This window comes from Podarcis muralis, chromosome 7 (assembly GCF_964188315.1).
Source record: "Podarcis muralis chromosome 7, rPodMur119.hap1.1, whole genome shotgun sequence".
Taxonomy (NCBI): domain Eukaryota; kingdom Metazoa; phylum Chordata; class Lepidosauria; order Squamata; family Lacertidae; genus Podarcis; species Podarcis muralis.
The window spans coordinates 66,670,269-66,801,686 of record NC_135661.1 but is presented as its reverse complement, the minus strand read 5'-3'; the positions used below and the strand labels follow the sequence as shown (position 1 = coordinate 66,801,686).

At 46.1% G+C, this 131,418-nt stretch overlaps 4 protein-coding genes and 1 long non-coding RNA gene across 11 annotated transcripts; all 5 read left to right on the top strand.

Annotated features, from left to right (window-relative positions):
• The first annotated feature begins 9,136 nt into the window (after positions 1-9,136).
• Positions 9,137-25,179, top strand: LOC114601500 (digestive cysteine proteinase 2-like). The gene is made up of 11 exons (XM_028738697.2): positions 9,137-9,294; positions 11,029-11,100; positions 12,662-12,754; positions 14,705-14,877; positions 16,408-16,648; positions 17,457-17,658; positions 17,781-17,974; positions 18,918-19,009; positions 20,343-20,504; positions 22,265-22,454; positions 24,226-25,179. Exons 1-11 carry the CDS (start codon positions 9,252-9,254, stop codon positions 24,411-24,413), a joined length of 1,650 nt encoding a protein of 549 aa, XP_028594530.2. The 5' UTR covers positions 9,137-9,251; the 3' UTR covers positions 24,414-25,179.
• A 577-nt stretch (positions 25,180-25,756) lies between these two features.
• Positions 25,757-36,585, top strand: LOC114601501 (ryncolin-1-like). Of its 2 annotated transcripts, none has more exons than XM_077931999.1 (8): positions 25,757-25,922; positions 27,782-27,922; positions 29,078-29,131; positions 30,990-31,034; positions 32,484-32,620; positions 34,056-34,185; positions 34,488-34,622; positions 35,255-36,585. In XM_077931999.1, the coding sequence occupies exons 1-8, from the start codon at positions 25,823-25,825 to the stop codon at positions 35,500-35,502; spliced, it is 990 nt and encodes a 329-aa protein (XP_077788125.1). In that variant the 5' UTR covers positions 25,757-25,822; the 3' UTR covers positions 35,503-36,585. The 2 variants fall into 2 exon arrangements, with proteins under 2 accessions (XP_077788125.1, XP_028594531.2); XM_028738698.2 differs by having other exon boundaries at positions 25,758-25,922; positions 32,487-32,620.
• A 1,550-nt stretch (positions 36,586-38,135) lies between these two features.
• FAM76A (family with sequence similarity 76 member A) lies at positions 38,136-56,069 on the top strand. 2 transcript variants are annotated; one of them, XM_028738700.2, is made up of 10 exons: positions 38,136-38,295; positions 40,370-40,434; positions 41,285-41,339; positions 42,042-42,194; positions 43,013-43,170; positions 44,610-44,696; positions 45,270-45,401; positions 50,792-50,927; positions 52,577-52,678; positions 54,012-56,069. In XM_028738700.2, exons 1-10 carry the CDS (start codon positions 38,215-38,217, stop codon positions 54,096-54,098), a joined length of 1,056 nt encoding a protein of 351 aa, XP_028594533.1. In that variant the 5' UTR covers positions 38,136-38,214; the 3' UTR covers positions 54,099-56,069. The 2 variants fall into 2 exon arrangements, with proteins under 2 accessions (XP_028594533.1, XP_028594534.1); XM_028738701.2 differs by lacking the exon at positions 45,270-45,401.
• A 3,894-nt stretch (positions 56,070-59,963) lies between these two features.
• Positions 59,964-124,293, top strand: SESN2 (sestrin 2). 5 transcript variants are annotated; one of them, XM_028738702.2, is made up of 10 exons: positions 59,964-60,594; positions 110,276-110,341; positions 114,725-114,922; positions 116,818-117,000; positions 117,520-117,732; positions 118,396-118,555; positions 119,218-119,333; positions 119,958-120,148; positions 121,543-121,687; positions 122,691-124,293. In XM_028738702.2, the coding sequence occupies exons 1-10, from the start codon at positions 60,199-60,201 to the stop codon at positions 122,775-122,777; spliced, it is 1,755 nt and encodes a 584-aa protein (XP_028594535.2). In that variant the 5' UTR covers positions 59,964-60,198; the 3' UTR covers positions 122,778-124,293. The 5 variants fall into 5 exon arrangements, with proteins under 5 accessions (XP_028594535.2, XP_028594536.2, XP_028594537.1 ...); XM_028738703.2 differs by having other exon boundaries at positions 59,972-60,594; positions 118,396-118,546; XM_028738704.2 differs by lacking the exon at positions 59,964-60,594 and adding an exon at positions 84,902-85,355.
• LOC144328452 (uncharacterized) lies at positions 91,422-96,748 on the top strand. The gene is made up of 2 exons (XR_013393719.1): positions 91,422-91,606; positions 95,980-96,748. It is a non-coding gene; the product is annotated as an uncharacterized LOC144328452 (long non-coding RNA).
• Positions 124,294-131,418: the final 7,125 nt, after the last annotated feature.

The following is a 131,418-nucleotide window of genomic DNA, read 5'->3' as shown; positions in this document are numbered from 1 at the left end:
TGAAGACTAGAATGGTATGCTGTTGCCACCTAGTGGTCAAATCTGTGTATAGCACCTCTGTAGCCCAGCAGAAGGAATGGGAAATGTGTGTAGTTTGTCGCATTGAACTTCTCCGCTGGCAAAAAAACATGTAGGACAGTGGGGGAATTGGTATCGCCAGGTGCATTTGCTGTGCATGGGATTTGAACGAGAACTATACTAGCTCCAGAGCAGAAAGCTGGAATGTACAGCACGAAGTTAGAAAAGCACCCTTTCCCCATCTGGATGACTAGGTCTCTCCCAGGTCCATTCTGTTTTGTTTTCAAAGGAAGGGCTCGCCTACACTTCCTCTTGTCCTGTGCCTTGAAAGCATGGGTCCAAGCGGTTTTGCCTTTGCCCCACTGCTTTCCCCAGGAAAACCGGCTCTTTAGAGCTAAATCGGAGCAAATGGCAATCCACGGGAAACCCCATTGCTGTTTGTTCCAATTCAGTGCTAAAGAGTGGGAAGAAGTGGAAGGGGAAACAGAGGTGTGGATAAGTCCTAAGTTTCTTTTTGCAAAGCATATTTGTATGTCATTTTTCACTCTTACATGCGTTTTTATGCACCCTTTACCCTAGCATATGCATTTCTCTGACAACTGCATTACATACTTTGGAGCAGTGTAAATTCCAAAGGGGCGGGTGGGTTTCAACTCTTGTAGTCTTTCAAAAAAAGACTACAATTCACTATGCACGGCTTGAAATGCAAACTGAATTGAATTTGCCCCCCTTCTGTGACGGAACTCCAAATACCGAGTGGGCAGCCCACCTGTCAAATTTGGCCTGCAAGGCGTAGGGAAGACTGGCCCTATGAGTTTCCCCACCCCTGCACTACAGAACGGTCCCCCTATCGCTGCTCCTTTAAGGTCTGTGGTATTTGTTAGTCCTTCAGCCACAAGACAAGGGCAGCCCAGTTTGAGTGCACCGTCCCTCGAGAGCTATGTTCATAATAGCTCCCCTTCCCTTGTAAGGCTGTAGAAAACCTACTCTCAGAAAAAAAGCCCAAAGCAGAGTACAGCAGAGCAAGTGGCTTGATAGAATGAAGGATGACCTGAATCTCCATCTCCTTTGTGTCAGCCGGGGTCATTGCATAGCTCTGTTCCCTCACCAGCTGTGGTCAAATACAGAGGAAGGAGCATAGCCAGGATTTCATGCTTCTGGGTAGCAGCAGAACAGGAGCAGGCAACGTTTTCCAGCCAGAGGCCCACACTCCCTTCCATGTACCACCCAGCACATCCACACAGTTTCACTCACACACTTCTACAAACACGTTCATAAGAACCATGGGCAACAAGTGGAAACAGTTGGTAACCGACTTCAATTTTAACCTGAAGATTGCCACCTGTCCAGTTTTAATTTTAATTTTAATTTGTGTTTTTTTAAAATAAATATTTATTAAAGTTTAAACATTACAAAAAAGAAAAGAAAAACACAAGAGAAATATACAGAACATCAACAATACCTAAAAACAAGAAGAAGAAAAAAGACAAAAACATTAAAAAGAAACCGCAAAAAAGAACAGACATACATACAAAAGAACCCCATATTTTCATATCCTTATCTTTCATTAGCTTATTTCCTCGACTTCCTCACACCTCCTTTTTTGTATTCTAATTCAATTAAATGTTCTAGCAAGTCCTTTCCCTCTTTCACAAATTTAGTTCCATAATTTAATTTGTCTAAATTTTAAACTTAAATTTACATCTTTACCCAATGTTAGCTATTCATACATAATTCTTTATAATATTTCTACTAAACTCATATAACTTCTTTCCAGCATTTTTCTAACATTCATTAATTTTAGAATATTTCTGTAAATAAAGCTTTAAATTTCTTCCAATCTTCTTCCACCGACTCTTCTCCCTGGTCTCGGATTCTGCCAGTCATTTCCGCCAATTCCATGTAGTCCATCAGCTTCATCTGCCATTCTTCCCTGGTAGGTAGGTCTTGTGTCTTCCAGTGCTTTGTGATGAGTATTCTTGCTGCTGTTGTAGCATACATGAAAAAACCTCTATCCTTCTTTGGCACCAATTGGCCCACCATGCCCAGGAGAAAGGCCTCTGGTTTCTTTAAAAAGGTATATTTAAATACCTTTTTCATTTCATTATAGATCATCTCCCAGAATGCCTTAATCTTTGGGCATGTCCACCAAAGGTGAAAGAAAGTACCTTCAGTTTCATCTCATTTCCAACATTTATTATCGAGCAAATGATAGATTTTTGCAAGCTTGACTGGTGTTATGTACCACCTATAAATCATTTTCATTAAATTCTCTTTTAAGGCATTACATGCCGTAAACTTCATGCCAGTGGTCCATAACTGTTTCCAGTCTGCAAACATGATGTTATGTCCAACATCTTGTGCCTTAATTTTAATTTGTTTGAATTAATTGTGGGACGTATCTTAATTTATTGATCGCTTGTTTTTATGCATTGTCATACTTGTATGATGTTAGCCATTCTGAGCCCGGCTTTGGCCAAGGAGGGCGGGATATAAATATTATTATTATTATTGCCAAAGGGGAGGAGGGTGGCAGCGTTTCTCCCCCCCACAAGTAAAACAATAGAAATACTTAACTAACTGACCAATCATGCCGGTTCTGCCCCCTAACAAAAGTCATGCCCCCTCTTACAAAAATCCTGGCAACACCCATGTTAAGAACATAGGAAGAGTCTGCTGGATCAGTCCCATGGCCTCTCCAGACCAGCATCTTGTTCTCACAGTGGTCAACCAGATGTCTGTGGGGAAACACGCAAGCAGGATCGGAGCACAGGAGCACTCTCCCTTGCTGTGGTTCCTGGAACTGGAACTGGAATAGCCATCATGGCTGGTAGCCCCTGATAGCCCTCTCCTCCAGAATGCTGATTTCAAGGTCACTTCAGGTCCCTGAATGACCTCTCCCTGCAGTTTCAAATAAAAGTTTAAAAGCATGAGAGACAGGATTGAAACCTGTGGGATCCCGACACAAGATTTACCCACTCTGGAAGAATGGCAGATGAAGGTGATGGACTATATGGAACTGGCGGAAATGACCGGCAGAATCCGAGACCAGGGAGAAGAGTCGGTGGAAGAAGATTGGAAGAAATTTAAAGACTATTAACAGAAACACTGCAAAATTAATGAATGTTAGAATGATGTTGGATTGAAGTTAAGTGGTTTTTAGTAGCAATGTTATAAAGGAATATGTAAAATTGGTTTGTTAACAGGTGATAATCTAAAGCTATAATATATTAAGATAAAAGATTAAGATAAAATTAAAGAGGGAAAGGATTTGCTGAATTAACTAATTGAACTGGAATACAAAAAAGGGAGGTGTGAGGAGGTCAGGGAAACAAGCAAATGAAAGATAAAATTTGGAAAAACTGATCTGTTTTTAACTGTTTTTACTTTGTATTTTCTTTCCCCCCCCCCTTTTTTTTTTGTAAAACGTTGAAACTTTAATAAATATCTTTAAAAAAAAAAAAGAAACCTGTGGGATCCCGTAGGGGAGAGGGTTGGACATGGAATATAATTACAGTACAGTGGTACCTTGGTTTGCGAACTTAATCCATTCCGGAAGTCCGTTCTTAAACCAAAGCATTCTCAAACCAAGGCATGCTTTCCCATAGCAGCGGGGGACTCAATTTACAAATGGAACACACTCAACAGGGCAAAGTTCACAAACCAAAAGACCTACTTCCGAGTTTGCAGAGTTCTTAATCCAAGTTGTTCATAAACTAAGCTGTTTATACCAAGGTACCACTGTACAGTGGTGCCTCGCAAGACGAATGCCTCGCAAGACGAAAAACTCGCAAGACGAAAGGGTTTTTGGTTTTTTGAGTTGCTTCGCAAGACGAATTTCCCTATGGGCTTGCTTTGCAAGATGAAAACGTCTTGCAAGTTTGTTTCCTTTTTCTTAACACCGTTAATACACTTGCGACTTGACTTCGAGGAGCAACTCATAGCACGCGGTGTGGTAGCCTTTTTTGAGGTTTTTGAAGACTTTGGTGATTTTTGAAGCTTTTCCAAAACTTCTTTTGAAACCATGCTTCGTAAGACGAAAAATTCGCAAGACGAAAAAACTCGCAGAACGAATTAATTTCGTCTTGCGAGGCACCACTGTAAATACATGAAGCTTATTCACTGGGTAGCTCTGAGTAAGAGGAATAACTTAGTTTACAAGCACTATTCAATCAAACCAGTGTTGTGCTGCTCTGCTTTTTACGCTGTGTCTGGGGGTGGGGGGGCGTTTATGGATAGCAATTTTACCACCTTTTTCAAGCACTTGAGAGGCACAAAGAGAGAGTTTTACTGTTCAAACCTGCTTTGTCTCCTCCCCAGGGTCAGCCTGACCAAGACATTTTGCCGCTGGAGACAGAAAATGGCACCCACAGGAATCATAGTTTATTAAGGGGGTGTGGGGGTGTATATATGTGGGTGGGTGTGTTGTGTGTGTGTGTATCTGTAAAACACAGGGGAAAGTCACACCCTCCTTTGCCTTCTGCCTCCTCTGCAGCCCCACCAGCAACAAGCGGTGTCAGGAGCTGTGGTAGCAGCAGGCAAACCCTTTGTCCAGCTCTGGGTAGGGACAATGCTAAGGGCTAGCCCAGGCAAGCCAGTGGCTGAGGATGGCAGGAGGGGTGGTGGCTGGGGCCTGTGCACCCCATCTCTGCCTCCTCCACCCTGTGGTAGCCTCTGTGGGGAAGCCATGGCTGCAGCAACTGGGGGTGCCATCAGACTTAAGGCCAGCCCATACGGGTGGCAGCAAGATCCTTGCTGTGCTACCCCCGAAGTTCCTTCAGAAATGGGTGACAATGTGCTGCAAAGCAAATTCAGCAAGGGAAACCGGAATTCAAGAAAATATTTATCCCTCCGCTCCATATGGGGCATATCTCAGAATGAGAGGAAAACATTGCTGAACTGAAAAATGTTTACATAGCTTGCAGATAATATCTGTTCTCCAGCCCACATACAGCTCATCCCCCAGACAATGCAATGCTGGAACGATGTTATTATGGCTATGAGATAAGGCCTTGTCGGTGCCTACAGTTTTAGGGTGACGTAAGCTTCGCTTTTGGCCCAGTGTGACTTCATTCCATTATTTGACCTTCACGGACACTTCTGAACGTTCTCTTCTTTTCCGATGACAGCTGCGCTTGATGCATCTGAGGAAAATAAAGGTAAAATGCAAAGTTTGCAGCAGTATTTGTCCCTTCCAGAGACTGACTAACTATCACTTGTGGCATGGTGCCAGGAAAGAAAGCTTAGAGCTCTAGTAATTTGTTTTATTTGTTCTAATTCACTATTACATTTGTGAGTTGCTTTACATACACAAAAAGTGTCAAAACCATTTAACAAGATAAACAAGAGAACTTAAAGACCGCCTTCATCTCTACACACCCTCTTGGATGTGGAGACCAACAGAGGGGGCCCTCTTCTTAGTTCCTATGCCCTCAGAGGCTTGTAGGGTTGGTGACTTGGGAGAGGGTCTTCCTGGTAGAGGACCATAAAGAAGGCTGATCGCCAAAGAATTGATGCTTTTGAATTATGGTGCTGGAGGAGACTCTTGAGAGTCCCATGAACTGCAAGAAGATCAAACCTATCCATTCTGAAGGAAATCAGCCCTGTGTGCTCACTGGAAGGACGGATCCTGAAGCTGAGGCTCCAATACTCTGGCCACCTCATGAGAAGAGAAGACTCCCTGGAAAAGACCCTGATGTTGGGAAAGATGGAGGGCACAAGGAGAAGGGGATGACAGAGGATGAGATGATTGGATAGTGTTCTCGAAGCTACCAGCATGAGTTTGACCAAACTGTGGGAGGCAGTGGAAGACAGGAGTGCCTGGCATGCTCTGGTCCATGGGGTCACAAAGAGTCAGACACGACTAAACGACTAAACAACAAGGCACATCGGGCTCCTTCATCATACAGCTGCTGGTGAATGCTGAAAACGCATCTCTTTACTCTGGCTTGAGACGCTTGAGGTGTTTATTCTTCCCAAACTTTTCATCCCAAATCCACCATTGTGTTTTAATATGTTACGGTTCTAAAATTTTTGATTTTTTGATAATAATGCTAATCATGATACAGGATTTGCTTATTTTACATATATATATATTTATGAGCTGGGTAAAATTTAATCTGTTTTAATTTTGAAATTATGATATATATTTTTTAAGTATTCAAAATTGCTTGGTTTTTTTTTTAAAAAAGAAAACATCAAGTAACTCTTGACCAAACAAGGCAAACTGTCCTGAGTGCATAACAAAACATTACGCGCTAATACAGAATCTGGTTCAAAGGACTGGCTTTGCTGTTTTTGTTATGACTTCCAAAAGAACATGCCGACACAAGGAAGGAGGAGGACAGATTGCTTTCTGACCTTGGGTAAGAAACCAGCTGGATTTTGAGCAAGATGAATGAGACATGTCAACATAGGAATGAAATCTCAATATATTATAGTTTCTTGTGTTGCTACTTAAGAATGCAGAAGATCCCTGCTGGGTCAGGTGAAGGTTCTATCTGGGGTTGGGAAGCTATGGCCCTCCAGATACTGTTGGCCAAGGGCTGGGCCTGATAGGAACTGGAGTCCAACAATATCTGAAAAGTTACAGAGTTCCCCCAACCCTGACTTTATGATAGTGGGGGTGTAGGATACGCCATTTTTGGCTTACAACAGGGAGACAGAGGCTCCTGCTAAGCCCATGAGCAGGTATTCATTTGTCCAATTCCTGTTTAAGGCCATCTAAGAAAAAGACCATTACTACATCTTGTGGCAATGAGTTCCACAAGTTAGCAATGTGCTGTGTGAAGTTCTTACTTCTATCTGCCCTGAATCTACTGCCCATTGGCTGTTCCATAGTTCTGCTATGAGAGCAGAATAATTTCTCTCTCCTCATATCATTTTACAAACCTCTATTTTGGATTGCCATATTTCAAAAAGTGAAAATCTGGACACAATCCTGCTATACATACACAGGTCATCTTTTTTTTGGAAGTTAAAAAGCCCTCGACTCTTGAGCATTCCAGTTGCTTTTCTTCCCAGCACTTTCCTAACTGTCTATTGTCCTTTTTGAGATAGGGTGACCAGATCTTCACATTGCACCCCAAATGTGGCCCAACCAATGACTGGATGACCCACAGTCATCAGGAACCATGGAATCACCTTTTTAATTTCTGTCCATTTCCTGATGACCCCTAGGAAAGAAGTTGGCCTTTTCATGCAGCTGCACACTAGATTTTTTTATAATGAACATAGTCCACCATGTTCTGCAGCTATCAAATGTTGAGCATCAGTTGAGAAGAGTGGAAGGTGAGAATGGAACACCCTGATTCAGCCTCTTATGGTCTATGTCACAGGCCAGGGGTGAGGAACCTCAAGCCTGGGAGCCAAATGCAGCCCTCCAGTTCTCTCTATCTGGTCCTTGAGAGGCCACACCCCCTTTCCCTAGGCCACACCCATCACCAGCCCTACTTCACACCCCCCATGAATGATTTTGCCTGGCTGAAATTGATTGATTGCATTTATATCCCACCTTTTCTCCAATGAGTTCAAGGCGGTATCCATATTTGCCCTCCTCATTTATTCCCCACAACCACCCCGTAATGTGGGCTAGGCTGAGAGGCAGTGACTGGCCCAAGGTCATCCAGGGAGCTTCATGGCTGAGTGGGGAGCTGAATCCTGGTCTCCCAGGTCCTAGTCCAATGCTCTAACCATGATGTATCCATGGTGTATCATGCCTCTCAGTTGCCCGGATGGAGGACAGAGGTGGAATCTACACACATATAAAATGCTTTTTAAAAAACATGTTCTGAAAAATATATTGAATTTCCCATAGCTCACCATCGCCATCCAGTGTCACATTTGTATAATGCACTTTACATCACACTTAAAATGTTTTATTTGCAGCTGTGTAGCCGAGTCCAGAGAGAAGCATGTGAGTGTAGAAATTAGCCTATTGTACAAAGCTTAGATATGTGGCTGTTGCTTTACCTCTTTTTCCTTCTGGCCCTGCCAACCAGATATGTGGCCCTCAGAACCCAGAGAGGAGTGCAGACCTTGCTCTGAAAAAGCCCCCCCCCACCTTAGGGGGTCACAATCCACCATTGAAATGAATGGGGCTCCTGCATGACGCAGCTCAGATTTATTTCCAGGCGGCCTGACTGGTGATGCTCTTTGTGTGACAGACCTGTGAGTGCACATCGCAGCCCTCAAGCTACTCTGGGAAGCAGCTGTCTTACCCAGGAGAGTCAACGAAGGAGCCGGACTGCGGCATACAATAATAAAAAATAGGCACATGTATCTTGGGGTCCAGTTTTGAGTAGCTCCTGTACCAAAAAAGTTTCTTTACTCTTGATGCCAAGTTAACATGGAGGCTCCATACCAAAGCTTTCACATTTGGGCCCGTTTTAATGTTGCAATCTTATGAATCAGAGTATTTCCGATTACGGCCTGTGACCAAAACTTAAGATAGGTAAAGGTAAAGGGACCCCTGACCATTTGGTCCAGTCGTGACCGACTCTGGGGTTGCGGCGCTCATCTCGCTTTATTGGCCAAGGGAGCTGGCGTACAGCTTCCGGGTCATGTGGCCAGCATGACTAAGCCACTTCTGGCAAACCAGAGCAGTGCACGGAAACGCTGTTTACCTTCCCGCCGGAGCGGTACCTATTTATCTACTTGCACTTTGACGTGCTTTTGAACTGCTAGGTTGGAAGGAGCAGGGACTGAGCAATGGGAGCTCACCCCGTCGTGGGGATTTGAACCGCCAACCTTCTGATCGGCAAGTCCTAGGCTCTGTGGGTTAACCCACAGCACCACATGGCCCAAATGGAGTGATGCTTTCCATACTGAATTCATTTGCCTGGTATAGGTTGCTGATGCCCGCCTACCAGACTGAGCTATGGGGACCACCTCGCCTCCTCCATGCTGTTGAAAGAAGTTCAAGGGCTTTGGACTCATATACTACCGCATGTCATCCTAGCTCCGGCCTCCAGATAAATTGCTTTGGCCACCATCCACCATCACATCAAACAAGCCACAGCCTAGCAGCCTGATTTGCCATTTCCTTATTGGGAGCTGCATAAATAGCCAATAGGAACTGGTGCTTTCTCCAGTGCCATTCAGAAATTCTGCAGGGTTTCTCACCTCACCCTTTGGGAGGGCCAGGCTTCAGCTATTGGCTAATTGGCCGCTGCTTAATAAGGCAGCTCCTTGTTAAAGTGGCTCTGAGCAGGAGCATGTGTGGCTGAGCAGCAATGGGGATGCTGCTGATCTTCCTCGTATGGGCTGCTTTTCTTGGTAAGTTTGACTGTCTTGTTTTTTAGGCAGCTACGTTATTTTATTTTACCCTTCTGGGATATTAGGGCTAGAGGGCTCTACATAAGAACCTAGCAGATATAAGATTAATAATAACACTGATGAATCTAGCTGGAGGAGATGGAAAGATGTGCCAATTTCAGTGCTCTCTCTTTCTCTCATTTTTTAAATCTTATATTCAATATTCCACATTTCTGCCATGTTTGTTGGGTGTTCGTTTATTGAAATCCTCATGAAAATTTATCAGTGTTCTAGTGCTAATTTTTCCTAATACATTTTATTAGGCAGCAGCTGCACTTTGGAACTCCCTGCCTATTGAGATCAAGCAGGCACCTTCTCCGTACTCTTTTTCAGCATCTGCTAAAAATATTCTTGTTTAGACAGTCTGCCCAGATGCTTAGGAAGTTAAGGTTTTTTTTTTTATCGGTTTTAGTATTTTAACTGTTTTAAAATACTGTTGCAGACAAAGGATCTCTCCTGTGTTAAATATACCCAGGTGGTTCCTTTAAAGTTAAGTGTTCTTTTACATTGAATTCATTGCATAATGATGATTATTAGCAAAAATCTTGGAGAGGGTATGGAGCAACTTCCCAAAGAGGAAAGGGTTTAATGTTTGGGGTGGAGAGAGGAGAGTTGGGGATGGACGTATAAAATTATGCATGGTGTGGCAAAAGCAAACAGCAAGAGTTAGCGAAATGTAGTGGTTAGAAATTTGGACTAGGGCCTCTCAGAGCAAGATTCGGATCCCTGCTCAACTTACCTCACTGTGTTGCTGGGAGGATAAAATGGGAAGGGGCTGAACCACATATTCCACTTTGAATTTGTTGGAGGAAAGGTGGGATATAGCCGTTAGAGATACCTCTCAATTTATTTGTTTATTATGTCTCTCATTATACTAAATTCCAGAATCATCCAAGGAAGTTGAATGGTGGGATATTCTTTTTTTTTTTTTTTTTGTCTTCTAAGTTTTTTATTTATACTTTTCAAATTTCTACATTTCATTAGTTTTACAATCAATGTAACATTTTGAAATTTAACTTCCTTCCCTTCTTTCTGCGGTTCCTTAAATTTATTTTTCAATAACTTCGGCATATCCAAATTCATTTAATAGGGGGAGATTCAGGACAGCCAAAAAGGAACACAGATCATAATTAAACTATGGAATTAGCTATCTTAAGGTGTGGCGATGGCCAACAAATGGGATGGCTTTAAAAGGTGATTATACCAATTCATGGAGCCTAAGGCTATTAGCAGCTGCTAGTCATGACGGTTGTGGACTACCTCCAATGTCTGAGGTGAAATGTCTCTGAATACCAGTTTCTGGGGAACATGAGTCTGATACTGATCCTGCACTCATTTACTGCTTGTGGGCTTCCCATAAGCTTTTGTTGGCTTAGGGGCCAAAGCAACATTATTTTTTTGAGGAGGCGGGGTCCCCTCACTGTCCAGAGGGCAGCCCTCTGGCCCCTCGCAAGTCACATGCACAATGTCAGGATGTCAAGTTGGGGCCCCTCAGTCCTCCTGAGAAACTGGTGCCTCTGCTGGTTGGCCACACTGAAAACAGGATACTGCTCCTGGTTGGGGCTTTGGTCTGATCCAGCCAGCCTCTTCTTATATTCTTATGATGCACTGAACACAATTTCCTTTGTGGGCAAGTGGCATTCTCTACATTAACCAAATCTGACCTAATCCATTTGTCTTTGTTTTGCATTTCAGTGGTTGACTGCACACCTCCACACAAACGTCTGCAGGTGCTTCCCAGGTTTGGGGGTGCCTATCATATAACAGGTAATGAACTTCTTCACTGCCCTTGGATGCTTCAGGGGGGAATCATTTGTAGAGACTAGGCAGAGATGAGAGACCTGTGTTGGGGGGCACAGTATGCAACACTTCAGGTGATAATGGAAAGGGATAATTTATTGGTCTTCTCTACACCTCTCCCTTCCCAATTTCTAAAGCAGAGATGGGAAGCCAACGGCATTCCAGATATTGTTGGACTCTTAACTCACATCACCCTTGACCCCTGGCCATGCTGGCTGGAGCTGAAGGAAGCTGGAGTCCACCAACATCTGGAGGGCCACAGGTTCCCCATCCCTGTTTTAAAGAACTGCATCTTCCCATTTGAGAGGTGTGCTCACTAGAAGCAGGGCAGAAGATGATCTTCTCCTTAATTTCTGCATTAAAAATGGTTTGTGGCGACAGGAAGCACAGAGCTGGTTTCTGATTAAAGCTTATGCTGACGGATCGCATTAATTAATTGAAGCTTGCAGCCCCAAATGTGGAGAGCGGTGTCCTCAGAATAGGACCATCTGGCAGCATAGAGGCACACCTGGAGAATTTGCAGGCTTAGTGCAAACACAGAAACAAATAAATCTCAAAGCAAGTTGGAACAAAAAAGGCTCTCTTGGGCATCAGTGAAATTACCTTTCGAAAAAATAAGCAGCCATCTATCAGTCACTGCCTTTGTGCGTTAATTCATTACTTTAACTTTTTATCAGCCTTCTGTTCTTTCTAGGTATGATTTGCCAACTGACAGATGTCCACTGGAATAATGTTTATCTCTTTGTATTGCACTCATTTTTCTCAATCTTATGTAAATGCAGCTCGCTTGGAGCTAGATTATTTGTGATAAGTACAGTGCCCATATCTCAGAGATGCCTCATTATGGAGGTGGCTCTGTGTGCAGAAGGCATTTCCTTTCATTTTTATTGCAAGGCTGGGGAACCTCTGGCCCTCCAGATGTTACTACACGACAACTCCCATCACCCCTGACTATTGCTCATGTAATATCCAACCATCTCTGGAGAGTCGCTGGTTCCCTACCCTTGGTGTCAGGAGCCAGAGTCAAGGGCAGGTTAGCAATGAAACACCCAGTGTCTGTGAAGTTAACTCTTTCTTCAAAGGGCAGGCCTAGTGATCACAGCAACTCTTCCCAGTAGGTCTTGCCCCCAATGAGGCAGTTGCAAGGACTGAAGGTCCCCGCCTTCCCACTGCTCCTTAAGGCTCTTCCCCAGGATCCTTCCCCAGCAACTTGAGGCTCCTTCATCTTGTTTCTCTTTGCTCTGCCCTCTTCATTCCTTCCCATGTTCTGGGAGACCAGGGAGGAGGGGAGCAAGAGGGGGAGATTCCCTGGCTTGCTCAGCAGCCTGCCCCCACTCCTCTCCAACAGCCGATTCTGGACTGCTCTCTGCCACAGACTCTTCCTGCTCACTAAACACTGTTACTTCATCAGCTTCCTCCTTCCAGTCTGCTCCCTCTCCACCCTCTGACCACACATCATCATCATCATCATCATCATCATTCCTTCTTTACTCTGGCTAAGCAGCTGTTGCCATTTGGCTTCCTTCAGGGATCCTGAAACTGCCTTATGCTGAAATAGAAGAGCCCTTTGAAGCCTGGTTCAATGAGACAGAGGGGAAAAGCCGTATCCAGTATTATCACGGTAAGAGACGTCTGGTATTGCCAAGAAGGTGGTTGGAAGCCCAGTGAAAACATCTGTTTCATTTCTCCCATGAACATAACCATCTGGATTGGGAACAGTTTTAGATGCCTTACACCAGGTCACATTATTTCTCTGTTAAGCCTCATAGTGTTTACTCCAGGGATGGTGGATGAGCCCTCCAGATGTCGCTGGACCACAACTCTGATCATCCTTCCCATCCAAGCTGGGGCTGATGGGGGTTGGAGTCCAATAACATCTGGAGGACCACAGGACTGTCAGCAGCTCTCCAGCGTCTCAGGCAGAAGTGTTTCCCATTGCCTGCTTTAATACGATGAAAATGATGGCTTGTATCCAAAGAAGCACTTAAGTCTATGTACACATTATACCTTTAAAAATAGTCAAAGTACATTCCTTCTCTCAAAGATACCAATAGAGTCCCAACGACAACTGGAGGGCTGCTGGTTCTCCACCCCTGAGTTATATAAACACAAGATAGGAATAATAATAGCAGAAACCTGGAATGTGCTCCTTAAGCCACTCCAGAGACTGTCCCAAGAGGAAGATACTGCTGTGAAGAGGCTATCCCTTCCATTGAAGCCAAAGAGGTGGTCAATGAGACCTGTTGTATGTCGCTGGAGGTCAGGGTTGGATCCAGTTTTCAGGTGGGCCAAGAGCAACATGCTATTTCATACATTTGTAGGAGAGGTTACTTGGGTTGGTGGCAGGTGGCAAACAGCACCACAGCCAGCGCAGAGCAGCTGTTTAAATTTCTCACAATGCCCTGGAGCATTCTGGGAAGTTTAAAATGGTGGCTACAAATTATCCAGCATATGGGGCACAGGGTAAGCAGCAGGGCAGTATCACCTCAGACTTAGATGTTTGTTTCTTTGTCATATTTATTTATATATAGCAATTATACCCTGCTCTTCCTCCCATAGGAGCCCAGGGCTGGTACATTTGCCCCACAAAAAAAGAAAATCAAATCCCTGCAAGTAAAATAAAAACAAAGGCTTGGGACATTTGGGAGGAAAAGAAATGTAGGCCCAGACCACACCCTGTGTGCAAATTTTCAACTTGTATGGGGTTTTATTTTGTGGAATGGATATGGGAAGATTCCCCCCCCACACACACACACACACACACACATGCAGCCTGGAATGACATAATCCATTTTGCTACCTCGCTCTGCTGCATCTGTAGACCAGGATAGAGTTTTAAAGACTGTGGTTTTGTGTTCACGTCAAAATGTTTATAAGAGTTGCCATTGGTTCCTTCTCTGGAATAAGAGTGGCCCACTACATCCTTTTTATTTCTGGATCATGAATAAAGCTGCAGGCTTTCCCCCAAGACCTGATTCCTGTCATCTCTGAAATAAATAATCCATTCAGCTGAGGTTGAAGAGCAGACCTCAGATTTATGCAGCATTTGTTGTAAAGGAATATCGTTTCCCAACATGGTGGGCTGGAAATTCTAATGGGGTTGGGGAGCCTGTGGGCTTCAAATTGCTGTTGGACTTGAGCTCCCATTAGCCCCACCCAGAGTGGTCAATGGACAGGGATGGTGGAAGTTGTAGTCCAACAATATCTGGAGGACCACAGTTCTTTGATCTAATGCATGGGTAGGCAACCTAAGGCCCGGGGCCAGATCCAGCCCTTCTAAATCCGGCCCACGGACAGTATGGGAATCGGCGTGTTTTTACATGAGTAGAATGTGTCCTTTTATTTAAAATGCATCTCTGGGTTATTTGTGGGGCATAGGAATTCATATTTTTTCGTATTCGAATATTTTTTTTCAAAATAAAGTCCGCCCCCCCCCCACAAGGTCTGAGGGACAGTGGACTGGCCCCCTGCTGAAAAAGTTTGCTGACCCCTGATCTAATGAAATAAGAATTAGATGTAGTTTCTGAGGTAGGTATTGGTGTAATGAATGCTTCTTTCCTTGCTCCTCCAGGCCAGGTGATCACTTACCAGTTTAGCTTTGTAAAACCTTTTGGGGCCAGCTTCAAGGTAACTCCAGAAACCACGGAAACCGAGGCCAACATTAAGGAGTGCTTCCAGATCAATGGAACATTGGAGAATCCCATTAGGCCTCAAAGTGTCTTTCCTAACCTATCTGAATTCCAGGTGAGTCCCTCAAGCTCCTGCTTCCAATCATCTCAGTTCAGACATCACACCAAACTGTGCATTATGTTAACCATAGTTATAAGCTCATGCCATGGTTTGAGCTTCCAGACATACGGCAAGTGAACTATGCTTTAGAGTTCCTGATCTGCTTTTCTGTCCCATGCACTCAGTTTTGTCTGTTCACCCCTGTCTCCACGGTGCAACAACTCTTGAAGCAGAGCAAAATGGTTTGCCAGTGGACTGTGAATTCAGACATAATAGTAAACAATGGTCAGCCCAAAAGGTGGCTTGGCTTGCAAACCTGAGGTTTGATATCTTGGTTCGGAAACCCCTCATAAACTACACTTTGAGAACTGGTATGGTTTTAGACATAACACTATACCATGGTTTGATGTTGTGCCTGAATGCAGCCAATATGTCGTAAAGTACATGTTGAGGATTTCGAAAGCTGGATTTCAGTGTTGGAGTTGGAAGCTTTATGTTCTGTAACTAACCAAGTAACCTAATTTCTTTGAGATGAAGAGCTCAACCAGCAGTAGCCTTGCTCCTGAACAGAGTCTGGTTCTGGTATGCTTTACTTTGTCTTAGTTTAAGCTGGAGTATTTTATGCCAGCTTCCCATATATAGACTTGCTCCTTACACCCTTAGAGTAGGAGTGGGCATTTGTTTTTCCTGTTAAGCCTTCATTTCTTCAGGGGCAATCTATTGGGAGCTGCATGCTGGTGGAGAGTGGGGCCATAGCAAAAGTGGGCAGCTTTCACCTCTGCTTTCTCACTTTCTGGCTCCCTCTGCACCATACATTTAAACAGTATCATATAACTTTGAACAGTCCCCCCCCCCCCAAAATCCTGGGAACGTTGGTTTAGGGTGCTGAGAGTTGTTGGGAGATTCCTATTCCCCTCACAGTTCTACAATTCCCCAAGTGGTTTAACATCTTATCCTTTTTCCCAGGAAGCTCTAGTTAAGAGTGCTGAGGGGGGAGGCAGAGAGACAGTTGTAGCGAAAAACTAGGGAATGTGTGGGTGACCTTTGGCCCTCCAAATGCTACTGAACTACAACTTCCATGGTCCTCGGTGACTGACCATGCTTGCTGGGGCCGGTGGGCAGGACCAGTCCACCAATGAGGTGAGGTGAGGTAGTCAGCCTAGGTGGCAGATCTGGCCTCATCTGCTTCCATTTGCTTTCTCCTCCTCCTCCTCCTCCTCCTATGTGCCCTGCCACCTCCTTTGCCACTGCCATGGCCTCTGTGCCTGGCAGTTGTGGAGGAGGAGGAGGAGGAGGCTGGACACAGAGGAAGTGTTGCTGGTGACAAGGGGGCACAATTTCTGTTTTGCCTGAAGTGCCAAAACATCCTGGGCTGACATTGCTGATGGAAGTTACAGTTCAGCCACATCTGGAGGGCCAAGGGTTCTCCATGCCTGTTTCAAAAGCTCTTGTTTGCGGCACATCAGTGGTATTTTCTAACCTGCCCTTCCCAGCCTCTCACTGAGAATCTTACTCTTTCCTGCTCTCTCGCACTCCAAACTCCAGACTGTTCTGCAGGAAGACTACAACGGACAGCCCTGCACAGTCCTGGAGAGTACGTCATATTGGGGCAAGAAGAAGAACATCTACAGGTTCTGGGTTGCAGATGCTTCCCCTGAGCCTGTCCCAGTGCACTATGAGATGAGGGGCTTCAACACTCTCCTGGGCTCCCACTACGACAAGTATGAGATAGACTACACCAGCTTTTCCCGCAGATTCCCCTCTGACATCTTTGATCTCCCTAGTGGTATGTTCAGTGCAGAGCTGTCCTCTTGCATAGAGAGCCTCCTGTTTCTCCTTCTCCTCACCTACAAGGGTGCATGTTGCAGCTGTGGTACTGTCTAGCACAGGGATAACCAATGTTGTGCCTTTCAGATACTGGGGACTCCAACTCCTATCATCCCTGACCACTGGCCGTGCTGGCTGGGCCTGATGGGAGTTGGAGTCCAATGACGTCCTGAGAGCACCATTTTGTCTAATGCCACCATATATATATATATATATATATGTCTGTGTGTGTGTGTGTGTGTGTGTGTGTGTGTGTGTGTGTGTGTGTATAGTTATATTTACTTCCTGCCCTTCACCAGCAGGTTCCAGGGTGGCATACAGCAATTTAAAATTCCAATTAAATATGTCAAAACGAATTACAATCACAGGTGGGTCCTTTAAATGCACATCTCAGGTGTCATCTCAACTTGCCAGCTAACCATGGAAAAGCTATGCCTGTTGAATCTCTGCCTGCTCTGGATTCTATTAAAGGCACTGAGATTCTGTCAGGAAAAACAGCAATATTAGTTTCAGCCCCAAGTATGGTTGCCAACTTCCATACAGCAGTGATGTGGTAGCATTAAAGAAACATCACAGGGCAAACTAAATTGGAATAAATCTGCTGCTATTGTGCTGTTGTTGTGTAAAGAAAATCTTGCAGACTACAGCCACAATAAAATACCAGTCTGGACTGCAGCCCAAAGCAAGCAAATAAGAACTGAAGGGGAATAACTGTATCTTATTTTGACTTTTGATCATGGCAGTCACTTCTGCTTTCTGCTTCATAGGTATAAAATGCACACATTGGCCAGGTGTAGGACCGGAGCATAGGATCTTGGCCAATCCCATGCAAGAATTTGTTGGGGGAGCCGGGGAAGTAGGCCGAGACCACGAGCATCTATTCCATCACTACAAGGGGAAATTCAGAAAGACCTACAGGAGTGAGGAGGAGATGGAGCACAGGAAGCACAACTTCATCCACAACATGAGGTACACAAAATGTGGATGAAAAAATTGTACAGTTGGAAACTGATAATTTGCAGCTGGAAAATGGGAAAGAGGGAAATCAGATATGCCAGGCGTATGTGCTTTTCATTATTATTGTTTTCCAGATACGTCCACTCCAAGAACAGGGCCAACCTCTCCTACAAACTGGCTGTGAACCACTTGGCCGATCATACACCAGAGGAGATGGCGGTGATGAGGGGGAGGCTAAAGACCGGTGAATCCAACCAGGACTGGCCCTTCCCTGCCCAAGGCTATGACAACCTCACCCTGCCAGAGGGTCTGGATTGGCGGCTTTATGGTGATCATAAAGCCCTCGTCTTGGAATTGAAATTTGGAAAGAATGCTTACAGTAACAGTTCAAGGGGGGGGGGGGGGAGTCCAAACTTAAATAGAACATCTGCAAAATTTAATTGCAAAGAATTATCCAATGCAACACTAGGTAAGTAACATTCCCTGTGAAAACCCACTCTTTAAAGCTGAATCAGAGCAAACGTCAATTTGGGTTTTCCATGGATTGACGTTTGCTCCGATTGAGCTTTAAAGGGTGAGTTTTCACAGGGAAAGCTATGGAGGAAAATAAAGGGCGCTCAGACATGGAGCTTTAAATGGCGGGTGTGCCTGGAAATAGCAGGGGAAGGGTCATTATGGATAAGCCCTGAGTGCGATTTTATCCTTTCTATTTCTCCCGTTTATTCCCACACTGCCCCCCTAAATCTGTCCTTTGGGGGTTCCCCCCAATCCTTCAGAGCAGATCGGGGGGGGGGACGAAGCACTTATGAGTGCTGCACTGAATACAAGCCAAAATGTATACAAGATTAAATAGAACGCAAGTGTATATTTCAAAAGGATTTCACTAAAGTGAAAAAGAAAAGGGAGGGGAAGACAGGACTCTACAATATATCGAAAGCTTTTGAAAGTAAATTAAATAATAATTTAACTAACCTAAACAAACCTGACTTCAAAATAGCATAAAATTGAAATATATTTTAATTAACCCTACTTTTTTCCTCTCCCCCTCCCTCCTATAGTCAATAATAGGAAGTAGTGAGTGAGGGGCAAGGTGGTAGGAAGTTTGGCATGGTGGAAATATGCCAGTGGAGCCACTCCTGTGCGTGGATTTGCACCATGCCAACTTCATGCAGCAGCCACTTGGGCTTTAAAAAAATAATAATAATGACAGTGTGGTTGAGATCTGTTTCTCTGTAATTTTTGTCCCCATTTCTCTCTGCCTACCAATGAAGGTGCTGTGACCCCAGTCAAAGACCAGGCCGTGTGTGGTTCCTGCTGGAGTTTTGCTACAACAGGAACACTGGAAGGCGCCCTCTTTCTCAAGGTGAGAACCTGGGCGCTTGACTGTGTCTTGAGGCTTCCTTGATTCCTCAGAGCTCTGCACAGCATCTACTTAAAGAACATGGTCTCTCTTCCCCCAAAGAATCCTAGAACTGTAGTTGGCTAAGGGTTATAGGAATTGTAGCCCTGTGCGGGATAAACTAGAGTTAAACACATTATGATTGATTGATTGATTGATTGATTGATTGATTGAATTTACCGGTATATATTGCCCTATATCCAGGGGTCTTAGGGCGGTTCACAGGAGAAAATAAAGATATAAAACCACAAAATACATAATAAAAATAAAAACAACAACCCAGCAGCCACACACACACCTCAGCACATTTTAAAAGGGCATAGGATGTAAATCAGATCAACCAAAGGCCTGGTTAAAAAGGAACGTTTTTGCCTGGCACCTAAAGGTGAAGGTACCAGGTGAACTTCCCTGGAGAGAGCATTCCACAGATGGGGAGCCACTGCAGAGAAGGCCCATTCTCATGTTGCCACCCTCTGAATCTCCACTTGGTATAGATGTCACTGAAATTGTGAACCTGTTCTGGGACCATACCTCTTCATCCTGGGAAGTATAGTGAAAGGGTGCTGAGGGTTGTTAGGACATTCCTATTCCTCTCACAGAGCGGCAATTCCCAGAGCTCTCTTGGAAGAGTGGTTGATTTTTAAACTACTCTGAGAACTGTAGCTCCGTGAGGGCAATAGGTGCCTCCTAACAACTCCCAGCTCCCTTAACAAGCCACAGTTCCAACGATTCTTTGGGGGAAGCCATGACTGCTTAAAGTTGTATGATACCCCTTTGCATGTATAGTGCAGAATGAGACCTTAGACGTTTTGGTCCCTGGCTTTTCATGCCATCAGGCTGCAGAACACAGTGGGAGACCAGAAGAAGGGCTATTCCTCAGCCGAGAGACCCGCTGCCTTGGGCATTCCACAGCTGGCCACTGTAACTTTAAAAGCTGGCACCTATGCATGTTTGGTTTTCCCCCCTTCCACACCATTCCCTTTTTCTTTGACTTGTAAGCTGCTCTGGAAACCCTTTTGGCGAAAAAGTAGAGTAAAAGAAAAATGCCTTAATGGAGGGCTCCCCCAAACTTCCACTGGTCCCATGCCTAGGGTCCAAGCAGTTTTCTGTTTGCCCCATCAGTTTTCCAGGGAATATCTGCTCTTTAGGGGCAAATATCAATCTGTGGGGAAACCCGGTGGATGCTTTCTCCGTTTCAGTGAGTGGTAAAGATCTGGTTTCCCCGGAGGAAAGCGGTGGGACAAGGGGAATTCTGGATGAGTCCTAACTAAATAAATATTCCATCTTTTCCGTACAGACTGGAATGCTCACTCCACTGTCACAGCAAGTCTTAATTGATTGTTCCTGGGGCTTTGGAAACCATGCCTGTGATGGGGGCGAGGAACGGCATGCCTACGAGTGGATTATGAAGCATGGCGGGATTGCCAGCACAGAGTCCTATGGGCCGTACCAGGGTCAGGTGAGTGCAGAATGTCCACCTGGAGCAACCAGAGGGTGGCATTCCTCTTGGGCAAACTTCCAGGAGCCACATGCATTACCTTTACATAGCCATGCAAAGGTCAGAGGTTTCTATGCATCCTCCATCTAGGCAAGCAGAAGGCGGCATCAGTTTGATGACACATTCCAGCAGGGCAAAAGCACCTGAGCTTGGAGCAAGTCCAGGGAGAGTCCCAGGGGCCAGGCAGAAGGGAACGGGAGCCACATTTGCCCCCCCCCCCACCCTGAGATTCCCTACCTTTACAATAGTGATGCCCACTGCTTCCTTCTTAAATGCTATTGCATTTGAGATAATTTGAAGAGGGGACAGTGGGCTGCTGTCATCAACATCTCTGATCCCTTTAGAAAAAGGAATGTCTCAATAAGACAAATGTGAATCATCCAGGTATACTCATCAGAGAGGCAGGGCTGGTTGTGGTTCTCGGCTGGGTGGGCTTGCCAGTGCGTAGGGTGAAAAATTGAGCTCAGGAGTATGGGAATGTTCAGGGAGGCAGGAGAGGATATATTGTTTAATTATATCCTTCCCAACTTGTGTTAACAAGTTCTATAATTTAGCAGAGTAACATTCCCCTTTTTAAACTTGTACAGCAGATACGTCTCTTCCAGGCTTGTATAAGCCTCTAAAATACGTTTCTTGGCAAATTCCCCTTTATTCCCTCATAAAAAGATAAGACACAACAGTTCTGTGTAAAAATATAAAAGAGTTTACTCACGCACATTCTGTTCACAGATGGATCCCAGAAGGCAGACTTAGGTTACAAAATATATACACCTGGAATCTATCCCATAAGGAGATAGTTCCTTTGTCCTCTCTTGGCTAGAAGCTAGAAGCCTAGAGAGCATCTCAGGCTGATAAGATGTTGCTTCTTCGACGAATGGAGTCAGAGAGAGATGTGGCTGCCTGCCCTGTGCTGTTTTGTTACCTGCCACGCCCACCTCTGTTCACATGTAGAGGAAGTCTGTCCCAGCCCAGGAGGAAACAGGAAGTTCCGACTGGCTGGTCCAGACATCCCCTTTTATGTTCACTCTAGGAATGTTGTATTTGACTCTGTGTTTCACATCTCACAAGGAGTTACTAGGAATCAGCATTCTTTAAGTTGCCCAAAACAGCTCACCAAGGCTTTATTGAAGGATACAAAGCAACAATGCAGCTTCAGAGGGCAGGGCAATTTTTCACCAGGGACCACAGCAGGAGAGGAAAGGGTTAAATTCCCTGCTCTGCATTTGTTGCAATCCAGGCCAGTCGCCTCCCCTACCCATCAGCTGCTACTTGCATGTTAAGAATACAAGAGGAGCCCTGTGGAATCAGACCAAAAGCAAATCTAGTCCAGCATCCTCTTTCCTAGAGTTTCCAACCAGGCTCCTGTGGGAAGACCACAAAACAGGGCAGGAGAACAATAGCTCCCTGCAAGATATAAATGATGAATGCAGATGTGCACCAAGTCTGGCTCTTAGATTCCAGCGCCCCATATACTTCCAAGCATATTTTTGTGTTCATAAGGGCTAGAACATGGAAGATAAGGTTCTCAGGAAGCTGAATGCTGCAACCTGTGGCTTTCCTGCCCTTTTGTGGTGGCGTTCTGCACAAACCGCTCGATATGTACCTTGCACAAATTGCAGCCCAAAAGCAGGGAGTGCGCACAGAATCACAAGCTTGTATCTGAGGCTGGAATAGCTTTCTTGCAGTGAAACTGGGGTGTGTGTCTGCTTTCCCTTTACCAGAATGGCTACTGTCACTACAACCAATCCGAGCTGATTGCAACTCTCTCTGGCTATGTCCGTGTGGCCTCTGAAAACACCACTGCCCTGAAGGCTGCTCTTTACAAGCATGGCCCTGTGGCCGTGAACATTGACGCCTCCCACAAGTCCTTTGCCTTCTACTCCAGTGGCATCTACTATGAGCCAAACTGCGGTGAGTCTAATGTCACTCCTTAGTTCAAAGCCTTTATGGTGGGGTGCGAATTTTATGGATGTGTCAACTTTATAGGAAGGGATGCGGGTGGCGCTGTGGGTTAAACCACAGAGCCTAGGACTTGCTGATCAGAAGGTCGGCAGTTCGAATCCCTGTGACAGGGTGAGTTCCCATTGCTCAGTCCCTACTCCTGCCAACCTAGCAGTTCGACAGCACATCAAAGTGCAAGTAGATAAATGGGTACCGCTCCAGTGGGAAGGTAAACGGAGTTTCCGTGCGCTGCTCTGGTTCGCCAGAAGCGGCTTAGTCATGCTGGCCACATGACCCAGAAGCTGTATGCCGGCTCCCTCTGCCAATAAAGCGAGATGAGCGCCGCAACCCCAGAGTCGGTCACGATTGGACCTAATGGTCCCTTTAGCTTTTACAACTTTATAGACAGGTGTCACAATGGAAATTCTCTTGCACCACTAGTCACCATTTAAGGCATGGATGGGGAGCCTGTGGCCCTCCAGGTGTCATTGGACTCCAGCTCCCGCCAGCATGGTCAGTGGTCGGGGATGTAGAGGGTTGTGGTCCAACAACATCTGCAGAGCCATAGGGTCATACCTGCTATGGTGCTTAGAGCTGTCAAGTCAGGAGCATCCCAGACCCTGAGACTTCAGAACCCAATTCTGAGATCAGGAGTGGCTCCTGGTGATGTCATGGAGATGGGACTTGGTGATGTCACAGGGCGGGCCCTGGTGATTCTTCCTCTGCACTCCTTGCCACTAAGCCCTGGAGATGGAGGTTAATTGGGACAGGGGAGGAGGGAGCTGTGGATGGCAGACTCCTAGAGAGTCCATGCAGTCATTTGCAGCTGACTTCTGCCGGGCTGAAGCTTACAAGCTGCACGCATAGTCTTCTTAATAAAAAATATTTTTAAAGGCACTCTTGCCCACCTAAAGAGTCAAGCCCTCTCCCCAGTACCTGGACTGGGGCAGGCAAACATGGAGACTTCCGGTCAGCTCTGGAGGTCTGTCAGCATAAAATCAACAATAAAATGTTCTCCTTAAAAACAAGTACAAAATGCATCACAAATCAATCATTAGATCAGCTTAGTGCATTAACATAGCTGGATCACCCATCAGGGAAAGTCAGGGTGAACAGATGAGTTTTAAGCAGGTGCTTAAATGCCAATACTGTAGGTAGTTGCTTGCCTGATGTTCACTAGAAGTGCATTCCAGAGGACAGATTTTACCACATTAAAGGCCCTGGAAAAGGGAGGGAAGGATCTGTCAGTCTTGGTTCTCTCAGTTCTGCATTTTTTTCCAATCTTAAATTTAGTTGACCACTTTTTGCAGCAATACGAGATTTTTTTTTTTTTAATCCTTATGAAAATTCATTGTTATTAATATTATTCTTATTATATATTTATACTCAACATTTCCCCCTGGCTCAGTTGGCATTTTTGTGCACATTTATCCTAATAAAAACAGTTTTATATGCAGTTTTGACTAATGCACACATTTCTGCAAGCAACCTTCCCTAATATATGCATTTTTTTAAAAAAAAAACCTGGTTGGTTGGAGAACTGTGTTTCAAAATTCCAGTAAGTGCAAATTTTGAAGGATACCTGCATTTCAAATCACATAATGTTTCAGAAATTTGATAGATTTGGTTTTAAATGCATACTTTCATTTCTCCTCCACCCCTGGTCTTAGTGTACACAAGGAAAGCTTGGGGAGCTGTGGCACTAGGTGGTGAATTGATTCCTGGTCCTCTTTTCTTCTAGGAAACAAGAGCATGGAGTTAGACCATGCAGTCCTAGCTGTGGGATATGGGGACCTCGAAGGGGAGAGCTACTGGCTCATCAAGAACTCTTGGTCCACATATTGGGGCAATGATGGCTACATCCTCATGTCGATGAAGGACAACAACTGTGGGGTGGCAACAGCTCCCACCTACCCAGTCCTGGCCTAAGGGGGAAACACTGGCAAGAAGGATCACGCCAGTCAACGTACAACAGCCCTTATCTGAAGCGACCTCTTCTGAACCACATGTTGTCGAAACACCTAATCTAGAAATTGGGAACCTGGGTTTGGGTGGTGATCATGCCACAACACATTCCTCCAAGTCAAAGTCCTGAACTGGAAGACATTTGTTCACCCACACAGCTCCGCATCTCTATGGCTGCGTACACACCATACATTTAAAGTGCATTTAAAGTGCATTCCACCTCTACTAAATCCTGGGAACTGTGATTTCCCCTCACAGAACTATAGTTCCCTTCACTCTTAATGAACTACAACTTCAAGGGTTCTTGAGCAGGGAGGTAGAGAGAGGTGCTGCTTCAAATGTGTATGCAGTCATAATTTAAGACTTCAGTCTGGTTCCTGTAATTTTTTAAAACATATCTCTCCATATTTACTCTGATTAGTGTAACCCACACTGTTCAATACTACACCAAACCATATTGCTGTAACAGTCTTTTGACATACTTCCTTTCTCCCCCCAATCACTGAGCGGCAAGGATATTGGGGGGGGGGGTATATTTGACCATATATAACTCGGCATGTGAATAAATTATGTGCAGCAGACAAGCATTCATGGCTAGGCTGGAATTATTTACTCTCCTGATGCCTCCTAAGATATTAACAGAGTGCATATAAAAATACACAACTTGTTTAGTGAAATTGAAACATCACAGATGTTTCCTATTGTTGTTCAAACATACACATTTCTCTGCAGGACTACACTCGGGAGAAGCTGCTCCTGTCTGCCTATAACAAAAGCCAGCTCTGCATAGTACTGATTGGCTAGAACCAGAGAAGTCAAGAATTCATCTCTTTCCCACACACCCCAGCTGCCTTCCTGACGGTTGTGATACTTCATTTCAAAAACTTGGTTTATTAAGTATATGTGTTTCTTCTTAAGATCTATCTAACTTAATTTATACCTGGCATTTTGAAATGAAAAATAGCCTTTTGAGACAGCCCATATAGCAGCTCCAGATGCAGTTCTTGGGAAATTCCCTAGAGGAAATTCTGAAATACCCTTTTGGTTTATCAAAAAACCATGACTTTGGCAGAGAGAAAGCAGAAAACAGACATTTCCTGTGGGAATTTTGCTGATAAGAGAGTATTGCACAAGTAAGTGTTTTTAAAGCTATAAGGGTTTCCTTGGAGGGTCCTCAAGTGGTGCAAACTTGCCAACTTACACTTAGTTTTTCCATTGTGATAGGCAGACCCAGGAACACTGATTGATTACGCAACTGGGAGGACTTTGGTATTCTCCGCCTGCTTGCGCAATGGAAAGCATTTAAGGGACAAAGCAGTCCTAGCTTTAAAAAGTGGCTGGATGAGCACTGGAGGCGGCTGCCAAAGGACAAGATGGCAACCTGGATGAGCCTTTTCTTAACTCAGTTGACCTTCATTGCTGCATCTATAAAGGGCGGCTTGGCAGAGGAGCCAGAAACTAGCTGCTGTGCACGTGAGTATGACTTGGGAGGGGGCAAGAGGTGTTTGTGGAAATGGCCAATGCTCAGCTCTAGCCCTCATCGGGCTCTTCTGTGATGACAGAAGCTGCCTTAAACCAAGACAGACCATTGGTCCATCTAGCTCAGTCTTGTTTTCAAAGATGCTCTATGGGGGCTCAGGCAGGGAGTCTCTCCTAGCCCCACCTGGAGATGCTGGAGACTGAACCTGGGACCTTTTGCATGCAAAGGAGGTGCTGCCCCACTGAGCTACATTCTTTCCTTAGCTGATTTATCTGAGGACTGGCAACGGGGTGATTTCCATCCCCATCAAGCTCTCTGTATAGACAGCACTGTGTTTTGTGTGTGTGTGCGCGCACATGCACACAGCACTGCCAAAATGAGTGAGAGTGCAAAGAAACTTTGCTTGGTGGTGGATGGATCAGATTCTTGAGCTGGGGGTTAGCTACCCCTTTACCTCTCCAGAGTAAATAGCCAGCAACCAGTCTTGCTAACATGGTTCAGAATCCTTGTCTCCAGAGCATCTTTAATTCCATTGTTTTGCATGGGCACAGCCCTGATGCTAGAATACTGCAGGCTGAGGTCTGGCACATCCTTAATTGCCCTGGGTGGGGCTAAGATGCGCTGGCTCTGCCCAGTGATTCACCAGGATCTACCCACTGGGCATATCTAGAAGTGTCCCTAATTTCATCTGTCACACACTGAAGGGTATGATCTCGACAAGGCTTGTTTGACATGTCAGAGTCCATTTGCAGTGACTTCGCCGAAATTAAAAATAGCAGTGCCTGTCAATTGCCCTGTAGCTGAGGCAGTAGTGTTGTGGTCAGCTGATAAGCTTTTGGGATGGAATTGATGAGCCCTCATAAATAAAAATTATATTATTACCTGTACTTCACCCTGAGATCCTAGGTTGGGTTGCTACAATTTAAAACACAGCATAGAATCAGAGAATTGTAGGGGTGGAATTCCAAAACCCAGAATGCACAAACAGATAATTCCAGGATATTGTGTCTGAAAGATACCAACACAGTAAGCACAGTGTTTTTTTTAAAAAGGAAGTTACCAAAAAAATACAATCATTAAAAGAGGTTGGGTCCTGAAAATATGCTTCTCCCATGTGAAAGTTGCCTCTCTAGCATTCCCCCAAAGCTGTGTAGTGAATACAGCTCTGTGGGGAGAGAGTTCTACAACTTGGGGACTGTGACATAGTGCCCTCTCCTGGGCAGCCACCCCTCAGCTTTTGAGGGCAGTGGAACAAGCAAGAGGGGACCCTCTGCTGATCTTAAACACCCGGGGAGGTCTGTAGTGAAGAAGGCGGTCTTTCAGGTATTTGTGGCCTGATTTGTTTAGGGCTTTAAACGCTAACACCTTGCGTTGGTCCTGTAAAACAAAAGCACCTAGCCCGAAACTGAATTTCAGTGCATAGGTACAGCCAGGGACACCTGCACCTGAATAACAAAGAGATGCTGTATTAGGCAACACCCCCTCACCAGTCCTGCCTTGCACTTTCCTTGAGAGCTTTGGCTGAAAAGTGTACTTCAAGATAAGTACCCATTGGCCTGGATCAAGAGGGATCTGTGAGCATGTGTACAACGTAGCTACCCTACAAAGGTACAATTCGCATTCATTGCTCTGCCCACCCCTGAAATGTGGCCCCTAGCAGGTTAACTTGAAGGGAAAGTGGCTCTCAAGTTGTGCTGGAGTGTAGGGGCAGCTCTGACCTCGAATGGCTCCTGATCTTGAATGTACAGCATCCTGCTGGGAAACAGAAAACTTTGCCTTGTGACCGTCAAGTTCTCGGAAAGCTGTGTCCCTAGAATCCTGTTTGAATCACGGCATCATTTTTGTTTTCCAGAGCTAAAAGGGCTGTCTGAGTGTGGGCCAGACAAGAAATTCTTTTTCCAAGGCCAGCCTGGGACTCCCGGGATCCCTGGCATACCAGGAACAATTGGATCACCTGGAGCTAAAGGAGATCCTGGCCCTCTGGGGCCCCCTGGTAAGAGGACCCCATCAATATGCAGGTGGAGAAGGCCACTCCCCCTTGCATGTCCCAATTGCTGTGTTGCTTTTGTTGTTTGCATTTCTATCCCACCTCTTTCTCCAAGGTGCTAAAGGTGGCATCCCTGTTTCTCCCCCACCTCATTTAATCCCCACATTAACCTTGTGAAATAAATTAGGCTGAGAGGCACTGAATGCCCCCAAGGTCACCCAGTGGGCATGGTGAAATGGGGATTTGAACTGTGGTCGCCTGGGTTCTAGATTGGCACTCCAACCACTAAACCTCACAGATGTAGAACCAGCTGGACTCTTCTGTTGTTTATGCTTAGCACAGTCACCATCAAAAGTAGCACCCCTCAAAAGATGGGGCACACCAGTTAGACTACCCCTTCTTCTGTAAAAATAATTTCCCCTTTCCAGAATTTCTTGCTTCAAAATGAACTCAGAAGGGCTCATTTACCCTCCTCTGTCCGATCTCAGTGTGGGGTTGTTGGGTGGCCAATGCTGTGCCCTCCTGATCTTGTTTGACTCCAAACTCCGACATGTGGGGAGATAATGCATCTCTGCTGGGAGGGGATTCCAACAGTTAGGGAGCCGTGACTGAGAAGGCCCTGCTATGAGTCACTGTGACACGAGCCGCAGTTAAAGATGGAACCAGTGCTTTTTTCTGGGGGACGCAGGGGTATGCATACCCCTAAACATTTTGTGAATTTAAGTTTGGCCTCATTGAGGGGCAGTATTCCAATAGGAGTAGGAAAATGAGAGTACCCCTAAACATTTTTTTTTAGAAAACAGCACTGGGTGGAACTATTGGCAGGGCAGATCTCAAAATTAGGATCTCAAAATTCCTGGGAGAGGCGCTACTTCAAGTATGCTGGCCTCAAATTAATCTAGGGCTTTTTCATTCCTGGTGGTCTTTATACGAGCTACTATTTAAGAACTGATGCCTGAGTTTGCTTTCCACCCCCCTCTTCCTTCCTCCTCCTGTTTTCCTTTTGTGTCGCCTCTTTTGGGGTGTGAGCTGAGCCTGTGAGCAGAGACTGCCTTGTTTTAGCTGATTGTGCGAAAGCTGCTCTGGGAGACTTTTCAACTGAAGAGCGGGTTAAAAATGCTTCACTTAAATACATACATAAAACCCTTCTCTTTCATTCAGGTGAGAAGGGCTCCCCTGGAGATCATGGAAAAGCTGGACCCAAAGGAGACAAAGGTACAAGAGGCATTTCTTCTAACTCTGTGGACCAAACTAGATAGGATGTTAAGCGTATGATTGGCCCTGGTTTGTTTTTGCTTTACAAACTTGGTGGTGGTTGTGTGTGCGCGCGCCCTTGATTAGGACTGCAGCACAAGGTGGAGAGGGGTTTAACCCTTCACCATAACCATGGTTCTGGTCTGCATTGTAGAGGTCCTGGACTTGCTGTTTTTTTCTTTGGTATACATGGGAATCCACTCCCCATGCAGACAGCAACAACAGGGAGAAAGATCCAGATCAGGACTGTCAAGGGGTTCAAGAACCTTGACAGAACCTGAGAAGAGCCTGTCGGGTCAGGCCAATGGCCCATCTAGTCCAGCACCCTGTTCTCTCAGTGGCTACCAAGGTGCTTGTGAGAAACCCAGTGGTTTCTGGGAACTGGCATGCAGAAGCACCACTGCTTCTAAAGTGATGGACTGGCTAAGTTATCATCAGCTCAATGCTAGGTTTAAGATAGATAAAAAAGACGGTTTGCAGACCAGAGATCACAATTCAAAAGGGATTTATTAGGTTCCAAGGTTAAAATTCTTTCTAAAATGTACAAATTATTACTTGAATGGAAGACAAAGGAGGAGTTGGTCAAGTCATCTATGATTAGTTGGGCTAGGGATGTGGGACACAATATTGATTTAAACTTATGGCAACGTCTATGGACAAACAACTTGAAATTTCCGTCATGCTATACTTTAAAGGAAAACAATCTAATGATGGTTCACAGGTGGTACTTGGCACCAAATAGGTTGGCAAAGATGTTTAAATCAGAGTGATAAATGCTGGAAGTGTAAAAAAGCACACACAAAAACAGTAGGAACAAGTTGCCACATGTGGTGGTCTTACAGTGTGATTAAAGAATATTGGGAAACAATTTATAACGAGCTCAAAAAAATGTTTACAAGATCCTTCCCTTCCTCCTGGGCATAACAACATCTGAAGCCCCAAAGAAGCAAATGAGTCTGTTGCCATATGCTACCATTGCTGCTCAGATTTTACTGGCACAAAAGTGGAAAATGGACACAGCGCCAAGAAAAGATGAGTGGCATCACAAATTGTTGGAGTTGGCGGCTGCTCTACAAATAGAATAAGAAATAGAGATGACAAAAAACTTAACGAAGAATGAAAGTTATATATAGAATATATGAAAAATCATTATAACAAGATAGTTAACCTAGCAGGGTGTGAGTAGTTATAGCAGTATAAGTTATAACAAGAGGTAAAGAGAAGAAGAATGAAATATTTAGATAAGACGAGGTGGGGAAAGGATTAGAATTTGGCCAAATGTCTTTTAAAGCCTTCCAGCCCTGTGGTGATCCCAATCTAAACTCTTCACAGCCCTGCAGTTATTTACTAAAGAAAGTGGGTGCAGAAGGGTCCACTAGCACACAAGGACCAATCGTGTGCTAAACGTCACATCTTGATTTTAAGATTCTTTTCACATGTGAACTTGTTTTTATATCTGGAACCATTTTTAATTGTTATTGTTTGTGCTTTTGCTGTGAAATTGCTTTGAGATACCCTACGGGAAGAGATTCATAAATGGCAGTAAATAAATGGGCTGGCATTTGCAGGTGACACTAAGCCAAACCATGGTTTAGCCAAACACGTGAACGTGTTGTTTCTCAGGAGAAGATTGCGCCTCCCTGCTCCTTTAAACTCAGCACAGCGCAACCGCTAAGCCAAGGTCTGGCTTAGCATGTGGTCTGAAGCCAGGGTTGTGGTTAAACTCTTTCCTTTACTGCATTTGAAGTGAGTGCTAGTTACATGTGACCCTCACGCTGACCTCACTAACCAAAGGCTGTTTGTTTTCCACCCCCTATAGGAGAAGCTTGTGCTTCAGACTGTGGAGGCAGCTCCCAGCAACAAGGTAGAGCCTTTCCTCATCCAAGTTTATGCCCTATCTGCACAATGCATTTAAAGCAGGATCACACCACCATAAACAGAATCCTGAAACTGTAGTTTGCTCAAGGTGCTAAAAGTTGTTAGGAGACCCCTATTCCCCTCAGAGAGCTACAGTTCCCAGAGTTCCCTGGGAAGATGGGTTTGTTGCTAAACCACTCTTGAGAATTGTAGCTCTGTGAGGTGAATAGGAGCTTCCTAACAACAACAATAGTCATTGCTGATTGACTTGTCCATACATCTTTCTGGTTGTTTGTTTTGCTATGTTTTCCCAGTGCCACATTGTAGGGGCACTCTTGAACTGAAGCTCAACAAAACCAGTACAGAAAATAAACCAGAACATTCACAGAATTAGTACTGAAACCAGGATCCTGTTTTACTGCCCTGATCCCATCATGAATGTAAATCACCATTAATTGACAATAAAAAGTATGTAAGGAAGGGCTTTCTGCCCAAGACTCTGGGAAGCTTAATAGAAAATACTGGGCTGTAGGAACAAATAGTCAGACCTGGGATAAGGCAGTTTCCTACATTCCTAATTTGTGCACAGGCCATAATTCATAACACCTGCTTTCCATGTGGAAAGTCCCAGGTTCAGTCCCTGGCATCTCCAGGTACGCCTGGAAAAGACACTTTTTCCAGAAAAGAGCAGATGCTAGTCACTGTACGTAGATCAGCCTCCAACAACCTGGTTGTTATGTACTGAAGTTCTCAACCTGGGCCAGCAGGGGGATACTGTAGATAGTTATGCAAAAGAAGGATCAAAAGTGACATTCAGTGATTGGATAGTTTTAGAAAGTTGTTACAGTAACGTGGTACTGCAGCTCTATATAAGCAGGCTGACTGAGCCCTTCAGTTCCGTTCTGTCCTGGCCAGTTCTGAATAAACAAGAGTTGTTTGAAGAATCGCTGTGTTGTCTGATATGTTCACCCACAACTTAACACTGGTGCCTTTCAAATGTTTTGGACTACTGCTCCCATCATCTCCGATTATACATATGCCATGTTGGCAGAGGCTGATGGGAATTGGTCCAGGTTGGAGGGCACCAGGTTGGGGATGGGTGATGTAGAAAATACTGAACTACATGGACCAATGGTCTGATTTGCTTCAAAGCATTCTGGGCACTGTAGTCGACCCCTTGCAGAGTAACAATTCCCAGCAGCCCTTAACAGAAGACAGTGCCCAGAATTATTTGAGGGAAATAATGTGCTTTGAATGTGCTGCAAGGTAGAGTGTGTACGCAGCCTAGGTGTGTATACATGCCTACCCACACAATCCATATAGTGGCAATTAGCCTTTGAGATTACAAGATAGCAGCTATTCACATCTCTTCAGTGGGAGTTAAGCACAAGTCAGTGAGAGGCATCTGCTCATCAGATGGCTTGTTGGCCTGACATAAATCTCCTTGTCTTTTGAGAAGGCCCAAGAGCCAAGAACTGCAAAGAGCTTCTAGACCAGGGTGAGACCCTAAGTGGGTGGTACACCGTCTTCCCCACAGCTAAGAAAACACTGGCTGTCTTCTGCGACATGGAGACTGATGGAGGAGGCTGGCTGGTGAGTCTTGCTGCCCCTGTGCAACCTGCGTGATAGCTCTAAACAAGCCCTCCAAATGTTGCTGGACTACAATTCCCATCATACATCCATCATTTTATCTGCGTGCTGCCTTTCCAATGTTCAAACCATGTTCAAGGCAGCTTACATCATGAAAGAAATTACATAATTACAAATATAATGAAAGTAGTCATCAACAATAAATAGAGCATCTTGAAGTACACAAATTGAAACAATCTCCACAAAAACCATAAGATCTAAAAACCAAAGATACAAATATATCAATAACAGCAACAAACCCCCCACAACAACCCCCCTAAACAATATCCTAGCCCAAGAGTTTGTTCTTAGCTTTTTGAAGCTGGAGTTAGTCAGGGCCCCACTCTCCCAGGCCAAGTGGAAAAGGTCTTCTAGGACTCACAACCAAGGTGGGTCCTGACTGTTGGCTACGCTGGCTGGGGCTGATGGGACTTGGAGTCCAACAACACCTGGAAGGCCACAGAAGGCCCATCCCTGCTCTAGAAAGAAGAGTATGGCCATGGTGCTCACACTGTGCCTGAGGAATCTATGTCATTTCCGTTGGGCACTTAGAACAATTCTGGCAATAGATGCTTGTTAAACATGAATAGCAGTAAAACTGTATGGCATCTCACTATACTGAATGCAATAAGATGGGTCACTGGGGATTAAATTGGTCTTCTGTCTTCACTTTCATCATTGGCCAAAGAGATGTCATAGAAAAAGCTGGGCTTTTTGGTGGTATTGTTATTGTAGCTAAGGGTTGAGTGATTCTGGAGATTAAGCCCATTCCTGTCACGACTGAAGGTCACCAATAGCTGCCCTCCTCCATGTACATGTACTGTATTTATTTATTAGTGCTTTACAAATGATGAAGCAACCCAACAAATCTACCTTACACTACATAGGAGGCCTACAGAGATATTCATGGATGGAACTCACATTCCAAACTGAGAAGCTCTAGGGTGGGAACAGGGAACCTCCAGCCCAGGGGCCGTCGCACATCCCATTCACTACCTAAGGTGAAATATGAATGTGCCACCGTGTCACCTCCCTCCCCCTTACCTGAAAAGCTGAAGAGACAAGATCTCACCTGAAAGCAACACTACGTCTGGCAGCAGCAGCGAGGTGCCTGCAGGGGTACTGCCTCCTCGGCTTCCACCACCAAGGCAGCTACTTCACCTTGCCTCATGGGCAGGCTGCCCCTGCTCTAGCCTGAAGACCAAATGTGGCCTTCCATGCCTCTCCATTTAGCCCTGAGCCACACCTACCCACCAGCACTGTTTCATAACAATACAAAATAAACACCTGAGGCAGAGACCCTTTCATCCATCTAGAAAGGCTTGTAAAAGAAAAAAAGGCTTCGATTGTTTCTGAAAAGTACTGTTTCAAGAGAAAGCTTGGCCTGTCATCTTCCCAGGTGTTCCAGAGGAGACAGGATGGATCAGTAGATTTCTATCGTGGCTGGGAGTCCTACAAGAGGGGGTTTGGGAACCGAGCATCTGAGTTCTGGCTGGGCAACGACAACATCCATGTTCTCACTAGTTCGGGTAAGGCAGCTTTTGTGTGTCCAGTTGATGATTGGAGTATAGAACTCATGTGCCTTAGCATCATTATGTGCTTTAGCATCTCCTGTGAGAAGAACACATATTTACCAAAAGGCTCCCTTTTGCTACAGGTATTCCTGTCCTCTCTTGACTCCGACAACCCTATCCAGGTGCTTCCAGACTGACTATGGGGTGGAATTCAATCACATCCTAGCAAATTCAGGTTGCATAATAATAGATGATTGGGAGGGCTTGTGCAACAAACCCACTTCATGCTTCCAGTGACTTTTTGTGTTTCTGATTAGGGGCACACCAACTGAGGATCGATGCCGAGGACTTTGCCAAAGTCAGAACTTTTGCCCTGTATACAAGCTTCAAAGTTCTGAGTGAAAATGACAACTACACATTGACCCTGGGCTCTTACTCCAGTGGTGACATGGGTGAGTTACTGGGAGAACCACATTGGGTCTACTCGGCTAGTAAGATGGGCAAGTTCTTTCATCAATGGTCAAACATCTATTACGCTTATGCAAATTATTTTGACCTAGATACCATATTCCACAACTGCTTATCCTTTAGTGCTGTGTAAGACTATATCTAAGCTATTGGTTCTACCTCCGACCCATGTCAGTAGTTTTGTGTATATAATCAGAGTCTCTGTCACTCCCTCTTAATAATGAGCTCAGCAAAGGTGGATCAAGGGGAGCATGATCGGTTCGGTCGCACAGGGTACAGAGCGTTTGGGGCACTGCAGCAGGCACCATAACTATGAAGTCCAATGGAAGGCAAGTGGTGTAGGGGGTGGATTTTGGTGATCACCAGGTGCCTTGGAATGTTAAAAAATGGAAAACTGAGGAGAGGTTGCATTGGCCTGTTACAATTTATTTTACAGTCTCCCAGAGGGAGGCATGGCTGGCTACCTGGGACCCCAAAATAGAAGCACTCCTGTTACAGAATGAGGATGTACTGCAACAATTTGTTGCAGATCCCACCTGTGCCTTGTATAAAAAAGAAGCCTTCCTTATGTACGCCAAGTAAATTCAAGACCTGCCTTTACATTCCACCTCCCCAGGAGATTCTCTATCTGTGCACGACAACATGCCATTTTCAACGCGGGACAAAGATAATGACAACAGTGTCTCCAGCTGCGCAGAAGTCTACACGGGTGCATGGTGGTATGGGGACTGTCATCATTCTAACCTCAATGGGCTCTATCTCAAAGGCGAACACAGCTCTTATGCCAATGGCATCAACTGGGCTGCTGGGAAGGGTTATCATTACTCTTATAAATATGTGGACATGAAAATAAGACCAGAGTAGGTAGCGAAGAAAAGATCTAGTGTAGGCTGGGTGCTTTACAGCAGAGGGCCTGGGCACTACTTCAGCTTCAATCTCTCGTGCATTCTCCAGTTTTAACCTGTGAGGCAGCCTGAATAAGGAGACATCTCCACAAAGGTGACACCTGACTTATCCTCCTTGCCCCAGTCTTGATCCAATAAGGTTATCAGTAAGGACTAGGCGAGCAGGCACCTTCTGTAGCCTTAAGTCAGGGATAGGGAAGGTGTGACTCTCCAGATGTGGTTGGGATTCCAAACTCCCTCCTATCAGCCACAGCCAGCAGTCAAGGATGGTGGTTGTAGTCTAGTGACAGCTGGAGGGCCATAGTTTCCTCATTCCAGTCCTGCCAAACAATCTTTAACTGCAAACAAGCACACATAGTCCTACTTTATATTAGCTCCTGAATCTACCCCTTCTGCAGAACTGCCCTTCCCCATGCATCCAATAGCTGATGTAGGTGGAAGATTTGGATACAAGAACTTGATTTAAAGTAGGCCACGTTATTGAGGATCTTGGTACAAGAAACTATACGGATTGTGGTCAATGCATTAATGGCTATTTCTGCTAACTCATAGCAGGCAAGCCTGAGGTAGAACTGGTATAGTTGTGTGCTCACACACATATTTTTTAAGTCTTAATAAGGTCCTATCTCCTATGTTCCTTCACCACTTAACAAATCCAAACTTAAAAGCCATGACTTCATATGGAAAATGAGACATAGTCATAGCTCTGTATTGCAACTAGCCTTTATCTAGATATCTCCTACATCCCTAGGCAGGATAGGAGCTGCCTTCAAGAGCTCTTACAGGCTCAACCCTGTCAAGGTATGGTCCACAAACAATAAATGCTGACTATCTGGCAATTCAGAATGTATATCACTTCTCAGGTTTGACTTTTGGCTGGAGAATGCCTTAGAATTTTTGCAGCTAGCTTGACAGAAGCAGTTATGGGGACAGCTGTTGCTTTTGGGGACTGTTGTAGCTCTTAATTATTAATATTATTTGTATGAGTATGTTAGCCTGCTCAACCTGTATATGAAAAACAAATAAACAGATCTTAAACAGACATGGTAAAGTCTCTAGAACTCTTTCCAAAGATGATGATGATTCTTTAGGCTGCCCCTGGAATTTAAAGGAGTATAAAATACTATAATCATTCCCTACCCCGTACCATACCTGACCCTATAAAGATACTTCTCCTACATTTAGGAGGAGAGGGTGTAGTGGCCTTATATAATTTTGTGAGAAAATATTGGTAACAAATCTTGGGGAAGGGGGACAGCATGATTTTCCATCACTTGTAGAGCATGGCATTTGATACAAAATTAGCCATTGGTAGTTTGGATTTCCATTTCCATCCACATACACAACATACCCCATAGGAAACACCAGAGGTAAAATGCAGAGTCAGATATAATACCCTTATCCATTCCATATCAAAAATGAAAATAAAATTGCCAATATCATAATGCCATTACACAAATCTATGGTACAACCACATCTGAAATACTGTGTAGTTCTGGTCACCTCGCCTGAAGAAGGGTGGTATTATTAGAGCGTTGGAAAAGATTCAGTAAAGGGCAAAAGATCAAGGAGTGGAGCAACTCTCCCATGAGGAAAGCTGTGGCGTTTGGGACTTTTTAATTTAGAAAAAAGATGAGCAGTAGGTGACAGAACAGAAGCTCAGAAACTGATGCATGGCATGGAGAAACAGTAGAACTTGCAAGGTGTCCAATGAACCTGAATGCGGAAGGATTCGAGACATATAATAAAGAAAAGTACTTTTCTTCACGAAGTTGTTAAAGCTCTGGAAAACTCGCTCGCCAGAGGAAGCAGTGATGGCCACCAACTTGGGGTGGCCTTAAAAGAGGATTGGACAAATTCGTGGCAGCCGGGGGCTCCTTGCCAGGACGACTATGCTCTGCCCCAGAGGTCAGAGGCAATGGGGCTTCTGGGTGCCTGTTGCTCCTCGAGGCATCTGCGTGGCCACTGCGAGAACAGGACGCAACCCTCTGCAAAGGGGACCATAGCAATTAAAAGCCACTTTGTAATCGAAACAACATGCGAAACAAGCATAACCACCTCCACCCCATCCAAAGCACACACAGATCTCGCGAGAGAACAGAAGACGTGCGGGAGCGTAGAGGCAATTCCTAGAGATGCAACTATAGAGTCACACGTTGTCTCAATACTTTCTATGCTTCTGATCTAGTTTTGCCACTCAAACTTCCAGTTCGAGTTATATCAGTCCTGTTTTCCTCACAGAGATTCCACGCCGTACTTATGGGCAACACTAGCAAATGGGAGGGTCCCCAGTTTTTACCACAGCAATAACCACAGGAGAACATATTTCATATTGCACGTTACTCTACAATTTTCTCTGGCTATCTCTATGGTTAAGGGTGACCCGAGTTGGCGCCGTGACGCCGCTCCCCTTGCGCAACCCCGGACGGAGGCACACCCGGTGACGCAGCTCCGCCCTTCCCTTCCCCGGCTTCTTCCCGCAACAACTCGAGCCCGCCCCGCCCTAAACCTCTGAGTGACGTCTCCGGAGAATCAATGAGCCTCCAGGTACGAACGGAGGCCCCGCCTCCGAAGCGGTGAGTGGCGCCGCCCTCGACCAATGGCGCCGTAGGCAGGCGGGAGCGTCACGTCGGGTTGGGTTAGAGCTGCGCCTGTCAGTGCGGGCGGCGGGATGGCGGCGCTTTATGCTTGCACCAAGTGCCACCAGCGCTTCCCGTTCGAGGCGCTCAGCCAGGGACAGCAGCTCTGCAAGGTCAGGGCCAGGAACGGGCGGGGGCTGAGGGGGCGCGGGCGCCGTGGCGGTTAGGAGCGCGAGCTGTGAGCCAGAATCCCACACGCCGACCCTTCTCTTCCTCTCCCGTCGGAGCTCAGCTTAGCCGCCTCCTTGGGTGACCTTAGCCAGAACAGCTTCGCTCGGCCTCTAACCTTCTTCTGTCTCTCTCTGCCGCCTCCTCCCTGACCCTCCAGTTCATGCTGGAATCAAAACAACACCGGCCTACCTCGCAGGGTTGTTGTTGTTGTGGCCGAGGCGTGCTGTAATCGAAGGCCAGCATTACTCGGCCTCCCCCCCCTCTCCCCCCCCCCGGCCACCACTCCATATTGGAATCAACTGGCCTACCTCACAGGGTTGCTGTCATCATCCCTGACAAGCACGGCTGAGCCATGACGTATTCAAAGATCTTTGAAGGCTGGGTGAAGGGAATAAGAGAAATCCTGATATAAATCAGGATGCGTTTATATTCCGTACAACTTTCTGCACAGGAGGTGTAGGTGCCATAGGGAGCATAATCTCCTGGATATCCATGCAGTAGCTGTGTGAGGTAGGCTAGGTTTGAGAGTATGGCCCAAGACTGTTCAGGGATCTTTGGGATGAGCGGTGGGAATTCAAAGTCACGTCTCTGCGGTCCAGTTTCATATAGCTATTATACCACCACTCCGACTCTGGGACTGGTTTCTTCTTCTTCAGGAAGTGCTTTGATGAAGGCAATAGAAGGGGAAAGGAATGGAGCAAGAAGCCAAGACTTCAGTTATGTGCTCTTACCTGAGAGAAAGCCCCTCTGAATGTAGTGGACCTTATTTCTGAGTAAACATGGGTAGGATTGGCCTATGTAGGTGTTGTTGCTTAGGGAGGTGGTTTGGAAACTGGGTAGGAAGGCACCTCTTGGGTTTGTGAGTGTACCCACAAATCCCACTTAGTTATTTCCTGCATACATCCTTTGTGAAGTCAGAGTGTATTTGTTTATTCCTATTATTTGTATGCGTGTGCCTTGTGTGTTAGCTTCTAATTGGGGTTCATTAAGAAAGATGTGGCCTGTGGCAGTATGTAGTTAGCATGTTTCGTAAGTTATTCTTCAGCCAAACAGCTCCCAGGCAATTTCACAATAAAATCAATATAATCATAAAAGAAATACATTAAAGACCATATAACGGGACAAATGAGTCATATAATAAGATCAGGAATAAAGATGTTGGTGTCTCATCCTAGGCAATATTATTATTAGTTATTAGATCCCAATTTGTATAACACCCTTCATTCGAAGATCTCAGGGCGATTCACAACATAAAAAGAAAGAAAACCACAATATGTTGTTGTTTTTATTAAATTGTTGTTGTTTTATTAACTTGTTAAGTCATCTAAAAAGGGTATTCCTTAGGCAACTTACAATCAAGTTTAAAAACAATTGGGTTTAAATGTACTGAAAGTAATTACTGACATCTTGTTCTTGTTTGTGTTTTGCACTCTTGCTTATAGTTAAATGCTGCTTCTTATCTAATGTGGTATCTAACTACTGTTCCTTTGCTGCAGTATGACTCTCTTCAGTGACTGATTACAATCAAGAGCAATAATGAAGGAGCCATGATTTTCTTTATGCATCCCTATTAACATACTCATTGCTAAAGAGACACTATGTTGTTTTTCTTAGAAGAATTGCAGTTTTCTGTGCCACTAGCAAAATATGCAGATGAACTATAAAGAGAGGAGTTTTGACTCTGGAGATGATAACATTGTATGATGACCCTGCCTGTTGCACTGGCCATCTTCTCTAGTTGGATGCTGTGTAAAGCAGTAGCCCTCTCTAATTGCTTCCTGGGCCAGAATACAAAAATCTGTTGTTTGATAGTTTCCCACTTTGAGTCACCACTCTAGTACCTGCCTTCATCTTTATCACGATGGGATTTCTCTCTTCACCATTCCTTGTCAGTATCACACTCCTTAAGTTTACGGGATGATACATTAGTGACAACCCGAACGCCTTTTGTATGTTTTTGCCTTTCAATTCAATTACCTAGATGTTTATAACTTTCAAAAATATTTCTCTTTTCAGGAATGTCGGATTGCACACCCCATTGTTAAATGTACTTATTGCAGAACTGAATTCCAACAAGAGAGGTAAATGCTTGTTCAGCCTTTTTACACTGGATTGTCTGGGTGGCTGGGGGAAAATGGAACTGCTTTCTTTGAGATATCTTAAATTGTGGCTTTTCATTGTTTGATTCCAAAACAAAGGCCGCCTGTTCTGGTGCCTTCAGCATTTGTTGAATCTCCAAAACACTTGAGCTATTGTTTTAAGCATAAGAGTGGTGCTTTGCCAGGTTGAATCAGTCAGGGGGTCTGACTTTCTATCCAGTAGTGAAAAATACTCAGCATTATTTTGCTAACTAATTCACACATCAGTTCAGAAGTGAACTCTATCAGAGTCTGTTTCCAAGGATTGGAAGGCTTGGGATTGCAAGCTTGGACCATAGAAACATAGGAAGATGCCTTGTGCTGAGTCAGACCATTGATCCACATAGCCCAGTATTGTCTGCTCTGACTGGCAGCAGCTGGCCAGGATTTTAGACATGGTTCTCTCCCATGTCCTTTTTGGAGATGCCAGGGATTTAATTTAGGACCTTTTTAATGCAAAGTAGAATTGCTATGTAGAATACAATTTGAAATAGCTTTGCACAACTCCAATTGAGTTGAACACTCATGAGCAACCCCTACTATTTTAAACAGGAGACAGCAAATCATTCTGTCTTTCTGCATGTTTATATATTATGCATTTTTTTGTTTCTTAAATTAAAATATTCTAGAATTGGATCCAGAACTTAATAGTTACAAATTGACCATATCATGTAAAGCATAAATGGTATATAATTCAAAAAGCAGCAAAGTTACTTCTTTTATAATCTATAAATGCAGATCATGTTATATCATGTTTTCCTATCTTAATTTAATATTTTTGTTGTTTTGCTAGCAAAACCAACACAATATGCAAGAAGTGTGCACAGAACGTGAAACTTTATGGGACGGTATGTTTCAGTCTTCTTTCCTTACGCACTGGAAGTTTATCTTAATTCCTATAGTATAGTGAAAGGGTGGGAAATCTATTCCTGCCAGTGGGCCAGATCCTTATCTTCCCACCCTGAGGACCAAGTTTGACAGGCAGGTGGAGCCTATGTATCAATCACCTGACATCATAGTCACATTTGGTAGCATTGCGCTTTGCAGCCCTGAATGTCAGCTAAACTGAGCAGGATCTAACTCCTGCTTGTTAGCTGATGAGGGGATTGCATCCTGCTGCTATGGTCAGGGGAACTGGTGTGGCAGCCAATGCAAAATCAAACTCTATCCATCAGGGGACATCATCCTACACTGCAATGATGTCAACTATCTGGGTTTGGTGTTTTTTTTAAAAAAAATGAACTCGGGAGAATTTGACTCCCTAGTGTGACAAGATTGACATCCAGACTGGAAATTCCCCATTCCTGCTACGGTGGTTTAAAAGCAGAGGTGGGTGGAACTCTGGCCAGTTTCCAGTAGACCAGCAAGTGGAAGAAAAGGTCACAGCAAGCTTAGGGTAGTTAAATGTACGTAGTGTGTTTTTGGAAACTTATCCTTCTAGTTGAGAGAAAGCAAGGAGGCAATGTTGAGAACACTGGAGCAAGTCTTGGCGATTGCATATATAATTAAAGTGCATCATTAATTTATTCAAATTTTCTGGTTTTTTACAGCCCAAACCATGCCAGTATTGCAATATAATTGCTGCATTTATTGGTAACAAGTGCCAGCGTTGTACAAACTCCGAGAAAAAGTATGGACCACCACATTCATGTGAGCAGTGTAAGCAGCAGTGTGCCTTTGACAGGAAAGATGACAGGAAAAAAGTGAGTGCTCATATACATTCAGCATGGAAAGTGAAGAAGCTGTCTGCTGTGTGTAGATTCTGAGCACCAAAAGGCCATTTAACACATGACACGGTTAAAAGTATGTCCTACAGATGTTCCAGCTTTGCAGGGGGTTGGACTAGATAACTCTTCCAACTTTTAAGATTTTATGATTCTGTGTGCTCATCAGATTGCTCCCTACTGAGTCATCGTTATGACTTTGGTATTGTCATTATTTTGACCATGCCAGGAGGTGGGGTAAGCTTCGGAACCAACTACTGAACATTAAGTCCCTCACAATAGGGACTGAGGGACCTCCTCCTCATTGGCTCACTGCATTTCCTTGAAGTTTTTCTGCCTGTTGCAGGTGCCCACTGCCCTGATGTCTCCTTTGCTCAGTGAGACATGGATTCCACATGGGTTCCTGGCCAACATCTTGAGATCTTGCTGGTCATCTAGCATGAGAAGGAGTGAAACTTAAATTCACTAGTTTTAGGGGAAAGATTGCTGTGTGAATTGGCTCATATCTTTCCCACCAGTAATACATGGTGCCTTCCAGATGTCAGATACCAGCTCCTGTCAGTCCCAGCCAACATGGCCAGTTCTCAGAAAAACTGGGAGTTGTAGTCCAGCAATATCTAGAAGGCACCACATTGGCTACCCTTAAGTTTAAACGGTCGTGACTATTTTGTTTCTAAGTATGGTCTGTTTCAGAAGAGCTGCTTCTCAGTTCCATTTTGGCTGTTGTGCTTTTCCTTTTGTCTAGGAGAGTGTGTGATAACATCTTGCCTGTTTTGTCCCTTTTCTCATCTACCTAGGTGGATGGGAAGCTACTCTGCTGGCTTTGCACACTCTCCTATAAAAGAGTCTTGCAGAAGACCAAAGAGCAACGTAAGCACTTGAGTACCTCTTCCCGGACAAGCCTGCCGGAAAACGAACAGTATGGCCGACTCAGCGGTGGCACCCACTACAACAGGTAATGCACTATCAGTGTAGCTCCCTCGGCAGCTTCACTCTCTGTGTGCACTCCTGTGGCATATGGAGGCGTATGCAGCAGAAAAGCAGGCTTGCTTTTTCTGGCCAAAGGATTGTAGCCATCTTACAGACCTTCAGTGGCTTTTTCAACTCTGAGATAGGATGTATATAAACATGCATGGAAACATGCAGGGGTTCTATGAGAAGGCATGGAACGTTGGAAGCTGCCATTGGTCTGTCTAGCTCCATATTGTCCACACTGATTGACAGTAGCTCTCCAGGGTTTCAGGCAGCAGTTTCTTCCAACCCTAACTGGAGATGGCAAAACTGTCTTCTGCTGCGAAGTGAAGAAAAAAAAACTGTTTTCCCTGAACTCTGTCTGCGGGGAAAGGATGACAATTTGGCCCAAAGTGTCTAATGCACTTCTACGGTGGGCTGGCTGCTAAAACTGTATGTTTGAATGCTTCCGTAGGGTAAACCAATATGTTCTTGAATATTAGGATATGTTCCTCAAATCATTTATTAAGGGAGCTCTCAATAGCAGGCTGTTGCTTTATGGTAAATGAGAAGTATTCGTCTTTTGGTGTGGTTTGCTTTTTCAGAGGACCAAAGTATGCGCTAACACATACTGCAGTCCTCTTGCTTTAAAAACAATAATAAACTCAAGCCACCTTTGGGGTTATTTGGGATTTAGAGCAGGGGGGTGATTAGGAGAGAAAGAGCACTTGCCTATTTAGAAACTATTTTGACTTTTAAGCAGGCATGGCCCACATTTCTTCCCAGCTGTGAGGACTGGAAACTTGCTGCTTTGCTCTGTACTTCTGTACAAGTTGAGGAGCCTCTGCAGCAACTGGGAAGGTGGAAATCTGTAGTGGCTTTGTAGTGCACTACTACTATTTAAAGTTTATTTTTTGATGAATTCTGCACCCATTGCCACATGGGATCACAACATATACATTGCCCTGCATAAATGTGTCTTGGAAACTGCTTGGCAAGGAAGTGTGTGAGTCGGGATAGCATATTGGATATGATCAGGGTTTCTCTTTCTCATACATACATACATACACACACACATCCCATAAGTTACCTCACTGGGTTGTTGGAAGGATAAAGTGGGAGGAGGGTGTAATGTACCACTCCCAATAACAAGTGTTGCAGTTTTTTCTACTTCAGTCACAAATCTACAGCTTCGGCACATAACTAGTATTAAAATGTGTAGCCACTGAGTATGGTCAGGGGGTGTGTGTCCCCCTCTTTTTTTAACAGGTGCATTAAAGGTCATCTCATGTTTACTTCTGTTTAGGAAACCCTGCTGCTTTATCCACAAATAGTTCTTTTTTTTTAAGGAGCATTCTGCAGTTATTGAAAACAACCAGGAAACTGACTTGGAATTGCCAAACTTCTTAATGGTGTGTTTTGTTGCTTTGTTTCCGTTTGCAGCCAGAAAACATTATCTACATCTTCTATTCAGAATGAAATCCCAAAGAAAAAGCCCAAGTTTGATGCCATATCAGCCAATGGAGACAGGTGAGCGCCTTAAAATTTGGAAGTGCGGGTGGGTGGTCTGATCTGTTTTTAGTTTTAAAAGAAAAAGAATTAGAAAACTTTTCAGCACTTAGAGACTTAAATGGTGAAGCTTCTCTTCTGGAGCTGCAGGGCTCTTGTGGACCAACTTTATCATTATGGGGAAAACGTTTGGCAATAGTTTGCATTTCTTTTGCATGGTTATACGTGTAGTTTTGGGATTCCAGACTATGCTGTTAAATTAGGCAGTGCAGAATAGAAATATATTAGAGAAAAGAAAGCTACTGTCAAGCAAGATCATACTTTTAAAAAGAGACCCACTTTACCCCCTTCCTTTGTTTTGGGAGAAGGAAAGCCTCTGCAAATCTCTGAAGTCTGTAGCTTCTGTTCTGTGACTGCTGTGTGCAAAAAAATGTGTTGGGTCCCCCCCCCTTCCCCAGCAAGTGACATAGTAGGGTAGGTTAGGGTTTCCCTGACACTTAAAATCAGGAGAGAATGAGGTGGGGCGGGGTGTAGTTAGCATTGACGCTCTTGATGTGCATATTTTCATTCCTCCCTTTCCTCTCTAATTCTCAGCGTTCCTTCCTCTCCCGAGATGCTTTGCCCCCCTATCCAGAGTGCCCCGTCCGTGTTGGTGCAGTGGGCTGCTTCCCAACAGAGTCTCGGTGCCCATGATTGTCCTGTTTCTCAAGGCACTGACATCCTGAAGTGAGATCACCTATCATTTTCTCCCCCACCTGTTTCCTCCCCAACCCTGGGAATTGTCTCATTTTATGGAAGCAATCCATGCTCTTGGTTTTCCTCCTAAAGCATATCATTCCAGGAGCGTGGGCCAGACGGTAGGCCAGGACTTATAAGTGTGTAGGTAATTCGTTGGCAATTGCTTTATTAACCAGGTCTGGTCTAGTTCCATGTTACAACTCTCCTGTCACTCCCTCATTGTCTGTGATGGCTGCATTTAGAAATATCAAAGCATGAAATCCATATGCGGAGACAATATTGTTCTATACACTTAATATTGAACCCCTTATTCTAGTGTGCGTTCTCGTAGAGCCAAGGGAGCATTATCCACTCATAAGAAGGAGATACTGGCAGGATTTGTTTTTAATGTATTTATAGAATTTATATCCTGCCCTCTTCCTCCCAAAGTTGCCCAGGGTGGCAAACAGGTGGTAAAACAATAAAAACATCTCCAGTGTGGATGCAGACTAGGAAAGGTCTCCACTTAAAACGCTTGTTGAAAACAGAAGTTATTCAGTAGGCCCTGAACAGACAAACCAAGTGGGTGCCTGTCTAATATTTAAGGGGAAGGAATTCCAAAAAGGAGGTGCCATAACGCTAAAGGACCAATTCCTGTATTGTGAGGAAATAGACCCCCTGACAAGATTATATCTGCTGGAGGCCCTCGCCAAGAGAACTCAGTAATCAATTGGATTTATAAAGGGAATCCTGAAGCCAAGCTATGTAGGGCTTTATTCATCAAAACAAGCACCTTGAACCAGTAGCTAATTGGCAGCAACTGCAAGTCTTTCAAGAGTGAGGGGATGTGTTGGCCATGTCCCCAGTGAACAGTTGAGCTGCTGCATTTTGCACCAGGTGGAGCTTCTGGACCAACCTCAAGAGCCGCCCCACATAGAGCACATTGCAGTAATTCAGCCTGAAGGTTACCCCAACACTTGCAAAAGTACAAAAAGCCACCAACAGCCTTTAGGAAAAGAAAGCTTTAAAGGTGGAGGGTTAGTAAGAGTTAACCATCTGTTTCCTGGTAATACATGCCAATGCACAGAATTTTGCTACTTTGATAGTGATATCCTTAATGGAGTCTGCCATAAGGAGGGAAGTATAAAATTTATCAGATCTTCCTGGGACTTCAGTTAAAATAGTTAAAATATATAAGGAACAGATGTCCTTATAATACATGCTCAATGGTTTCAATGCTTGATTGACAAAAGCAAGACACATTGGTTATAAGGAATGTATGAGGATCTCCTTTCCAATAGAGTAGATGGTAAGGTATTAAAGCCAGCTATGGTATTTAGAAATTTCAAAAGTACCGTATTCGCTTAAGTCTAATGTGCCATCAAATCTAATGCACACCTTAATTTTCACGACGTAATTTGGCCAAAAAAGATGAGCATTGGATTAGAGTAAACACAATATAAAGATAATGAGCTGGAATGAAGTTTTTGCTACAGTTTCCTGCTGCTGAGTAGTATGCAGTTTGAACTTTATCCTTTCGGAGAGCTACATCCCAGATTTGTTGTTTAATCATATCTGTAGCTCCCAAGGTCAGAGCTGAGGGGGTGACACACAGAGCTAGTGCACTCTCACCTCCTTGCGTGTCCTCTCCTCTCCATCCATAAGACATACTGTATTACTGAATCTATATCAAGTTTCAGTGATTAGAGCAGTAAGAATAAAGGCTTGTATATGTATGCTTGATTTAATTCTTATTGCTCTAATAATCACTCAATATTCTGTACGCCTAAACCTACTAGACCATGGAATACATGTTATGATTTCTAAACGACTGTCTAAGGAAGAGTGTGCAGTTTTTTAGCACAGACCTGCAATTTCTCCTCATTGCCACGGGAGGGCAGGCATAAACCAGCATAAAGAAATCACAGGTTTGTTGTGATCCATAAGAATTGGGGTTTGTGAGCAACCTGGCTGGAACTAGCCTTTCAGCCAGGTCTGTTAGGCTCTTGTCACCTGCTATATTCTGGATGGTGTAGCAGGAAACTTTGCAAAAACTGCACAGTTGAGATCCAGCAGCACCCAGAGCAGGCATGGGGAACCTCTGGCCCTCTTGAAATTGCTGGACCAAGAGCCAAGGCTGATTCGGTTCAGCAACATCTGAAGGGCCAAAGGTTCCCCACACTTTATCTAGAGGCTCCCAGGTTCCACAGCTCCCATTTCTCATTTCACAGCAAACTTGCACCATTTGCAACCCGCCATGCTTATGGCAGCCTGTTACTATACTTCCTGTTTTTGCTGCCTGCCTGCCTGAGACTGACAGAGGGTGGGTCGGTGAGTTGTGAAGCTGATGGACTGCATTTTGCATGGTGTGTCTCAAGCTGAAGAGCCCGTTCAGTGATTAGGAAGGTGGACATTTTTGGCAGTGTTGTACAGTGCCGCCTGCCTCAATCAAGGTTGGTCATTAGGGAGAGGGGAAAAACCCTGAAGTTCCAAGGGAGTCCTCGTCTGCCCTGTGATTGCTTTGGCTGACCTCCCTTCGAGGACTCTGGGTCTCAAGTTATTTGGAAATGAGCAATATTACATAAGTGCAGTATTGTACTGAGCGGCTTGCCTGGAGACCATAGGCAAGCCAGGCATTTCATGGAGGTCAGGAATGAGGAACCTCGGGCATATGGGGTGAACGTGGCCCTGCGGGTATCTCTGTCTGGCCCTCAGGACTCTCCCCAGGCCTTCACCTGCCCAGCTTTCTACTCTTAAGGAGTGGTTTGATTTCTGGCTGAGTTGCGTATGTTGAAGACAGCAAGCAGACACTTCCGCAGTCGTGGGAGTGGCTGTGGTTGTACCTTTGTAAAGCCTGGTTCACAATAATGCTTCCCCGTGTTAATGTAGGTGTGGCTCCTAGTTCAGATGGAGGGGTGCTTGCTTGTGTGTAGGAGAAGTTGACTGTGAATGGACCCTTCGAGAAGAGGTTGTAGATAAAATAATGGTTTCTGAAAATGGGGTATTGCTGGAAAACCTCACCCTCCCACTCTCATTTTAGCTACATCTTTTTCTGTTCTTTGACTTCTGTAATGAAAGTGCTGTCAACAGAGTTGAAATACTGTCTCTCTCTTTACTGTCTCCCCCAAGAACTTTCACTGTTTCATAGGGTTCCTCTTTCCATTTGTGCGGTTCTTTCTGTCTCTAGTATTAATATTTAGGTTGCATTAAATGGGTTGTTAAATCTGGACCAAGGCAGTAGTTACACCTGCTGAAATCCATGCGACTTGATAAGTAAGTTTTGATTGTAAGTGGAAATAATAAGTGTGCCTGACTTGGTCTGGATCCACCTTCTGCAGATTCCCCATGATTTAAGATAATAGTAATAGTAGTAGTAGTAGTAGTAATAATAATAATAATAAATTACTTATACCCCACTCATCTGACTGGGTTGCCCCAGCCATTCTGGGCAGCTTTCAACACAATATTAAAAAATATAAATTTACATCAGGGGTGGCAGTGATTCTTTGCATATCCAAAATTTGCATAGGATAGTAATGCAGTAGCATTTATGGTGTGTTGTGTTCATGTTGAATTTCAAACCTAACCTGGAAAAGCAGTGATTGTGTTCCTCAGGGGGAACATGTTCATGCTGCTGCTGGGAATTTTGGCCTCCTTGATCTCCAAGGGCAAAGAGTGCATCTCCAAATGCACTTGGGGATATATTACTACTCTGCTTTACCAATAAAACAATGGACAAACACACTTTGACTAAAGTTTGATGAGGACATATCAAGGTACGTTGTTGCCTGCAAGCCACCAATTGGCCATTCCTGTCTTCACTGCAGATTTAAAATAGCTTGGTAGTCTGGGAACTGTAGTGCTTCGAGGGTGGATTCCCAGGATTCTTTGGGAGAAGCCAGGAGAACAGAGGTGGGGAACCCAGTGCCCTCCTGAGGTTGTTGGACTCCAAATCCCATCAGCTCCAAACAGCATAGCCAGTAGTCAGAGACAAGTACAGTTGCAGTCTCACAGCACCTAGAGGGCTACAGGATTCCCATCGCTGCCGCATAGATATGCCCTTGTATTTAGAAAACCTCATGCCATATCCACCTCTTGGCTTTTGATTCTCCTTACTGTCTTATCCCTCCCTCTCTCTGCATGTGAAACAGCATTCTTTAACATCCCACATTTTTGCCCACTGAACATGAAGAATACCAAAGCACATGAACTCATTTTGCACAGTGTAGAAGATCCATGGCTCAGAAATTTTCTAAGCTGCTCTTCGGTGGTGTGTTCACAGTAGTGTTTCTCACCCTGCCTTAAAGCTGCTATATTGAATATGGGAAGTCGATGGGAATGTTGAGCTTTAGGGCTAGGCTGACAGCAATGCACTGAAATTCAACAAAGACAGGTCTGTACAGTGTTATGCACAGGTGCACTAAATAATGCAGAGAAACTCCAAACAGAGAAAATTGATGCTGCACTGAAGAATTAACATGAATCCACACGGAAAAGGATAATATCATACAGCTGCAAACAAGGGGGAAAACAGAAGTTTAGGAGAACTGCTTATTAGTTCATTTTGTGCAAAGAGAGCGATATGATCAAGAAAATGCATAGCGTTCTTCCCTCTTCGCAGGATATACAATGATAATGGTTTAGATGCAATGCAGATCAACCTATGCATATTTACTTGAAAGTAAGTTGAATTCAACGGCACTTGCGCTCAAGGAAGCGTGCATAGAATTGGAGCCAGAGCCGTTGTCCCCTTTGTCATGAAGAGTGTGGAAACACATCAAATATTAGCTAAACCTTTGCAATGGTAATTGACCAAAGAAGAAGGTGGGATTGTCTATGTTGTCATTTTAAAAGGGGGGGACACACAAAATGTCCCTGGCACAAATTAAATATGTAGTTGGAGCAGCATGCTTTTGACAAATAGGTCAAGCATGCCACACAGACCCTCCAGATGTGTCTGAACTACAACTCCCATCATCCCTGGCCATTGGTCTGACTTGCTGGGCTGATGGAAGTAGGAGTTCAGCCACTTTTGGAGGGTCAGAGATATCCTGCATCCGATGTTGCACATATGTGTTATTTTAATTATTGTAGCTCACCCTACATACATATCCTCTAAATCAGCATTTCCAGCCTTGGGTCCCCATATGTTGTTGGTCTACAGTTCCTTTCATCCTTGACCATTGGCTGTGGTCAGCAACATCTGGGGACTCAAGAGTGGGAAGGGTTTCTCCAAATACATTTCACTGAATGATGATAACTAGATGACCATGGGGGACTTTGCAGGCTTTCCTGTTAGCCTGTGGGACTGACCTCCCTTGTTCATGGCTTACCATCCCATCTGAACTGGAGCCCAGGGGTGAGTAATTAATGATCTCCCCCTTTCTGTCTCTTTATAGCTTTTCTCCAGACCTTGCCTTGGACTCTCCTGGCACCGACCACTTTGTCATCATAGCCCAGCTGAAAGAGGAAGTGGCTACTCTCAAGAAAATGCTGCACCAAAAGGATCAGATGATCCTAGAGAAAGAGAAGAAGGTAACGTCCCCTTTGAGCCACCTCTTGGTGAGACAAAGGGGCACTTTGTTTCAGAGTGTATACGTTGATTTTGCTGGGAAATGCTTGCTTACTGTCCACCTGCCACTGCCTCCCCCCCCCCCCCCCAAATCCTGGGAAAGGTCAGGGTCTCGTTTTTTTGGCATCATGTTTCTGAAGCCCAACACAGCTGTGGGAATGAGCCCATGCCCTCTTCACCTGCTCCAAACAGGAAGCAAAGGGAGAGGTGTCCCTGCTGCATTCAGCTTCCCATTGGGAAAGGATGTTCACTTTGATGGATAAATGGGTGGACCTCATAGCATATTTTAGAGCTGCCTCTTTCCAAAAGGGCAAAGAACCTTCTGGTGTACACATTCTCTTTAACTGTTTATTTGAGCTAACAAAGCTTGCATGTTACCTCTAAGCAGTTTATGTAAGATATAATATACTGTAGTTTTCTGTGGATTAGACGCCCCCACATATAAGATGCCCCCTATTTTGGGGGACTCAAATTTAAGAAAATGGGGGGGAGATGGCACAGAGTGGTTGAGCTTTTCTTGCAAGGATTGCCAAGAGTGGTTGAGCTTTTTTTCTCACCCACACACGTTGCTAAAACCGATTCGTCTGTTTCCTCACCGGCACAAACTTTGGCTCAAACAATGAACTGCACATATATTATGCTAATATGTTTAGGTCCACCATCCTTGGATGTTGCACTTGGATTTATCTTACATTAAAAAATTAATATATATATTGAGATGTTTATCGTTGAAAACAAAATAAATGGTAACAATCCTATGTCCCAAGTCAATTTCTTTACTAGCGCTACATTGCTATATTCTGTGATACTAGCACTGAATGGGGGGGAAATCCCTCTTTATTTATTCTGGAAATGTGCATTCTCCATCTGAGCTGCAGTCAGCAGTTGTACCAGAAGGTCCTTTATAGTAATCTGTTCTTATGTTGCTTCCTAAGGAAGGTGAGGAGAGCTAGAGCTGGATCTTTCATAGTATCGCTACAAATAAATAAGATTCTATAAGTCTTGAGCTAGTGTTGAAATGATTGTCACATTGCCACCTGTCGTGTTTGGAGGAGGGCATTCTGTAGTTGGGGTGCCACCGCAGAAAAGACTCTCTCCCTGTATATTGAAATTCTCCTGGCAGCAGAAAATGGAGAAGAGCCTCTTCTGAAGATCTCAAGACATGGGCAGGATGGTGTAAGGAGAGGTGCTCTTGTGGGTGTTTGGATCCCAAGCTGAAAGATGGTTGGGCACTGGTTGTGTTTCATGATTAAGAAGTTAAGCCATAAGGCTTCAGGAACCTGGTGCCCTCCAGATATTTTGGATTATAACTCCCATAAACCTCAGCCAGCACAGCTGATAGGAGTTGTAGTCCAAAATAACTGGAGGGCACCAGGTTGGCAAAAGCTTCTGTAATAATTTTGTTGGATCTCAGCTATGTTCCTGCTTCATTTTTCAAGCTAAATATATATGGAATTTAATAAAACCCCTTATCACCTTGTTCCCAGGTGGCAGCCCTGCAGCTTATTTAGCATACTGGATTTCTACAGGGATATCTCCCATTGTATGGCAAATATTAATTGCAAATGAATTTTAACTGCTTTGATTTCTTTTGCTTGTGTGCGTTCTGCAGATAACTGAACTGAAGGCTGATCTGCAGTACCAAGAATCCCAGATGAGGGTGAAAATGAACCAGATGGAAAAGACTCACAAGGAAGTCACAGAACAATTGCAGGTAACTTTGTTTAACTTGGTCCATTAATTAGCATTCACAGGACTGATTGGATGCTGAGAACACTGTGACCAGCTCTGCAAACCTTTGCATTGTTAGATCGACTAATATTCTACTCTGGATTTCTACCAATTCAATACCTTTGGCCCATTTAATTCATTGTTGCCTGTGCTGATTGGCAGCAGCATCCCAGGTTTTCAGACAGGTATCTTCCTGAGTCCTACCTAAAGATACGGAGGGCTGCATCATAAGAACATACGAAGAGTCTGCTGGATCAAGCCAGTAGCCCATCTAGTCCAGCATCCTGTTCTCACAGTGGCCAAGCAGATGCCTGTGTCAGAACCCTGCAAACAGGATCTGAGCTCACAAGAGCACTCTCCCCTTTTGTGGTTTCCAGCTGCATTCAGAAGCATTCCTGCCTCCAACTGTGGAGGCAGAACTTAGCCAATATGGCTAGGAGCAGTCAATAGCCTTATCCTCCATGAATTCATCTAGTCCTCTTTTAAAGCTATCTAAGTTGGTGTGCCTCCTTGCCTCCTAGCTTGGCATCATTTACTGAGACGCAGTATCCTTTACAGGTGGTGCTGTGGTCTAAACCACGGAGCCCTTTGGGCTTGCCAATTACTGTGATGGGCTGAGCTCCCTTTGCTCTGTCTCAGGTTCTGCCAACTTAGCAGTTCAAAAACACACAGTTCAAAAGGGCAAGTAGATAAATAGGTACCGCTGCAGCGGGAAGGTAAACAGTGCTGCCGTGTGCTCTGGCACTTGTCACGGTGTCCGCTTGCACCAGAAGTGGTTTAGTCATGCTGGCCACATGACCCAGAAAGCTGTCTGCAGACAAACGCTGGGTCCCTCAGCCTCCTTTGACTGGACTTAACCATCCAGGCATCCATTATCTTTACCTATCATTTATTCTGACTGGCAGCAGCTCTCCAAGGTTTCAGAAAGGGGGCGTTCCCAGCACTACCTGGAGGCAATTGGGATTGAACTTGGGACATCCTGCATATAAAATGTAGTTCACAACTGAGCTCCAACCCTTTCCATAGGGTCACACTCTCAGGGGTGTGCATGTTGGATCATATTGCCTATATCCATAGTTGTGTGCATGCATTAGTGCCTTCCCCATAATGACTGGGAGAATTGCAGGATAGATTGCTTTGCATAATTTATTCAGGCTGCAGAATTGAGCTTTTCTCAGTGCAGAACTCCTCTCCCCCCCCCCCAAGTTCTTGTATTCTTTTCCAGTCCAGGATTGTGTGTAAATCGGCAGCAGTTTGACTGGAACTACTTCCCAACCCATTCAAGTAACACATGGATCCTCTCCTTCCTCCAACAGGCCAAGAACCGAGAGCTCCTGAAACAAGCCGCAGCTTTATCCAAGGGGAAGAAAACGGAGAAGTCAGGAGCAATAACCTCCCCTTAAACACCGCCTGGGAGCTCCTCCCGCAGTAAGGCTGCAAACCCAGCTGGTTGGGTTGGAATCCTTCCAGAACCTCATTTTGATTGTTGTTGCGATGGACGTGGTGGAAGCCTCTGCGTCTGACCATTCAATAGCATGCTTGAGGTGTTGGGTTTTCCACATCTTGTTCTCCTGTCCCAGTACAGCGATGAGGGTGGCTGGGGGCACCATCCCTCCAAGCCCGCCAACAAATACTTTCAATGTCAGGGTTTTCCCATTCAGTTTTGCTACCCCTCCCTCGAGTCAGTAAGGGAAACAGGGCTTGGGATAGGATCCCTCCACGAACTTCTCCTGCTTTCTCTCCCCTCCCCCCGCCCAAGGCATTTAATGTCCTGCCTAAGTATAGCCTTTTAAAGAGCAGTACCTAACTTTGCTTACTCGTAAGAATGCTTGCGTTTTGCTCTAGTATGCAGAGCTCCTCTCAAATGTTTCCCTTAGGTCTGTAGAATTGGGGGACGTTAAACCAGATGGAGGTTTAATGCAGCAACTGTCTATCAGGAATTCTGGAGGCTGAAGGGCCTCTTGGAAAAAATACTGGGGACATTAATTTGGAAGAAAGGGGGTTGATGAATTGCAATTTTGCTTATTCAGTTGTTGTTGTCGTCGTCATCACTTATATGGCATTGGTTCTTTGAGAATTAGGGTTCAGTCCCTGATCAAGATTTGCCTGCTTTTTCTCCTATTCCCCCAACCCCTTTTGTCTGGAATTGGGAGGGGTGGAAAGGAGCCTTTTCCTAAGATCAATGATTGGGTGAGGCCAGTCCCCAATAATGTGGTGGTAACTGGGTCGTAACAAGGCCCAATTCTTCAGAGTTTTGAGGAAGTTGGACGGAGAACAGGCACCATGTTTCCAGCTAACTTTGCAGCAGAACGAAGAGGTGTGAGGGAAGAAGGTTGTGTTGGTTTTCTTTTTCAAGATGATGGCTTTTGCAGAAGATAGAAGCAGCTGGGAGTGCCAGCAAGGCCAAGAGACCCCTACCCCAATTAGAGGAGAGATGGGATGAACTGCTGCTGTTTGAGCCCTGCCCCTGAAGGCATCTCTTGGGAAATAGCAAACCGTTCAAATACAGTTGAGATCCAGGCAAGGTATTTGGCCAGGTTGCTCCTTTGTACAGAGCCCAGTCCGAAATAATGGGGGACACCCCCCCCCCTTTATGGACATGCACCTAACACAGCAATCTGAGGTGGTGTGAGATTAACTTTCTATAAGATAAATAGAGGGATATTTGCTGCAAATGGGCTTTTATGGATATTTTAAAATATATAAATATATGGGATGATTGTTTTTCCAGTAGCACTTTGAAAGACCTACAAGCCTTGGAACGTGGAAGAAAGAATATTGAAACGTGCACTCTGCTGTGGGTTATTTATTTTTTAGTCTTGTTTTTGCTTTGTTTAAAAGACGTACATTAAGAATTCATTGCACCAGAAGGAGTTGTAGCAGCAGAAGCCTAATTTTTATATTCAAGAACATTTTTAGGAAAAAGAAATTTAAGCGGGAGTGGTTTTTAGCTTCCTCAGCCTACAGAAAATGAAGACGAGAAGGATTTTTTCCTGTAAATTGTGTCTTTTTTCTTAACTGTGACACCTTGATCATGCATTTAAGTGGGTGATTTATAGTGATGCTGTTTTTCTTTCTTTCTATGTTTGTAACATTGGCAATCTTTAAAAAAAAAGTTGCATTGATTTGTACAAAATAAATGTTTAAAAAAAATGGTTTGGGGGAGAGGGGGGGATCTTTTGGTGGTTTCATGTTTCGATATTTTGCCTATGCCTTTCTTGGTTGAGTCGGCAAAGATAAACCATTCCTCCCCCCCCCCCCCCCGGCATGGGCCTGATCCAGGCGCAGGTGATCAGCATGAAGCACAAAGACCTTTTGGTGCTACTGTGGGATTTGATGTATGTAGAGGATTAAACAGTATTTTCTGTATTGAAGGTTTCTTGTTTGATATGTCTCCTTCAGTCTTGTCACATTACTGTAGCTATCGTCACTTGTTTAAAAAAAAGTAGGGTGGGGGGGTCACAGCTAGTCTCTCCGATTTTTTAAAATCCTACGAACATCGAGTCCTTGATCATTTTTCTTTTCCAGGCAGGGAAGTATCATGAGCTAAACTGGAATAACCCAAGTGAGGAAAGGAGTGAAGTTCTCTACAAAGCAACACAAAAAATCTCAGACTCCCACTAAATTGCACAACATGAGAAATGCAGATTCCTCTCCCCCCCCCCACTGCCCCCACCATCTTCTTTAAAATGTTTCGTTGAAAAAGGCATATGGCATAACATAATTGTTCTCAGAGTCCCCCTACTCTGTTTGATTGACTGCCACTTGGAGACGGGGGGGGCGGGGGGAGTGAACAGAGCTCGTCGCATTGAGTGGTACCCAATGCAGGTATAATGTTAGTGTAAGGATTTACGCTTGCACAGTGGAACAGTTTCCCTCTCCTCCCACCCCCATGTGCACCCTGTGCCCTCCCCACATCTGCTGTGGTGAACCCCCAGATCAGATTTAGAATGATGGGAGAGGGAGAAAATTCCATTGCACAAGCGTTAATCCTTACACCTACTGAACAGGTTCCTTAGCACAACATTGGATACAACCCATCACACCTTACCAGAATATATATGTTCTTGCTTGTTTTATTTAGAAAGATTTATAAACAGCTTTTACAGCTCTCTAAGCAGTGCACATAATAAAATTGTAGATGGAACACAACTGAAACCAACAAAACTATTCACTTGTTAAATTTATACCTCACCCTTCCTCCCAAAGGGTGTCAGATTAGGACTTGGGGGACCAGGATTCAAATCTCCACTTGGCCATGAAGCTCACTGGGTCACCCTGAGCCCATCGCTACCTCTCAGCCTAACCCACCTCACAGGGTTGTTGGGATTAAATGAGGGGGAGAACTATGTATACCCCCTGAGCTCTTTGGAGAAAAAGGTGGGATATAAACACAATGACTAGTATTTGCTTTTATTAAATATATATCCAGTTGTTCCTTCCAAAGGGCCCCAGAGTGTCAAACACAAAACTGATATTACAATAAAACGAAACAATAGCATTTATGTTGTGCATTTTAGTTCTGAGATTACTCCACCTATAGTCTCCAAATAATCCTTACAACAGCCTTTTAGAGTGGGCTGCTGTGATGCTCGTGTCAGCATCAAATGTTAAAATGCTGGACAAACTTTTTTTTCATTGTTTGAAAATGCTGAGATAAGTGAATAAATGTCAACAGTTACCTAATTCAACTTTCAGCCATTCACAAAATTCATCTGGGTTTTCCAGCCAACCGGTTGCACAGGAGATGTAGAAATTCATCGTAACAGCTGTTCCTGGCAATCATGCAAAGATGTAGGAGCTGTTTCCTAGACTACAGCGACTTGACATGTCGGTGTGACCTTGGCGAGTACTATAGTTAGTTGGATTACAGGTAAAAGCATCTACTCTCCCAATTTGCAGATGCTGGGGTGGGGGGAGAAATTGGATAGTGCAAATGTGTGAATGATAAACAGGCCTCCTTCAATTTCCTTACTGCTCCAGATCCTAATCCAGCAGAACACAGGCATGAGTGACAGCCAAACTAGACATGACACCAACTTAGCAGTTTTGTGAATGGCTTTAAAATAGGTGCAGGCAGCTTAATTAAGATTGGGACTGCAATGAAGATCCCACTGCCCTTTCAGCTTAGAGCAGTCAGTTTCATTTGGATATCCACTTGGACATATGGACTTAATATTAAGTCAATCAATCTCTTTTATTACACTCAGTGACCAGTATTGCCAAGGGAGGGGGAGCTTTACATCTATATAAAATAAGACCAAACCGAACACAGAACCATTACAATAAAATTACTAGTTCCTGCATCGTACAATAAACCGCCAGTCATAAAGAACGAAATGGTAAGTTTGCTCAAAGTTGTCCCTGATGCATTTTACATGCAGCAAGCAGCACAATATTTAGCCCCCCTGGAAGAGATGGGTGTGTTCTGACAATTTTTATGTTTAAGTCAGGATCAGTTGAATGCTTTTATTGTTCATATTAGGTGATTAAGTCTTATCTGCCCTGGGCGGTGAGGACAAGTGGTAGTGCTGCTTGCCAGAATGCCCCCCCTCACCAAACTTAGGGGTGTTCCACAAGGCCTTGCTGCTCGTTTTTCCTTCTCCAAGGGTGGAGAAGACCAGCAGCAATGCCTCACACCAGAAGCAATGGGTGGGTTGGGCGCCATCCCTTGTGCTTCCACCACCTGAGGCAGCTGCTTCACCTGCCTTCTGAGTAGGCTGCCTCTGGTCTTCCTTGCCCCCTTCCCTGTGGTTCCATACAATTTATATTCATGCAGGTTCATTTTTTAGCTAGTCTGCCAGTGCTTTCTAAGCAGTGGGTGTTTTGTCCTGATCTCACTGCTTGAGGATGCATTAGCTTCATGTGACTTTACTATACCCTTGCCCCCATCCGTCCCTTTCAGGAGTGCTGTGACAAAGGCATGTAGCATTGCATGGTCTCTGCGGTCCTTACATCCTTACTGAGGTTGGGTATCACTTTCTTACAGCTAGTGATGCCCCCGACAGCATGACAGCATGTACCATGTTCTCCCATAGTACTGATTTCACTGTGAACCACAGGCTCTATTAGGGGAGAGTAAAGGGGTGGAAGTCAGTAACACCATTAAGGGGTGTGTGTGTGTCAAAACATATGGCAGCTCCTGTCATGCAAAAGCAAAGGTAGCCATGTTGCTTTTTGTGTGACCTGAAAATACCAAATTTAGTTATTCAACAGCAGGATCCTAAACTGCAGGAAGACGATCTTAGTACAACCTAAAAACAACAACAGGTCTAAAAGTACCCAGTCTTTACTGACAATGAACAGATAACCTGATTTGCTTCTAGGGTATTTACACGTCTTCCTGTTAGTCATTTGTTCATCCCACAGTTCTACATAGTTTTGTTGCATGAGGATAACAGAGGGCTTTTAATTGACTTGGTGCAAATCTATGTGGTTGAATCCCTCTTGCAAAATGCTGACAGCATGGACACAGGCACTCTAACTCTTATTAACATGACTGGTCCTTTCCTCCCACTCAAATTCTTATTTTAATATTTGCAAAAAGATACATGAATATTTTAATGAATTAGCACATAAATGCTTCTCCTGAGTGTGCATTTCAAAAACAATAAAATTCACAAATCCTCAAATAAATGCCACCTTGTTTTGTTTGCAGTTTTTGTAGCTGTTATCTTACTGTATCATGGAAGAAAAAACAAACAAGTCAACTGGGCACACAATTTGCCTCCCCCCCCCCCCCATACACAATCCATACTTTCCCCATTCATAAATTTTCATCAAATGGGATGTCCATTTTAGAAATATTATCTTTCCCTTTCTCATAATCCCATACACAAGTACAGCCTGTGTGTCCAAATATAAGGCCTAAGCACATTTTGACGCAGGCAGGACTGAGAGACAGAAGATATTTTTAATGTATATTTTTAAAAGCTCTTGTTAGGAACCTTCAGCTGTAACAGATGTATTGTAACATAAGTTCATGTACCAAAATGTTAGTCTTTAAGGACCCACAAGACTTCATATGTATATGTGTGTTTGCTTTCACACGGCTTTGCCTCTGGAAAATAACGCATCTTGTAAATACCGCTTGATCAGGGCTTAACTCGCAGCTTCCAGCACATTCATAACAAAGAAAACTACAGCTCCCAGAATGCACCAGGGCTCGTTGCTCTAAGCTACGGTCCCCTTTACCTGTCACGGCTTGCAGTTCTGTGCTTTCTCCGGTAGCAGAGACAAGACAGATTGCATCAGCCTGAGATGTTTTCTGCAGCCTCTTCCCACCCGAACAAAAGCAACGTTAGGGGTCCGGGGCTCACCAAGACAGGATTGCAGGCAGACATGGTCCTCTCAGCCTGGTGGGTGTACCACTGCCACTAGTGATGTCTGTCTGCTCGTGTGGCCTCGCCTTGCTGCAAGTGGATCTGAGAAACTTCCAGATGTAAAAGCCTAAAGGGAGAGAGACACAGGACTGCAGAACAGGTACGCTTGAATCCCAGAAAAATGACAAGCCAATCCATGCCTGGGGTCTGCGTTAATGCGCCAATCAGGGCTGAAGATCCACAGATGGCTCAACAAAGTGCCATCCTACAGGGCCAGAGAAAACATCAGGCAGGGCCACAGGGCCACCTGGACTCTGGAAAGTGGGTTGGGCTCCAGAGCCGAGGAGAAAAGGACCGGGGAGAAGCAATGGACACTTTGGCTCAGGCTCTGCTGAGTTCCATCGGCCATCAGCCTTGCCCTTCCCGAAATGACCTGGAAAATGGACGGTCCTCATCGTCGTCAGAAGCAGCAGGGTTGGAGCTTCACCAGATCCTGGTGTTATTGCTCAGGCTCTCCAGAAGCTGCCCTTTCAGAGAGGTCAGAGAGCGATGCTCACAAATGCTAAAGGCTGCCCAGGTAAGATGCCAAGTCTAGGCAGGCTGGTTACAGATTAAAGGCAGAATGACAGAACACGGTCTAAACCACCTATATGAAACGAGCTCACAGGAGACAACTTGTGTAAATCATAGAATCATAGAGTGGGATGGGACCATGAGGGTCATCATCATCATCAACTTTCCTGCACTAGCCAAAGGCCATGGCATCATTCACAAAGGAAACAAAAAAGAAAAACAACAAAAACCATAAAAACATCAGGCACTGCAAATACAATAAACCATGGTCACGTCTCCTATAAATTGTTTGTTGCATACAATAGAATAGCAGGGGGTTCTCAGATAGAATGTGCCAGCTTAAATGTCCGAATCACCTTTGCAATTGACCGCTATTTTATCTAGTTCTTTTCTCCTGATCTTCTTAGCTGCCAACGCATATAGTGCTACTTTCTAAGTTACGAAGTCATGAGGGTCATCTAGTCCAACCCCCTGCAATGGAGGAAGCTTTTGCTCAACATTGGGCTCAAACACACAACCCTGAGATTAAGAGTCTCATGCTCTACCAAAATCCCTAGTGGAACAAGAGAAATGGCTCCAATGCAGGAGCTCTATCTCCTCGCTTGGGATGTTGTGTTGGGAATACGTGGATGTTCAGCGCCAACAGGTACTCTGCACATGATCAGGGGCACTCCCTTATTTGTTATTACTTCTAATGCGACAGGGTCACTAGGGTGGAACGGAAGATAGGTTTTCAGTCCTAGTTCAGAATTAAGGCCTAGCAAAATCTTCCATACCATCCTACTGGCCTCAGCTGAGCTATGTCACCATAGATGATAACATTCTATATTTTATAACAACTTATATTTGCAGGCAGCCATAAGGGCTAGAATTCTTTTCAAGATGTTGAACAGTACCAGTACCATTCTGTGCGCTTGAACAATATGCGTGCAATAATAATAATAATAATAATAATAATAATTTATTATTTGTACCCCGCCCATCTGGCTGGGTTTCCCCAGCCACTCTGGGCGGCTTCCAACAAAGATAAAAAATACACTAAAATGTCACATATTAAAAACTTCCCTGAACAGGGCTGCCTTCAGATGTCTTCTGAATGTCAGGTAGTTGTTTATCGCTTTGACATCTGATGGGAGGGCGTTCCACAGGACGGGCGCCACTACCGAGAAGGCCCTCTGCCTGGTTCCCTGTAACTTGACCTCTCGTAGTGAGGGAACCGCCAGAAGGCCCTCGGAGCTGGACCTCAGTGTCCGGGCAGAACGATGGGGGTGGAGACGCTCCTTCAGATATACTGGACCAAGGCCGTTTAGGGCTTTAAAGGTCAGCACCAACACTTTGAATTGTGCTCGGAAACTTACTGGGAGCCAATGTAGGTCTTTCAAGACCGGTGTTATATGGTCTCGGCGGCCGCACCCAGTCACCAGTCTAGCTGCCGCATTCTGGATTAGTTGTAGTTTCCGGGTCACCTTCAAAGGTAGCCCCACGTAGAGCGCATTGCAGTAGTCCAAGCGGGAGATAACCAGAGCATGTACCACTCTGGCGAGACAGTCCGCAGGCAGATAGGGTCTCAGCCTACGTACCAGATGGAGCTGGTAAACAGCTGCCCTGGATACAGATTTGACCTGTGCCTCCATGGACAGCTGTGAGTCCAAAATGACTCCCAGGCTGCGTACCTGGTCCTTCAGGGGCACAGTTACCCCATTCAGGACCAGGGAATCCTCCACACCTGCCCGCCTCCTGTCCCCCAAAAACAGTACTTCTGTCTTGTCGGGATTCAACCTCAATCTGTTAGCCGCCATCCATCCTCCAACCGCCTCCAGGCACTCACACAGGACCTTCACCGCCTTCACTGGTTCTGATTTAAAAGAGAGGTAGAGCTGGGTATCATCCGCATACTGATGAACACCCAGCCCAAACCTCCTGATGATCTCTCCCAGTGGCTGCATGTAAATGTTGAAAAGCATGGGGGAGAGGACAGAGCCCTGAGGCACCCCACAAGTGAGAGCCCAGGGGTCTGAACACTCATCCCCCACCACCACTTTCTGAACACGGCCCAGGAGGAAGGAGCGGAACCACTGTATGACAGTGCCCCCAGCTCCCAGCCCCTCAAGACGGTTCAGAAGGATGTTATGGTCGATGGTATCAAACGCCGCTGAGAGATCCAGCAGAACTAGGAAACAGCTCTCACCTTTGTCCCTAGCCCGCCGGAGATCATCAACCAGTGCGACCAAGGCAGTTTCAGTCCCATGATGAGGCCTGAATCCCGACTGGAAGGGATCCAAATGGTCCGCTTCTTCCAGGCGTGCCTGGAGTTGTTCAGCAACCACTCGCTCAATCACCTTGCCCAAGAATGGAAGATTTGAGACTGGGCGATAATTGGCCATCGTGGCCGCATCTAAAGATGGTTTTTTAAGAAGCGGTTTAATAACCGCCTCTTTCAGCGGGTCTGGGAAGGCTCCCTCACGGAGGGAAGCATTCACCACCCCACGAAGCCCATCGCCCAGTCCTTCCCGGCTAGCTTTTATAAGCCAGGATGGGCAAGGATCCAGGAGGCAGGTGGTTGGCTTCACTTGTCCAAGCAGCCTGTCCACATCCTCGGAGGTAACAGGTTGGAATTGGTCCCAGACAACTTGACTAGACAGGACTCTAGCACTCTCCCGCCCTGGCTCTGCTCCCACGGTGGAGTCTACTTCTTCCCAAATCTGAGCGATTTTATCTGCAAAAAACTTTGCAAAATCATTGCAGGAGATCATGTGGCCCATACTGGGCCCAGATGTCGCAGGTGGTTCCGCTAAATTGTGAACCACCTGAAAAAGTCTCCTGCTGCTGTTTTCTGCAGATGCAATAGAGGCGGCGAAGAAGGTCTTCTTCGCCGTCGCTATCGCCACTTGGTAGGCTCGACGTTGAGCTCTAACCTGTGTCCGGTCAGATTCAGAATGGGTTATCCGCCACCGGCGCTCTAGCCGTCTCAACGATTGTTTCATTGTCCTCAGATCCGTGGAGAACCACGGGGCTCTCCGGGCTCCATGCAATCGGAGAGGGCGCTTTGGAGCCAAACAGTCAATAGCCCCGGTTAACTCCACATTCCAGCGGGCCACCAGGGAATCGGCTGAAAGGCCATCAACATGGGATAAAGCATCCCCTACCACTCTCTGGAAACCATTTGGATCCATTAAGTGGCGGGGGCGGACCATCCGAATTGGTCCCACCTCCCTGCAGAGGGGATGGGTCGCAGAGAAGTCCAGTTGCACCAGGAAGTGATCTGACCATGGCACTTCTTTCGTTTCGCTTTTACTTAGTGTCAGATCACCAACATCCATAGAGGTAAACACCAGGTCCAAGGCATGTCCGCGGCTATGGGTTGGGCCAGACTTATTCAGGGACAGCCCCATGGAGGCCATGCTTTCCACGAAGTCCCGAGCAGCCCCTTGTAAGGTCGTGTCGGCATGGATGTTAAAATCCCCTAGGACAACCAAGCTAGGTGTCTCCAGGAGGACATCCGCCACGACCTGAAGCAGCTCGGGCAGGGAATCCTTGGTGCAGCGGGGAGGTCGGTACACCAATAGGAATCCTGTACTGCCCCTATTGCCCAACTTCCAGAACATGCACTCGGAAAACTGGGTCTTCCCAATAGGACGCCTGGTGCAAACTAATGACTTCCTAAAAATCACTGCAACCCCCCCTCCCCGCCCACATGACCTGGGTTGCTGTGCGTAAGAGAAACCTGGTGGACAAGCAGCGGCAAGGACAGGCCCATCTGCTTCATCCAACCAAGTCTCTGTCACACATGCCAGGTCAAGTCCTCCATCCATGATCAAGTCATGGATGGCAGTGGTCTTATGAATCATTGACCTGGCATTGCACAGCAGCACCTTCAGGTCATGTGGGTATCCCTTGCTGATTCTAGTATCCATCCGGTCAGGACCAGACCCGGAGGCAGGGATAGTCCTCAGACAACGACTAAACCTGCCTCCTCTGTAATGACATGGTCTGGTCTTAGCGTAACTCCTCCTCCTACCCGTGATCACTGAGATCGGTTGTCCCAGTACATCCTCCCCTGTGGAACATGCCCCAGCCATTTTGTTGGCTGGGACCCACTCCCCGGCAGCCCTGACCCCTCCCCTTAAGAACAAGATAACACCTTAAAAAAAACAACCAATAAAACAATACAAACAAAAAACAGTAAAAATTACAAAAACATAAAATCAAACAGATTCCCAGGCCCAATAAACATCCATCCCACCCCCACCCCCCCACTTACAAAAAATTCAAAGGAATTTAAAAACAACAACAACAACAACAACAAAAAAACCAAAACAAAACATTTTAAAAGCACTCTGCACCCCTCCAGTAGTAACAGCAACTGTTCTAGTGATGCCCGTCAGGCCCTCTGCAGCAGAGCGCAGCAGTCCTTATGAGGAGGCTTCAGGCCCCGCCCCGGGCCAGATGGTGAGTGGCAGGAAGGAGCAGGGCCCTCAGACACTCACACAGGAGGGTCCTCCTGGGCAGCAGAGCGCAGAGCAGAGCGCAGCAGTCAGCAGTCCTTATGGAGAGGCTTCAGGCCCCACCCCAGGCCAGATGGTGAGTGGCAGGAAGGAGCAGGGCCCTCAGACACTCACACAGGAGGGTCCTCCTGGGCAGCAGAGCGCAGAGCAGAGCGCAGCAGTCAGCAGTCCTTATGGAGAGGCTTCAGGCCCCACCCCAGGCCAGATGGTGAGTGGCAGGAAGGAGCAGGGCCCTCAGACACTCACACAGGAGGGTCCTCCTGGGCAGCAGAGCGCAGAGCAGAGCGCAGCAGTCAGCAGTCCTTATGGAGAGGCTTCAGGCCCCACCCCAGGCCAGATGGTGAGTGGCAGGAAGGAGCAGGGCCCTCAGACACTCACACAGGAGGGTCCTCCTGGGCAGCAGAGCGCAGAGCAGAGCGCAGCAGTCAGCAGTCCTTATGGAGAGGCTTCAGGCCCCACCCCAGGCCAGATGGTGAGTGGCAGGAAGGAGCAGGGCCCTCAGACACTCACACAGGAGGGTCCTCCTGGGCAGCAGAGCGCAGAGCAGAGCGCAGCAGTCAGCAGTCCTTATGGAGAGGCTTCAGGCCCCGCCCCGGGCCAGATGGTGAGTGGCAGGAAGGAGCAGGGCCCTCAGACACTCACACAGGAGGGTCCTCCTGGGCAGCAGAGCGCAGAGCAGAGCGCAGCAGTCAGCAGTCCTTATGGAGAGGCTTCAGGCCCCACCCCAGGCCAGATGGTGAGTGGCAGGAAGGAGCAGGGCCCTCAGACACTCACACAGGAGGGTCCTCCTGGGCAGCAGAGCGCAGAGCAGAGCGCAGCAGTCAGCAGTCCTTATGGAGAGGCTTCAGGCCCCGCCCCGGGCCAGATGGTGAGTGGCAGGAAGGAGCAGGGCCCTCAGACACTCACACAGGAGGGTCCTCCTGGGCAGCAGAGCGCAGAGCAATCAAGAAATCATATGACCATAAATGTAATAAAATTTAAGGGCTAGGACAATAGAGAAACAATAGTCCCTGAATTTCAGATAAGGCTGTCTGTGACCAGACCTGGAATAGTTTCTTCACTGTCCCCAAAATAAGAAGGAAGTAGCAACTTCTTCATATATATTTCCTGAGTAAGAGAGGCCCCATCTGCACTATGTATTTTAAAAAGTATCGTATGACTTCAAACAGTCATGAGTTCCTCCAAATAATTCTGGGAACTGTTGACCCCTATTCCCCTCACAGAGCTACAATTGCCAGCGTTCCCTGGGAAGAGGGATTGTTAAACAACTCTGACAGTTGCAGCTCGAAGGGAGGGGGGAGTCTCCTAACCAGACCCTCCAAGTGTTCCTATTTTCCAGGGAGAGTCCCGGGCTTACAGAAGCTGTCCTGGTTTCTGATTTGATCCCGAAATGTCCTGCTTTTCCTTAGGGCATCCCTATTTTCATCAGAGAAATGTTGGAGGGTACAGAATAGGACATCCTTATTTTTGTCCGAGAAACGTTGGAGGGTATGCAACTCTCAGCACCCTTAAAAAGGTAAAGGTAAAGGTACCCCTGCCCGTATGGGCCAGTCTTGCCAGACTCTAGGGTTGTGCGCCCATCTCACTCAAGAGGCCGGGGGCCAGCGCTGTCCGGAGACACTTCCGGGTCACGTGGCCAGTGTGACATTGCTGCTCTGGCGAGCCAGAGCTGCACACGGAAACGCCGTTTACCTTCCCGCTTGTAAGCGGTCCCTATTTATCTACTTGCACCCGGGGGTGCTTTCGAACTGCTAGGTTGGCAGGCGCTGGGACCGAACGGCGGGAGCGCACCCCGCCGCGGGGATTCGAACCGCCGACCTTTCGATCGGCAAGCCCTAGGCGCTGAGGCTTTTACCCACAGTGCCACCCGCGTCCCCCTCTCAGCACCCTTAGCAAACTACAATTCTCAGGATTCATTGGGGGAAGCCAAGCCTGTTTAAAGTGGCATGATCATGGGCGTAGCCAGGGGGTGGGGTGGGCAGCTCCCCCCCCCCCGCATTCAAGCAAATCAATCAAAATTATGAATGTAGTCAAGGGGTGGCAGGGAGGGGCAGTTGCTCCCCCCCCACCACAGTTAATAAAAATCAATAAAAATGCATAACTAACTGAGGTTCTGCATCCCCAAAGAAAAGGTCTGCTCCCCTAACAAAAATCCTGGCTACACCCATGATAAAAATACTTACGGTAACTAACTGAGGTTCTGCCCCCCCCCCCAACATGAAGCCTGCCGCTCTAACATAAATTTGCAGGCACAGAATGAATCAAAATGCAAAATGCTCAAAGAAGGGCTTGCTGTTAGTGTCCATCAGCTCATTAACGCTGCCAGTGAGTGCCTTTAATGTGACAAGACGGATGTCCCTGCCCACCCGTCAAAGTGGCTTCTGGGTGGTGGGGGAAAGCGAGGAGCTGTGTTGCTGAGCTGAAACTGGGCTCCCCAGCCCTGGCATAAGGCAATCAACCAAGGGGACAGGATTGGCTTGGTTAAAAACCAAGCATCAAAACATTGACTGCCGCATACAGAGTGAAAGCCTGCAGGAGCAAAACAGTCTTTAATAACGCAGCACAGGAAGGGGCCAGCTGTACTTCACGGTGCCAGGTGTTCCATTATCTAGGTGCATTGGCACGATGAAGGCCCTCTGTGTAACACGGAGATGTGTTTGCTGCAAGCCTGTCCTTATTTTCCTTTGTGAAATGTTGGAAGGTGTGACGAACACAAAAGGCCCCTCGCAGAGCAAATCCTGCCACTTCACACGCAGCTTGCAACTGCAGGGGTGTGAGTGCAACTACCTTTTTCAAGCGTATCTTTTTTTTTAAATGTATTTTTATTAAAGATTTTCTTGGTTTACAAAAGTATGGGCAATCTCTCTCTCACTTTTTGTTTTCTCCAAGTAACATTTTTTACAGATCAGCTTCATTTGTTGAGACATTAGGAAGAATAAGGGGAAAGAGATGGGGGGGGGGAGGTGAGTGGGGGGGGGTCGGGTGGTGATGTTTCTATTTTACTTAATATATGTGGGGTTTTGTGTCAGCGTTGCTTGTGCAGGTTCTTTGCTGTTCGCTTGTGTTCCTTTGGTGGTGAGAGAGGTTGGGGTTGGCCTAGGGTGTCGTTGTTTGTTTGTGGTCGGCTGTGGTGATCTTTGTTTTCATGCGTGAGTGGGGTGGGTGGGTGTTTTGGCTCAGGTTAGCCATATTGATTTGTATGCTGTTGGTGGATTTTTGTCATTGTCTTGTTGGGCTGTGTATGTGATAAAGGGGAGCCATACCGGGGTGAAGGTGTCTTCTTCTGTATGTCCCTGTGTCAGTTTCAGTTTACTGGTTAATTTTTCTAGTAAGGCTGTTTCCCATACTATTTGGTACCATTGGTCCATGCATACTTGTCAGAGCTGCCCCTGGTCCCAGCTCACAAAGGACCAACGCCAGTTCCTCTTTATATACAGAAGTCTTTATTGAAGTTCATTATTGGTTTGACAGCCGTGGCGCACAGCCCTACGTCTGAAACCCTAGACCGTCGAAGCTCCGTCTGAGTCTCCTCCCCCCAGACACCAGTTTAAGACCCTGGCTTTGCTCCACCTCTTCCTCTGCTCCCTCTTCCTCTGGGTCCGCTTGTCCGCCGAGGTCTTGCCCTTCCTAGACTCTTCTGAGGCTGAATCCCCTGAGTCTTCCCCCTCCCTCCGGCGAGCTTTAGGACCTGGTTCCCAATCCGTGCTTTCTGCTGTCCCACGCGCCTGTACATTTGAACTTGGCGCGTGCGCCCAGCCTGCCACCTTCCTTCTGACCGTTATACTGCTCCTGTCGCTGCTTCCCTCTTCGGGGATGCCAGCTGGGCTTGACTCCGCCTCCCTGCTTGCCTGAGGAGACGCTGACTCTCACCTATGGGGCTCTTCCCTCTCACTACGCTCTGGTGGGGAAGCTGGCCCTGATTTCCAGCTACTGCTTTGGGAGTCTCCGCTGGCCCCCTGCTTCTGGTGTGTCCCCCCTGGGACCCCCCTTGCCCTGGCCATCGGCGCCCCCTTCTGGGAATCTTCTGATTCACTGGAGAGGCTCGTGGAATCTCTCGGGTCACTGTCATTCTGCCCTCCGCTGCCCTCAGATTCTTCCCCTTCACTCTCCATTTCCTCTCTCCCCTGCGCCTCTGCTCCTGAGCCCCTGACAATACTCTTGACAGGTCTCTCCAGTGTCTGGTTATGGTGTTTCTGGCTGCTGAAAGTAGGTGGGTTATGAGTTCTTTGTGGTGTAAATGGGCATTATTGTCTTGGAAGATGTTTAGTAGGGCCAATTCTGGGGTGATTTCTAATACTTGCTTAGTTATTTTACATATTTCTCATATGGCTGTTGTCCAGAATAGTTGGATTTTGGGGCACTCTCACCACATGTGGAGGTATGTGCCTGTGGAGTTGCACCCTCTCCAGCATTTTGGTGAGGTTCCTGGGCGTATTAGCGAAGAAGCAAACACTTTCTTGGATTTTAAATTAGCGGAAGTCAGGCTGTTGCAGGAGAAACCAACGCAGCAGGGCACATGTATTAACTTTCTGCAACATACAATTGTGTATTTGACCATGATCCTTGGTTTCATATAATAGGATGTTACAAGCATGGCCTTATTTTTACCTTTGGCAATTGATTTAATTTATATATACCACCAGCCTGCCTGCATTTCAACGTCAAAACAACCCTGTGAGGTAGGTTAGGTTATGAGGCAAAACTGCATTTTTAAAAATAAAAAACCATGTGTTTATGTGGAAAAATCTACTATTTAATGCTGGTGAATTTCCACAAGAACTTTAAAAATAAAATTAACTGATGTAGAAATGTGGAGGACAGAACATAAGAGTGGAAAAATGAGGAACTGAGAGCAACCGAAATTGACAGATTTCTCCCACTCTATCCAGCTCTAACTCCCCCACGGCCTGCAGAGAGAGGCTTTGCAGGAATCTTTGCAGGAATCTTCCGACAGAATCGGCAGAGGGGAGTCCAGCAGGCGTGAGAGGTGTGGAAAAACCCACATGTTCCTTTTAGAAATCCCCCACTTGATTCCATTTTCCTTTCTGTTTGTGTTAGGAAGATGAAAGGCTGAGGGGTTCCAGCAAGTCTAGTTGTTTGGGATGCCTCATGGCTCCCGTTGCTCAGTCTCAGCTCCTGCCCACCTAGCAGTTCAAAAGCACGTCAAAAGTGCAAGTAGATAAATAGGTACCACTCTGGCGGGAAGGTAAACAGCGTTTCTGTGCTCTGCTCTGGTTCGCCAGAAGCAGCTTAGTCATGCTGGCCACATGACCCAGAAGCTGTCTGCGGACAAAAGCCAGCGAGATGAGCGTGCAACCCCAGAGTCGTCTGCGACTGGCCCTAACGGTCAGAGGTACCTTTACCTTTACCTAACAACTCTCAGCACTCTGAATAAACTACAGTTCCCAGGAAAACCAGGACTGTTTAAGGGGGTTCGATACTGCTTTCAGAGTAGGCTGCAGATGGGGCCTAAGAATCTTGTTCATTCCAGCATGAAGGGGTGGGGTGGGGGGGCAATAGAAAGAAATGTACTGTGAGAATTGAGGCTGCAGTTCTAACCCATTATTACCTGGGAGTAAGCCCTGTTGAATTCAATAGGATTTACTTCTGAGTAGACATGCTTAGAATTGCATTGCAAATTGATTGTGCAGTTGGGGATATGAGGTTTAATAAGAAAGCTAGGCTATTAGAAAGAAATAGACAGTAAATATGAATGCCGTTCCATTTTAAATCTTCAAAAACCTATATTGATAGTATGCTAGAAGTTTCCATTACTCTCCAAAGCCCCATTTATTGTAATCCAGTTTCCCCTCCCGCCCGCACTCTTCCTTTCTGGATGAGAGCCTGTCAAGAGAGAAAAAATTAACACTGGGTAAAATTGGAAAAGAAGTTGTTACATTAAATTATCTCTCTCTCTCTCTTCTCATCAAGCTTTTGAATATATATATTGATTTCCCCAGTGCCTTTGGGCAATCATGAATTTCTTTTCTATTTGCGCACTAATGGCAGGCCAGGTGTCTTAGATATTATTTCTGATTACAAAGGATATAATAATTTGATCTAGTCAAGCAAATACTGCAGATTAGAAGCCTCCCCCCTTAGCATTTCTGGATTTCTCCTCAGCCCAACCCTTCTCCCCAAGTGCCATCAGGATTTCTGGAAAGTTCACCCTTATGCTGGCATTTGGTTCCTGAAGGTGTCACCCACCGCTGCATGGTCAGGGTCTTTCCCATTTTGTCCAGATTGGACTCCAAGCCTCAAAAGTGGTCCAGAAAATAGGAGAGAGGAAGAAAAGTCTGGCAGCACACTGCAGCTGCTGGGCAGATGTGAGGCCCTTTCACAGAACTACCTAAAGTGTAAAGTATTGTTGATTTTTCAAATTTGGATTGTGTCCTAATGAACTCCTCTTATATGGCAGTGGTTTTCAACCAGCATGCCGTGGCACCCTGGGGTGCCTTGAATGATGGTCAGGGGTGCCAAGGGCAACACTGGCCTCTGTTCCGTTTTCCTTCCCTCCCTCCTCTGATGCCCTCTTGCATCTCTGCCTCCCAAAGGCTTGCACTGCTGTTTGTTGCAGCAGCCCTGCCTACAAGCTCCCCAGGCGAATTGTACCTCTGTGGCTGGCCAGGGGGTGTTTCCCAGGTCCCTGTGGGGCAGGGTGAGGAGGCACTTCTCTTTGGGGCAGGTGGGGCAGCTCAGAGACTAGGGGCAGCAGCTATGGCTGCCCTGAGGACTCCAAGGAGAGGGGAGAAGAGAGGAAGCTGAGGGAACACTCCACAAGGGAGGGTGTTCGAAAAGGGGTGAGGGGCTGCCAGCTCTGCAGTCAAGGGGTGACATAACTGGGCTCTTGAGCCTCACAGGGATGCCGCAGAAAGGATGTAGTTGGTCAAGGGAGCCGTGGACCCAAAAGGGTTGAAAACCTCTGTTATATGGGATCAGACCATTGTTGGCACATAAAGTTTTAGTAGGGTGTTCTCCAGGAATGGAGAACCTGTGGCCCTGCGATATCAGATGATATAAAATTTATATCAAAAGACAGGATTTCTGGAGAAAAGGACAAAATTTCAGGTGCAGTTTATCAATCAAGCCCTCTTCACAGGAAACACTGGGAATCGTAGCTCTGTGAGGGGAACAGGTGGTGCATAGCAGCTCACAGCGACCATAACAAACTAGACTTCCCAGAATCTCTTAGGAAAAGCCATTGACTTTCAAGAGGTATGATACTGCTTTAAATGTATAGTGCAGATGGGGGCTGAAGCCCTACTCTGAGCAAACCCATTAAAATTAACAGACATAAGATTTGTTGTTGTTGTTGTTTAGTCGTTTAGTCGCGTCCGACTCTTCGTGACCCCATGGAACAGAGCACGCCAGGCACTCCTGTCTTCCACTGCCTCCCGCAGTTTGGTCAGACTCATGCTGGTAGCTTCAACAACACTATAGACATAAGGTAGTCATGTTCATTAACTTCAATTGGTCTAGTCAGAGTAGGACTTGGGCCTATACCTTTGAAACACTATACCTTTAAAGCAGTATCATACCACTTTAGTCATGAAAACTGCCCTCTCCAAAGTAGGACACATGGCTACCCTACAACGAAGCCTAGCCTTTAGTTATAATTTATTTCATTTCTGAATCTCTTCCTGTGAAGTGTCCCCAAGTGATGAATAACATCACTTAGGAGCACGAGTATAGGTAGACCCTGCTAATATGGGATCCTGACTCTTTTGGGAGCAGGGTGTTCTTCCACTCCTGACCATGCTGCACCGCAACCTTTGTATGGAAGCATTTCCCCCTTAGGAGACTCTCTGAATCACCTTGGCAAACAATGGCCTAATTCCCCCAAGATGTTTGATGCCACGCCACTCCTTGGTTGCAAAACAGGAGTGGAGGATCCCTCCCAGTCGCAACAATGTCCAGATGAGGCCAATTTAAATCGGAGCAAACAACAAGAGATTAAAGGCTCATTGGCGATCTGGAGTGCAGTGGAGGAGGAAAAGTTGGGTTCTTTGAAAGGGAGCAGATGGGGAGACAGGGAACTTGCTTCGCTTGGATCTGCCTTAGAAGTGAGAGACGGGGGATATTCCTGGAGGCCACTGATGCTTGAGAGAAAGAGGGGTACAGCGGTTGAGAAGGCCCTTAGGAAGTCCCCTCCTATACTGGTGCCCCCCCACCCAACTACAGGTTGGTTTACACCATAGCAACAATAGGTAGTTACGTGTCACCATCTTAAATATCCCACAGTGGGGTGTCAGATTATAATGCCAGTGCGTCATAGTGTGGAACCAGAACCTGAGAGATCAGGGTTCACAATTCCCACTCCCTGCCCTGCCATGAAACTCACTAGATGACCTTGGACCAGTCACTGTCTCTCAGCCTAGCCTTCCTTACAGGGCTGTTTTTAAGATGAAATAGGGAGGGGGAGAACCATGTATGCTGCTTTGAGCTCCTTGGAGGAAAAATGGGATAGAAATGCAATAAATAAGTACACACACAACACACACACACATACAGATATTTTGAGGACCCACCTTATTTTTATGACTGTAAGTTGTTTTAAACTGTTTTCAGTATTGCGTATTAATGTTGCAACCTGCCCTGGGAACTTAAGGTGAACAGCGCATTAATAATAATATTAATTGGAGCAATTAAAGGGCACGTTAGGCAGGAACATATCATACTAGTGGTAAACATGTTGACCATGGCATGCATTTAATTATCACGAGTGTGGAGATTGGCTCCTAGAAGTGGAAGGTGTGGAATGTCATTTGTATGAATAAGGAATGACTCCATAGTGATTTCTCGGCGGTGGGAGGAGGTTTCCATTTGTGCTATTTTGCAACAGATATAGTTGGATAGAATTATCACCTCTGGGCCTCTCCAGACCTCCTTTTTATTGTGCATTTGTGATGATATGTCCTCATGATGGTATTAGGGCAGTTATACACAATCCTGCTTTCAGAATACCATTTGTACCTGCAAAGGTTTTGGGGTGGCTATATTGCTTCGTTTTGAATCAGTGCATGTTCCATAGCTTTCTGCTGAAATTCCTGCTGAAACCTTTCATACCACCAGTGTTCCAGGGTGTTGTTATTGTTTGACCTGCTTTAGCCGTGCTACTCCGGGTAGCAATAATGCAGTAACTTTGGGGAGGCATCACAGAACAACTAACAAAATGGAACAATGTGTGTGGATGGTCCGGCATGAATCCACTCTGAATGACATGTTGATGAATAAACCTGCATATAGACAAATGACACCAGTCTAGAGGTTTTCAAAGGCTTTCCATGCAGAGATTAAGGACTGAATCTCTCTCTCACACACCCTGTATCGTGGGTTCTGGAGCAATCTCTGAGGATTCTGAGGTTGAGAGACGATCCAAATGGGTAAATCTGGTGACAGATTTGTGGCATGTGCTCTTACACCTTTGTGTAAAGAAAAGCAGCCCCGGTGCTAATTTCTCCTGCTTCTCCATCCCCAAAAGGCACAGCTGTCACTCAAGCTGTCACTCTGAGGCTTGACACAGTCACATTTCCCTCTGCCTGGAAGTTAATGAACCTGGGAGGAGATGCTCTCCTTCCACCATTGGCCTTTCCCTGAACTTATGGCCTTTTTGTAAGATGTGAATAGGCTGATAGGTTCCCTAGAGAGTGGCTGGGTCTGTAAGAAGAAGGACACAGGCTGGCAGCTGATGGCGGTCTCTTTTTTGGGTTCCTCTGTCTGGGACGGGCGTGGGGGAAGGAGCATTCATTTGTCTCCCATTAGGGTCAAACTGATCACCATATTTGGAGGAAGGAGCTACGGTAGCTGACTTGGCCCCCTCCATATGCCATTGGACTCCAACTCCCATCATGCCCAGCCAGCATGTGCAATGGTCAGTCAGGGATGATGGGAACTGTGGGTGGGCAAAATGGGGAGGGCAGCTCATTGGCCTTCCCTGGCAATAACATTTTCTTCCACATCAGTCCGCTCGTTCTCTAACATCAGCAGCTGAGCACCTCCTGGTAGTCCCTACACAGGATGAAGTATGTGATGTGGTTGTCCAGGAAAGGGCCTTTTCGGTGGTGGCTCCTTGTGGTGGTGGCTCCTTCGGTGGTGGCTCCTCCCTTCCTACTGAGATGTGCCTCACCCTATCTCATGACCCATCTAGTCCAGCATCCTGAAAGCGGCTGACCAGATAACTCTGGGAATCCTGCAAGTTGGACAGGAGCACAACAACACTCTTCCCCCTTGCCACCCCCAGCAAATGACGTTCAGAGGCGCAATGCCTCTGACAGTGGAAGCAGAACATAGCCTTGTCCTCTGTGAATTTGCCTAATCCTTTTAAAAAGCCATTAAAGTTGGAGGACCTTGCTGCCTCCTGTGGCAGCGAGTTCCACAGTTTAACTATGCACCACAGCATGAAGAATTACTTTCTTTTGTCTGTTAGTGTTATGAGAGATTGGGGGGGGGGGGCAGGGCCGACTTGTCTGCATCCACTCTCTCCATGCCACGCATCATCTTATAATCTCCTCTCCTTCCGCCTCTTACTTGCCTTTCCCCTAAACCTAAAAGCCCCGAATGCTGTGACTTTTCCCCATAGGTGGAATTGCTTCATCTCCTCGATCACGCGACCCCTCCACACATCTGGTGGCATGGGTCAGGCCCGTGAAAAGCTGGACGTGCCACCGCAAACGTCTTCTGTCTTTGAAACGTGGTTGCGGCCAACATTTTTGTTGCAACAGCAGAACGCGGCAGGAAGATTAGAACCAGGACCATTGTCAGGCAGCAGGGGCTGGTGATAACACAATCTTCCTTGAGGAAACCCTTTGTTGAGCCACAGAGTTGTGCAATGGCGAATGCAAAAAAATAAGAAGACCCCGGCTCTTGCTTAGTTGCCTGTAGGCTGGTGGGCCTTTCTCCACTCCTACAGCTAATAAAAATCAATACGGGGTGCGAGGAGCCTCTAGAGCTACAGCAGAGGCTTCGTCCTCCACGGCCCTCCTTTGTTTGTAGTGTTATTTGCCCAGATTGGCTGAGGAACTGCCTCTCCTCTGCACCGCAATGACCCATTCAATGGCTGCTCTGAGAGGCACTCTCACTCTCAGGGAAGGTGCAAAGGCACGGTCCTCTAATTGGTAGGCTTCCCTGATTCAAGCTGTTGCCGGGCAGAAGAGGGCGGGGGGAGCAAATAAAGACCTGGGATGTTTTGTTGCAGAGCATTTCTGTTTTCTGGACTTCGCCGAATGGAAGTCTTCAGATCAGACAGCAGAGATTGCTGTCTGGGGCCTGGTTTTAAAATAGCTTCTGGTTGGAATGAAGTAGAGCTGAAAATGACCAGGGTGGGAGACAGTCCACGTTTCTTCCAACTAGGTTCAAATGTTTGTTTGTTTTTCATCCATTAGTAAGTGGCAAGTGGCAAAGCAGCATTGTGAGGCCCTTGGAGAGATGTGCGGCCCGATCTTCCGCATGCTTATAGGGAAGTAACTCCCACTTTAGTCACTGTTGCTTGCTTCTGTATTTGTTTGATTTCCCTACATGCCTTCACCCTTCTCCGCCTGAGTTGCTAACCGTATAAAAATATAACATTGGTTACATTCCTTTTTCGATCCTATGAAAATTAATTTCAAATTATACACCAAAACTATAGGGTAGGAGCCAATGCTAGTACTACTCAGAGTAGATCCACTAAAATGAGTGAGTCTGAATAAGTTAGATCTATTAATTTCAATGGGTCCACTCTCAATAAAACTTACTTCAAATATTGCCCTCTATAACCATACTGCACCTACTCTAACTATTTTTATATGTAATTATATATTTATTATAAGTGTGTATTGTCTGATAATATCCATTGTCAAATCGCTACTAATTATGTTGCTGGATTATTTACTATTCTGTTGCTTGTTTGTCAATACAGGCGACTCTCAATTTATGCTGGTTTATGTTCCTGAAATACTGTGTAGTCAAAAGTGCGTATAGTCAAAACACATTGGCTTCAATGGCAAAAGTCAAAGTATTTTTTTCAAGATGTTCACCTTTTTATTTTATTTTTAAAAATGCCAAGTGCCTAAAAAGAATGCACACAATTTAAACATGTGTAAGTTGTGAGTTATCTGTACAGTGTTTTATTTATTATTGTTAATTTCTATTTAAATTTTGTATAGCTATAAATTAATTTTTTAAAAAAAAATGCAGGAATAAAAGTGGATAAGATTTTTATTTTCTTTATTTTTTAACAGAATGCATATGTTGCCCAATTACAAAGTTTTATGGGTGACTTATAACAAGAATAAAAACAGAATGTGAGATGGTGTTGCAGTAGCTGTGCTTTGGAACCTCCTGCCTATAACAAGAGGCAGGCACCTTCATGATGCAGTTTTAGGCCCCTGCTAAAAACTTTTTTTTATTTCAGCAGATCCACCCAGACACATAATTTGTTGTGAATACTTGTTTTGAAATTCTGCTTTTTTAAAAAAAAATTCTGTATTGGATTCATCATCATTGTTTTATACATGCCACTTGGATTTTTTTTTAATTAAGTGGTTTACAAAATTTGTTAAGCAGTGTAAAATGCAGTGATAAACCGCCAAAACAAAACAAACATATAATACAGTGTCAAAACTGTGCCAGCAGGAAATAAAGCCAGTGTGTGTTACAGTCACAAAAAATCTGATCTTTGGGGAAAGCGGGTGACAAGACCTCCCTATCAATTATAATTGCCAGTAATATCAAATCAAATAGCATCGCTGAATTTGCCGGTATGTAATTGAATCCCACCTGAAAACAGCAACCGTCCAGAAGCAAAGCCAGTGAAAAGGTATCAAGGTCTTCCTAGATCAGGGGTCTGCAACCCGCAGCTCCGGAGCCGCATGTGGCTCTTTTACACCTTTGCCGCGGCTCTGGGGCGGATACTAGCGAGGGGAGGAGGCGCATTGTGCGCCCCGACACTCCCCACTGTGGCGAGCACTGTACTGGCTGTGACGTCGCATGGGGGCGGTGCGTGCGTTAGTCACGCACCATCCCGACGTCACCTTCCCGCCCACCCGCTACATTGTAAGGGGCATGTACGCTGGTCACTGCATTGGAAGGGGGCATGTACGCTGGTCACTGTTTTGAAGGGGAGTGAAGAACACACACACACAAAAAAGGTAACTTGTTAATTTAACATTTATTTCTATGAGGAGGAGTAATTCTGAGGGGTCAAACAAAGAAATAATAAAAAAAGTGACAAAAAAGTTATTTTATAATGAGGAGTTTTGCGGCTCCCAGTGTTTTTTTCTTCGGAAACGGGTCCAAGTGGCTCTTTTTGTCTTAAAGGTTGCAGACCCCTGTCCTAGATGTTGCAGGGGAGATCTATGATTGAAGTAAGCCATTTTAACAAGTTAACTCTGAGTATAAATAACACTGGCTATAATACCTTTTATATTTGCCTTCTTTGGAACCACATCATATTTGACCCATTTGGCACAGAACACAAAGCCAAGCCACAAGCAAACAGGCAGGTTCCTGGAGAGAAGGTCATGGTAACTTTTTCATTTTCTGGTCCTGCCGCCTCCACTCTTCTGTGTGCTACGTTCAATCCTGGGCTTATTTCCTCCAAACAAACCATAAGCAGTAAGCCATAGAACATGGAACCTTGGCTGCAGCTCATGGTTTGTCCAGAGCAAGATAAACCACCTATTCAGGTCTGGACATAAGGCAAAGCCAAACCATGGCTTAGCTCCCAGCAGTGCAGCAGCAGGACGTGAGAAGGAGCAAAGTGGCTGCAATCTTCTCTCCAGGAACCCACACGGTTTGCTCATTTGCCATGGTTTGGCTTAGCGCTATGTGCAAACTGGGCCACTGACAGCTCATAACACATTGTCAACAACCAATATATATAGCCCAACATCTCTTTCCTCTTTTGTGGTTTCCAGCTTGTTGAGTCATTTGCTGAAAATAAAATATATGATCTCATTTTGTTTAATCCCTTAAAAAAAAGAACCCAGGTATCTTAAAAACAACCTTTTACTGATGTCTCTATTTGTCCAGTGGAGGTTTTAGGGCAGACCAGGAAAGGATCAGTTTTCCTGACTTACTAAGGCAGCAGTCCTGAACTCACTCGATAGGAAGGAAGCCCCACTGAACTTAGCAGGGCTAACTTCAGAATAAACATGTGATGGTTTTCACTGTGAATTGATAGAATGAGATGTCATAGAAGTTGGGAAAACTGTACCTTTAATAATAATAAAAAGGATTTGGGGAGATGGCTGTGGCTTTTCTTCCTCCCGTAATACTAAGAACAGAGCAAGCAACATCTGCCGGAGTTATCTTTACTAGTACAGTGGAACCTCGGGTTACGTACCATCCTCCTTACGAACACTTCGGGTAATGAGCTCCGCTAACCCGGAAGTAGATGCTCCTGCTTGCGAACTTCGCCCTGGGATGCAAGTGGAAGTTGCACGTCAGCGGTGCGGTGGCAGCGGGAGGCCCCATTAGCAAAAGCGTGCCTCGTGTTAAGAACGGTTTTGGGTTAAGAACAGACCGCCGGAACGAATTACGTAAGTTCGTAACAGGAGGTACTGCTGTAAAGGTACAGCAGCATTGCCTCCTAATATACAGTGGTACCTCAGGTTACATACGCTTCAGGTTATATACGCTTCAGGTTACAGACTCCGCTAACCCAGAAATAGTACCTCAGGTTAAGAACTTTGTTTCAGGATGAGAACAGAAATCGTGCTCCAGCGATGGAGCAGCAGCAGGAGGCCCCATTAGCTAAAGTGGTGCTTCAGGTTAAGAACAGTTTCAGGTTAAGAACAGATCTCCGGAACGAATTAAGTACTTAACTCGAGGTACCACTGTATCAGGAATAAAGTGTAAGTACTTGTTCCAAATTCTTGACTAGGGCCTTGGAAATCTTAGAACTGCCAGTTCCTGTTAAATTACTATGTAAAGGATACTTTAACGGGAGGCTGCAGACTTTGAAATCTAAGAACAAACTAATTTTGGCTTTGAGAGATTAAACGAGGGTCAGAGGTTATTTTTGCAGCATAGAAACTTCTTCCATTTGATACAATATTCCTTCTCCAAAGTTTCAAGTGCTCGGATAAGTACAATATGCTTTCAAAAGCTACATTCCCAGCTATCACACCACAGATGTCTTTGTTGTTAGAATTAAGCAGACTAATCATCAACAAAGAATGGCCAGGCAATGGTGATGTGAACAATCAGTGCTTCTATTGTCTGGAATGGATTGAGTTTCCCAGGAATGGAGCAACAGACTTGAATCTGTTATCTATTGAATATTTTTTACACTTATGCCCCACCTTTTCTCCATGGTTCTCTCCCTTCCACATCTTATCCTCGCAGCAACCCTGTCAATTAGGTTAGTCTGAGAGACAGTGGCTGGCCCAAGGTCCCCCAGTAAGAATCATGGCCCAGTGGGGATTTGAACCCTGGTCTCCCAGGTCCTAGTCCAGCGCTCTAACCACTACCCCACACTAGCTCTCTGGGAAGAGAGGAGTATGGGAAACTAAGGATTCTAAGAATAGAAGATGAGCCTGCTGGATCAGGCCAGTGGCCCCTCTAGCCCAGCATCGCGTTCTTACACTGGCTGATCAGATGCCTGTGGGAAACTCATAAGCAGGATTTGAGCACAAGAGTGCTCTCCTCTCCTGTGGTTTCAGAAGCATTTTGCCTCCAAATGGTGGAGACAGAGCATGGCTGTGGCTAGTGGCCATTGATAGCTAATCCTCTTTTAAAGACCTCCAAGTTGGCAGCCATGACTGCCTCCTGTGGGAGTGAGTTCCATAGTTTAGCTAAGTGCTACATAAAAGTAGGGGACGCGGGTGGCGCTGTGGGTTAAACCACAGACCCTAGGACTTGCCGATCAGAAGGTCAGCGGTTCAAATCCCCGCGACAGGGTGAGCTCCCGTTGCTCGGTCCCTGCTCCTGCCAACCTAGCAGTTCAAAAGCACATCAAAGTGCAAGTAGATAAATAGGTACCGCTCCGGCGGGAAGGTAAATGGCGTTTCCGTGCGCTGCTCTGGTTCGCCAGAAGCGGCTTAGTCATGCTGGCCACATGACCCGGAAGCTGTATGCCAGCTCCCTCAGCCAATAAAGCGAGATGAGCTCCACAACCCCAGAGTCGGCCACGACTGGACCTAATGGTCAGGGGTCCCTTTACCTTTACCATTACCTTTACCTTACATAAAAGTACCGTACTTTTTTCTATCAGTCCTCAATCTTCCAACGTTCAGCATCATCGGATGCACACAAGTCCTGGTGTCATGACACACAGAGAGAAACTTTTCTCTCCCCGCTCTCTCTGTGCCATGCATTATTTTATAAACTTCTATCATCTCACTTCTTCCTCGTCTTTTCTCTAAACTAAAAAGTCCCAAATGCTGCAGCCTTTCTTCCTCGGGGAGTGGCTCCAGCCCCCTGATGATATTATGAGTGTTGTTGAAGAACGAGAACCGTGTTGTTTATAAGTAGATTACTTCTTTCCTGTAACTTCAGAAGTGCTTCTTCAGTGCTGCTTACCTCGAGGGCAAATTTATGGCTCTGGATCAACTGCTCTGGGCGTTCAAGGAACAAATGTTATTTGAACAGTGTGCTAATCTCCTCTGCCTCCCCCCCCCCCTTCATACTCCCCTCTCTTTATCACTTTGTTGTTGTCTCACTGCAGTTGTTTTGCACATTCCAGAGAAAAGAGGGCCCTCTCCACACTTGATCACTGTGTACTCTCTTTTTTTTCTTAACTCATCTCAGAAACTGAAGGAAAGAATAGACACCTATCTTGCTGGTTACTCACTGAAAACGTCTCTTAGTCATACCTGTGAGAATAAAGGAAGACAATCAACTCTCTAGACGTTTAAAGCAGTGAATCCACAGCCTTAGACTGTGAATTCTTCCGAACTAGAATAGTTACAGCTCAAAACTTGTGCATGTTCTTTCGAAAGTCAGTCCCATGTGGGGCTTGTTCCTAGGTAAAGTGTGCATAGGATTGCTGCCTCGGCTGAGTCATTTATTTATTAAACTTACATCCCGCTCTTCCTCCCAAAGGAGCCCAGGGTGATAAAACACTGCAGCCAGTGATAAAATAATGCAGTTAAAAAGTACATATACAATTAAAACATAAGATACCGGGTAATCACACGCTCTCACAGCAAGTAATTTCAAGGTTGCCAGGAGCTGCATCTTTCAGGCATCAAATGCCTGGGTAAACAGGAGTGTTTTTCAGCTAATAACAAGAGGCACACCTCACCAAGAAGGCATTCCACAAACAGGGAACTGGCACTGAGGATAGGTTCACATTTTGGCTTACTCTGCATCTAGTGCAGTCCTACTGCTAGCAGTTCTGTAGTTTATTACTGCTGTTTGGTGTGCTTTCCCTAAAACCAGCACCAGCTTCAGTGAACATACCCTAACAGCCTTTGTGCAGGGGCAGATGTGTGTGCAAGCTCTGGCAGCAGCTTAATGAACAGGAGTTCCCGGGGGGAGGGGGGCTGCAGGGAAAACCAAAAATGTATGTCAGGTGTAGACATCCCCAGCTCCCCTTCCTGAAAAATGAAGAAATACTTGTAAATGTGGCTCGAGGTGCAGTGGGGAGGGGCGGGATGACTTCAAGCCCCTACCTAATGTGAACATACCCAAACCCTAAGGCTACTTCCAGACTGTTGCTATTTTGCAAGTGGGATTCAAATTCAGGATAAATTCTTGATAAACAGGTTGCCTGGAAGCAATGCAAATGGCACTCTTGCGCAACAAATCTGCTCCCATTCACTAGATGTTGTGCAGTACGAAAAGTGGTGGAAAACTACAGTGGAAAGTGCAGGATAACCACCACTTGACAGCAACCTGCAAACATTTGCAGGAAAATCCTGATGATTACTCAGTATATGATTCCCTCACTTCCAGAAGAGCTGTTTATTGAGGGTTGTGGGTTTTTTAAGCTTTTCTCCTGAAATTTATTTTTCAGTTTCAAAAAATACATATGACATACAATCCCCATGTACCTCCACTGCCCGAAAAACATTCCGTGCGTGAGATTGCATCAAAGTCAATCAGCAGTCAGTAAATGATAGGCAAAGATTAAGCAGCTTTGTACAAGATCATATCAGTTAGCAGGGGCGGCCCATCATATTTCGCCACATCCGGAACCCAGAACCCAACACTGCAGCTGCTTCTTGCTTCTCTGGCAGTGGCAGAAGGAGGCAAGTGGTGCCCATGGAACTCCAGAACCACTGCAGGCCTCCTGCCCCCCCACCCCCATCGCCAGAGAAGCAAGAAGTGGTGGCAGCAGTAATATCTCGCACAGAACTCCACGAAAGCTTGCCAGAACCCACCACCATAGCAGCAATGGCAGCAGATGGAGATGTGCAGTGTGACACAGCAGGATCTGCCGCATCTGGGTCCCAGTGGGATCCCGGCACCTGAGGCAATTGCCTCAGTTGGTCTATTTGTAAGGCCGGCTGTGTCAGTTGCGTGCCTTCTACTCTCTGTCTTTACAGATTGCCCCAGACTGAAACATGGGTAACTGGTGGCAAGTCCTTTCTGAATAAACATGTGCCACACGGTTCTAAATCAACTTGTGGTCTTTGTGTTTGTTAGCGCTCTCAGATACTTCCTTAGTTTCTCCGTAACAGCTGTGTTCCATAACGTATCCCACCACGAGCGTTTATTGAGCTGGGAGGTGATACAAAGATGCTTCAAGCAACCATTATCCCACAGCTTCCAGTGCATTTTTCCATTACAGAAGTCTCATTACCTCACAGGTATGTTGTGAGGTGAAAGAAAAAATGGGGAGGAGAACTATGTACGCTACCTTGAGCTCCTTGGAGGAAAAGATGGGATAGAAATGTAATTAATAAGTAAACAAACCCCAATTTTTCATGACTGAATCCCACCCGAAAATAGTGTCAGTCTAGAAGCACCCATTGTCTAACCTCCTCACAAACTTGGCGTAAACAGATTAGGGTGTTTGCTCAGTAAACTGGTTATCTGGAAGTGAGCTTTAGCTGCGCAACCTAAAATTGCCAGCAGATGCTTGAATCCCACCAGCAAGAGACAGTCTGCAAGCAGCCCTTCTTTCTTTGAAGGTTGGGGGTGGGGGGGCGTTATGAACTTTGCCCTCTTGTATCACTTCCAAACTGATGCTATCATCAGCTGGTTGTCAGTCACATTCCAACAGATTCAGGATGCGCAGTTACAGCTGATTTAGTAAACTTGCGCAACAAACCCACTTTCCCCAATCGATCGGACTTTTGGGGGAGGGGGGTATTGGTCTGTAGGGTTTTTGTTCTTTTTTATCATGTATCTTGTGCTTTCATATTGTATTTTTATGTTGTGAAATCTGAAATCTGAGGTTGGGAAGCGCCCTTATTGCGCATTAGGGGCATATGCGGCCATCAACCCCACCAGAATGTGTCCAGAGAACCGCGCGAAAGCGCGACAAAGTCTTCAGGCGCCCGCATATCGCGACAGACCGGCCCTAACAGACCCAGGGGGATCTCTGCGCTTCCAAGGCTGCTTTCCAATCGGCCGGGCCCGCCCCGCCCCGCGCAGCAGCAGCAGCACAGCCGCCGCCAAATTTTCCACCCCTTTCCCGGGGCATGTACTGTATGTTAGGAGAAAAACAACCTCGGCGGGAACTACGCCTCCCATGATCCCAAAGCGGGCTGTTGTTCTCCTTCCGATTGGTGCAAAAGAGGTCGGCAGTTTGAAGCCCCGGTCTAGGGAAAGCTCCGCCTGCATCCCAACGATTGGCTTTTCGGGGCGGGCGTCGACGCCTCTTTTCCCTCCCCCTCAGCAAAGCAGCTGTTCGGGGGCGGGGCTTCCCTCCCTCCCCCAGTGCTCTTGAGAGCGATTACTTGGAGGAGAGTTTTCAGTCGGGCGCTTCGCGAGCCTCTTGAGCGTTCTGGAACCCCGGTGCCCCGGGACGTTCTGTCGCAGAAGCCTCGCGGAGAAGGAGGGGCGCTCAGCCTCCCTGTGACACTTGACGCGCCCGGGAGGAGAGGGGGGGTCCGCCTGCCCGCTCCTGCCTCTTTGCACTTTATTCCTCCCTCTCTCTTTCTTAAGAATTTGCACCACCTCCCTCCCCCTCTCTCAAGAATTGCTTTTAAAAACTCTTCCCAACTTTGGAGGAAAGGCTAGCGGACAGCGATCGCGCTTTATTCTGGTGTGCGTGCCCCCAGCGCTACACGGCACCATGATGGTCGCAGACTCCGAGAGTTGCGACGCCCCCGGAGTCCAGGGCTATTTACCCTGCAAGAGCCTCGGAACTTTGAGGAGTAAAGAGGTAAGGCAAACGAGGGAGACGCGTGCGCCTCTCTCTCTCTCCGTCTTGGGGGTATTGGGGGGGGGGGATTACCACTTGCCTTTCAGCTGTAACCCTGGCTAACTTTGTGCGGCGTCGGTGTTTGTTTATTTCCCCTCTCCGCGCGCCGGTTCTTTGCCATTTTAGGGGGATTGGGAGGCGGGAGCGAGGAGGAGGGGGGCGCTCCAGTTGCTGCTGCAGAGTTGCGTAAAAGGTGGTTGTTATGATGATCCTCCGAACAGGATACATTAGAACCTAGTTGCATCAGCCGTAGAGACACAAACAAGCGCACGAAGGCTTGGGGTCTTGAAAAACACACTCTCTCAAATCTGGGGTGAGAGCGTGGCTGCTGTACTGTACCGGAGGCCACTTAAGTGAGATTAATGATCAAACGGGCTGGGAGAGTGAGCCGTCGGCGCAAGCGGGGATGTGCCTTCCTTCCTTCTGAAAACTGCAAAATGGTAAGCGGTTGCGAACCTTTTACTTTGGTGTCTTGGTCCGTTAGGACGGCCTCCTCGCCCCTCAATCATTCGGCCCCCTAAATGGCTAAACAGATCTTACCCCGCAGTCCTGGCTACCCTCAGAAATAAGTCCTATTGAATTCACCGGCCCTGACTCCCAGGTAACTTACCGGTGTGCACTGGAGCGCCCACTCTTCTCCTAACTGTGGGACTTTTGGAGCAAATAAATGACGCTGTTTTTATTTAAGTTCCATGTGTAAGCAGGGGTTAGGATTGCCGCAGCCTTGCTCTGGGTTATCGGCTTCTGTGGGTCAAGGGCTCCCTCTTGCATGATGTTCATTAGAGGGAGGCAATAAGTTCCCGTTTTGACTTGTTTCTTCTAGTGGTCAAGCACACATGTACGGGCATGCCCCACACTGTGTGCCCCACACTGCCGAGGGCGGAAGGGGGCCAGCTTAACTGCAGGATTTCTGCATAGATAACTTCTATCTCCAGGATTAGCTAAGCAAACACTGATAACTTTTTCAAGAAGAAAGGTTGTATCCTTGCCCCTTTTGCAACCCATAGATTGACCCACTCCAGAAAATGTGACTTATTGCACTTTAGCCGCCACCCCACCCCACCCCCCAAAAATTTGGGTCTCCTGGACACCCACCAATTACACCCAGCTCAGCACTGCAATGGGGTGTAAAATCACACTGCATCCTTTCTTCAGATTGTTTTAGCTGCCTGAGAGTTTTTAAATTGCTATAAGGTTTTTAAATTATGGATTTCCTGGCCCCACTGATTTAGTGTATAGTTATGGGTCAGTTTGGATCTCAAAATATTTGTCAGTGTGTATTGATACCACATGGCAGTGGTGACGGTTTACAAAGGGTTAATCCGGTGTATAATTTTAATGGAGTGGTGAATACCTCCTGTCTGGCTTTGCTGCATTTCTCCCTCTCCTCGCCCCACCCCCCCACCCCAGCCTTCCCATCAGGATTGTGAAGTTTCTTTGGACACCATAAAGCCCAAATTGACAGGCCATATTTTGAGTTTTGCAAGCGCTGAAGACAGAGCCAATATTGGCTTTGCCTGTTGGCCCACTGGGATGGAGCAAAGGGCTCCTTAAATCTCTCTTCCCTGCAGTGAAGAGCAACAGAGGCTTGGGCTGAAGCCCCTCCCTGGATCATGCAGCTCAAGACACAAGCCAAGGGTCTTTGCACTCCTTGCATGGGCACTCTTTGGCTGTGGACAACAGCCACTGTTCGATTCGGAGCAGGAAGTGTGAATAGCTTTAAAAATCCCTTGGTTTTCATTTGTTTGTTGATTTTATTTCTGTCTTACCAGTGTCTTTCCATAGAGCAGGCATGGAGAACTACTGGCCCATGGACCAGATGTGGCTCCTGCCCACCCCTTCTGGTCCGCAGCACCCCTCCCTATGCTCTGTATGGCATAGAGCTTTTGAGGCTTACAACAAAGCAAACAGCTCTTTTCTACACTAGTCAAAACAGCTAAAATTATACAGAGTAAACAAAGAAACTGAAAACAGTCTCTTAATTCATTTTTTCCATCACTTGATCAGTCACTTAGTTAAAAAAACAAACACTCAGACCAGGCTCTGAAATGCCTGTTGAAATGTTTACCAAAAGGTTCACTATGATTTAATAAGAATTAAACTGACTTGACACAAATGCTTCTGAGAAAGGAATTTCATGACACTGGTGTCACCACTGGGAAGGCCCTGTTTTCATCCCAGCTTGGAGATCTGCCTCTTCTAATTTTGTCTGTAGTGAAATAAATACAGAAATAGGCTTCTCGCCAAGCCTTTTGAATTGGTTGTGTGCCTGTGCTGTCTATATAATGCATGTAATATTTAATAGATGGATTCGTGATTTTTAATTGTGATCTTATTTTCTGTATGTATGTTAAGTTGTTGTGTCATGCCTCAAGATCAGTTGGGATGAGTTGTGGAATATCTTCCTAGATACATAAAAATGCAAGGCTGTTGTCATACTGCATTTCACATGGCCACCAGTAGGTGGCCACACCAATTCCAGCATGATTTCAGAATGGAAGACAGGTGAATTAGAAAGCAATGTGAGTGGCAGGTGGCCCAGGCAAGTTGCTTAATGGAGGTTTTCTGAAGTGCCTCCCCTCTCCTTTATAAGGGGGTGGGGCAGCTGCTGTGAGTTGGGGCTTGGGGAGCAAGGAGGGGAGGGGCTTGGTGTGAGCTGTGAGGGGAGGAGAGATTTGAGTGAGCTGTGAAGGGATAGGAAAGGGGATGGATGAAGGGAGGAGGGGTTGCCCAATTGCGGGGGGAAAGGGGAGGTGGCAAAGGGGTTGGCGAGCAGAATGAGCAGGGTTGACAGCCCCTAGTAAATCATATAAATAGAGTAGATGCTATGGAAGGTATAGTGGACCCAGACTTGCTAAGGTTTTAAATGTGGAACTACACTGTGAATTGGGAGTAACTGCAATTATTTATGCACAGCTTTAGTGATGGTCCTCTTTAATTTCCCTGTGTGCCTGTGCATGTATTGAACTGCACAAGGAAAGGGATTGTTGGTGGTAGTTTAATATAGTACCATCAGGGTGCATGCCACTTTGACATCGTGAAAAGAGGCCAGGTCACTGCCCCAAGGAGTTCATAATCTAAAATCTGGCACAGATTGAACATTAGAGGAAGCAGAGGCAGGGATAAACAGGGAAACGATATGTCTTATATCTGTTGCACATGGGAAAGGTCTGTAGCTTAGCGACAGAATAGCTGCTTTGCATGCAGAGGATTCCAGGTTCAATCCCCAACATCTCCAAGAAGTGCTGGTAGAGATTCCTGCCTGAAACTCTGGAGGGTTGCTGCTAGTTGGTGTAGGCAGTATTGAGCAAGATGGACTCAATATTCTGACTCAGCATAAGGCAGCTTGCTACTATCCCAGCTTAGGTGTACTAGTGACAGACTGAGTTATAGTAGGGCATGGGAACTCGGACTTTAGGGAGGTGTTTGAAAGAAGAGAAGTGGCAGTGCAGAGTTGTTCTATTCTATGCAGAAGGTGGCGGGTGGCGCTGTGGTCTAAACCACTGAGCCGAGGGCTTGCTGATTGGAAGGTTGGCTGTTCGAATCCCCACTATGGAGTGAGCTCCCGTTGTTCAGTCCCAGCTCCTGCCAACCTAGCAGTTCGAAAGCACTTAAAAGTGCAAGTAGATAAATAGGTACCGCTCTGGCGAGAAGGTAGACAGCGTTTCCGAGTGCTGCTCTGGTTTCGCCGGAAGCGACTTAGTCATGCTGGCCACATGACCCGGAAAAACTGTCTGCGGACAAACGCCTGCTCCCTCGGCCAGTAAAACAAGATGAGTCCACAACCCCCGAGTCGTCTGCAACTAGACCTAACAGTCAGGGGTCCCTTTACCTTATCTTTATGCAGAAGGGGCAGCATGGTAGCAAGGGTGGAGTCTTGAGAAAGCCGGAGACCTTCACACAACGGAGGGCAGTGGATCTGGAGGAGTACAGATGATAGATACCTTTTGTTAATTACAGGAGTCTTTTTATTCCTTTTGTTATGGCTGCATCATTTTCCTGTCTGTTTAAGTGGACTTTTATTTTTCAGGTTTGAGAATTAGCAATGGTGGGCACTTACTGAACAATATCCCACTTTTTAGCATTATTTTTAAACTGATGTGCCAGTGTGGAGAGCTGAACTTAAGATTGGAAAACTTTAGAAACTGAGAGAAACCAAAACGGACAGATGTAACTCCTTGTAACTAAGGAAGACAGTTGGCAGAAAAACGTATTTGAGGAGAAAACAGTTCTCTCTTGGAAAAGAGAGAAAGGGCGAAATCCAACCCTCCAGATACAGTGGTGCCTCGCAAGACGAAATTAATTCGTTCCGCAAGTTTTTTCTTCTTGCGAGTTTTTCGTCTTGCGATGCACGGTTTCCCATAGGAATGCATTGAAAATCAATTAATGCGTTCCAAGGGAAACCGCCTTCAGACCAGGTCCGGGGACAATCTCTCCCCCGACCTCTTCTGAAGGCTGGGGGGGGGGGGACAAGGGCTTCAGAAGGCTGGGGGGGCTGGGGGGGAACAAGGGCTTCGCTGCCGACCCCCAGCATTTTAAAATCTCACCGGGACACGGGGAGATTTTAAAATGCTGGGGGTCGGCAGCGAACGCTTCGCTGATCCCGGGATGGCAGGCAGATCTGCACCGCCATCCAGAGCGGGGCGGGACTTAGCGCCCCGCTCGGGATGGCGGCACAGATCTGCCTGCAGTCCCGGGACGGCAGACAGCTCTGCGCCGCCATCCCGAGCGGGGCGGGACTTAGCACCCCGCTCGGGATGGTGGCGCAGATCTGCCTGCAGTCCCGGGACGGCAGACAGCTCTGCGCCGCCATCCCGAGCGGGGCGGGACTTAGCACCCCGCTCGGGATGGTGGCGCAGATCTGCCTGCAGTCCCGGGACGGCAGACAGCTCTGCGCCGGCATCCAGAGCGGGGCGGGACTTAGCGCCCCGCTCGGGATGGCGGCACAGATCTGCCTGCAGTCCCGGGACGGCAGACAGCTCTGCGCCGCCATCCCGAGCGGGGCGGGACTTAGCGCCCCGCTGGGGATGGTGGCGCAGATCTGCCTGCAGTCCCGGGACGGCAGACAGCTCTGCGCCGCCATCCCGAGCGGGGCGGGACTTAGCACCCCGCTCGGGACGGTGGCGCAGATCTGCCTGCAGTCCCGGGACGGCAGACAGCTCTGCGCCGGCATCCAGAGCGGGGCGGGACTTAGCGCCCCGCTCGGGATGGTGGCGCAGATCTGCCTGCAGTCCCGGGACTGCAGGCAGCTTTGCGCGGCCATCTGGAGCAGGGCGGGCTTCGCCCCGGCTCCCGATGGCCGCGCAGAGCTGCGCTGATCCCGGGACAGCAGACAGCTCTGCGCCGCCATCCCGAGCGGGGCGGGACTTAGCGCCCCGCTCGGGATGGTGGCGCAGATCTGCCTGCAGTCCCGGGATGGCAGACAGCTCTGCGCTGGCATCCAGAGCGGGGCGGGACTTAGCGCCCCGCTCGGGATGGTGGCGCAGATCTGCCTGCAGTCCCGGGACTGCAGGCAGCTTTGCGCGGCCATCTGTAGCGGGGCGGGCTTCGCCCCCGGCTCCCGATGGCCGCGCAGAGCTGCGCTGATCCCGGCACGGCAGACAGCTCTGCGCCGCCATCCCGAGCGGGGCGGGACTTCTCTGCTGTCCCGGGGAGATTTTAAAATGCTGGGGGTCGGCAGCGAACGCTTCGCTCCCGCCCGCCAGCATTTTAAGATCGCCCGGGGCAGCGGAGAAGTCTCCGCTGTCCCGGGAAGGCCGGCGGGGGGGAGCAAAGACTTTTGCCCCCCGCCGGCCTTCAGAAGAGGTCCAGGACCTCTTCTGAAGGCCGGCTGTGGGCAAAAGTCTTTGCTCCCGACCGCCAGCAATTTAAAACAGGTCCCCGGAGATTTCCCTATGGGCTTTCGTCTTGCGAAGCAAGCCCATAGGGAAATTCGTCTTGCGAAGCGCCTCCGAAACAGAAAACCCTTTCGTCTTGCGGGTTTTCCGTCTTGCGAGGCATTCGTCTTGCGGGGTACCACTGTACCTTCCCCGGCATAAAGGCAAACTGTTCTTCGGCTTCTTGAATCAGGAATTGCAGTCCAGATGTGGTGGACTCACAGTTCCCATCAGCCCCAGTCGGAGAGGGCGGAGGTCAGGGTGATGGGAATTGTAGTCTTAAGCGCCTCAGCTTCTGCACCTCTGGTTTCGAACTCTTTGCATCAACAGAATTAGGTGAGGTACTTCACATTCTTAATTTAAAAATTGTACCCTGACTGTAGTGGCAGTATTCCTCCTGCAAGGCTTTGGGGGGCGGATCTTAAAATGCTACCGACTTGTGGTTAAGGTCTTTCATTTACCGTGGCCTGTAAGCAGAAAACAAATTTTGGGCCTAGGTTTGGACAACACTTTGGTTTAGCTGCCACACTAACCTTTCATTGTTTTATTCCTTTTTATATATAGCTTTGAGGGTTATTTAACAATAAAGCAGTTTATAAATTTTTGAAATAAAACAAATAAATATACTAGAAAAACACCAGGGAGCAGCAAAACAACTGCCATCTTCTCCTTGGAAATTAGCATGCTCATGCTAAACAATGGTTAGGCCTATGAATTTGCCTAATCCTCTCTTAAAACCATTCAAGTTGGCGGTCATTGCTACATCCATAGTTTAACTATGCGCTTGGGTTCATACTGTTTCCTCGTAGCTAAGTTCCACTATGTTTGGTGGTGGTTACGCCCAGGAACCCATGCATAGAACTGCATTGGTAGTCAGAAAGATTATCTGCTTGAGGCTGTTCAATCTCAGCCAGTGATTTTGCAATCCAAGAGCTGCTGCTTCTAAGGATCGTGTTGCCTGTTGCAGATTTATTGCAGCCTTGCAAACGAGTTCACAAAAGTTAATCGCTCATAAATGTTTATTAGCCTGTTTTTGGCCTGCAAATACCTGTGTTAGTCATTTATGAAATATCATTGACCTTAAAAAGAGGAGGGGGTGGGCAGAGGCGGAATCCTTTCCACTTGCAAAAGCTGATTGGTTTGGTTGCCTAAAAGTTATTCTGAGGCTTCACAGCAGTTAATTCCGTTTTCACGACTTTTCCCTTAACTGTTCAGTTCAACATTATATTTGAGCTTTGGTAAACGCCACTTCTGGAACTGTAGTTCAATATGTTCAATAGTTCAAATGTAGTGCTGACTTCCGTGTTGTTTGCTTCCGGAAAAAAAATCTGTCTGCAAATAATATGGAAATGAGTGCTATGTTCCACCACATTCCTCCATAGTTTTGGAAGTGGCTTTTGCCTCGTGTGAAAGCTCAGATACAATGTAGAACTGAACAGTTGGGGAAATGTGAAAATGGAATACATGAGGCAATTGGGGAAGTATTTACAGACCTGATTTCAGGTGCATTCAGATGTGGGAATTATTGCATTACCTTTCCTTACAATATTACCACTTCTATCCCAGATTCTAATGTGCCTTTGACAATCTATTACCTGTTGCCTTATGGAACTGTGGCTTTTTGAACAATATACCATATTTTTCCATGTATAAGACTAGGTTTTTCCCCTAAAAATAATGTCAAAAATTAGGGGTGTCTTATACATGGATACATCTCCCCCCCATTTTCTTAAATCTGAGTCCCCCAAAATAGGGGGTGTCTTATACCTAGAAGGAAAAATACAGTACTTCTATGCTGCGCTAAATTTTAAATGGTGGGAAAGAGCTGTATGGTTTTCTGGGTTAGTGGGGCTACAAACAGATTTTTTTCTGGAAGCAAATAGCACTGAAATGAGTGCTACGTTTCCACTGGATTCCACAAGTGGCTTGTGTGAAATCTCACATAACACATGGAAATTATCTGATAAAGAATCATAGAATTGTAGAGTTGGAAGGGACACCAAGGGTAATCTAGTCCCATTCCCTGCAATGCAGGAATCTCAACTAGAGCATCCATGACAGATGGTCATCCAAGCTCGGCTTAAAAACCTCCATTGAAGGGGAATCCACCACCTCCCAGGGGAGTCTGTTCCACTATCTTAACAGCTCTTACTGTCAGAAAGTTCTTCCTGATGTTTAGTCGGAATCTACTTTCTTGTAACTTGAATCCATTGGTATGGGTCCTACCCACCAGAGCAGGAGGAAACCAGCTTGCTCCATCATCCATGTGACAGCCCTTCAGATATTTGAAGATGGCGATCATATCTCCTCTCAGTCTCCTCTTAGCCAGGTTAAACATATCCAACTCCCTCAGCCGTTCCTCATAAGGCTTGGTTTCCAGAAGAACGTTGGGAGAATGAAATAAAAACCTGTCTGAATGCAGCCTTTGAATTATACGTAGGGATGGAGGAGAAATCTGATGGTTCAAATTTAGAGGTGAGCATACCTGATTCACACTTTCTGAAACAACAATACAGTGGTGCCTCGCAAGACGAAATTAATTCGTTCCGCAAGTTTTTTCTTCTTGTGAGTTTTTCGTCTTGCGATGCACGGTTTCCCATAGGAATGCATTGAAAATCAATTAATGCGTTCCTATGGAAACCGACTTCAGACCAGGTCCGGGGACAATCTGTCCCCCGACCTCTTCTGAAGACTGGGGGGGGGGGCAAAAGTCTTTGCTCCCCCCCCCCCCCACGGCAGCATTTTAAAATCGCCCCGGACAGCGGAGGACTTCTCCGCTGTCCGGGGCGATTTAAAAGCCCTCCCGGGAAGGCAGCCAGGGGGGACAAAGATTTTCGCCCCCCGCCAGCCTTCCCCTCTTTTGAAGCAAGGGGCGGAGGGGAGAAGATCGCTTCTCCCCTTTGCCGCCCCTTGCTTCAAAAGGGGTCCGGGGGGAGAGAGAGGAAGGCGCACGCCTTTCCCTCTGTCCCCTCTTTTGAAGCAAGGGGCGGCAACGGGAAGAAGATCGCTTCTCCCCTTTGCCGCCCCTTGCTTCAAAAGGGGTCCGGGGGGAGAGAGAGGAAGGCGCGCGCCTTTCCCTCTGTCCCCTCTTTTGAAGCAAGGGGCGGCAACGGGGAGAAGATCGCTTCTCCCCTTTGCCGCCCCTTGCTTCAAAAGGGGTCCGGGGGGAGAGAGAGGAAGGCGCACGCCTTTCCCTCTGTCCCCTCTTTTGAAGCAAGGGGCGGCAACGGGGAGAAGATCGCTTCTCCGCGTTGCCGCCCCTTGCTTCAAAAGAGGTCCGGGGGGAGAGAGAGGAAGGCGCCAGCATTTTAAAAAACCTCGGGACAGCGGGGGACTTCTCCGCTGTCCGGGGCGATTTTAAAATGCTGGCGGGCGGCAGCGAACCCTTCGCTGCCGCCCGCCAGCATTTTAAAAAACCTCGGGACAAAGGAGAAGTCCCCCGCTGTCCCAGGGTTTTTTTAAATGCTGCTGGGCGGCAGCGCTGCCGCCCGGCAGCATTTTAAAATCGCCCCGGACAGCAGAGAAGTCCTCCGCTGTCCCGGGGTTTTTAAAAAACCTCTCCGCCCCCCGCCAGGCTTCGGAGCAGCCTTCCGAAGCCTGGCGGCGGGAGGAGGTCCGAGGACAGTGGGCAAGACGCCCTGTCCCGGAGATTTCCCTATGGGCTTTCGTCTTGCGAAGGAAGCCCATAGGGAAATTCGTTTTGCGAAGCGTCTCCAAAACGGAAAACCCTTTCGTCCAGCGGGTTTTCCGTCTTGCGAGGCGTTCGTCTTGCGGGGTACCACTGTAGAAGAAGACAGCCATCCTTTGACATTTGCACATCTCTGAATTTTGCAATGCAGTATTCAGTAGACAATGTATCTAAAAATGTGTATGCTACAATAAATTGTGTGTGTGTGTGTGTGTGTGTTAATGCAAAGAGTATACAAAAATGCATTGTATTTGCAGAAATTGCATACTGATTTGGAAATGCGGAGAACAGAGTTTAATCATGGAAAATGAGTAACTGAGAGAAACCTAAACTGACGTATTTGATCACCCCTACTTATACATTGCAAGGTAAACACATTTTCACTGCTTGTATACTAATGTGCTGCAGAGAAAGAGAAGAGAGGACTTAAAATATGGACTTGAAAAAGTTCTTTAAGGCCCAGCACATTTCAGGTCGGGAGACCTCTGTGCTGGTTTCTGCAAAGGAGGGATAAGGCAGTTTTGCACTCTGTCTATTAATGTAAAGAGAGAATTATCACATAGTCTGCAAGATTGCCTTAAACCCAGCACTTGCAGAAACTGATTCAGTGGCCCCCCAAAGAACAGTCCCCTAATTCAAAACAGACAGGCTTCAACGAACTGCTTCAAATGCACCTTCGAGATTTCCTATTTTGCTTCATTTCTGTATTGGTATCATCTCTTTGTATGCTGCAAAAAGCCACTATTGGTCCCTAGTCTCCGTATCCTAAGTGAAGTTACACTAAGGGGATGTTCTACGTCTTTGACGTACAAATCCAGAACCTACATAAAAACTGTCAAGGTCAAAGTGGCTCTTTTGGCCCATAGCAACATAAGCCAACCAAAATGCCTATTTTCTGAGGGAGCATTCCTTCCAGTCTGTAAGAAAAGCTACCCAGTTTGGCTTCTTTTGAATTCCTTTTTAACCTAGCATACCAGTTAAGATTACGATGCAGCTTAAATGTATATGTCTTGGCCCTTAGATCTAACACTGATATGGAGTTGGAGGCTTCAGGGGCAACAGATGGTCAAGTTCAGGGCTCAGAACTGACTGCAGAAAATAGGGAGACGATTGTGCCTGAGGCTGTTGGACAGGAGCAGCCAGAGGAACTTCCCAGACCGCCAGGGCCTATAGCAGTGATGGTGAACCTTTTAGAGACTGAGGGTCCAAACTGCAACCCAAAACCCACTTATTTATCGCAAAGTGCCAACATGGCAATTTAACATGTATATCTCATTTTTTTCTGTGTGTTTCACGTTTCTTCTTTATGACTGCTGTTGTAATAAATAATCCTTCATAAAAGTTATTGCATTACGTTCTTCATTAAATTATCTTTCCATTGATATAAAATTTTATGGTATAACTCAGTGCTTTTTTTTCCTTAAAAAATGTTTAGGGGTACCTCTCATTTTGACTCAAGAAAATCGCCACCAGGGGAAAATAAATACAGTTCAAATTGGGGAAAATAAATACAGTGACTTTCATCTCACGTTCAATTCACAAATGTTTAGGAGTAGGCGTCTTCCTGCGTCCCCACAGAAAAAAAAGCACTGGTATTACTCCAAAACAAAGTGGTGTTATGAGCCATCAAACCTCGGAAATACGTTTTTTCCAGAAGGTTCCACGATTTTGGCCACTAGTGTACACTGAAGGGCTGTACTAAGAGCCACCCTCTCCCTATTTTCATATGAGATAATAATGATTGTCTGCGTGCGCACATACAAATAAATATAAATAAGTAAATCAACCCAGCCAGATGGGTGGGGTATAAATAATTTATTATTATTATTATTATTATTATTATTATTATTACTATTACTACTACTATTATTATTTGCTGTTTCTTCAGCTGCCATTTGATTGCAGCCTCCACAGAATGAATTTCTCTGTTGGCTTCTGCAGGAAAGCCCAGCGAACATTTAAACCCAGCATCCCCTTCTTAGGTTGCCATAGTTATATGCTAAATGACCTGGGAGTTAAGCCCTGCTGAACTCAAGGTGTCTTACTCCTGAGTAGGAAAAACAGACTGGCAGGAGGCCCTGGTGCATCAAAAAGTCAATGCCTGCTCAGCCCTTCGATGCTTGCCAGGCCCTGGTGCCACAGGCTTTGGACAGTGCGCACAAACCCTCCTCTCCTCCTCCTCCTCCATCCCCAGCATGGAAGCTATGGCCCTGCTGGGGCGATGGCGCATGTGCCCACAGAGAGAGCTCTGAGTGCCCTCTCTGGCACACGTGCCCTAGGTTCGCCAACACTGGTCTATAGGACCAGAGCCTGGACACTCAAAACACAAGATGCCCCCCACTGCACATTAATAGTCTGGCAGTGCAGAAATGCCTCAGGAGGGAAACTGTGGAGGAGGTAGTCTGGAGACACAGAGGCTTCCAAGGCCTCACTCTGCTCCCAACCTTTGTCAGAGCAAGTTCGTCGCTTGGAGTTACCCACTGTCTTTGCTTTACCTCCAGCCTTGCTGCTTTCTCCTTGGGATCTGGCATTGGCCCGTCATATGTCAGTACAGTGGTACCTCAGGTTAAGAACTTAATTCTTTCTGGAGGTCCGTTCTTAACCTGAAACTGTTCTTAACCTGAGGTACCACTTTAGCTAATGGTGCCTCCTGCTGCCACTGCACGATTTCTGTTTTCATCCTGAAGAAAAGTTCTTAACCCGAGGTACTATTTCTGGGTTAGCGGAGTCTGTAACCTGAAGTGTCTGTAACCCAAGATACCACTGTATACAAACTGCCTGGTTTCCCTTAATTCCTGTTTGACAACTCCCAAGAAACCTTCATCTGGTCTGAGCTCAGATGTGTACATGCCATTCTGTAACACGTTGATTAGCTTAATAAGGGTATTGCCCAAATGTGGATTTTGGAATAGTGCCTCTCTCTTCTGCAAAGTAAACTCACGACGCTGTTGTCATGTGTACAGTCTGAGGATTGAGCTCTGGGGGTGGGAAGTTGTGCTAGTTTCAGGCAGAACAGAGGGTTGATCGACCTGATATCTGTGACATCACAAAGTAGCTTTTTGCTGGAACAGTTTTTCAGTTTGGAAACAACAGATTGCTGATAAAAGGGAAAAATAAGGATGCAGAAAAAGGGGGGTATGGGGAAGTCCGGGAAACAAGGTGAAGGAAAATGAGTTTATGAAATTATACATGTTTATTTGTGTGTATGTTTTGTTTTGTTTTGTCGTTGGTGTATAATACATGTTTGGAAAATTAATAAAAAATTATTTTAAAAAAAATTAAAAAAAAAAGGAAACAACAGATTGGGCAAAAATGTCAGGGGTCATATGAGTATGTGCACATAAGAATAATAGTTTAGAAGCCATGGGTAGGGAACCTGTCCACCGCCCCCCCCAATGTTGGACTTTAGCTCCCATCAGGATTTTAAACCTTATGGGTTTAAGATTCTGGTTACTGAAATTAACATTGAGCATTTCCCACCTTGGACGTGATAGTGGGAATCTGTGGTTTAAAGAGATACTGGAGGGTTACAGTGTGGACGCTGGCACACCAGGGAGGAATGTGAAGGCCCAACACTGGTTTTCTTCTTACAAAGCCATTGTTTACCAAGCCAAGAATGTTATGTCTGTAATGGCCCACAGATTACTCGCTTGCCAGGTTATATATCCTGTTTTTCTAGCCAAATGCAAAACTGGAAGCACCTAGCTGTGTCACCCTGTGTAATTCCCTTATCTGTCAACAAGGAGGGATTCATAGGCCAAGGCTAACTTGAACCCGTGACCAGAGTGCTTCTGGGCCCATTGTAAGTACTGGTGAAATTACTGACCAGCACCTGTTGCAATTTTTGTGCTATCTTCATGGGCAGCACCACATAAAGGCATAGGCGACAGCAGTCAAGTCCCTTATATGCCAGCAGAGGGTGCAGCTCTGAGCAAGAATGCTCCACTTCATGATGAATAGGCATAGAACAAATGGAACCTGGAACAAAACGTTGCAGTGTGAAGTGCTTCTGTTCACGGTGCCAGCCAACCAGCATTGCCTTCTTTCAAGACCTTCAATTTCTGGTTTTCTTTTTCCCCTTTCTCCAGAAGGCAGTCAGCATTCTTTAGCCATTGAACATCCTCAGCCCCTATTGAGCTTTTTGGGGAAGGATGCTCCCTTAGTTACTTAGGGTATTTTTTTGTGCTTCTGTAAACCTTGGCAAGTCTCCTGAGCCTTCTGAAAGCTTCCTTTAGTGAGTGAGTGGTGCCATTTTGGCTGCATAAGAGAAAGCAGCCGGCCTTGAACTTCGGAAACGGAACAGTGGTGCAGGAGCTGAAATAATGTATTCAACTGCACTGATTTCAAATCTTACATTTCAGTCAATAAAATATCTGGGCTACATATATTTAAAGAGGTAGAAAGCTCTTTTGGAAAAAATACTAATCAAAGTGCAACTTACATGGTCCTTCGTTTGGGATGGTCTCATGCAGAAGTTCCTGGGTTCAGTTCCCAGCATCTCCAAATAAGGCTGGGAAAGACTCTTGTCTGGAAACCTGAAGATCCACTGCCAGTCCCCATAGACAAGCCTTTGCCAACTTGGTGCCCTTCAGAATGTGTTGGCTACAACTTCCCATCAGCCACAGCTGGTGTAGACGATGTTGAGCTAGACTGACCCCTGGCAAGGATAGCTCTCTGGATCTGATTGATCTACAGCTCTCATCATCCCTGATTCTTGATCCCTGCCAGCTAGGGTTGATGAACCCAGGCCCTCTGAACCAGCCCTTCTCCATGGGCCCCACTGAATCTACCTCCTCACTGAAGCAGGTCTAGGGCTCTCTTGTCAGCAATCCTTCTTCCCAGGGAGCTCTGGGAATTATAGCTCTGTGGCGGGAATAAAGGTCTCCTCTAACAACTCTCAGCACCTTTAACAAACTGCCCTTAGGCCAAGATGGTGCCTAAGACTGCTATTCCAGCTTATCTTGAGACCAGTAAGAGACCAGACATGGATCTATATTAGTTGCTGCTGGTCTGATGGGTAATTTTGCTGTTGTTTATGTGGCTAAGGTTTAATTTATTTAGTGCTTGGTATCAGATTTTAAGATAAAGCCACCTTGTGGATTGTCAGGCAAGGCGGGTGGTTAACAGAAAGGTGGCAAAAGAATAAAATAAAACTGGGGATGTTGGGTCTCAGCTGATTGGCTTTGGTTCTATAGGCTCCAACAGACTGAGCAGCCTCTTTGGCCTCCTGAGTTTATGACGCTATAATAACCTTGTTTTGTTGCACGGCTTGTAATTTGCTTAACCTTTCCTGACTTGCTTATCAAGTATGCTCTTGCCAATTCCTGACTAAGCGTTGCGTCTCATCTCCTGCGGAGTCACCCTACCTAGTCAGCACGCTGGCTCTCGTTGGGTGACTTGGGTATCCGATACCGTCTCTTTCAGAGCGATAATGGAGCCACTTCCCAGGCTGAAATCCGCCAAGTTTAGGTGTCTGGTCGCCTGATGGCACCGTTGCCTGTGGGATCAGACAAATTGAGACAATCACCCTCTACTTCAGTCGAGATATTGTAGCCAGAGGAGGATGTTGCTATGGTTAATTAGTTTTAATAAGCCTTAGTTATTATGGAGGACATGTTTTAATAAACCTAACCACCATTCCAAGATGCTTTATCATGCACTTTCTATGTTGGCATGTGCTGGGTATCTCAGCTGGGTTTTGGTGTGCCTGAGATTGAACAGCCTTGGACCAGTTGATGGTCAGGGTATTTGTGGAAAAGCTACTGCTTTTCTAGTAGTATCTCATGTGTACATTGGTGATGGGGATCAGTTACAATCTGCGATTTGCTTTAAATTTTAGATGGGAGGAGGGAGAGTCAGTATTGCCTTTTCTCCAGCTTCACCTGAAATATTTGCTTCAGACTCTGAGGTGCTTCCATCTATAAGGGACCTGTAATATCAGGTACCTGGGTTCCCCCCCTCCTTTGCCTTAAAGTTTATTAGAATGCCACATAAAAGTTCACAACAGTTTGTATTAAAATTATAATCCCTATACAAACACGAAGTTAACACAGGAAAAAGTATATGAACTGGATCATTAAACTTGCTGCCAAATTATCCAATAAGAATCTTGGAGAATAGGAAGGGTCCTGCTGGATCCAAGGCCAGCATCCTGTTCTCACAGTGTCCAACAAGGTGCCTGTGAGAAACCGCAAACAGGACCTGAGTGCAAGAACCCTTTCCCCTCCTCTGGTTCCCAGAAACTGGTATTCAGAAGAATTACTGCCTCAGACCATGGAGACAGAGCAATAGCCATCATAGCCAGTTGCCACGAACTTGTACTCCTATGAATTTGTCTAATCCCCTTTTAAAACCATCCAAGTTGGTCACCATTATTACCTCTTGTGGGACCGAGTTCCATAACTTGTCTATGGAGTGCCTGAAGAAGTGGTTTGTTTCAGCTGTCCTGAACCTTCCAACATTCAGCTTCATCTTGAATATACTGTTGTGTGTGTTTTCTGTGGGCTTGAGTGGGGAGTGAAACATCTAGCAAAGGGCAAAGAGCAGGCTTTTCCGTTCCCTGTAGCTACAGTGGAGGAATCGGAGCACTGTAGCAGAACACACGTTCTGCGCGCAAACGTTCCCTGGTTTGATCCCCAGCATTTCCAGGCAGGTTTGATAAAAGACCGTTGTCTGAAAACTTAAGAGAGTTGGTAGCAACTGGTGTAGACCGCAGATAGACAACCTGTGGCCTGCTATGTTTCTCCCAATGAACACATCTTTGCAAGCAGTGTTGTTTAATATTTATTATTAATTAATTTATTAATCAAATTTATATACCACCCTTCACCCATAGATCTCAGGGTGGTTTGCAACCTACAAATACAACATAAAAGGACGCAAAATACATAATAAAAATAAGAACCAAAACAAACCAATAATCTCCCACGACATATTTAAAAGGTGATTGGATGTTAATCGGTCAAAGGCCTGATTGTCAAGGATCATTTTCACCCGACGGCTAAAGGTATATAGTGAAAGTGCCCTGGGGGGAGAGTATTCACAAAAGGGGAGCCACTGCAGAAAAGGCCTGTTCTCATGTTGCCACCCTCCAGACTTCTCATTGAGGAGGCACACGGAGAAGGACCTCAGAGAATCATCTCAGGGTTGCGGTAGGTTCATGTGGAGACAAGTGGTTCTTGAGGTATTGCGGTCCTGAGCTGTTTACATTTACATTTTCAGGCAGATTTTCCAATAGTATGCACATTTTTATCGTTGGAGAACTGCGTTGCGAAATTTGGAGAAGTGTGGCTAGCTGCATTTTGGTTTGCTTATCATTTTGGGGAAGTCGAGATGAGGCAGCTTCTCGGTAAAATGTCAACTGAGCATACTCTCGCCCCCATCATTCTATGAAACAAGGAAATTAGGAAGTAGAGGCATGGGGATGGGCAAAAAAAAGTGGTTGGTGGAGTTTTTAAATGGTTAACTAAAAATCATTTACTCAAGAAGTAAGGGGAAGCCTTAAACTACTCCTTTAAAGACAAGAGATAAAAACAGTCTTTGCATTGAGGGGGAGATGGTTGGCAGAACAGACAAGGAAGTGGAGGCACTAAGAACTGACTTGTTAAAAGTGTATAAAGTGATTTACAGATTCTTTTCTTATTATCACCACCCTGCTAGGTAGATCATTGCTGTAATCATTTTCTGAACTGGGAGGCCCTCTATGAGGTTGATTCTTCTGCTTTCCTTCATTCATTCTAGATCATGGGCGTAGCCAGGATTTTTTTTTGGGGGGGCAGGCCTTTTGTTGGGGGGACAGAACCTCAGTTAATTATATATTTTTATTGATTTGCGGGGAGGGCAGCTGCCCCCAGCCCCCCCCCCCCGGCTATGCCCATGTTCTAGAGTTTTATAAAGCCAATGTTGCCAGGCTTGGGTGAACAGACTGTGTAGGATTTGTGCATGGGTTTTGTGTCTTAACAGAGAAGGTGGGGACATTTGGTTCAACTGCTGTGCCAGTGGGAGGCTGGAGGATGAGATTAATCAGACACCAAGAGGAGGTGGGTGGCAGAGGCAAAAATCCATAATCTGAGTATTCTCCTTTTGGGAGAACAATCCGTTTTGGCTGACTTGCCTGTTTCCCAAAGGAGTCCTCTGTTTCAGCTCCCCACCCTCTTGGTGGAAACAAGTTGCATCATAGGGAATTGGTCTGTGACGTGATGCATCTGTGGGCAGACACAAGACTATTTAGGGATGCAATGTGTTAGAACAGGCAGCACAGAAGCCGCTGAGGATGGGAAGTGATCGGGCTTAAGTTCTGTCGTGAAGGCAGGCAAAAAGAAGCTACTCCTCCCCTTTAAGAGAGAGAGAGAGAGAGAGAGAGAGAGAGAGAGAGAGAGAGAGAGAGACCAAAATCAAGGTAGGTCAGTCTGACTTTTTGGTTGTAAGGAAATGAGAGTCAATAAATGTTGCTTGGCTGCTTGACATCAGAGATCCATGTTGAAAGGGGAGAGACCTTTTTTGTTTGGGTTGACAATCCACTTGCTTTGAGCTGGTCCACTGACTTACTGGGAACACTTGAGTGTAAATAGATTATATATAAATTATCAGCAGGAAATTCCCATCTGGAAGAATGGAGAGGCAGCAAAAGTTCAGCTCTTCAGTCTTTTCAGATCTGAGACTCTCCTATTAATCCTTACATGGGATACTCTTATAACTTCTGGTTTTATGTATCTGCCAAACTTGGCACCGCTGGTCTTCAAGTGACTGAGAGCATGTGGATTAGTCCCTTGAAGTAGGTACCTGGTAGCAATTTTCGAGCTTTTCAAATGCGAAAAATACAGTCTGTTGGCTTGCTGCGGGGATGGGGGTGGATGAGGCATGGTTGGGCTTGCTTTCACAGGTTTGTTTTTTTCCATGCAAAGGGATTCAGTACAAACAGCTCCTCGCTGATTGATTTATGTTTCAAGGCATCTGTCCTATTGTTGAGAGAAAGTTAAATTTATCCAACCCAAGCTTTGAAGTGAGTGCTTACATTATAAACTTCACAATCCAGTTCAGTGCTTTAATGCATTCGTTTCTTTTGTTTTGCATGGCTAAGACCTGTTTCCCTGTTTTTGCAATGGCCAAGGTTCGCTAGCAAATCATGCCATAGACTGACCTGCGAATCTTGGTTGGGTAATTGCCATGTTTTTCTCTTCAGTGATGGGGAACCTGTAGCCCTCCAGATATTGAACCACAACTCCCATAATTCCTGGCCATTGATCATGCTGGCTGAGTCTGATGGGAGTTTTGGTTCAACACCATCCCAAAGCCACAGGCTCCCCATGCCGGCTCTGGCTAATATCCATGCTAGAAAACAATGGCTAATAGTAGTCACCTGTGTGCCAAAGCAATGAAACTTTGCCATACTGGAAGAACATGCTGTTTAAGGGACACAGATTAATTTAGCACAACTTGGCAAGATTTAATTTTTTCCATTGACAAAATGATGGTGCACATATACAGGTGCCAGACCAATATGCCTGTTTCTGGAACTGTCAGGAACCAGTGGATGAACCAGCCATTCTCAGACCAACCATATGCTAACCTGTAACAAAGCAAAAAATTTCCATGGTTTATTACCTAATCCTACTTGCCTCTTCACTCTCCAACATATACCCTCCTGCTTGCTAGATTTTTTGCTATTACGTGCAGACAGCTGTAATGATCCTATGTTATTTAAGTTCTCTGTTGTTCCCATTTTTGAGATATATATTAAAATAACACATATCCCTTCGCAAAATAAAAATATTGAATTAGGATGGATGGAGAAAAGAGACCTGAAATAACACTTAAAACAATGGAAAGGAGGGCAATTTATTATTTGTGTTTTATTAGCTGTAGCTTTACACAAGTGTTTCAGAGTTACTTACAAGTAATAGTAAAATAAGCAACATATGAAAAACAAAATCATTAAAATGAAGCACAACATGAGGTAATCATATCATAAAAAACAAATTATCCCGCTAGCATAGGTCTAACCACCACACACAACCCCCCACAGTGTGGAGAGAATGCCCCAACTGTTGCAAGGAAAAACAATAACCCACCAATACCTGAGAAAAAGAGGAATGGCTTTGCCTGGCACTGACAATATGTCAGTTTTGGGAGCCAAGTCTTCCTTCCTGATGAGGGCATTCCATATATGCGGGGGCAGGCACTGTTGGGATGGCATGTTCCCTAGTCGCCACCCGCCAGACAGTTTTAAAAATGGAAGAAGGGCCACCATTTAATCACAAGTGATGCTTTTGAAGAGGGATGAGGAACCTGTAGCCCTTCAGATGTTGCATGGAAACCCAGCCAGATGGGCGGGATATAAATAATATAATTATTATTATTCTCTCCTCCTTGACAACTGCATACCCCCAAACATTTTGGGAGGGCAATTTGGAACACACACACAGCACCCCAACACTGCTGCCACTCACTCACTGCCCACCTGCTCACCACCGCCTTGCCTTCACTTGTGCAGAACCATGAGAGTGTGGAACCAAAAGACATGTATCTTTTGCTTCCACACTCCTTTGGTCCCCATCGGCTGAAATCCCAGAAGTGCAGCGCCAGCTCCATAAGTACACTGGCTGTTCCATTTTTTGGTCCCGCACTCTGGTGTGAGCCAACTGTCTTGCGCTGCAGCATGGGACCAAGAACGTGTGTATTTGGGTCCCACACTGTGGCACATTCAGAGCATGGGAGCCAAAACCCAGGATTCGGATCAGGGTGGCTTCTGTCAATCCAAGGTATCCCGCTCAAAACGGGACATTTGCGCTATATGCAATTGACCATGCTGGCTAAAGATGTGGAATTGACCATGCTGGCTTGGTTCATTGTTCCTCTGTCAGTGAGTTAATTATTTTTTAAAAAATAAAAATAAAAATAAAAATTGATGGTTTAGAGATGACCAGGGAAAGAAATAAGGTGAGAGGGATATAAATATAGCCTGTATTACTAATGACCACCTGTGATGATTTATATTGCACTTTTGAAGCTTTATTTTATGGAAGCTCAAAGGATTACAAAATCTTGTGTTTCTTCCATGCTGTGATTGGCTGGCTCAAGTATCTGTTGACAAAAAAGGAGTCCAGTTTAGTTGCTCTTTGGCAATCTGAAGCGCCTCCAGCCGAGGTCTGACCTTCCTATTCTCCCTCCCTTTTCTCAGCTTTCTAACCCTCCCTTTATCAAAGCTCTTTGTGTGTATGTGTGTGTGTGTCTGTCTCAGAGGCTGGAAAAAAAAGTCTGTCGAGTCAGCAGCTTTGGAGAGCTTTATATTTGAGCTGAGTTAGACTTGCTTGGTTAGGGTGTGTGCATGGTGGCGGGGGGGGGGGGGAGAAGGAAGAGTGGCAAAGGTTAGTTCACCAGTGTCTTGTGTGTGCCTCTGGATATAGGCTTCTGGCTCTTTCCATTTAAAAAAAAAAGTGTCATTCCAGGGAGTCAGCATTTTTGGAGACTGTGAAATAAGGAAGCTTTTCTTTAACCCTTTATATAGCCAGCTGCGCAAGTGTAAATACTGGTTTGTGGGCTTCTTTTTTCTACTTGTTTGTATGTGTTTCTCGCTCGCTCGCTCGTTTTTTCAATGTTTAATGAAAGTCTAAAAAGGGGGGGTGGAATAAATAGCCCTGCTCACCTTCCAACCCACAGGCGACTTGTGTTCTCACGCTTGCAGAGAGCAGCGCTAGAACGGCCGTGACTTGATGGAGGAAACATCTAGGGCAGTTTTGCTCACTGTTTGCTAACAAAATCACGTTTTGCCCGTGATGATCATGCACTAAAAACAGCAGAAACCCATCCCTACATTCTGGGGAGTAGGGATGAAAGAAGGCAATCTACTTCTTTTCCACCTTGGATGCATTGCATGCTGCGCTGTTTCTGTTCTGCTGCAATTTGGCTTCCAACAAGAACTGCATTATTCATCTTCTTTTCCGCTACATGAATTACATAATCAGTTACATTAATCCGCACACAATGCAAATTGCGGGGGGTGGCGATGACAATTTATCAAACACGTTTCATTGGTGGACTGAAGAATGACAACATTGACCACAGATAATATTTGTTGGATTGTTTAGCCTTCCAGACATGGGATGAATAAGGGAACACCAGCAATTTCTGCTCCCGTTTCCATTTTTGTTGAAGTTCTCTGGTATCCCTACTGATGTCCATACCTACATTTTCAAACAGTAGCGTTCTGTTGTGTTTGAATATCTTATTTTTTTATGTGCACTTTTAAAATAGAAAGGGATATGAAAAGGCCCAAATGGAAACTCTGAAGGTTTGGACCAAAATAGTATTTTAATTAGGGCTCATCCAGACTTATGTTTGTCCTGAGCAAGATAATTGCATTTGTTACAGTTGGGAAAATTCACTTTCTGAGAAGAGCTTGTGTGTATTCCAGCAGTCCTAAGGATTCTAGGGCTGCAAGTTTGGTGGCAGAGAATCTGCCTTGCATGCAGAATGTCCCAAATTCAATCCCCACTGAAAGAGACTGGTGCCTGAAATCCTGGGGAGCTGCTGCCCGTCAGTGTAGACAGCACTGAGGTAGACAGGTAGACAGACCCAGTGGTCTGGCTTGGCATAAGGTAGCTTCTTGTGTTCCTAAATCTGAGTTGATTTTTTATTACTGAAACTCGTATTGAGATTCCTGCATTGCAGGGCGTTGGACTAGATGACCCTTGGTCCCTTCCAACTCTACAATTCTATGACTATAGCTCTACAAATGCAATACAGTACTTACGTAAAGAAAATAGAATACTAGTGCAAGAACAAACAATAAGGTAAAATACCAAACGTAAAGGACATAAAGTGGTGATATCTTAGCAACCTTCACTAGGGATCTTGCTACCTTTGAGTTTGTGACCCACACCATAATAAAGTGGAGGTTGTTTCTCCTTTTAAATTCATACCATCAGCTCTTCAGAAGGCTCCTTTATGCCATTCTTTGATCAGTTTTATCCATTTGCAAATCTGGCCTGCAGTGATGTTTGAAAGTACTTAACCCTCCAAAATGCAGGCTAATTCCTTATAACTTTCCTTCCTTGTGACAACACTGTTGTTGTTTTTTTAAATTTCTGCAGTAAATAAGTAAAAGCGGCATTTAAAAAATACAATGAACTTCTGTGAGGTGATAGGAAAGAATGGACACCTGAAGATGGTGTTAAATCACTACATTTGCTTAAAGGGGCATCTTTTGCAGGCTTCCCCAACCTGGTGCCCACTAGATGTTGTTTGCCTACAGCTTCTATTATCCCTAATGACAGGCCGTTCTGACTGGGGTTGATGGGAGTTGGGGACCCACGACATCTGCAGGTCACCAGGAGAAGGCTGTTTTAAATCTCATGACTGGCTTTTGAAGACATGTTGGCCAATGTGTTGCTGCTTGTCCTTTCCCCTCTCCCCTTTCTCTCTGCCTCCACACTCCTACCTTTGGTAATTTACGGGTTTTTTATAAAAAAAAACACCTATGAGTTTCTACTGCCTCTAATTGTATCTCTTAATTTTGTGGTGAACAGCTTGTTTGGTGCTGACAGCCACATCAAAAGTAGATGATAAGCCCTCAGGGTTACTAACTTTGCATGTTATTGTTGGATGTAATTAACTTTTTTGAAAGCTCCAGCACAGTCAAGAAATGGGAAGATGTGGTTGCTGGTTGCCTATAGAGCAGCGTTCATCCTGAAATTGCCATGCGTGGGGAAACATTTTAATAGGAGAGCCCTGGTGTGGTGCAGCGGCTAAGAGAATAGAATAGAATAGAATAGAATAGATTCTTTATTGTCATTACACAAGTGCAACATTGCACAAGTGCAACGAAATTGGATGCCAAGCCAGCCGAGGTTTCTAGTTCAACTCCTGACTCCAACAAGAGCTCACTTAAGTAGCCTTTACTGGATTCCCTGCTCCATGTTCCTTCTGCATAATGGGGTGGATACAGGGCCTGTTTGAAAGATCACTGAGATCATCGAGCTAAAGCGTTTTGACCTCTGGGTGTGGTCTGAAAACTCCTGTATAACTTCTGGGGGCCCATTTGCACTGTGCATTTAAAGCACTATCAAAACCCCTATACCCCTCACAGCGGTACAGTTTCCAGAGCGGGAATAGGAGTTTCCTAGAATCCACGTGCTGTTGGAGGACAATCCTTGTTCTTCTCCATATTCCAATGCTGCAGTCGCCAGGTTAGAAAGATGCACTCGCCAGTGGCGAGCTGGCAATTGCATCTGCGGACCTTAGCCTTGGTCAGTGCATGGAAATAACTCCACTGGTAGCCAATCTCTCTTGCAAAATTTAGGGCACAGTACTACTTTCCTATGTGTCGTAGCGCATAAGCACTGCTTGCTCAGCTTTCCCTCTTCAGTACTGAGCCAGCGGGGAGTGTAGGCCTGGCTCTCTGATATACACAGACCTCCCAGTCCTGTCTAGGAGTGCCAGAAAACTCTCCGCTCAGGTGGGGGGGGGGGAGAGAGTGCTCGGAGGCCCTGCAGCACTGAGCTGTCTTCAGTTGACGCCTTCAACAAAACCCCTCTTAGGCAGTGGCCTAAAGCACAGCAGAGCAGTGGCAGGTGGTGATCTGGGTTTGTCTGCCTTCTGTTTGTCTAGTCTTGGAATTCAGCAGGTGGCTCTTAGGATCAGCTGTCTAGAATCTAGATAAAAGTCTTCCAGCCTGCAGCTCTTCTTGCCCTGGCACCGCTGGTCTGTGGAGTGTGAGAGAGAAACTAGGTTACTAAACGCCTCCTGTCCTGGGGAGATCATCTTGCTGATGCAAGGCTAGGTAGGCCCTCTGTTGCAGGGAGAGGGGAGATCTCCCTGTAACACTTTGGACCGTTTTCATCAGGTAGCAGAATTCCTGAGTCAAAAGCAAAGGGTGACCAGCTCCTCCTCCTCCTTTAAGAGATATTGTCGCTTTCTTTTCTGAAGGTGGGGGAGGTTGATGGAAATCCCCAAACTTCACACTGAGCTAACCAGTTCTGGGCAGGTCTTTTATCTGATGCAATTCCTCCGGGGCTATTGCTCCAAGCTGCTTTTGCAAGGAGGGAGGTTGAGAAAAAGACATCTCATCAGCAGAGACTAACTTGAAGTTTCCAGCAGCCTTTGCTCTCTAGGGTCTGGCGCATTCCCCCCCCCCCCTTTGTGCTTTCTTTCACTCTTGCCTTACTCTCCCCACCCCACCCTTCCTCCACCCCCCAAACTGTGACGTGCAGCCTATGGCAATGGCTGTCCTCCCAGGGAAGAGGTAACTGGGTGGGGCAGAGTCCCCTTTGATGTGAGTGTTGGTTCTTCTAAAAACAGCTGTTCCTTTCATTTTCCAGGACAGAGGAGTCAAAATCCCCCGGCAGTTGGGAAGAGGCCCCAGTTCCTTCATCCCGGTGGAAGAGGTAAGATGCACAGCTTGGAACTTCTTTTTCTGTCTCTGCCAGGCCAGGGAATCATCCTTACTAGAGAGGGCCTTGCCGTGATGGTGCTAGTTATTTTTGCATTTATGGGGATGGATCTGGGGGGCGGGGAGGAGTCTGGGTGCTGGGAAGGTTCGCTCTAGCTGCAGACACATTGTGCATTTAAAACACATTCGTCCTCCCTACCTTGGGGCAGGAATCCTGGGAACCGTAGTTTGTTCCTTGCAGTGCTACAGTTCCCAGCACCCTTAGCAAACAGGCTATGTACTTGAGATCTCTCATATGCACAAGAAAATAGCCGGCAAGCATTCAGCATCTAGTAGTCTTCAGGTGCTGTAATATTAAAGAACTGAGTATCGATAAATAATAAATATTAGCAAAGCAGGAGTGTTGTTATTCAGGGTTCCTGCTGTTCAGGGTTCCCACACTCAACATTCCATGGCTGAACATTCTCTATATTCCTTGTGCCATACGTAGGACTTCCCTTTGCTCTTTAGTTGTCCTCATCATTTATTTTTTTAATTCTGTAAACCTCAGGGTGGTCCTGAGCATGGGGATAGCTCTCTCTTGTTAGTCAGTGCTCCTGTTCTTTGGTTTCGTTTTTGAGGAAGCAATACTTTGGAACGAGAGAATGTTTCAGCTAGGGGAACTGGAGCTGGGTTTGGGGGGGGTGTTGTTGGGTTGTTGGGGGGGGCAGAAACTTTAGTATTCCTTTCCATCCCCACCTCCCATCCATGTTAGGAAGGAACATGTGTATTCAGTGCTATTTCTCTAGAAAAAGAGGTGCCAGAACTCACCATGAACGCCTCTTATAATGGCAGTGGCGCCCACCTGAGAGAGGTGCCAGAACTGAGGTCTGGCGAGTTCTGGCTGAAAAAAAGCCCTGGGTGTATTTCTGCGCACACAGTGAAGGAACAGATGTGTAAATTGCATGAACAGATCTAGAGAGACCTGGCTGGGCCCCAACACTGTTTTTTAAAAAACCTCAGGTTGGGTGGGACAAATTTCCTTTGCAGGGGGGCAGGAACACCTCCCCCCCCCGGTCTTGTGACCTCTAGCTACCACTATTCTGAGCACTACACACCACTGTCTCCAGCTTCTATTTTATCTATTTAGTGAGATAATTATAGACCATACTTCCACGACAATTAATCAAGGCAGCATTATGGTTAGAGTGTCGGACTAGGTCCTGGGAGACCAGGGCTCAAGTTCCCACTCAGCCATGATGCTCACTGGGTGACCTCAGTCACTTGTCTCTGAGCCTGACTGCCTTCTACTGAAGTCTAGGGATCATGTTCCTTAAAGGAGGCTAGAAAAAGCCAGTCAAACTGCTTCATAAATTCCGATTCCCAGAGGGAAACTGCAGTAGCTAAAAACAGGTTTGTTGTTCCCTGGTGCTGATAACATAAATAGTTTGTTGTTCTGCTGATAAGAAGCAAATACCAGAACATCAATTATTTTATGAGTAGGACCTGCAAGAAAATGTTGCAGTGCGGAGTGCTCTTCTTCAGAAGGCCTACCAGCCAGCTATGCCCTTTTTGAGAAAACTCCATTCTTCCCTGCCCCAAGGAGGCCAGCCACCCATGCACTTTTTGAGAACACTGTTCCGGTTGCCCCCCTACCAACCTTGTTCCTGTGGCTGTTAAGCATGCTTGGCTGTCAGCGAGCTTTTTTGGGAGGGTAAAGGGATCCACTTGACTTTTTATTCTTACAAATTAAAAAATTGTATTCCTGCAAATCTTGGCGCTCCCCTGGGTCTGCTAACATCTCTCTCCTCCACATGCATGGATGGTACTATTTTGCCTAAATAAGGATTTGCATTAAGAACAAGTTTGCTATTTGTATATATAGGATATATTTTTGTGTGTGTGTGTGAAAATACAGTGGTACCTTGGAAGTCGGATGGAATCCGTTCCGGAAGTCCGTTCAACTTCCAAAACGTTCAGAAAGCAAGGCACGACTTCTGATTGGCTGCAGTAAGCTCCTGCAGCCAATTGGAAGCCACGGAGGACGTTCAGGTTCCAAAGAAGGTTCGCAAACCGGAACACTCACTTCTGGGTTTGTGGCGTTTGGGAGCCAAAATGTTCGACTCGCAAGGCTTTCGGGATGCAAGGTACGACTGTGTTGCTTCTGGGATGCTGCCTATTTAACTGGGATGAAGGAAGGGAGGCTGCAAATGAAAATCAACCCCTCTCACCACCAGCACTGAAATAAAAATAAATATCCTGTATTTCCCCCATGTTTTCCTCACACCTTGAAGAAGGGTTGCCCCCTTCTATGGTGGTTTTCTTGCCTAAAGCAACAGAGATGGATTATTGTTTACTTGTTTCTTTCCCTGTCTTCTGGCAATCTTGCAAAACTGCCGGCCATGGGTTCAGAGTCATCTGAGGTGTTAATCCCTCCCCATCACCACCCCCACCCCTTCCTGGTTTTTGGGGGGCAGCCAGCCCTGCTAGCTTTCCAGCAGGGTAACACATAACACGGAGTGCTATTTGCTTATTGCCACAGCAAAGTCCTTGGCTTCCCCCACCCTTGTGCTTCCCCCCCCCCCTTCCTGTGATGGGAGTGACACATGTGTGAGCGTTGCCCTGTGATGTCGTCATCTCCTTATTTATCGAGTGACCTTCCCTCCCTGTGTATGCACAAACAACTTATCAAAAGACTGAGCGTCAGCTACCTCTCCCTGGCCACTGTTGCACCCATCAGATGCCGTCCTCACCCCTCCTTTCAAGCCCTGGGGTGGGGTGGGGGGACCCTTCAGGCAGCATAAATCTGTTCAAATCCTTTGTGACTCTGCTCCTGTTACAGACTTCAGCTGCAGGCACACACCACATTCAACCCAACCCCCTGAGTCCTGGGAACTATAGTTTACCCCAGCAGAGCTGTAGCTCCCACCACCCCTAACAAACTATAGTTCCCAGGATTGTTGGAGGGGGTGCTTTAAATATATGGTGTGTATGCAGCCTTTGGGTGTGTGTGTGGGGGGGTCCTTCTGGGCTGACAGCTGCCCCTTTGTCCTTTTCTCTCTGGCCTAGTGCCAGCTCCTCTCCCCACCTTCACAGGGGATGCTGCTCAGAGCCATTGAGCCATTGGCTGGTCTGGCTGGGGAAAAGATATGGGTTCTGTTCCTGGACAGTTCTGTGGTGCTGGCCACAAGGACAGTATCTGCTTCCAGAGACGTCACCGGGCAGGATTTTGATTCCAGCAACCGAGAGAGCTGTGTTTTTTGAAATTTCCCTGCCAAGCAGGAGAGGCAAGGAGGTGTGTGATGGGCTGGGCTGTTGGTGGTGGCTGTTTTTTTGGCCTGGAATTTGAACAAACAACCCGATTGCATCAGATGGCTGAGCCCTTCAGCTGCTGTGGGAAACAGCTAAATATTTCTCTCTCTCTCTCTCTCTCTCTCTCTCTCTCTCTCTCTCTCTCTCTCTCTCTTTCAAAGTTGTTTGCTCAATAAACTTTGAAAAGTGCAATGTCTAGTTGGCTAAAAAGTCTGCCAGGCTTTGCTCTCTCTGTAAAGGAGAAGATTCCTTCAGGTGAAGCTGTGACAATTGAATTGATTTATTGCAGACTTTCTGTGACTTTAGTAGGGGCAGATCTGCCTCATACATTTGAAACTCATCCAGTGCATGTTTAAAGCACGTTGATTTATTTCTTTAATAGTTTTATTAAATTCCCCCAAGTTGGGATTCAAGGTGGCTTACAACATTAAGAAAGCATAAAATACAGAGCAATAAACAAGTGACTTCCCCTAAATAATTCTGGGACCTGTAGTTTGTTAAGGATGCTGTGAATTGTAGCTCTGTGAAAGGGGTGCTGCCGTTCCCAGAGTTCTAGTCAGGGGTAGGGAGTCACGTCCTTTAAAAGTATGGTTTGGATCTGCCCATAGAGATGGTAATCTACTTGGACAGGGTTGTTTTGGTAACATTGTGTATTTGACATTGTGTATTTGACATTGTGTATTTGAAGTGCTTTTAGCAGCTCCAAAAACTATATAGGCACTCAGGGTTAACTCCAGACTTTCAGTATTTTGCAGGAGTGTTTCAAGTGCATACTGGGAAATCTAGGTTTGCGCGGTTAAAGTGAATTAAAGCGCTTTGTCACCCTAGCACAACAAATTCACTTTTCATAAAGGATTGTCCTTTTTGTGATTAGGGAAGTAATTGGGAAACGCACTGTGAGAACTAGTGGAGCTCTTCACCATATAACCTGCCTGCAAATAAATGTGAACAAATGCCCCGTTAAAGACTGGATGCAATCGAACTTCTGCGTATGCTTTTTGCAAGCTAATAGGCACGAATGCTCGATAAAAGAGGCTCCCCTGGACAACCCATTACATTCCTGCCTTTTTTTTTTAACCTGTTGTAGATCCTACAAGAAGGAGTAGAGAGTGCCCAGCGGCGCCTCTTCATTGAGGCCTTTGTTTCCACAGGCAGGGTGGATAACATTACCATGGTGATGGGGCTGCATCCTGAGTACCTGACAAGCTTCTGGAAAACTCAGTACCTCCTGCTGCGGATGGATGGGCCTTTGCCATATCACAAGCGCCATTACATTGCCATCATGGTGAGTGACTGAGGAGAAGTGGGAACCTGGGTCAGCAGGTGTAGATTTTAAAGAACACCTCATTTTAAAATGTTTCTTCTTCTTCTTCTTCTTCTTCTTCTTCTTCTTCTTCTTCTTCTTCTTCTTCTTCTTTAATTCCCCAGCTATCCCTGCACCTGTTTAGATTCTGTGTTATGAATTACAACAGAATTACCTCCGAGTTGTTTCTAATCCTTCCAGTGGTCATAGCATTGCCCCAGGCAGCCACTCCCCAACAACACCCACAAAATGGCAGGTGTTTGTTTGTTTGTTTGTTTGTTTGTTTGTTTGTTTGTTTGTTTGTTTTTTAAATGGAGTGGCTGTTTCTATCACTGTTTCACTTTGTATTTTTATTTATTTGGACAACCTACATGCTGCTTATATTTAAACAAAACTCTGAGCAGTTTATGGCATAGATTAAAATGTCTTAAATATACAGCAAATACAAAAAGTGCCCAGATCATTTCTACATTCCCTGAAACACAGCTAAGCATTGAAATAAATCCTGTTTAGTATCAAAATAATAAGTCCTCTGAATCCTCTTTAGTATCAAAATAAACATTACACCATAGAATCAGCTACAAAAATGTGTGGAAGATAGAAAACAGCTAAACAAAATAGCCTCTGAACATCAGAAAGTAAGGTATTATAAATGAGAATCAAATAAAAGTTATAAATGTAACATTTTAAAAAGTAATGTGATTGGCAGTTAGGCAAAACAAAATCAGTTTGCCACCGTATGTGACTCATTCATAACCATTAAACAAATCATCCTGATTAAATTCCCATCTTATTCCCCTCTGGCTGCTGGTCACTTTTGTGTGTTTGTGTTGCCTAACTGCACACTCCTTACTGATTTCCCTCACAAGACCTAGAATATTAGAGGCCCCTTTTGCACTGCATATTTAAAGCAGTATCATATCTCTTTAAACAGTCATGGTCCGTCTCTCCCCCCCCCCCCATCCGCCTGCCCAAGAATCCTGGGAACTGTAGTTAGCAAAGGGTGCTGAGAGTTCTTAGGCCACATCTGTTCCCCACCTAGACCTACAATTCCCAGAATTCTCTGGGAAGAAGAATGAATTGTTAAGCCACTTGGGGAATAATATTACTGTGAGAGGGACAGAGCTTGCCTAACAGCACTCTAGTTCTCGGGATTCTTTGGGGGAAGCCGTAACAAAGTGGTAATAATCGTGCTTCAGTTGGTGCAGATGTGGCCCTATAGCCGTAGGGATGCATTCAATGTTGGTCTTACTCAGAGAAGATCCATTGAAATTGAGGTACATGGCTAACTTGGGTCCACTTCAGTAGCACCTCTGCTCAGTGGCAGAACGTGTACTTGTCATGCAGAAGGCCAGGTCCCCAGTTTACTTCCTGGCACCTCCACATTCAACCAGGAAATATGCCTGTCTGAACCTGTGTGGAGCCACTGTCCATTGGTGTAGACCAGCTTCCCCCAGGCTATTGTCCTTCAGATGCTGCTGGACTACAACTCCCATCATCCCTGACCATTGGCCACTCTGGCTGGAGCTGGCTAGGAATCGAGCAGTCTAGAAGGCACCAAGCTGGAGAAAGCGTAGTGGACCGATGGTCTTGGCAGTAGAAAACTGCTTCCTGTGTATCCCTTGTTTTTAGAAATTAATAATAATAATAATAATAATAATGATAATAATAATAATAAATTTTATTTATACCCCGCCCTCCCCAGCCAAGACTGGGCTCAGGGTGGCTAATTAAGCACTGCCTAGTGGGAAGCTTTCCCCCAAATCTGGGTCCCGTGTTGTTAATGTGGCCATGTACTCTGATTCCTGGCAGAGACTGTTCTCCTGCATTTCTTTATGAGTTACCCCTCTTATTAAGTTACCCCATTTTTTCCTCAGGCTGCTGCAAGACATCAGTGTTCCTATCTGGTTGGCTTCCACATGGGGGAGTTCCTACAGGTGGGTGGGGACCCAGAGTGGCTGCGAGGCTTGCAGTATGCCCCACAGAAACTGAGGAACCTCAACGAAATCAACAAGATCCTGGCACACCGGCCCTGGTTGATTACCAAGGAACACATTGAGGTGAGTAACTGAGGGTGGAAGGAAGGAGTTGGGAGTTGCGTGAACATCCATTGAGAACTCCACACAGGACAGTGTATTGATTCATAAGACCATAGCTTTTTTAAAAAAACTCACCCATTTTCTTGTTAATGGCAGGCCACAGAAAGTGATTCACATACAAATATATGAAGCTGACTCATACCCGGTCAGACCATTCTTGTCTGTTGCACGGATAGGGTACATTTTTGGCCTATGAGCCAGATCATTATCTGGCACCACCCTATGGACCATCTTTGTTGGGCAAGACAACCTGCCTGTCAATCACATGACATCAGATGGGGGGGGCAGGTAGATTGCCCTGCCACCTGTTGAAACCCATTGCCCTGCTGTTTAGGAAGCGCAGCACAGCCTTGCCAGCCTTATGTACAGCAGAGTTCTGAGCAAGATATTATTCATTTCCCATTTAAAGATGAGCAGTTCTTCTTTTGGTGCATGGAGCTAAAAGGGGACTCCTTTGGTGGTGGTGCTTGTTTTAAACAGGCGCTCCTGAAGACGGGCGACAACAGTTGGTCTCTGGCAGAACTCATCCAGGCTCTGGTGCTCCTCACACATTACCACTCGCTTGCATCCTTCGTCTTTGGCTGCGGCATCAATCTGGAGATCGACCAGGAAGGAGGCCACGTCTTTCGGCCGCCCTCGCCACGCAGTTGTGATAGCAGTCCGGCCTCGGAGGATGGAGTAAACAGTTCCAGTGTGAGTGGCAGTAAGGGGAGGGGTTCCATTTTTCTCAATGCATTAAGGACCCTTAAAGGCCAGTAGAAAACAGCACCAAAAACTGGCAGGGTCCATTCTTGGAGAGTGTTGGGAGTGCTGTGATTGCCACATTATATATCTGCTTACCTGAAAGCCTTCGTTGTCCTGCTTTTCAGCCTGAAAGGCTTCCAGAGTGGCTATGAAACTTTAGAGGTTTATTTTAGGAAACTTATACTCTTAAGCAGTGCTCTTTTCTTTTTTTAAAAAAAAAAGTTTAGAGGTGCTCTCATTTTCCTACTCATATTTAAATACTGCCCATCAACGAGGCCAAACTTAGATTCACAAAATATTTAGGGGTATGTGTATCCCTGCATCCCCCCAGGAAAAAAAGCACTGCTCTTAAGTAAAGACCATTGGCCCATATAGCTCAGTGTTGTCTACACTGACTGGCAACAGCTCTCCAAGACTCTTCAAGGTTTCAGGAGGGGGACATTCCCACCCCCAAGTGGAGATCCTGGGGATTGAACTGGAGGCCCCTTTGCATGCAAAGCAGGTGCTGTACCACTGAGCTACAGCCGTTCCCCAATTAAGCACTTTATAAATGTGTGCCCCTCTCCAGCCGTCATTCTGGGGACTGACTGGTTTCTGTCCCAATGTTCTCAGGGCTCAGATGCTATGGAGGAGGTGGAAGTGCTGATGGAGAGAATGAAGCTTCTGCAAGAGTGCCAGCTGGAAGAGGAGGCAGTCACCCAGGAGGAGATGGAGACCCGCTTTGAGATGGAAAAGAGAGAGAGTCTGCTCGTTACTCCCTCGGGTAAGACAGGCAAGTGCTCAGATGGGATCCAAGCCATTTCAGTGGGGAGTTTCCTAGTGTTATGGCCTGCTAGACTTGGAAAAGATTTGAGGGGGGGATCTCCCAGGGACTGTGCTGTCAACAACCAAAAACAGACTGTGCAAAGGGAAGTAGAGACTCTTGCACTGGAACTTAGTGCAACAAGGTAATCTTCCTCACACAGCCACAGTTCCCAGAGTGGTTTAACAATCAGTCCCTCTTCCTAGGGAAATCTGGGAATTGTAGCTCTCTGCAGGGAATAGGGATCTCCTAACAACTCACAGCACCCCTAAACACACTACAGTTTCGTATGGTATGATACTGCTTTATGTGTATAGTACAGATGTGTTCTGCATTTAGCCACTGAAGCTGGAAAAAGGAGAGCAAGTTCCTTTTGTGAGAGAAGGATTATACACATGCAAGATGGGAACTATATTGCCATTCCTGTCCTGTCTTGGCAAAATGAATAAAGAATAATTCTAGGCTCCAAACTCCCTTTATTTTTCTAGGGTGTATATTAGGACACAATTGTATTCTAGTTGAACAGCTTAGTTGCACATAGCACCTGCCCTGGTATAAGAGAAAGCACTGTCCGGAGGGAGGTGTTTTTGATGCTCTCACATTAATCTTTCTTGGGGCTTTATTCCCACTAGACATTGCTGAACACTCCCTGCCTCCCAATGTGATGTGCTTTGTGGAGGACCCAGAATTTGGATACAAGGATTTCACCAGGAGAGGAGAACAGACGCCCCCGACTTTCCGAGCTCAGGTACCTTGTCCGCATGCATTCACGGTCCCTGCTGTGTGTGAAGGTTCCTAGTCTCTCCCAACCCCGCTCCCTCAGTCTTCAAAACGCAATGCCAATTCTGTCCTTTGATAGCAATCCAGCAGATTGGTAATATGCAATATTTGCCAGTGTGGTGTAGCAGTAAAAGTGTGGGCTGTGACCTTGGAGACCAGAGTTCAAATCTTATAGATAGATTAACTTAGTACCTGTGCATCCTACAATGCTATATTGTTCTACTTTAAGTAGATGAGTGCAGGGCAAGATCTGTCAAAATAGCAAACCACTTAAGAGCATCAGTAGGCTTTGTGGCACAGAGGCTGTTTGGTGGTGGCCACCGACTTGAATGGCTTTAAAAGAGCATACATCACATTCATAGCGCCCAAGGCTATAAGCAGCTACTAACCACATTGGCTATGCTTTACCTCCATTGCCAGAGGCATCATGCTTCTGACTACCAATTGCTGGGAATCGCAGACTGCTGTTGCGCTCCAATCCAGCCTGCAGGCATCTGCTTGGCCACCGTGAGAACAGGATGTTGGACTGGATGGGCCATGGGCTTGATCCAACAGGCTCACTTTATGTCCTTATGTTTCATTCTCTACACAGGATTACACCTGGGAGGACCATGGCTACTCACTCATCAATCGCCTATATCCTGATGTGGGGCAATTGCTGGATGAGAAATTCCAGGTGGTCTACAACCTGACGTATAACACCATAGCCATGCACAGTGGGGTGGACACATCCATGCTCCGGAGGGCCATCTGGAATTATGTGCACTGTGTCTTCGGCATTCGGTAAGACTTTGGTTTCTCCCCTCCCCTCCCCTCCTCTCCCCTCCGCGCTGCATTGTGTCTCATCAAGGCTAACCTGAGACCTTTCCAGACCTTTACTTTGCTGAATGATTACTTCTAAGAAAGGAAAGCATTGGATCAAGTTGCTTGCAGCACCAAACCATAGCATGGCACTTTGTGGATGAGTCTTGTACTCAGGTGCGCCATCAATCCTTTGTGGATTTTGCTTAATTAGTTGCTTACCCGTTTGGGAAACTACAAATGTCTGAAAAGTGGGATTAGAAATTGTAAGAAACTTTGCAGATAAACCCTAGTTTGCTGGTTCATGTAAACTATGGTTTGCCTCAAATCAGGAAGTAGGACACATAGGCGAGAGGAGGAAGCACACAAGCCCAAAGCTTAGTCATGTGATGCTAAACCATAGCCTGGTTCACAAGAAATCTACTGAGATCCATCGTCCTTCTCAGACCGGTTGCTTTGTTTAGTATAGGGCTCAAGGAGGAGATTGACTGTTTTGTGTGTTTTGGCTGGATTGATTTCTGTGACTAGCCTTGCCCGGATCTCGCCAAACAGGTGTGACTCAAGGGAGTTGAGTCACCTAATTCATAGAGAGGTCGGATGTTCGGCACGTTTGTGGGATGTGGGAGGACTTGTCCTGTCATATCCTCGGCTGGATCTGCCATGTGAACGGAACAGCTTCCCTAGACCGGGGTAGCTAACCTTTTCCTACCGCTGGTTTCTCTTTCTGCCCACCCTCTTTCCCTTCTTCACCCCCCCCCCAATGAAATTAGGCCAGGGGCTCACCCCCTGACTTAGACGAAGAGGGAAGGGACAGTTGCGCTGTTGGTTGGTGTGTGGCTAAAGAAGTGATTTCTCTGAGAAGCGCCATAGCTTAAGGGTACAGGGCATGTGCTTGCATGCAGAATTTCACTGGCTCAGTCCCTGGCGCGTCCAGTTTAAAGTACCTTGATGAGCAGAGCCAGGAAAGGGCTCCTCTGCAGAAGACGCCAGAGAGTTGCTGCCCGTCAAAATGGACTCTACTGTTGGAAGATGGACAAAGAAAGAGGATCTCTACACAGAGTGCATGCTTAGATTATGGTATTCAATCCCCCAGGAAGTAGTGATGGCCACCAACTTGGATGGTTTTCAAAGAGGATTAGATGTACTTTGTGGCTATATTCTGCTACCAATGCCAGAGGCCTTGGAACGCCAGTTGCTGGAAATTGGGGGGGGGGGGTTGCTTTTGCACTCGGGTCTGGCATGGAGGCTTCCCCTAGGCATCTCCTTGACCTCTGTGAGAACAGGATGCTGCACTACTTGGGCCACTCGCGTTCTTAATGTTCTGACTCGACAGAAGGCAGCCCCATAACGTTTACATCTTTGCGCTTTCCCCCCAGGTACGATGACTATGATTACAGGGAGGTGAACCAGCTCTTGGAGCGCAGCTTGAAAATCTACATCAAAACCGTGGCCTGCTATCCAGAGAAAGCCACCAAGCGCATGTACACTCACTTCTGGAGGCATTTCAAACATTCTGAAAAGGTAAAGCCACATGATGTTTCCTTGGGGGGTGAGGGAGAGGAGAAGGGAGGTCTGTTTCTCTCTCACTCTTCCTTGGGTCTCAAGAGACTGGTCTGAGTTTCTCATGGCTGAGAGAGTGATAGCAGGGACGGGGAAGCCGAGGACACAACACACACTCTGTGATGACGTGTGACAGCAATTTCCATCATCACTGGCCATTGGCTGCACTGGCTGGGCTGATGAGGTTTGGGTCCAACAACACTGGGAGGGTCCCAGTATAGGGTATGGCTGCACACTTGTACACTGTGGGTTGTATCCAGGGCTTTTCCTAGTCTAGAGTAGACCCATTGAAATGAATGGACACAACTAAGTTAGCAGCATTAATTTCAGCAGGTCTACTCGGAGTACAACCCTATCCCACAAACTTTCAAACGAGCTGATTTATTTTCATTTCCTGTTTGAATTTCACCTCTCCTTCCATGAAAAGAATGGGCCTAAGTTAGTAATACATACATTCAGTGGGCCAGGACTATAGCTTGGAGATGATAGATAGATAGATAGATAGATAGATAGATAGATAGATAGATAGATGATAGATAGATGATAGATATAGATGATAGATAGATAGATGATAGATAGATAGATGATAGATAGATGATAGATAGATAGATAGATAGATGATAGATAGATAGATAGATATAGATTAGATAGATGATAGATAGATAGATAGATAGATAGATAGATAGATAGATAGATAGATGATAGATAGATAGATATGCTTCTCTCCTAATCAGTGCTGAGCTCTGAGCGAAGGCTCCATTGGGTGTCACCATTTAAATTTCCCACAATGCCCCAGGGAAACACCAGGGGATTATAACTGGGGGAAAGGAGCACCAGTTGCTAAGGAGACAAAATTAAAAAGGAGGGCTCAGGGTGCAGGCAGGCATCAGCGGTAGTCCCTGCCGGGCCTTGGCATGTTTGCTCTGCCCCTTTCCATTCTGACCTATCCCTTCTCACCTTCCAGGTGCATATCAACCTGCTTCTGCTGGAGGCCCGCATGCAGGCTGCCCTGCTGTACGCCTTGCGTGCCATCACTCGCTACATGACCTGACGGGACTCTGCTCCCCCTAGCCGTCCCTAAGGGGGGCAGGCCAGCTGTTTTGGACAGGGGAGCCTTCCCCTCCCCACACCAAGGCGTGTTTCTGGACTACGTTGCGAAAGACACTTTTGTCACCTTGCTCCCCCTATGACTTTTTGGAGGGCTGTTTGTGGCGTTTCTGACACTGTTCTGAGCATCTCCTGCCAAGCGACCGGCCAAGGAGGGCGGTGCAGGAGACCAAACTCTACACGTGTGGTGAAAACCAACTTTGCCTAACCCCGGCTTTCTCGGCTGAGACTTGGGAGCCATCCCCCTCCTGCTGTGTGGCTTGTTGGCTCTGCCACCAGCAGGGAAGAGGGGTGGCCATGTTTGGATGGCCAGGCTTCCGGCCTCCATCTTGGAAGGCTCGTTTTGCCAATGCCCTTTTGCTGGCCTGTTATGTGTTGAAATTGGTGGTGGCTTCCTGTTGTGGCTACTCTCAGATACCTCCCCCTACACACACACCCTTACCCAGTAGGTGATTAGTGCAATGAATGTCGGATCTCGTGGCCATGTCCTTTGCAACGACAACGCTGCTGGACCAGCTGAGGCAAAGACTTGATTAACCAAAGAGATCTCTCTGCCGCAATGTCGGGCTTTCCTTTCTCTACCTGCTGCAGGACTTTGAATGTAGGACTGTGAATGTTCGAGGAGGTCACGCTTTGGAAGGTGGGGGGAGGCCTGAGAATAATATGAAACAAGCAGTTTCCCCACTGCAATTTTGGTGACTACACTACATTTCTTAGCTTCCTGCCTGAGATCACTGCACTCCATATGTCGACTGGCTTAAAAGAGGTCACACGGGGCAAAAGAATACCAGGTTGTGATTAAGTTTGGCCAGATTTCCCTTTTTCTTTTCACCTTGTCAAAGTGGGCAAAATGCAAGGGTCTCTCCTGGCCAGGGATGGAGAGATCTCTCAGCTGAGGAAACCAGTTTTGGAGTACACAGATCCTCAAGGACCAGATCCAGAACAGAAGGCTGCTGCATCTGTGAAAATCGGGGTATAGATAGGGATGTCCAACTGTGCTTGCCTCCCTTAGAAAAGCATCATCTCCCAACTTTTGTTTGTGTGTGTGCGCGTGCGTGCGTGCATTTAGGCTGTCTCACAGATCCCAGAACTCGGGTGTTAGGCATTTATGGAGCTGTTATTTTCTCTGCCTCCTGGCCCTGTCCACAAGTTCCTCTGTGTTTTGATTAGGCAACAATGGGCCCACCTAGATGACCCAGAGTTGGGGGCTGAACAAACATTTTCAAAGGAGGTTGTCCTGATCTGTTTGTGCGATAGAATAAAGTGGTAACACTTACCATGCAATGCTCTGCCCTAGTTTAGATTGCAGGTGAGGTGCCATTTTTAAATGCTCTCCTACAGTAAATAAGTAGATGTCCCTGTAGGTAAAGAGCTAGCATGAAGGAAGCAGGCTCAACTAAACCCCCTCTCTCTGATATACTAGTCCTTTACTTGGAGGGAATAAATGTGTGTGTGTGTGTGTGTGTAACATGAGAGGGCATGGAAAAAATGTGATCCTTCTCTGGCTGGCTGAAGTGGTGTGCTGCATTCTCCCACCTCATTCTCTTGCATGTTTAGAGCAGACCCTCACCTGTTGCCAAAACAGTCTCCAGAAATGTGAATATGTGGAAGTATTTAAAGAGCACTGGCCACTGGAGAGTGGAGAGCATTTAAACATCATGCCTTAATGTTACATTGTGCGCTTTTCATCTCTCTCTCAAGTTAGGAGGGTCCCCCCCTGCCAAGAAAGACCCTATTCAGGCCCTATGCTTAGCACACACACACACACACACACACACACACACACACGTTCTTCATGTGTCCACTGTGTATCTGCCTTAACTGATTTCCCTGGTCAGAGAGTAGATCACTAAACTGTGAAAAAGCAAACCTTAAAGATAACTTTTCAAACAACACCACACTCTTGTTGGGTTTCTTAAGCTACTTCCCCCCTCCCCCCACTGCTAACCCATTTGTGGGTGTGGTTTTTTTTACACTTCAAGAAGGAACTAAATGTCCATAATTTCAAAAGGTTTTAACACCTAAAGGTGGTGTAGATGCATATCAAGTTCTGGCGCTTTCTCCTTTCATATTCACAATCTTGGATTTTTACCTCTTGGATTGTTGCCATGAAACTGCGTGTACCAAACCCCTGGAGTATGCCCGCAAGATTGTTTTGGTTGTTCTGTATATATGTGCCTCTCCCCCCCCCCCCCCCTTTTTAAACTTTAGTAATGAAAATCCTGTGTTGGCTTGACTGGTAAGAAGAACAGGACTCTAGGGAGCATTCCTGAAATATATGAAAGACTGGCATGGGCAGAGGTTGCTCAATCTAGCCTAGTGTTCCCCAACCTGTTGCCTTTCAGATTATTTTGGAGTACAGTTCCCATCAGCCTCGGCCAACCAGGCTGTGCAGACTAGGGTTGATGGGAGTTGTGGTGCAGAGCTGATTGAAAGCTAGTGCTGCCTCTTTGACTTGGCCTCCCAGGCCTGGTTTGCTCAGGTCAGAGAGAGCCTATGTTACCTCTGAGTTGGTTATGTTGTAAATATGCCCTAGGAGCTCCCTGTGATGAGTCCAGACTTTGGAAGTATATGCTTATTGTTTCTATAAGCCTTAAGATGGGGGATGGGGAAGCTGCACCCCTCTGTATGTTGCTGGACTCCCAACTCCCATCAACCGCCAGCCAACATGGCCAATGTTCAAGAATGATGAGATTTGTAGTCCGGCAACACCTGGAAGGCCACAGGTTCCCCAGTTCCTGCTCTAGGAAAAGTAAAGATATCACAGAGCTGGCATAGGCAGGGAAGCTAAAACAGTATTTCGACCTTTGTTGGTCAAAGATAAGGTACACAGGAGGATTCATTTGCTGGGGCCTACCTCATATGACTGGCTTTACAGCACATGAATTGGTATTTTAAGATAGCCAACATGGTGCCCTACAGACATTGTAGGACCATTGGCCATGTTGGCTGGGGCTGATGGGTGTTGTAGTCCATAGCTTCTGGAAGGCGGCACATTGGCTGCCCCATGGCTTCCCAGTCCGTCCGTCCGTCCGTCCCAATACAGTAGATTGGGTATGGAGCCTTGGATTTCTCAAATTTCACCTGGTTGTGTAGAGATCAGAATGATTTTGGTGTTTATATGCTGACTTTCAAAGCAGGGTGATTAACATGTGGTCCTCCACACGCTCTTGGACTTTAACTCCTTTCATTCCTGGCCCTTTGGCCATGTTGGCTGGGGGCTGATGGGAGTTGGTTCCTAGCGACATCTGGAGGACCACTGGTTAGCCACCCTTTTGTAAATTCTCAAGATACTAGTGATCATGGCTTTCCAGACTGACTCTGTAGATGCCTTGAGAGACTGCAAAGGATATTCTTTCTTCTAACTGAAACACATTGCTCCCTGGGTGGAAAAACAAAAAGGCTGGGGTTTGTTTGGCTGCTTAGTTAACTCTGCTTCAAGACACTGTACGGTCACTGTGTGTTAACATTCATATACACTTCCTGCACTGCAAAGCAAGTCTTGTGGTAGTGTTTGTAGGCGGAAGGTGGGGCCTTGACTCTGCAAGGACCTAAACCTCTAGGCCACACTCTGCAAGGACTCAAGGTTAAGTCATCCCCCTTGTTTTTCACAGGGGGAATACATTTGAAGTGGCTTCACCAGAGTAGCCTGCTGCTCAGCTTCCCTGGAGAAACAAAGCCCCCATTAAGCATAATGGCTCGTTCTCTTTGCCCACAGCAGTATTGCACATTAAGGCAGCAAATGCACTGTGAAATTCAAAGGCTAGCTTGGCCCGTGACTAAACTGAGCTGAGCAGGCCTCGACTCTTTATTCAAGCTGGTTTTGATCTTTTCCTCACTTCCCCCTGCCAGCCCCCTCTTCTTCCCAAGCCGGTTTTTTGAGCTGATTTAGATACTCGCCACTTTTTCTTAAGGAGCGAAAAACCTGGTCCTGACCGTATCCAAATGCAGTTCTGTTGATTGACTATCATGTGTCCTGTTTCAGGTGGGTCTTTCCTAGGAAAGCTTTGTCTGTTTCCACCTTGAGAGGTGCAGTGTGGGGCGGGGGAGCAGAGGGTCCCACAGCATCCTGAGAGAGCAGGCTGTGTCTGTGACTTTAGCCTGAATGTGCCACTACCTTTCACATTTCTCCCAGTCTCTGTGCAATGACCATTCTCAAATCTCATGCCATCAAGTATACTTTTTTTAAAAAAACAAAAACCCAGTCCATGCACACCATCGCTCTCTCTTCCTGACCTCACTCCCTCCCACTCCCCCTTCCCCACCCCTCCAGCAGTACAGACTTGGATGCCTCTGGAGCCTGGATGGGACCTCTGCTCCGTATAAATTATGTTGTGTGTGTGTTTAAAAAAATGTATTTACTCTTGACTGTACCAGTGTTGTGACTTTGCTACCAGTTCTTGTTTTTGTTTTTTTTGAGAAATAAAGTTGCCTTTTGGTTTTTCCAAACATCTGTCCGGTTTGTTTTTAAACTGAGTTCTTGCCTACATCAGTGAAACCAGGGGTTGCCAACCGTCTTCGAGCCTGTGGACACATTTGCAAAAGAAAGTGCTTCTCCGTGCAGCACATAGTTAAACTACGGAACGCGCTCCCACGGGAGACTGATGGCTGCCAAATTGGGCGGCTTTAAAAGAGTGATTAGACAAATTCACAGAGGAGAGGACTATTAGCTTGAACAGCTGTGCTCTGATGCCACAGGTGGAATCAGCAATGCTTCTGAATACCAGGTGGTGAAAGCCACAGGAGGGAAGAGTGCTCTTGGGGTTGAATCTTGCTTGCCAGTTCCCCACAAACATCTGTTTGGCCACTCTGAGAACAGGGTGCTTTGCCACTGGCCTGATCCAGCAAGCTTTTTCTTGCATCCTTGAATGGGAGAAACGGATACCACAAGTAATCACACACAGCCCAGCTTATTATATTGGGTACAATGGCATGCTTTTTTCAAGACTTGGGGCCCCTTGTGCACTTGCGGAACCAAACCTGGTTTTTAACAGAAGATGAAAAGCTGGATTTAGGGACATAGGAAGCTGCCCTTATACTGAGTCAGACGCTGACTGGCAGTGGCTTTCCAGGGCTTGAGACAGAGAGTTTAGTCCAGGCCTACCTGGAGATGCCAGGGATCAAACCTGGGACACTCAGCATACAAAGCAAGTGTGCTTAACCACTGAGCCACTTCTCTCACGTTCAGGAGCAGGGGGACTGTTTTCCTTGTTCAGGCTGAGGCTCCTAGAACCCATCATTCTGTGTGTTGACAGTCACATTTAAGAACAGAAGAAGAGCCTGCTGGAACAGGTCGATGGTCCATCTTGGCCAGCATCCTGTTACTCACAGTGGCCAGACAGATGCCTGTGGGAAAACTGCAAGAACATTCTCCCCTCTGCTTTCCAGCAACTGGTAGCAGCATTCAGAAGCATTACTGCCTCTACAATCAAAGGCAGAGCATAACCCCCGTGACTAGTAGCTGTCCTCGACAGCCTTATCCGCCACAAATTTATCCAATCCTCTTTGAAAGCCATTTCTTCCTTGCTGTAGCCTAGCAGCAGTTCAGGATAGACTGAACAGTAGTGCCTTATCTTATCCCCATATCAACCCGGCCAGATAAAAGTTTAGGCTTGCAGCTCAGGCCCAGGTGTGCTTGTGCAGAGCGGCTGCAGCTGCTCCCTCGCCAGTACAAGCCAGTCTGCTTCCTAGTCCTACTCAGCCACTTGTCCCTCCCTGTTTGGCTTGTTGTTAAGGCAGTCACTAAGACTCTTTTGTGACTGCTGAAACAAGGCACCTTAAAAGTGAATTAGCATTATAGCATCAGCGATCAGTGAATGGGTTTTTCCTCGTCATGTTCAGGTGGTTAGGACGAGCTTTCAGCCGGGGTCACATGCTTTGAATATGCATTAAATATACGGTGGAGAACATAAGAAGAGCCTGCTGGGTCAGCCTAATGGCCCATCTCATCCTGCATCTGATTCTCTCAGTGGCCAATCAGAAGCCTCGTTTGGGAAACCCGTGAGCAAGATTTGAACACAATAGCACTTACCGGCTCCCACTGTGGTTTTCAGCAACTGATGTTCAGATACCAGTAGCCATCAGTAGCCCCCTCCTCCTCTAAATGTGTGTTGAATGTCTCCCTGCCTCCTATCCCTAACTGCAACCCTGGCTGAGATGCCTACAATGGGCATGTGTTTGTACGTCGGAGGGGCACTGCCATTTGAAAACAGCCATTCCTTTGGGGTCTCCTTTGGCCAGCAGCCTGATGCAGGCCATGGATGTTTGTGTTTGATGGAGGGGCGAAAGGATTAGAAGTAGCTTTGAGGACCAGCATCCAAGGATTTTTCCATCCCAAGGCTCTCGGTTCGCAGGAGTTACTCAACACCAGTTTTGTAAGAGCTTCTGGGATAACAAACTTTTTATCAGCGGTGAGCAGACATGAAGCAAGGCAGAGAATGTTCCGTGCTGCTACGAGTGCAAAACTCATCTGGTTAGTGGTAGATAAGAGCAGAGCTCGATGGCATTTCAAAACTCATATGCGACTGGCAGCCAAAGTGTAACAGCCCTGTGGGGGCTCTGCTTAAAATGGGCCTCCCATTTGGATAAGGTAACATGCAAGCCATCCCAGTGCAAAGCTGGTCATATTTTAGGAAGGCCTGTAGCTCAGGGAGAGAAAGTGTGTCTCAAGGCCTGATTACTGCAGTGCACTCTACGTGGGGCTTCCCTTGGGCTTGATCTGCAGTTAGCACAGAATGCTGCAGCACGGTTGCTGACAGCAGTGAGAACCTGTCAGCATATAACACCTGCTGGTTGCCTATGGGTTACTGTTAATAGATAAAGCCCTTAATTGCTTGGGACTAGTTTACTTGCAGGTTCGCCTTACCACATATATGCCCCCTCAACCACTTTGTTCAGCAGAACTGGCACTGTTGCAGATGCCAGATAATTTTCCTTCTGCAATTGATAGAAATCAGTCGTTCTGTGTGGCAGCACCTATGGAACTCCCTGCCTATTGACACCAGCCAGGCTCCTGTGTTGTACTCTTTCTGGTGCCTGCTGAGAACATTGTTTAGGCAAGCCTATCCAGACATGTGTTTATTTTATTTTTTTAGCTAGTGCTGATTTTAATCATTTTAAACATATTTTAAATACCTGTTTGAAACTATGTTTTACTGATAGTTTTTATGATTTATTTTATATTTTAAATCACTTAGAAGTTTGATTGTTTGTTTGTTTTACAATTGAGTGGTATACAGTGGTACCTCGGGTTAAGTACTTAATTCATTCCGGAGGTCCGTTCTTAACCTGAAACTGTTCTTAACCTGAAGCACCACTTTAGCTAATGGGGCCTCCTGCTGCCACCGCGCCGCCAGAGCATGATTTCTGTTTTCATCCTGAAGCAAAGTTCTTAACCCGAGGTACTATTTCTGGGTTAGCGGAGTCTGTAACCTGAAGCGTATGTAACCCGAGGTACCACAGTATTGCATTTTGTTAGCATCAATAAAATAAATGTCAAACAGGGCTGGGGAACCTAGGATTCAAATTTGGTCTATGAGGCTGCTTTCTCCATTTGCCCTGTAACTGATGTTAGGTATGGGCCAGTTAATTTTAGTGGCTGCAAATGCACATTTGGGAACTTTAAAGTGTGCTCCTGATCACGCATAGGCAAAGGGAAGCCAACTTCGACCCTACCTCCCATCAGCTGATGGAGGGTAGATCAAAAGCTTCAGGGCTCCTGGCTACCTGTCACATTTGGCCCATTGCAAGGCTGGCTCTGATAGGGCTCTGACCTGTGGAGCCAAGGTGGTTATCCACCCCTGATGTAGAAGGAAGCCCTCCCATTCAGTTCCTGGCTTCTCCTGCTTGGACTGGGAAAGGCACCTGTCTTGAAACCTGGAGAGCTGCCTCCAGGCAGTGTATGTAGATGGGCAGAAAGTAGTTCAGAAGCTACTGGTAGGTTTTTGAATCTGATTTGCAAGGGTTTCTATTCTGGGTTATCTAACAATATCCATAACTTACTATTAAGGCACACAAAACTCTCCTAAATGAGGTTTCTGAAACAGAAAACAAGGAATGGAGCTTTTTAACCTTGTTTCTGGCATGGATAGAATATTCCTGGGATGAGCACATGCTCAGTGGCACCCTGTCCATTTATTCTTAGCATATGTCCAGCCAGCTAAGCCACTGCTTTGCATTGGGCTCTGGTCAGTGGATCTCTGGCTTCTAAAAAAAGCCTGAAGTCTCAACACTACCAGCAGCATAGAAAACTACTGAGCTAGATGAAAGGTAGTCATACATGTTTCTGATTCTACATATCTTGCAGTTGTGTGCTTGCAAGTACAACACATTTTGACAATTGTATGGCAGGAGCTGAAATCTTGCAAATGATTGCTTTAAAGTAAAAAGATCAACTCTTCCAAAGCTTATCTTTTGCTTTTCCTAATTTCCATGAACAAACCCTTGAATGCTTTTAAGATGTAATCAACCAGTACACACACAAAAAAAGCAAGTTTCCAAGGTGATAAGAGCTAAAAGGTATGGTGCAGATAGCCTGAGGGCTCACACATGAATGTTCCTGATGGCAGTATCAAGCAATGACTTTT

Excerpts from the sequence above, each read along its gene's own strand:
- LOC114601500 (XM_028738697.2), top strand. The coding sequence starts at position 9,252 with ATGGGGATGCTGCTGATCTTCCTCGTATGGGCTGCTTTTCTTG. Across the intron at positions 11,101-12,661 it reads GGGTGCCTATCATATAACAG|GGATCCTGAAACTGCCTTAT; the intron begins GTAATGAACTTC and ends GGCTTCCTTCAG. Across the intron at positions 22,455-24,225 it reads CTACTATGAGCCAAACTGCG|GAAACAAGAGCATGGAGTTA; the intron begins GTGAGTCTAATG and ends CTTTTCTTCTAG.
- LOC114601501 (XM_077931999.1), top strand. The coding sequence starts at position 25,823 with ATGGCAACCTGGATGAGCCTTTTCTTAACTCAGTTGACCTTCATTGCT. Across the intron at positions 29,132-30,989 it reads TGGACCCAAAGGAGACAAAG|GAGAAGCTTGTGCTTCAGAC; the intron begins GTACAAGAGGCA and ends CACCCCCTATAG. Across the intron at positions 32,621-34,055 it reads CTGATGGAGGAGGCTGGCTG|GTGTTCCAGAGGAGACAGGA; the intron begins GTGAGTCTTGCT and ends TCATCTTCCCAG.
- FAM76A (XM_028738700.2), top strand. The coding sequence starts at position 38,215 with ATGGCGGCGCTTTATGCTTGCACCAAGTGCCACCAGCGCTTCCCGTTC. Across the intron at positions 43,171-44,609 it reads GGTGGCACCCACTACAACAG|CCAGAAAACATTATCTACAT; the intron begins GTAATGCACTAT and ends TTCCGTTTGCAG. Across the intron at positions 52,679-54,011 it reads AAGTCACAGAACAATTGCAG|GCCAAGAACCGAGAGCTCCT; the intron begins GTAACTTTGTTT and ends TTCCTCCAACAG.
- SESN2 (XM_028738702.2), top strand. The coding sequence starts at position 60,199 with ATGACAAGCCAATCCATGCCTGGGGTCTGCGTTAATGCGCCAATCAGG. Across the intron at positions 110,342-114,724 it reads CCTTCATCCCGGTGGAAGAG|ATCCTACAAGAAGGAGTAGA; the intron begins GTAAGATGCACA and ends AACCTGTTGTAG. Across the intron at positions 121,688-122,690 it reads ATTTCAAACATTCTGAAAAG|GTGCATATCAACCTGCTTCT; the intron begins GTAAAGCCACAT and ends CTCACCTTCCAG.